Source organism: Pteropus medius, unplaced genomic scaffold (genome assembly GCF_902729225.1).
Source record: "Pteropus medius unplaced genomic scaffold, Ma_sr-lr_union100, whole genome shotgun sequence".
NCBI lineage: Eukaryota > Metazoa > Chordata > Mammalia > Chiroptera > Pteropodidae > Pteropus > Pteropus medius.
In genome coordinates, this window is record NW_024342645.1 from 1,346,598 (window position 1) to 1,490,776 (window position 144,179).

Sequence of the window (144,179 nt, forward strand, 5' to 3'; positions counted from 1 at the left end):
TTAAGATGAGACCTAAAGAACAGAAGAGTGAGGAAAACATTCTAGGGAGAGGAACCAGCACAGGCAAAGGTTCTGTGTTAAGAAGAAGCTTGGTTTTTTAAAGTAACAGCAAGAAAGAGTGTGGTTTACATGCAGTAAGCAAGGAGAAAGGGAGGAAAGATGGGGCTGAAAAGAAAGGAGGGGCCAGGGCATGGGGAGGGGGTTGGTCAAGCTAAAGAATTCTAAAATTCATCCTAACAATTGGTTTTACAGTTTTTTATAATGTTAAAATATATACTTTTATATCCAGTAATTCTCTTTCAATTGCCATATTTATCCAAAAGAAATAAAAATATATGTACACAAAATGACTTGTATGCCAAAGCAGCTTTATTCATAATGGCTCCCGAACTGGAAACAACCCAAATACCCATTAACTGGTAGACGGATAAACCAATGGTGGCATAGCCATACACAACAGAACACTATAGAGTAACAAAAAGAACAAACCACTGATATATGCATGATAAACTCAGGAACATGGGTGAATTCCAAAAATGTTACTTTAAGTGAAAGAAGCCAGACACAAAATGTACATACTAGGTGATTCTATTTACATGAAATTCTAGAATAGGTAAAACGAATTTACAGTGACAAAAAATCAGATCAGTGATTTCTTGGGGTGGGAGATATCTGGCAGGGAGTGTGGGGTGTTGACTGAATAGGGGTATGAGGGAATTTTCTGAGATGAAGGAAATATGATTGCGGTGGATACAACAGGTGTATATATTTGTCAAAATTCATTACCTGAAATACTTACAATGGGTGCATTTTATTTTATTTTATGTAAACCATATGTCAATAAAGTTGATTTTTGAAAAAAGCACTTTTTTTTTTGCCCTAACATGAGTATAATGTCTATTACTCAAATAAAGAGACTTACCATTTACAGAAACAAAATAAGACAAAAATAGGTTATGATTAGATCTGTGGTGTTTTTTTTTTTTTTAAAGTTCTCTGGCTTCTGTATGCAAACAGACTTGGAAAGCAGCGGGTGTGAAAGTGTGAAGTTATTTCATGAGTTTAGGCAAGCCAGGATGTTTGTGGGGACCATCGTGGTGTCGACAGTGGTCTCAGGTGAGAGGACTAGCATTCTCTGAGGTGCACACCTTTGGGCAGACATGCTCCCACGGCCCGCTGCCCTGGCATACATGTGAGCCAGGACAGCTCACAGTCATGCCATCTTCACATTCTTATACTCAAGTGTTGCATTCCCTCCTGTTGGCACACTTGTGTGAACTCACATTCAGACTCACACTCATTGACTCCCAAGCCCCCTCGACCCCCACACACATCTCAGGCTGTATACTACAGAGCTTTTGTAGCTTGGAAAACTCAGGTTTGAATCCTGATTTCTGCACCTGTCTGCTGTGTGACCTCAGCCTGGTGGCAGCCCCTGAGCCTCATTTTCCTCATCTGTAAACTAGCAATAAGAATGGTGCCTGCCTCCCAGGTGGCTGTGAAGACTGGCTGAAATAAAAGGTGGAAGGAGTTTTGCACTGTTTCTGCACCATTCTAAATGCTTGGTGGTGATGATTTGTATTTCACATTTGCTCTCATTTTCATTCAACACTCCAGAATTAGCAGAAGGTGAGGCAAGAAAGAATAATTCATTTCTCTCTGGAATTGTTCGCTTGCCCAGTGCATCCCTTTCCTGTTGGGGTTCCCAAATCAGTTCCAGCCCTACTTTCCCTTCTGCTGGCTCTCTCCTGGACCTGCCCAGGAGCCCAATCTCACCTTGTTGGAATGGGCATCGCCGATCCTCCATCCTGCGCCCTTGCAGGTAGCAGGCCTGGGGGTGCAGAGCACAGCCTCCACCCCTCTGGAGCCTAGCTTCCTCTCTCAGCCCATCTTGCAGCCTCACACCTGGTTCCCAGCAGCCAGGCCCACTCCCAGCCCTCCTAGGAGGCTGAGGTAATTGGCTCACTTAATCAGCTCAATTAGCACCTTCTGGGTGAGCGATCAGCTCAGTGCCTATCCAGCCTCTGTCAAGTGGGCTCAGCCTATATGCCAACCCTGAGCTAGGCACAAGAGCAGGAGCAGAGGGGATGGTGAGAGCAGTAACCTGCCCTGGACGTTCTGGCTGCTGGGCGAGGAAGTCCAACTGCCAACAGCAGGGCACCTGGGCCGCTGTCTTTGGAGAGCGCTCTAACCACTGACTGACATTCATCTCCACCTTCTCTCTGCCACTCCCTGCCCAACCCTTCCTTCTTGCCCTGGCCCAGACCCACCTCTTCCCAGCAGCTTGCCATTTGAGTCCCCAGGCTCTGCTTGTGCCTGCTCTGGGTCCCCTGTGCTTTGTCCAGAGGTCAGCTGTAGAAGGAGAGGTGGCTTGCTCTCCCCTGTCTACTGTTACCTCCAGATGGACTTACAGAATGGTCTTTATAGTCTTTATCTTAGTTGGGTCCCTATACAATCCTTTGATAAAAGTATTGTTTATATCTTTATTTTACAGATGAGAAAAGTGAGTTTCTGGTACGCGAAACTACCTATTCAAGGTTATACAAACATTATAGTAGTCTGACAGGAGATGCTGTGGGCTCATCTCTGTGCCTGCTGCTTCTGGCAGAGATACCACCAGGGACCCCCTCTTAATCCCTCAAAGCTGAGCCTCTCTTGCCCACTGGCCTGAGGCCTGGCCTGGGTCAAGGACTGCTTCCAGACTCCCTCCCCTTCTCCAGCATCTCACACCCACTGTTCCCAGTCATGCTTCTGCCACGCCCACGAGTACCTCCTGTACTTGGACTTTACCCCTCCCTATCTCATCACACCCCTTGCTGCTCAAGAGGCAGATGCAAGGCCAGGATTTGGAATTCAGGCATCAGGACATGGTGCGTGCAGGTAGGGCTACCAACCAGCCCAGGAACTGTGTGGTGGCCAGTGTCAGGAGAGGACCCTAGACTGCAGTAGGTGGAGCTGTGTGGAGAGTGAGGCTGCCTTCCATGAAGCCACAGCCAAATGGCAGGCAGGCAGAGGAGATCTGGATATATAGTGCTTCCTTGTGGGAGGGCCCTGAGGTGGGGAAGGAAGAGAGGAAGTGGGAGAGGAAGGCAAGGGATAATGCTCCAGGTTTCACCCTTGTTTCAAACTCCCTTCCTTAGCACACTGAATAATATAATAGGATTTCAATAAGATTGTGCGGTGGATTTGAATGGGTGGCCCCCAAAAAGATGTGCCCATGTCCTAGTTACCAGAACCTATGAATGTGACCTTATTTGAAAAAAGGATCAAGCTAAAGCACCTTGAAGTGAAATCATCCTGGATTATCTGGGAGGGCCCTAAATTCAATGACTAGTGTCTTTAAAAGAGACACACAGAGTGAGAAGAGACGTGGAAAGGCCATTTGAGGATGGAGGCAGAAGATGGAGTTACATAGCGCCAAGCCAAGGAAAGCCTGGAGCCACCAGAAACAGGAGATCAGGAAGGATTCTCCCCTAGAGCTTAAGGAGGAAGCACTGGTCTGCTGATACCCTAATTTTGGATTTCTGGTCTCAGGAACTATGAGAGAATACATTTCTGTTGTTATCACCTAGTTTGTAGTAATACGTTATGGCTATGAAGCTAATATAATCATCTTTTTTTAAAAAATAAAAGAATTAAAAAATAAAAATGTTTAAAATTCATCTATTTGGTCCAAACAGACCCAGAGAGGTGACTTGGTCATTACAGAGAGTCAGCGGCAGAGGCAGGACCAAAACTCACCTCACACCAAGGCTCCCTAAAGGTGTGGGGTTGGGTCACAGGCTTTCTAATGCTGATGCCCTCAGTAGCCTCCTCCCAGGGTGAGCTGGCAGGTCTTTGTTCATTTGCCTTTATGAGGGGACCAAGCTCTCATTTTCTAAGTGTACCTGGCCAAGGAAGAGGTTGGGAGGTCCTGCTTGGAATTCTGACTGGACTTATGCTGTGCCTGGGCCCAGGATTCAGGTGACCATCTGAAGGCCTACCTGAGGCTTACTCAGACATTCCCATTGGTGCCAGGGCAGCTGGAAATGAGCCAGTACTAGGAGAGGGGAAGCCTAGAGCCTTCCTGGGCTGAAGGTGAGACATGCTGGACTCTAAGACCCTCTCCATTACTGGATGCTGTCTCAGAGCATCTGTCTCAGGGCTGTGTTTCCATAGTCCTTCAATATCCCTCCTGGTATGAGTATCTACCCCATCCTATAGCCCCTGAGACTCACCAAGCATCTGCAGCACTGAGACACACCTGCCTCCTGAATCCCTTAGTGATGGCTTCTGTGTGGGGCAAGTCAGGAAACCTGGCTGTGTTTCTGAATTGGGGGGGTCGGGGGCGTGATTCAGGGCCTGGGGAAGGGGGATCAGGCACCCTTCCTGTACTGCACCTCTTGGGTGAAGATGCCTGTGTTCTGTTCTGTTTCCTGATTCACTCTGTCTCCTTCCAGAGGCCTCACTTGTAAACAGATAGTCTTTTAGATTAGAAAAATCCAGGCTTCTAAGTAAGTGGGTAAGAAGGCAGTAGTATGACCTTGGGTGGGATCAGGATGGCAGCTAGCTTTGAGTGGTGGACAGAACACAGGACCAGGAGCCAGGGGCTCTGGTCTCAACCATTGGGTGACCTTAGACAAGACACTGTTCCTCTTTGGGTCTCAGTTTCCTCCTCTGTTAAATGAGGAGGGGGACATGGAACTGAGTGGTTTCTGAGGTCTCTCTCAGCCATCATGTTCTATGGCTTAGACCAAGAAAAATGGAAAAGGACTTTTGGGAACCAACCCACTTCTCAGACTCTCCCTATTTCCACAGTCCCTGGCTGGGCTAACTTTCCATTTTTCATGTTAGGCTATGCTGGAGGAAGCTGGGCAGAAGCACAAGGCCCAGTGCTGATGGAGAGTTTACCTGCGTGAATGAGGTGTCCTGTCTTCTCTGAAGGGTTTCATCCCTGAAGGCCTCTCTCTCCACGCTGGTTGCCTGGAGAGCAACATGGTGCTCTCTCCCCTTCTCCCCTGAAAGTTACAACAACAATAATAATCATAACCATTTATGGAGGGTCTGGGGTACTCCAGGTTCTTTACATGCACTATCTCTAATTCTCATAACAATGCAACAGGGCAATCATTACATCTCTATTTCATTCACAGATAAGGAACAGAGGCTCAGAGATGTCTAGTGTCTTTTCTGAGGCCACACAGTAAGTACCATAAAGACCTTGCTTCTTATATTGCAGCACACAGCTTTCTGCTCGACAACACATGTAAGACTGAGGTGGACAGGAGGGGGCAGGCTGGGACCTGGAATGCCCCAGACCTGGGTAGAAACTGCCAGCACCAAGTGCTGCCCACCCTCTCTCTGTTGGGCTGCTCGCAGGGTAGGCCGAAGACAGACATAGAGAAGGGAAGACAGGGCATAAATGGAAGAGCCAGGAGGTGCAGAGGGCACCTTGTCCAGGAAGACTTTGCTGGCTGTAGCAGCCCCGGGGACCTCTCCACTGCACAGCTGATGAACTGTGACTGGTCACAATGGCTGCTGCTTGGAAAGATGTCTGTTCCCTCTGACCATAGTGCTCTAGATGGAAAGTCAGCATGCCCTGATTCTGGTCACCCTTCTCTTTGGTTTCCATTTCCCCGACTGAGAGGCCCACATGATCTCTCAGCTCCTCCCCTGCCTGACTTTTATTCATACAAACCTTGGAGGTACTATTGCCTCAGCCCCTATTTCAGTGCCAGGCATACCACTGGGGAGATAGGCCAGGCTGCCCGAAGATGTGGGCCTTGATTCCCAACTCTTCCTACTCCTTGGCCTTATGTTCCTTTATTCAGACCCCAGACTGCCTAAGAGGGCATGCCCATCAGCCCTGGCTGTCTGGGTAGGGGTGGAGCAAGCAATGGGGAGGCCCTGGGAGAAGCAGGCAGCCCCTGTGGTAAGAGCCACCATGGGGGGAGTGTGATGACAAGGGCCCTGGAGATGAGGTCCCTTGGGGCACCCACAGGAACGGTCCAGATGTGTCTCTTCTCTCCCAGATGTGTCCTCCATCCTCAAACTGCTGACACTCCCCAAATTTCACAGGTCTGCTCAAGCATCAGGATCTAGAAGCAGTGCATGAGAGTTGCTTGGTTTCTTTTCTTTTCTTTTTTTCTTGAGGGTAGTAGTTTGGGGCTGATTCAGGTGAGTTATTTTTCATCTTCTGTGTCCCCAAGGCCCTAGCACTCACCTGCCTGTGGGATGTTTACAGCTCCCTCAGTTGCCAAGAGTCCCACATTGAGCTCAGTGGGCACCGAGGAGCAGGACACAGGAGTGGAGCCTCCTTTCCTTTCCTTTCCTTTCCTGTCCTGTCCTGTCCTGTCCTGTCCTGTCCTGTCCTGTCTGTCCTCCCCTCCCCTCCCCCTCCCGCCCTGCCCTCCCCCCTCCTCTCCCTCCTCCTCTCCCCCTTCCTTCTCTCCCTTCCTTCTCCCCTTCCCTTCCCCTTCCCTTCCCTTTCCTGATTGATAGGAGCGATAACATCTCTTCTAGCCCTTCCCCAGGGAGCCACAAAAAGAAGAGTTCAGACCGAGTCATCTCTGCTGTTAGATACACCTCTCTGTCCTGTGGAGATAAATTCATCACTCTCAGTGGCAGGCAGGAGGCTGGGAGGGTTGTCGAGACAGGTGTGCCAAGGGGTGCAGCTGCACACGTATGTGCTGGCTTCTTGGCCTGACTCCCAGTGCCTGTGGCTGGCAGGGTGGAGGTCATGCTAGAAGCACTTCCTTTTCCTCCTCTATTCTTCACAAAGGGCCTGGCAGAATGGCTGGTGAGAGGGCTTCTGCCCCACAGGAGTGGATAGTGAGTGTGTAGCGGGTAGAAAAATGAGAGGATGAGGCTGTCATTCCAGAAAGGGAGAGAGGGGCTGAGACCGGCTCAGCCCTATATGGGTCCATAGGGGAGACCCCTCTGGTCCTCTCTGCATCCCAGCTGAGGAGCTCAGGCTATCCTCAGGGGAAATAGATTGAGAGTTGATCTTTAGGAGGCTCTACTTTCCTCAACTGCAAAATGAACTAATAATATAAGATAACAATTCTTAGCTTTTTAAGTCATAGTCCTTTGAAAATCTGATAAAAGCAATAGACCCTCTCCTTGTCCAAAGGCACACATGTGCACATGTATAGACAAGAGTCTGTGTGCACACATACATACTCTTACCCGCTATTTGTGGGATTTGCAGACCCCTTGGAAGGCTCCCATAGTCGTCAGATTCAGAAGTCCTAGACGAGATGGCTTCTAGTCTAGTTGCAAACATGTGCAGTGCATGCGAGTAGCATGGTGGACCTGGAACCTGAGAAAGCCTATGCCATCCAAAAGTCTCTGGCTGGGGCAAGCATTTTGGGCCAACCCCAGCCCAGCCCTGCTTTTTCTGAGGGCGTACATGTGACCACAGGCTGGGATTGGCATGTTTCTGTGGGGCCCTCACATTTTCCACCAGGGCTGCCCCCTCTTTCCAGCTACACCCTCTCCAGTCTCCTCATGCTCAGCCCCAGTGCACCATTAAGTGTCCTACAGGCCACATGGTGTGTGTTTGAGGGTGGGGGGCAGCCGGGGGCCTGCCAGAGCTGTGTGCACTACACTGTGCATGGGGGTGGGCTCTCTGTGGGAGTGAGAGCGGGCAGGTATGGAGACTGTCACTGTTCTAGGCAGGTTCTGGGTCTCAGCAAGACAGAGCCTGCCCAGGCTTCTCCTGTTCTGTCCTGAATTGGAGGATGACATTGCCTAGAGAGACTGGACATGTTGGAAAAAACTCCTGGTTTACTGAGCTAAAATCTGCCCTCAGCTACATCATCTCCTGAATCCTTTACAAAGGAAAAATAATGGAAGCAACCATTACTGTGCTGTGTGCCATGATTTCATTTAATTCTTACAACACGCTGTGAAGTATTTCTGACTAGTGTCCTATGGGCAGATAAGGAGCCCTAGCACAGAGATAGAGGTACATGCCTAAAGTTTCACAGCTATATACTATCCAAGCCAGAATCTGGCCAGATCTCTCTGCTCCATCACCTGTACTCTTAAACACAAACTGTCCCAGGAGCCTGAGCAGGACACCAGGGGAGGACTGAGTTTATACTTGGCCATGTTTGACTACTCTACAAGCTAGCACCCTCACATCAGTGCTAACAAAGCAGCACAATAATGACATCTGAAGCTGGAACCTGAGGGCAAGAGGCAGATCACTGTCTTTGTGTGTGCGCGTGTGTGTGTGCGCACGTGTGTGTGCACACATGCATGCACACGTGCACAGGCATGCATTTGTGTATTGTATATGTAAAATTCACTTGACCGAAGAAAGCATTTTGATTAGATTCCACATCATGTGTGGTGCTGTAGTTCTGCTTTGTGCAGGGAGGAAGAGAAGACTAGGTGGGGGATTTCAGGGAGGCTTCCCAGAGGAGGTGGCACTTAAGCAGAGTCACCAGGAATTAAAGAAGATTGCCACACTAGGACTGCAGCTGAGGTGCAGCATCTTTGTGTGCATTACAAAAAGGCATGTCCTGTGCAACCCTGCATGGGCCCTGCTTGATTTCATTCCAGCTTTAGTTCCTTGTTCATCTGATCATGATCCTCTGCTTCCTTGGCCTTGTGTGCATGTGCATGCTGGGAGGAGCTGTGTTGAGGAGAGACACATATGTGGGAACCTGTGGCTTCCAAATTTGATGCATTTTCCTCCTGGGGTGCTCGAGGGCATATGTGTGGGTCAGTAGCGGAGGCTCCCTGCCTGGTCCTGTCCAGACATTCCCAGCCCTCTGACAGCCAGTGTGCATGTCGCTCACTAATGTGCATGGAGGGAGTGCATGGAGATGCAGATGTGCCATTGTCCCAACATCTGCCTAATTCATCAGCTGAACACACTTGTTCCCCATTAGGGCCTAACTCCATTTCCTGGGCAGCAACCAGTTTATTGCTCAAGGGGAGGGATATGGAAAGGGTCTGAGAGCAGTTTGTATGGAGATGTGTGGGGAGAAAGCATCCATGGATACAATCGCCAACATGGAGGCTGGGACAATGTCCCTCTGTTTTCTGTCCATTTCCCTGATCTGGACTGAGTAAGAGCTATGCCTGGAGCCCCTTGCTCAGTTGTGCTTTCAGGTACAACCTGGCACTGAGAAGGTAACTCCCACAACACCAGCTGGCAGCCTATTCACCAGCCTCTCCTGGATACCCCCACTCCCCCTGCTTTCCAACTGATGTTCCATAACCTATCTGGATACATGTGCTGCAAACTGAGGGGACAGGAGGCCTCTGCAGAGCTGATCTCAATCCCACACAGCACAGCTAAGGAAGGCCTTTACCTGTAAGGCTCTAGGGCCCCAGAACTAGGAGCAAGAGTGTGGGTATCTTGCCTCTCTGGCTCTCTGGATCTGTGTTGGAGGCCTGGACTGGGAAGTCCTCCCAGCTCAGTGGGTGGTTAGGAGTTACTCATCCTCATATCCAAGAACAAACAGCAGTGGCTCAGTAGGAAGGGCAGAGAGGGACTGGCCCATCCTGTGCCAAATTTGTTTGTGTTTATTTTGGTTCCTCTGCACAACATGGAAACAATGTGCTTCATCAGGTCCTGCTGCTCTGTCCCTGCTCTTCACTGAGTGGTGACAAGGTGGTGGCATGGCTCAGGCCTGCCCTTTCTTTCATGGAGATTCCCTCTTTCCTGCCCCATTGCCAATTACCCAAGGAGAGGACAGAGGCTGGGGTGCAGGGCTGAGGGGTGAGCAGAGGGAGAGAAGCCATGTAAGTGGGACAGAGAAAAGCTGGACAGTGGCCTGGAATGAGGAGTCAGGAAACCTGGATTTCCCCACTAGCTTGCCTATGATTTGGAATAACAGTAGTTACCATTTAATGAAGACTTACTAAGTGCTTAACTTTCTTTTATTAGAAGATATTACTATCAAAAAATATCTACTATAAAAATGATAATTATGTAGATAGAGATACTAATTATTGCTACAATGTCAATTATATTACAATATGTAATGTATCAAATTAACATATTGAACACTTTAAATTTAGACAATGTCATATATCAATAAAATATATTTCAATAAAAATACTATAATTCTTGGCACTGAGGGTCCAGCAGTAACAAAAAAGGAAAAATTCTTATTCTTATGGAGTATACTTGCCATTGACTATGATACAGGTATTCTCTTCTCATTTTACAGATAAGGAAACTGAAGCTCAGAAAAGAGAAGTATTTTGCCAGAAACCACGCATCACACTTCACCTTCTCAGTAGGTTCCATACTCTATTTGGCCTCAGTTTTCTCCTCTGTGAAGATGAGAAGTCAGATTGGAGGATCTCCAAATCCTTCCACTTTAGAATGTCTATGCCGAGGGCATGGGATTTGGAGGGAGGACTTCCCTGGGGTTATAGGAACTTGCCCAGTGCTTGGAGGCAAATGCAGGTAACAGCTTGGCTCTGGTTTGGAGTAGGCTAAAGAAGGGCCATAGAGAAAGGACAGCAGCATTTGGAGTCTGGGACACTGCTTAGCGGCCTGCTCTTTGGGGGCTAGGCCCTACACTCAGAGGAAGTTCTCTCATCTTTGAATTAACAACAAGATTCTCCAGGAGAAGTTCTGCCTCCATTCTTCAGACTATATATAGTCATGCATACTGTATCACTGTTCAGCCATAAGGGCCCATGCTTGACTCTTTCTTATGTGCCAAACTCAGAGGAAGGAGCGATATCCAGAATATTGTCTGCCTGGGGTGAACAATTTCCCGGGCATCTTCTACCCTAATTGACCTGGTATGGGGAGCTGGCAGTGAGGACACCTTGCCTGGAACCCCCAAGGGAATGGTGTGTAAAAGTCCCAGATGCCCTGAGAATGTTCAGGGAGGCCTGTGTCCACCAGAGCCCCACAGCTGAGCAGCTGAGAAGGGGCACTGAAAGCTTGTGGAGGGTTATAAGTGAGGCTCAGAGGCTATGAAGACTCAGGAGCTGAGACAGAGCTTCTCTGAGGATGAGAAAGCTGGAAGGCTAGGTTGGGTTGGTGCAGGGGTGGCAAAAGGCCTTAGAAAGTGAAGGCTCATCACTGACCTGTTCTGCAAGGTCAGAGCAGAGCAGATGGCCTGAAGCCACAGTAGCAGGTTATACCAGAGAAAGGACTTCTTAACTAAAATGCTTGTTGTGGCTGAACTGGGTGAGGCTTTCTCTGGAAGGCCTTTTAAGACCTGCTAACGTTCCAACACCTGTGATAATGATACAGCAGCTCAGCCAGGGGCAGAGGGCTGTAATCCATGACCCCTGGATCCTTTCTAACCCCAGGTCCCAGAATTTCTCAATGCTGTTGCCTGCTTGTTTATCAGGAAGGACCAGTGTTAGACAGACATTCCTGTAGTGATGGGGTATGAGGACCCTTCCTGACACTCTCATGTGGAGAGAAGCCCAAAGGATCATTCTAAACTCCCTACTTCTGACCCCCCTGCCCTCCCAGACAGCCCAACCTTGTCTCAGCTGCTCTCCTATCAGGTCTTCCATGGGAAATTCATCTTCAGTTCTGCCCTGCAGCATGCATCAACTGATGGAGAGTCCTCTGGTTATGAGCCCCCCTCTCATCTGCTAGTATCGCTTGTGGCAGTGTGTCAGTAAGCTCGGGGTGACATGGCTGGGCAGGGCTGACAGCAGAAAGTGGAAGCTGGCTGCTGTTTGACAGGTATATTATTCCTGTTGCCCTTGATTTATTTACCAAACAGCATGTGATGCCCCAGAAATCTCTCAGAAAGAAGGAGGAAGTCAAAGCTGAGGGACTCTGAAGGGATGAGGTACCTCTGTGCACTGACATTGCTACAGTGTAGGAGGGGAGCAGGGAACCAGGCAGAGTGGGAGGCTGGGGCCCCAGAGGGCGAGTCCCTGTGTCTTGGCACTGTCTATGGGACCCTCCATCAGGGCCGCAGCAACAGGAGCTTCCAGTGTCCAGGGCGGCTGGTTTGGGGTCAAGTTTAAGTGAGGCCCCAGGCCTCGGAAGTGTTTTGGGGGTAGGGGCCCTACCTAGGGTACAGAGGAAAAAAGGGACATGTTGCAAACGGGGGAACCCCTCAGGAGGTAGGTGGGCAGAGCAGGGCTGCGGAGTCTGGTTGTCCAGATGCCCATCAGCACACAGGCACCCATCTAAAATGGGTGAGTGAAGTCTGACCTTGAGCCCAAGTCTGGTTGCCAAGGAAGGCAGCCTGGCACAGGGCTGTGTCTACCTGGAGGGACACCTTTTCCTAGTTCATACTAAAGTGTCTTGTTGGCTAGTGACAAGCCTATGAGGATAAGCATATTTGGAATCAGACAGACAGGGATGCAGGCTCATCTTGGCTACATACAACCCATGTGACCCTGGGAAGTCCCTTAGCCTCCCTGAGCTTTCATCTCCTCGTAGTAAATGGTATTAATAATCTCACTTCTTGGGGTTATTGTGAGATATAAATAAGACGATTTACCTAAGAGTGCCTTGTAAGCAGAGAAATATACACATAGTTTTAAAAAGAGTTTGTAAATGAATAGAGAGAAAGGGCAGAATGAGCAATCCTGCGTGTGTCTCAAATGTTGGGTGGAGTGAGTCACGGCTGGCTGTGAGGATGGGAATGTCTGGAGTGAGTTTGGGGCAGGGTGGGTATTGAAACGCAGGTGTGTGACTGTGTTGGCTCATATGGGGATTTGCCCTGAGCGAGATGAAGAGACTTCTCAGAGGAGCCCTCGGCTGCCGCGGAGAGTCTGAAGGTGTCTGAGAGTGACTGAATGCTGGTGTGCATATGTGTGGTGGCTAGGATGTGAGAGTGTGTGTGTGACTTTGTGATGGGCTCCCTGAGATGGTGACTGAACAGTGTAGAAATGCATGAAGTGTATGTGCATGGTAGTGAATGAACAAGGTGTGAGTGTATGAGGGTGTGTGAACACAGGGGTGTGTGTACACTGGAAGTGTGTGTGCATAAGAGTTAGGTGGTTGGGGTCATTGTATGCAGGACCATACATGAGGTGGGCATGTGAGTATGCATGAATTGGTGCATGTACACACATGCACACACACACACATACTCCTCAGGCTTGCAGTGTATGTGGTATGTCTCCTGCCTCTGAACCTGCTACAAGATTGGGTTTTAGAAAAAGCAGAGATGTAGGGAAGTGATAATTATGTCCTATGCTGAATGGTGCAGAGTGGGGCTAAATGTAAAACTTCCTTCCTCACTGGCTTAGCTCTGGGGCATGAAGGTGTGCAACATCTATTTCTTCCAGATTTTTGGTGTGGGGATTTTCCTGGCTTGTAATAATGACTGGCCCACCCCACCCCTCCCCCACTCCCCAGCCCACTAATTGTCATCCTAGAGGCAGAGCTGATGGGCAGGCCCAGACATTGGAGGGATGAAGGTAGGAGAAAGGGAAGCTCTAGGTGCCCAGTGGGTCCCGATACATGTGGGCCTCCTGTGCCCTGTCAGGTCAGGCATCTCTGGAATAGTGGGCAGCTCATAGTCTGGGGACCACAGGTAGTAGCTGGGAAGCAGCATTTCTCAAGTAGGCATCTCCAAAGACTCCAGACAAACATCTGCATAGGCCCAACTCCTTCTTATCCAGGGACATCAAGCTGGAATTGAGACTTTCTACAAAACATTTGTTCACGCCTGAAATTTGATCCTTTCATACCCTTGAGGGCGAGGGGCTCTTGGGATTGGCAGGGCAGCAAGGACTTCAGGCTCCTTGCTCTGGGTAAAAGGGGGCTGGAAGGACCACATAGCACCTCCTTCTTGCTCTGATGCTGGCACCTAGTTTCTGGCTACGAATCTGGCTGTGATAGGGGGCAGGACTGGAAGGGCCCCAATGGAGGAAGGCACTGTAGAGGCCACAAGGGCATGAGCATACCAGCTGGGAACGAGGCAAGAAGCCCGGAAGGGCAGGGATCCTGTCATGTCCATTTATACTTCATGTGCTGGAACTCAGCCCTCTGGGGAGGGGTGGTTTTAGGTTAGGGGGAGGCAATGCCAGAGAGGCTAGGAGAGGGGCACCTATCTCCCAGTCCAGACCAAGACATGCTTATTGCCCACAGCCCTGTTGGTCTTGCTCCTCCTGAGTCCCCAGACCCAACCTCCTGCATCCTCTCCCTCTGGCTGCTGTCAGCTGCAGGTGCCATCCTGAGTTTGCTGAGAGACCATGGCCTCTGGTCCCCTAGGGCTCCTGCTTTGGACATAACCTGGCCAGCATGTGTTTTAATCTCTCCCTGCTGGCTCTGAACCCACCTGCCTTCTTCCTCTTCCACTGCCTTCCTTTCTGCCTTTGGCTTCTTTCCCTCCCCCTCTGTCCATGCTTCCTTTCCCCCTCTCCTCTTTCTATCCCCTTTCCTTTCTCCCCCCTTTTCTCTTTTAGATCCTGACATGCTTTCACATTCAATCACATTCCCCATCCTCTCTTTAGGTTGCCAGAGCCTCAGAAAGCTGATAAAGGAAGAAAAGGCCAGGGCTGGAGAGAGGCTAGGGAACCAAGACCCTGAAAATTCCCCCTCGTTGGCTACCTCCAGATGGGTGTCACAACCCCAGAGAAGAGAGGGCTCCTCTGCCACATGTCATTGCGTACACTCACATACACAGCTCCATGCCTTTATGAGGAGGGGGAGGAGGCCTTCAAATGAGAAGTGAAAGTAGTCTAAGTGTGAAGTGATGTTGGTGCTTCATACATCAGGGCAAAGGCTCTTAAAGAGAAGGAAGCAAATGAATGGAAGTGGGTGCAAGAGACCATGCACACTGGCAGTAACGGGTCTGGGCCTCCACCCTCCCACCAGAGTCCTCAGTGGGTCTGGCTGTCTACTTCCAGGCCTGCAGGTTGCCCCTGCAGGAGGACTTTTCAGGGCATGGGTCCCAAGTATGTCAGCCTGCAGGCTTCTGGGGACTCAGGGCTGATCTTGTGGCCACAGGTCTAAAATGCAGGGGCAAGCACCCTCAGGGGAGAGTGAGTCCCAGAGCAACTGGCTTGAGCACTGTGGGCTTTCAACACCCACACTCCTTGGTTGGGGGCTTGAGATCCATCAGTTGGCCCCTGCCTTTCTTGTCACTCCCCCTTCCATGCCCTGCATGACTCTGTCTTTCTGCCATACTTCCTGGTCATAGGATGCAGTGTTAAAACCCAACGATATGCAAATAAATGAACAGCAATGACAAAATCTCCTAATCAAAAGAGCTTGGAAGTTGAACAGCCAGGATGGAGCCTGGATGGGCTGCTCATGGCTGTGTGACTTGGGGATAGTAGTGCACAGTTCTCCCCGCTCTTGATATTTCTGGCTGACCCACCATCTTCCTTTATTTGTGTTGTCAGCTCTCTGTTTATTCCGCCCTTTCCCAGACTTTTCTCAGCCGTGTTGGCCTGACTTCCTGGCTTCAGGGAGGGTGTCTGATCCAGGCCTCTCTCATTGCCCTGGCCACAGGGATTGGTACAGAGGTGGGGAAGTAAGCTTTTGGACATTTGTTGGAAATTCTGGGAAGGGCTCTATTTTCCTTGGTGCGGCTAAGCTGATAAAAGTGTACCTGAAGGTGCTTTGTCCCAGTTTGGGGAGACTCTTCCCAAGAGTAAAGCCAACACAGGGGAGCAGAGCTAAGAGACAGAGAAAACAGATACTCAACAACCTTGACTGAGTGCCTGGACACAGCCATGCCTGAAACACTAAAACCATATCTATTCCTGGACAGTTCACTTACGTGAGCTGATTGTTTTTTTTTTTTTCTCTCTTGCTGAAGCCGGTTTGACTTGAGCGTCTGTCTTTTGCACAGTAAGGAGTTGACCAATATAGAGAGGTGACATAAGCTCTTTGAACTTGTTTTCTCAGTTGTAAAATTATTTCTCTTATGAATACTGCAAGGATTGGTTCTGAAGAATGATACCCAGTAGTCCCAAGATAAGAAGCAGTGATTATCTTGGTACAAAGCTGTTTTGCCATTGCTATCTCACGTGATCCTTTCAAGAACTCTGTGAGATTCTGAGGACTATAATGATTATGCTCCACTTTCTGAGGAGCACTCTCAGAATCAGGGATGTTACAGGTGCAAGTTGCTTCCGTCTGCCCTGCCTCGGGTTATTTTCCACCCTTTCATCCTGCTCTCTGCTCCAGGGAGGCTGATCCTGTGCCTTTGGATGACCCTAGGTCCTGCCAGTGGGGAGCCCCAGGAGGCATCTGAGGGACCAGGAAATAGTCGAGGTCTTCTTTATTCTAGTCTATCCCCACAGGGTGGGCTTCGGCTGGCCCTGTCCTTTGATTGAAGATCTGTGTTCCTCATGTGGTTCTGGAAATCATGCCTCTCTTTAGGCCTCAAGGTGGTAACAGGTCTGCTTCCCTCTACACATTGCCAAGACATTTATAACTATCCCTTTATTAAGCCCTTCTTGATTTACCCTAATTTGTGTAGCCATTGCTATCCCGCACTATCCCTCAGAGACTGACATTGGTTTACCCAGGGTGATCAGCTATTTGCACTCAGATGTGCATGTGCTGCAACCTGTGATTTTGTGTCATCTGGTACTCTGCTCTGCCCTAGGACCTCTCACACTCCCCCCTTCCTCCAAGGCTTAGGTGAACCATACTTTCTCCCCAAAGCTTTCCCAAATCCCTTCCCTCTTGCCTCACCCTGTCAGAACTATCCTCTAACTTCCATTTCCTTCTGCACATGGTATTGGTCCTCGTTGGTTCTCATCTTCTCCTCAGGTGTGGAGACCATGAATTATTCCATTTGTGTCTTCAATGCCCACCAACCCTGCCTCCAGCCACTCAGCCCCAGCCTAGGACCTCAATAGCTGATGGTTGAATTCAGTGCAGCCACAAGAGCTTCTGAACCAGGTCTGGCCTTTGCCCTGAATGCCCTTTCTTCTGGCAACTGCCTACAGAATCCATCCTCATCCTTTGAGTCTCAGCCGGAACAGCGCATTCTCCATTGTCTAGTGGTGCCTCGAATGGTCCTCCAGCAGCTCTGACCTGGCTTTCTCCATGTGGCTACCAGTCCTCAGAGGGGGACTCACTCATGTCAGGGCTCCTCTGCATAGCCAAACACTGTGCCAAGTGCATGTTGTTACTCAGTAGATGGCCACAAAGCAGAGAGCAGTGGCCATTTCTTTTACTTAAAAAATCTCCTCATCAGGGTATATGTCATATGTATTTCTCCTACTGTATGTAGTATGGGGGTAGACCCTGTCTGAAAGCTTGGTTCAGTGAGAGGTGGTCTGTTAGGATAATGTTGCCTGCAAAAGCTTGCAGCATTTCCCCTAAAAGCAGGAGGACACTGCTGTTGTTAGTCATCTAGAGAAATGGATGGTCCTTGGACAGATAATTGGAACAGGGAAGTCTCCCTTGATAGGCAGGAATGACAACTTGCCTGGATCTGTAGGAGCCTGCATGTCTGGGAAGCATTCCTGGACAGGAGTGGTTAAAGGTGGAGAACAGGAAAAAGCCATTGTTAATTGAGCTGATACTATGTGCTCAGGCCTGTGCGTGGGGTTCATCTCTCATTATACCATATGAGAATGTATCTGTACATCCACTGTTCAGATGAGGAACTAAGCTTTAGAGAGGTCAAGCAGCTTTTGGAAGTCATGCAGTTAAGAAGAGCCAGTGTTCACATTGCAGCCTGGTTCTTAAGCTTCTGAGTGTAGCTGAAGTGGAGGCAGAGAAGATCAGTGTGTGTATGGGGGACTCTGTATGGGCCCCCACCTTGAGTCACTGTGCCTTATAAGTCCAATTCCTTGGCTTCCTGAGATACGGTGTATGAGTTTTTCCTGGGCTAACTCCACACCACTGGGCCCCTGTTGTGACTGAGCTGTAGGGACCTAAGGAGACAATCATATGGCCAAGCCGGAACCAGGGTGACAGAGAAGCAGCCTGGCTTAAAGCCTGCGTATGGGTCAGCTAGAGACCCCAAGGGAGAAGGTGACAATTAGGCACAAAGCTAGGGGCTTTGCACGTTAGCTGAGCACTAGGCATTCATGTTACCCATTTTTCCTCCCACTGCCATTCTAGCACCTAGCACAGTGCTGGGCTGAAAAGGGAAGAGGACTCAGAACACTTGAGCTCAGTGTAGAGTTGGCAGGACCTGACTCTAAATGTTCTAATCAGAGAACTACACCTTAGGTAAGCTTTTAAAGGGGAACTCAGGATAGGCTTCTCTTACCAGGTCCTTGTGTGCCTCCTGTACTGGTAGCCTGGAGAAATGCAAACATATGTCCCCAAGCCAGATGAGTGAAGGGAAATGGTCTGTCCTTTGCTTCCAGATCCACCTCAATCTATACAATTATAAACCAAATGAAAATAAATTTTTAAATTACCTGCTGTTTTAGCTGTTCTGTTTCACACTGAGCTCCAAGCTGGCTCTGGAGGAGGAAGAACAGGAGAGCCCAGGGCTAGCCCAGAAGCAGGGTCTGAGATTGAGTCTGGGCTCCCATTCTCCTTAGGACCCTGCAAGTTCAGTGCACAACAGATCAATTTGCAATCATAACTGCTTTTTATCCCTAGCACCACCACAATTGTTAACTCCAGGGCTGGTGTTGGGATGGCTGCTATCTGCTTTCCTGCCTGCCTTCCACCACAACCAGAGTTGAAGGTGGGAGGAAGTGGAATTGGGAGCAGATGGGGCACCTGGCACTCTCTGGTCAAACAACCTAATGCCTGTTGGGCCACAACTGCTATAAAGGATCCTCTCCTGGGGGAAGGGGGGCAGTCTAGAGGTGGAGGGAGCCTTGGCTCTGCCTTACAGGAGCTCGAGGGTCGGGGGATGCCAGGAAATGGAAAAAAAGCTCTTATAAAGAACACCCGAAAGGCACAGTTGAATACCAGGGTCTCTGGAGGGACTCTGGAGGCCATCCAACCTGGCAGCGCTTGACCACTGCAGCACACAGAGGGTGCTCCTCACACATCTAGCTTTTTCTACATCACACTCATCCTCTACAAACCTGCACATCGTAGGACAAGTGAGAGTGGTGCTACGTAGGTACAGAGAGCTTCAGCAACACCCCCAAGGCCACCCAGAGAGAGGTAGGACTGGGTTTGAACCCAAGCAGTCTGGCTCCAGTGTCTGTACTGGACTTCCAATAATAGACATCCAATAAATATTTGTTAAATAAAAACGGCTGATTTTTAAAATGCAGCTTCCTGGGCTTCATCTCAGATCTATTGAATCAGAACCTCAGGCGTGGCGCCCTGGCATCTGAATTGTTTACAAACTTCTGAGTGTTTCTCATAAGGGGCACAGGTGAGGAAATTGGGAGTAGAAATGGCTTGCCAAGGCCACTGAGTTGTGTGGTGGGATTAAAAGTTCAGCCTCCTGATGTAGAGTGGCGGTGCTTGCCAGAATGATGGGTGCCAATGGGCTTGGGCTTCCTGAAAGAAGTGTGCCTGAGTGGGGAGTGCAGGTAGGAAAGAGGGGAGGCCTGGAAGAGGGAAGAGGCAGGGGAGTTCCAGGCAGGGAAAAGGGCCAGAGTAAAGGCTTGAAGTGGAAATGAGCATATTTCATTCATTTCTGGAGAGAAACTGAACCTATGAAGAGAGAGATGCTCCGGTCCTTGGTTTGTGCTCTAGAGAGAAGCAGAAAGGCCAAAGGAAGTTGCTATTCTATGGCAAGTCCAAGACTTCTTGGAAGAGGAGGAGAATAGGTTTCAGGGCTTCCATAAATGTCGAGCAGCAGGCAAGGTAGCCGTCCATCCCATGGAGGTGGGGTGGGTTTGACACAAGAACATCAGGAGTCAGTAGACCTTGGCTGGACTCTGAGTTCTGCCATCTCCAGCCACTTAACTAAACCATGCCTCAGTTTCCTTATTTAAAAAATGAGGATAAAATACCAGTTCTCTTTCAGACTGAGTATGAAGAGAAAAGATAAAATTGTCAATGAAGCTGCTTTTAAGTGTGGAAATGCCATGTAAATATAAGGATCTTGGCTCTGGAGTTTCACAGACCAGAGTTTGAATCCCCACTCTGCTGCTTCCTAGTTGTGTAACTGGAGACAAGTTACTTAAGTGTCATCATCTGTAAAATGAGGATAATGATCCTCTACATCACAAGGTAAATACCTATTGTCAGTGAGAGGATGTGTTTCTGGCACACAGTGGCTCAATTAATGTCACTGCTCCTTTACGGGAGGAGTGGTGTGGCCTGGTGGAAAAGTGGCATTCAGATCTGGCCTCTCCTCTGCTTAGCAGCCTTACCTTAACTTACCTCTATTAGCCTCAGTGTCTGAAGATAGGAAAGTGGGATGCTAATGAGAACCTCACTGGACTGCCATGCGAATGAAAAACTCCTCACAGAGGACTAGCATACTGGAGGTGTTCCGTAAATGATAGGAACTGCTGTTAGCCAGAATAACCAGATAAAGGCAGCCACGAATCAGTGAGTCACAGGGCAAAGAGAAGAGAGTTATGAGGAACAGGAGGCAGGAAGAGGAGTGAGGTACTCAGGATTAAAAGTGGCAATAACCCTGGCCCCCACTGCACTGCTGAATGCACTGCTGGATACACCTCTGACCACCAGGGGCTGACCCTGCCCCCTTCCCTACTTTCCCCTGGAGAGCAGCTCCAGCACGCTTTGGTCTGGACCCAGTCAGAGGCCAGTCTCCAGCCTGCCCCACCTGGCAGTGATAGATGCTCAGGAGGCAACTGTGAGGACTGCAGCCAGGATCAATACTCTAATCAACACCACATGGTACCTGCCAGCATTTTTTTCCTCACTCCAAACTTGGGGGCGGGGGGCAGGGGTTGGGAGTTGAGGAGAGAGATTAACTCCAATGCTGAGAACTCCACTTGATGAATAACTGAGTCAGTGGGAGAGGAGGAGTGGTGGGCAAGAAGAGACAACACAATCAGGGATGCAGAGGAGCGTCTCTAGCTGTGGGTGGGGCCTCCTGGGCTGCCCTGGCCAGAGGAAGAAATTTGGGACAAGAGTGAAGGCTCAGATGGTAGATGCCATTGTCATCTGCTTTTTAGTCCTGCCAGCGCTGAATCCCTGATGCGTGCTCCGCCCCTTTGATGCAACAGCTCATTATCCTCACTCCATCCCCTCCTTCTTCCAAGACTCACCCAGACCCTGGATCTGGGCTCTCACATGGACTCTAGAACTGCCAATGCTTCCACGATGCAGCCCTGGAGTGTGAGGTTAGGTGGAAATGCCCAGGCCGTGGCCGGGGATTCTGTCTGAGTTCCTTTCTGTGGGGAACCCCAGTTCTTCCTCAACTTCAAGGGCTGGAGCCCTTTGTCTGGGAGCCAGTATCTGATCCAGGTCTTGCCCTGAGTGACGTGTCTGGGTCATGCTGGCTTGCCTGCAGCAATGGCTTTTGTCCACCTAGCCTGCTTACTATGTGCCAAAGCTCTCTCTCCTGAGTGGCCAGTGCAGAGCTGAGCACCTGAGGATGGCTCAAGGCTGCCCCTCATGCCTTGACCCACTGACTCTTTGGAACCAGCCTCTACCCACAACCTCGAGCCTGTGCGCCCCACCACATTTCAGAAAGGTCTGGGCATCTCCTACCTGCCCCAGTGCTGACGACCCTGCAGGCTGGGCATCCGAGCCCCGTGGGAGTCACACAGGAAGAGAGTTGTTCCTAGTTATGGCTCTGCATGACCTTGGGTGAGTCAGTTTATCTCACTGAGTCCCACTTCTCTCAGCTTTACAAGGGGGGTGATCATTGCTGCCTTCTCGGCCACATGGGGTTTCTGAGGGGAGAAAAGGTGATAATGGCCTCAGCCAGGAAGTGGTAGAAGTGGGCTGCAGCCCAGACTCCTGACTTAAGACATCGTGATATCAATTTATTGAAATGACTGGATGCATGTGGGGAACCTTTGTGAGAAGTCAGGGACTCAGGGGTAGCCTGTGGACTGGACCCCACACCTCATCTTTCGTAATTTCTTACCAGTTCCTATGCACCAGTCTCAGATGTCCATGGAGGTCTGTGCTTGTGCTCAGGGTCAGAGTTTGGGGAGAAGGGAAGTGTGGTCATAAAGCTTGGCTATGCCAGGATGTGTCCATGGTCCTCTTTGGCCACATAGCTTCAGCTTGACTCCTCACTCAGCAGTAAAGACTGGCTGTCCCTGACCAGCCTCCTTTATTTCTCTCCCCAAACTCCTTAGAATGTCATAGTTAGGAGAGAACTTAGATTATAGGTAAGACCACCCGAATTGACTCCAGGGTCACTGCTCCTTACATCAAGACCAGTGGCTTGCAAACTGGATTCCTGGAGGGCCTTGAGGATGCCCTGGAGGTGCCCTGATGCCCTATCATGGGTAATAGAGTATAATGGAGGGTTGAGTGGTCAAGGCTTTTCCCTCTCTTCCTCATCTCCATTTCAGTTAGAGCCACTTCCTCTTCTTTGATCTGTATTTCACTTTTGAGGAAAATGTATGAAAAACTGAATTCTCCTTCAAAAAACAATGTGAAAATTGCTGCCTTACACTCCACTGTGTTCCCCCAACCGCTGCCCAGCACCTATCTCCTGAGCCTAGACTGTCCCCCATCCTGCTGCTCCCCTATGGATTGCCCTCATCTGAGCTCTTCTCCCAGACCCATCTCTATACGCCTGCCTCTCAAAATTAGTCAACCCTCTAACTAACCAACTCTAATGACTAATCTTTGCTGAAGAGATAATGGGAGAACTTCCCAGGTATTGATGTGCATTTCAACTGAGACCTTCTGGAGATGGTGCCTTAATTGGCTTTAAAGTTCTCAGGGGAAGCCAGCTGGGAGAGATGCTTCTGTACAAGAAGGCCTTTTGGGGCTTCTTCCCTACTCTCCCTGCTATGAGCTCAAATACCTTCCCTGCTGTTTGGAGCAAGCAGAGTGCTGTGCCTTCCCCCTGGCATGGCACTGAGCCCCTGAGCTCTGAGGATGGAAAGCAAGAGTGAGGCGCAGAGTTGGGTAGAGGGAAAAGCACAGGTTCTAGGGTCTTCTAAACCTGGCTCTGCCCCAACCTCAGGCAAGCACTGTGTCTCAGTTTCCTGCCCTGAAATGGGGCTGATGATTAGAGCATTACCTCTATGGTGGGCACGAAGATGCCATGAGGTAATTCATGGTAAGCCATAGAACAGTGCCTCGCACAGAGCACACACTCAGCCTGTATTGCTGTTATAGGTAAAATGGGTGCAGAGGCAGCTCTAACCACCCTACAGAAGATTCACACCTCTGAAGTTCTTCCACGTCCATGTTCCATCTCATGTAATCTCCAAGATCATCCTGAGAAGTATGGATTTTCAGCTTCTTCATTTTACAGATGGAGAGACAGGCTCAGAGCAGGTCTTTAAAGCTTCCCCAGGGTCCCACATTGTTAAGGGGCTGATTCTCAGTCTCACCTGCCTCCCTGAGCTGCCCCTGAGCTGTTGCAGGACTGCCTGAGTCTGGCCTGAGTCCAGTGTCAGATTCACATCTAGGAATCCCTACAGGAAGCACCTGCTGCCTCCCTGAGGCTGAAACCTCTTCCTAGGCGGCCCACACTTGCCCGCTCTCCCTCTCTCCTCTATGTCTTCTTCTTCCAGGATTTGGTCTGCTGAACCACCACACCCCATCATCTGCTCTGTTCATCCTCACTTTGGCTTTAGGGCCTGACCTAGTTTAGAGGTGACTGGTTAGGGAAGAGTGTGTGTGTGTGTGTGTGTATGTGTGTGCGTGTGTGTATATGTGTGTGCATGTGTACACAAGTGTATGTTTCCAGGAGCATATGAAAGAGAGGGAGCATGTAGTGGGATATAAAGAGTGCCGATGGGGCAGCAGAGCTGAGGAACTTCAGCAGAGCTCTGCAGATGACTATCTATGTGTTCTAAAACTAGCACAGTATCTGGCAGGAATACTGTGAATGGCTGCTGAAGAGATGCATGTGTTCTCAGTGCAGACTTTGGAGAGCAGTATCCTGGGCAGGGCCAGAGTGGAGCTTTTCTTCTCCCAGGACAGTGTCCTTGTTGACCTGGCTGTCAGGCAGGGGCTGCCCTCTGTGGATTGCATGTGTGGGGAGAAAATTCAAGTTCCCCTAGTCGATGTCCAGTTGTAGACCCTGCCCCTGTACCCTCCGTGGAGCCACAATGGTAACAGCTCAGGCCTTGGGCTCATGCAGACCCAGGGATGAGTCCTGCACTGACCTGCATTCATCACTGCGGAGGACTTTGGGCAAGTTGCCTAACCTCTCTGAGCCTCACTTTCCTTTTCAACGGAAGGAGGGTCATCTTTTCTGATGTGAGGGTTAAGAGGGTGCAATGAGACCATATGGGCTTTCACAAGTGGGGACTAGCTTCTCATCTGTAAAATAGAGATATTTCCCTCTACATTGTAGGGCCAGTGTGCAGATGCCATGAGGCAACTTACGTAAAGCTCATTACACAGTGCATGGCACACAGTAAGAACTCAACAAAAGCAGCTAGTTTTAGTAATTAAGTGGCCAGCTCTCCTCCTGGGCAGATCAACCACCTGCTGTGCTGCTTAACTTGGCAGACTCTTCTGAAGTCCATTAGCCAAGCCCAGGAGCTCTCTGGTCTCTTTGCCCTAGGCAAATCAGGCACTGATGAACTTCCCTCAGGAGTGATGTCAGCTTTACTCTGGAACAAAGTGGTTTCCTGCACTATGTCTGGGGATCTTGGTGGGGCTGTGTGCCTGGGCAGGGAGAATAACTGTGTGACATTTTGCTTTGGGGGATTTAAAGTCAGCCCTGGTCTCCACCTGCCCAGGAGGCCTGTGGGGAAGCACATCCCCTGTTTGGCTGCTGGTCTGGAAAGGAAGGTAAGCTCATGGAGTGGCAGCCTGGACCAGAGTCAGGGACTGGAGCCCAGGGTAGAGTGGTCCCGTGAGTCAGGAGACCAGAGCTCTGTCCCTGACATGCGCTGGTATCCATGGCAAGGCATGAGGTCAGTCTGGGCATAGTTTTCCCTCCTGTGAACTCAGGTGACCCCCAGCAATTTCTCCCAGGATCCTGAAAGGGCTGAGAAGACATCAAAGACAGCAGACCTCTTTCCAAATGGCGACCTTGCTCATCCTCTGGGCAGGCTTCCAGCCTCTTTCCAACACCCTCTCACCTGTGATGCTTGTCATCCTCTCTCCTTTGTCCTGTCCTGACGAATGGAAAGAAAAAGAGGACCAGGCCATCCTGGGCCATTAGAGCACTGCATGTGGCTGATGGCTTGGACCTTCCCAGCACTGCCCTGGCCCAGCACAGGCCTCACTGGAGAACACATTTCTGAACATTCGCACACATTTTGTAGGCCAGACTACGAAATGTGTGCGAATGTTCCTGATGAGAGCAGAAGCTGCTACCACATAAAACACGTGAAAATGAAACACTCAGTTTCCTCCTAGACCTGGTAATGGCTTTTATGTCAGCCATCAGGGCAGTGGGCTGTAGTGAAGCAAGATCCTGGTCCCCATCACTGCCCTTGGAGAAACAACCTGGCTGCGGTAAGTAAAATAGGAAGTTGAAACATAGTTTCAGTTTAGTTCAAGTTGGATATCAATAGTTTCAGGGATAGGCTCAGAAAGAAAGAGGGATGGGAAGGAAAAGAGAGAACTGTGAACACTATTAACATCCACTTTCCTCAGAGAACCAGGAAATGTTTGAGGCTCTGGTCTCGGGAGCTGGGGAGGGAGGGTGGAGAACGAGGTGCTGCTGTCGGAATGCTGATGCGCCAGCTTCTACCTGTAGGGCAGTGGGGCCGAGGACAAGGCCCAGATGCTGATTGGGCTCTGCTCTGGATGGGAGGCATAGGTACCATAGAGGCACTCAGTTTTTGGCCTGGCACCTCACTGAGCATAGACATGTGTCTCAAGCTCGAGCCAATGCTGTACCTTTTCCATGTAATTGTGTACACCGCTCTTTGAACAAATATTCCTGGCTGTGATCTCTCTCACTCCTCCTGTAGGAGATGGGTCCATAGCCATACCTGTATAGATGCTACTATGACTTACCCATTCCCAGCTATGTGAGTGTGGCTGCTTACTGCTCACAGCTGCCCCTCCTGCAGAGAACTGCCTTTTGCCCGGGGTGGAGTGGGTGTTATCTCCAGCCATTCCTCAGGGCAGCCATCAGCCAACCAATGACAGGTCAACATGGGGTACAAACTGCTGAGCCCATTGATGGGAATGGGGGTTAACTTTCTCTGCTGATTAACGTTCCAGAGCAACCCGTGCATCATGCCAAGTGTGGACTTGCCCCAAGACTCCACCCTTCCTCATGCTCTTCCCTCCTCTGCTTCTCTTACTCCTCTATAGGTTTTACCTAAAGAGTTCTCCCTCAAGAAATCATGAGCCCTGAATCTCTGCTTCTAAGGAACTAAGACCCAAGACCAGCTGGGCGGCCTGGAACAAGTCATTTAACTCTCTGAGCCTCACCGCCCTCATCCATGAAAGGGGGAAAGACATCTGCTCATGGGATTGCTGAGACACTAACGGCCATGTTGTAGGTGGACTTCCTGCCCTCTGTTAGATACTAAGCTTAGTGTCCTCTTGCTGCCGTCACAAATTGCCACAAATGTAATGGTTTAAAACAATAGATCTTATAGTTCTGAAGGTTAGAAGTTGAACTTGGGTCTCATTGGGCTAAAATCAAGGTGTTAGCAGGACTGCTTTCCTTTCTGGAAGCTCCAGGAGAGAATCCATTTTCTTTGTTTGTTTGTTTTTTTTTCCAGTGTCTGGAGGCCTCTGTGTTCCTTGGCTCCATGGCCACTCTCTCCAACTGCAAAACCAGCAATGAGCAGTGCAGTTTTCTTCATGCAGCATCACTCAGATTCTGCCTCTCCTGCTTTCCTCTTTTTCTTAAAAGGAAGGATCCTTGTGATTACACTGGGCCCACCAGGGTAATCCAGGATAATCTCCCCATCTCAACATCCTTAACTTAATTACACCTGCAAAGTCCATTTTGCCCTGTAAGGGAAGATATGTATGGATTCTGGGGAGAAAGACCCAGGTCACCTGGGGGAAATTATTCTGTTCACTGCCGTACCAGTGATCTTCACTCCATATATATTTATTCTCCTCTCCTTAGGCATGCTGTCTCTCCCTTTTGAGAATCTTTCTATCTCTTTAATTAAAGATTATTGTGAGGATATGTGCGTATCATAGGTGTGAGTGGAATTTGCTGTGTAGGCTTCTCAATCTCTGCATGTGGTGCCTTCTCTAGATGCTGTACCTGCCATGCTCTCCTCTCTTCTGAAGACTTTTCTCTGTCTTCCTGTGTGCAAAGCTTTCTGGAAATGACTCTGTAAGAGAAGAATCTTGACTTGCTCTTGGAAATGGGATAAAGAGTTCAGGGTTTCTGAGCCTCTTGTAGAGAGAGGTGAGGAGGGTAGACCCATTTCTTACCCACCATTTGCCACAGCATGTTTGCCTGGTGTGAATTTTCAGGAACAGATGGCCATCAAAATGCAGAGGGAGAAATGGCTGCAAATGAATTGGGTTCCATGGGACAAGAAGGCATTTGGGATTGAGTTGCTGGCCATGGCAGGGTCAGAAATTTGTTCTGTGGCAGCCAGATTTCTGGTATTTTTAAAAATCCTCTTTAACTTATTGCGAAGTTAGAAAAGGCAGCCTGTGTCAGTTATGTAGAGAAGATGAAAAGAGAGCAGTTTGGATTTGGGGGATACTTGGGCCAGGAAGGGGGAGAGCAAGGGTAGGAATGAAGAGAGTGGCATAGCAGAAGTGAAAGTGGGGGCCTCCAAGGGGGAGGCAAAGCCAGGTAAGGGTATCATCTCATTCAGGAAGTCATGCTAGTCTGGACTGAGCATCCCCTGCTCGTTTCGTCACTCCATCATGATGATCTGGCTAGGGATCTCTATGCCTTACTATAATGAGAGGACAGGATACTGTCCTATACCTGTGTCTCAGCATCCAACATAGTGCCTGGCATACAGGTACTCAGTCACCATTCACTGATGCAAGGAGCCAGTGACTACCCACACCGCCTGTCACATTGCCCCATTGGTGAGTCTGTGTTGAAGAAGCCTAGTCAAGACTAGTGCCAAGTCTTCATAACTCTCTGGGAACAGAGCCTAGCCTTCCCTATGGCCACTTCCATGTTAAAAATGAAGGCTCTTTGAAACTTTCTGCTTGGATTGAAAACCATGATGTGAGTTTTGACCAGGGAGACAGGAGATTTGAGATCAAGACTCCACTCTGTTAGGATTCTCTGATAGACCTTGGGCAAGTCACTTCCCCTTTCTGGATTTTCTTTTCTTTTCTTTCCCACCCCCAGCTTTACTGAGGCATAACTGACAAAATCATAAGATGTTTAAAGTGTAGATCATGATGATTTCATATATGTATACATTGCAAAAGGATTCTCTCCCATCTAGTTAATTATCTTGCCCATCACCTCACATATTTATCTATTTTGTGTGCGTGTGTGTGTGTGTGTGTGTGTGTGTGTGAGAACGTGTTTTATACTATTTCCCACACCCGCTCCAGCTCCTGGCAACCACTTTTCTACTCAGTTTCTATGAGTTTCACTTTTGTTTTTATTTTTTAGATTCCACATATAAGTGATACCATGCAGTATTTTTCTTTCTCTGTCTGGCTTGTTTAACTTAGCATAGTTCTACCCATGTTGTCACAAATGGTTGGATTTCCTCCCTTCTCATGGCTGAATGATATTTTTGTGTGTGTGTGTGTGTGTGTGTGTGTGTGTGTGTGTGTGTGTGTGTGTGTGTCTACATCTTCTTTATCCATTCATCTAATGATGGACACTTAGGTTGTGCCCATATCTTGGCTACTGTGGATAATGCTGTAATGAACATAAGAGTACATATATCTTTTCAATATTCTGTTTTTATTTCCTTCAGATAAATACTCAGAAGAAGGATTGCTGGATCATATAAAATTCTACTTTTAATTTTTTGAGGAAACTCCATATTGTCTTCCATAGAGGCTGCACCAATTTACATTCCCACCAACAGAGCATGAGGGTTCCCTTTCCTCCACGTCCTTGATAGCATTCGTTATCACTTGTCTTTTTGATAATAGCCATTATAACAGGTGTGAAGTGATATCTCACTGTGGTTTTGATTTCCATTTCCTTGATGATTAGTGACATTGAACACTTTTTATGTACCTATTGGCTATTTGTATGTCTTTTTTTGGAAAAACATTTATTTAGTTTCTCTGCCCATTTTTAATCTTTTTTTGCTATTGAGTTGTATGAGTTCTTCATATATTTGGGCATTAACTATTATCAGATATATGATTTTCAAATATTTTCTGCCATTTCTTAAGTTGTATTTTTATTTTATTGATGTTTTTCTTTTCTGTGCAGAGCGTTTTAGTTTGATGTATTTTCACTTATTGATTTTTTCTTCTGTTACCTTTGCTTTTAGTGTTGAATTCAAATAGCATTGCCAAGATGTTGAGGAGCTTATTCTCAATGTTTTCTTCCAGGAATTTTATGGTTTCAGGTCTTAAATTTAAGTCTTTAATCCATTTTTATTTGATATAGGTCCAGTTTCATTCTTTTGCTGTATGATTTTCCCAACACCATTTATTGAAGAGACTATCCTTTTCCCACTGGATATTCTTGTCTCCTTTGTCTTGCTTCCTTGATTAGTTGACCATATATGTGTGGGTTTATTTCTGGGCTCTCTATCTGTTCCATTGATCTGTGTGTTTTTATGCCAATGCCATACTGTTTTGATTACTATAGCTTTATAATATAGTTTGAAATCAGGATGTGTTATGCTTCCAACTTTGTTTTCCTCAAGATTCTTTAGCTTTTGTGGTTCCATATAAATTTAAGGATTGTTTTGTCTATTTCTGTGAAAAATGCCATTAGAATTTTGATAGGGATAGCATTGAATCTGTAGATTACTTTGGGTAGCATAGACATTTAAAAAAACATTCATTCTTCCAAACCATGAGCATAAAATAGCTTTTCATTTATTTTTTGTCTTCTTTAGTTTCTTTCATCGATGTCTTATCATTTTCAGTGTACAGATCTTTCATCTCTTTCATTAAATTTATTCCTAGATACTTTTTGATGCAATTGTACATGAGATTGTTTTCTTAATTTCATTTTTGGATAGTTTGTTGTTAGTGTATATAAATATAACTGATTTTTATATTAATTTTATATTCTGCAAATTTACTGAATTCTTTTATTCCTCCTGCTCCTCCTCTTCCTCCTTCAGTTTTATTGAGGTATAATTGACATAATTAAACGGCACATATTTAACATGCTCAATTGGATCAATTTTGACATATATACAACTGTGAACCATCACCACAATTGGGATACTGAATATTAAAGAGGTTCACAACATGCCACCTCCAAAAATGCTGCTTTGGAATATTGATTTATTTTGAGCTGAAGGCACTTGAGAAACAACAGGTGCAGGAAGATCTCTCTGATCTTCCTTTTCTTCCTGAAAGCAGGTCATAGCATTTCCCATGAGAAAGGTGCCTCCCTATACCAGGAAGAGAAGGACATTCTTATCATCAGAGACTGGGACTCAATGCCAAAATGGATCTGTGCAAAGATATTAAAATAACCCTTATCTTCCATTAGTTTCCCCCATATATTTCCTGGTCACCATTCCACAATTTACTGCCCCTAGCCTAACCTCTTTATCTTGTCACATCTTACAACTTATCGTTCTTCGTTTAAGAAGGTATATAAGCTTTGGGGCTTAATGGCTTCTTTGGGTTTTCATTTTCCTTTGAAGACTCTATGTACATGTAAAAATATTAAATAAAGTGTGTATGATTTTCTCTTGTTAATCTGTTTTTATGTCAATTTAACTCTTAGGCCCAGCCATAGAACCTATGAGGGTATGAGGAAGTTTTTCCTCCTCTATAATATATCTATCACTCACCAAAATTTTCTAATGCTCCTGGGAAGCTTTCCTATCTGCTCCTCCACTCTCCACACTTTTTAACTGCCTGTGGTTCTAAAGTGAGTTTGTGGCTTTCATTCTGATGGCAGGAATGAGGATTTACAAGTTAAGAGGTTTCCCTTCTCAGATTTAGGATAAGAGGTGTACATCTCTGTAAGGAGAGGGTTGTGGTGGAGTTTGGGGAAAGAAAACTGGAAAAGATGCTTAATTGGCAAAGCTAGGAGTTTGATCAAGTGATATTATGGGTGAAATGAAGGCTAAATTTGTCTTATGCATAAGAAAGACCCCACTCCCCCTTCACCAGGTGCATGCAGCTGGAGAAAAAAAGAATAGAGGGAAAAAAGAGCAAGTGGTGATGAGCCTCAGTAGGAGCAAGAAAAAGACTTCAGAAGGTAAAGAGAGGTCTGTCTAGGAGAGAGAGGTGGAAATAGGGTGGCAGCAAGGCACGGACAGGCTTGGGCAGACTAGGAAGTAGAATTTTCCTGAAAGGGTTGGGGCTCTCAGCTTGGTTCCTTCTATTCAGTCAGTTAAAGAAAACATACATTAAGCACTTGCTATGTGCCAGGGACTGTGCTAAACACTGGGAATTATGGTCTCATAAAGGAGACAATACATACAAAGATGCTGTCAATAAATGCTATCATTGCTGTGATAGAAATATTCACAGAAGTGTTAGGGTAGAGTGAGGGATGAGCAGCCACAGCCTGGAGGTTGTGATTCCTGTGCTTGATAAATATCAGAACTGAAGATGGTTGAGAAGTAGCTCCTTGATGAGAATCACCACTGAGAATCTCATGGTAAGGGGAAAGGAAATCTGAGGACTTAGTATTTGAAACCAAATTCTGGAGAAAGCAGTGTGAACACAAGTACTCAGTGGAGGCGGGGACATTGGTGTCATCATAACACCAGGAGAGGGGACTTCCCTGGAAAGAAATGGAGAAAGACCCCTGAAGAAAATGAACCCCCTGACTGGATCTTCCGTTCATGTCCTGCACACATGGGATCTGGTTACACATGCATGCTCAAAGTCTCTGTATCTATCTATCTATCTATCTATCTATCTATCTATCTATCTATCTATCTATCTATCTATATCTATCATCTATCTATCTTCATCATCATCATCATCATCATCAGCATCATCATCAGTATCATCATCAGCATCATCATCTATCTCTGTATCTCTATCCCTATATCTATCTCAAGGGTTTATTCAGTCTTTCACTCATTCATTTATTCATTCAATGAGTCAACTAAGGTCCTTACCTATTATGAGCTGGGGACTCAGCTGAGTTGGGGGATACGGTAATGAACACAACAGGCAAGGTTCCTGTCCCATAGAAAGGTTCCTAAGGTTCCTTTCCCAAGAGAATCATAGGTTCTCTTTAAAGATTCAAAGAAAGAAGACTCTAGTGAAGGGAGTTCAGGCCCTTGGGGGTGGATGGGGCAAAGGAACATTTTGAAGAGATAACTGTAATAGAATATTCCCACCCTTCCATGCTGTCACTCTATGGTCATGGACTGTGCTATTATTAAAATGCCAATTGTAACCAGTGTTTTTTCAAGTGTAGCCCCAGAACAAATGAGACCTCCTTGACAGCTTGTTCAAAAGACAAATTTGGGGAACAGTTCATCTCCCACTCACCGTGGTCTTATTGATTCTGAATTTTGAAAAGGGCCATGAATAGTTCTAGAATATAAACTTAACAAGGCTCTAGATATTCCTTTTTAAATGTAAATTTTTAATTGAAGAATATACACATGCAAATTCATACATGTGCAACTTGATGAATTCTCGCAAAGTGAACATGCCTGTGGAATACGCCTGTTGTGAAACAGAACATCACTTGCCCCTAGAGCACCCTTTGCCATTTTTCAGCTTCCTTCCCCTCTCCACCAAGGGTAACCACCTGTCTGGCTTGTATCCCCATAAATTAATTTTGCCCTTATTTTTTAAACCTTACATAAATGAAATCATAAATATGTACTCATTTGTGTCTGGCAAAACTTTCCTCAGCAGTAGATGAATCTGGGTAAATTTTCTTCCCTCAGCACTATTTTAGAGATTTATTTTTATTGTGTATGGCTGTATTTTAGTCATTCTCATTGATATATAGTATTCCTTTATATACAATTTATCCATTCTTCTGTTGATGGGTATTTGAATTGTTTCCAGTTGTGCTATTATGAATAGTGCTGCTATAACCATTCTTGTACAATATTTTGTTGCACATATGCATGCGTTTCTGTTGGAACAAAATTGCTGGATCAGAATGTGTGCTTGTGTTCAGCTTTAGGAGATACTACCTATGACAGCAGCCTCTAAGACAGCCCCAATAATCCCTGCCTCTTTGTCTTCACACTTGTTATAGACTGAATCTTTGTATCATGCCAAAATTCATATGTTGAAGACCCAACTCCTAGTGTGGCTGCATTTGGAGATGGGATCTCTCCAGAAGTAATTAAAGTTAAATGAGGTCATCAGAGAGCTAGTCTAAGTGTGCTTACTCCTTCCCATGACCATGTATTTACAAAGGAGAAGTCATGTGCAAACACAGCGAGAAGGCAGCCCTCTGTAACACAAGGGGAGAGTTCTCACCAGACACCAAACCTGCTGATACCTTGATCTTGAACTTCCAGTCCCCATAAATGTGAGAAAAGAAATGTCTATTATTTAAGCCACCAAGTCTATATAGTATTTTGTTATGGCAGCCAGAGCAGGCTAATAAAATACCCTTGGTAATCTCCTCCTTTTGAGTTGGGGATGGACTTATTGATACACCCTTAACAATAGAAAATGGCAGATGTAATGGGATGTCGCTTCTGAGATTAGGAATGAAAAGACTGTGGCTTCTGTCTTGTGTGCTGTCTCTGCTGTCTTGCTCACTCTGAAGAAACCAACTCTGAAGTTGCCATCTTGTGAGCTAACCTTTGAAGAAGCCCACATAGCAAGGACCTGAGGGAGATTTCTCAACTTGCCAGCAGGTTAAAAGGAACCAAATCCTGCCAATAATCATGTAAGTGAACTTAGAAACAGACCCTTTCTCAGTCAAGTCTTCAGATGAGACCACAGTTCTGGCTGATAGCTTGACTGTAATCTCATGAGAAACCTGGAGGTACCCAGCTTGGCTGGGCTGTATTTTTGACCCACAAAAACAGTAGGATAATAAATGTTTGTTGTTTTAAGATATTAAGTTTTGGACTAATTTGTTACACAACAATAGATAACTAATAAACTGCCAAGCTCTTTTCTAAAGGGATTGTACTAATTTATATTCCCACCAACAATGACAATAGTTCAGTTGCTCGACACACTTGTCAACATTTGATATTGTCAGTCTTTTTTATTTTGTCCATTCTGGTGGGTGTGTGGCAATATTGCATTATGGTTTTAATTCTCATTTCTCTGATGACTAATGAAATTGAACATCTTATGTTAAATGGTCATTTGAATATCTTCTTTGGTGAAGTGCTTTGTTCAAACCTTTTGCTATTTTTCTAGTGGATAATTTACTTTTTTCTTATTGGTTTATAGGGATTCTTTTTATATTCTGATTATGAGTTCTTTCTTGGGCATCTACATTACAAATATCTTCTTCCATTTTGTGACTTGCTGTTTCTCTATTTTTAAAGTGTTTTAAAATTTTTTCAGATTTACAGAAAAGTTACGAGAAGTTTAGTACAAAGAGTTCTATTATAGCCATTAACCATATTTATCTTTTGGTAGCATTTTTCCTCATTTGCTTATAATTTGTACTCTCTTCCCATACTCCCCCCTCCCCAGACACGCACACACATGCACACATACACACACACACAACACTTTTCCGAACCATTTGAGAGTGAGTTGCATATACAATGACTCTTTACTCCTAAGTAATTTAGTGTATATGTCTATATTTCTTAAAAATATTCCTTTACATGACAACACTACAGTCATCAACTTCAGTCAATTTAACATTGATATTTTTCTTTCTACTCTCTGAATACCCATTTTTTCCAGTTGATCTAATGATGCTCTTTAAAGCATTTCCCTCCTTTCAATACAGAATCCTGTCCTAGATTAGGTATCATTCTTAGTTGTCATGTCACTTTAGTGTCCTTTAATCAGGAACATTTTCATAACCTTTCTTTATTTTTTATGACATTGACATTTTAAAGAATGCAGTTCCTCTCCTTCTAACTTTTTAAATAGAATGTTCTCCATTTCATTTGTCTGATATTTCCTTATGATTAGAGGAAATATTGCATCACCACTGGAATAATACATGAATAATGTTGTGCCCTTCTCTGGTCCCATAATTTCCCTCTGCTCCTCATTAATGACATTAATTTTGATCAGCTGGTCAAGGTGGCATCTGGTTTCTCCACTGTATAGTTACGATATTTTTTTTGAAATTAATAAGTAACCTATGGGGATATACTTTAAGACAATGCAAATTTGCTGCCTCTCATCAAAAATCTCCTAGCTTTAGCATTCATTGATGATTCTTGCCTGAACCAATCTTTACTATAAAGGTTACAAAAGAATGATTTCTATCTCCAGCTCTCCATCCACCTTTATCAGTCACCCATCAGTATTGTACTGTGAAGAAAAATCTACCTTTGAAGGTGTCTGAATTTAATGTGATCTAACTTATTGGCTTTTCCTTTATAGCGAATGCCTTTTGTATCCCGTTAATTTTTTTTTTGCTGACCTCAACCTCTTGAAAATATTCTCCTATGTTATTAGAAAATATTCTTCTTTATTATTTATTATTATTTAATATTTAGATCTATGATCCATCTGGGATTGATTATTTTTTTTGTCTGATGTGATCTGGGGTCAAGATTAACTTTTTTCTATATGGAAATCCAATTACCAAACATGTTTTTCTTAATAATTTTTATTTACCCAATAAATGTATGAATACTTTACCCCTTAAAAATTCCAAGACAGTAGAGATAATGCTAAGGTCCTCTTTGGCCCTCCCTGCCTATCTTAATCTTTCCCCATCCCTGGGGAGAGGGGTCCTAGAAGTAACCATTGTTATCAGTTTATTACATCCTTCTGTACTTTTTCCTTGAGCATTAACATACATGTTTATTAGTGTTTTCTTCTTTCCTCCCATAGTGTCACCTTGTATGAATCATTCTGCAACCTGTTTTTTATTACCCAACAATAGGTCTTGGATGTCTTTTTGTGTCAGTACATATAGATCTCCATGATTCTTTTAAACTGTTGCCCTGGATCACATGTTATGTATGTTACTAACTGTCAAAGTACAGCTTGTTTAGTCATTTGTGGATTTTTAAGTTGTTTCTAATTTTTTTGTTTTGCTACTCTGATGATTTTTATGCACACTGTATGAACCACTCACTGATAGCACTATTATGAAAATCAAAGCACTCTAAAAGGGAGCTGCTGTCCAGGACTCATGAGAAGTAGATGAGGATGAGAACTTGAGTCTGGAAGGCACAAAGCTTCTTCTAAATTTAGGAAAGGCAGAAGAGTTCATAGTCCAAATGGCTTTCCCAGAATCACACAGCTAGTGAGTAGCAAACAGGGAGAAAGACCAGGCCTTGGGACATGGAGCCCAGGACACAGTAGACCTTCCAGGCTGCCCAGCTTCTGATGCCACCCTGTCCTTCTCCTGTTTCACCTGCCTCCAGAGCTAGACTTTGATATGGGGTATCATGGGATATCGGTGGAGGTCTCTTCACTGCTCCTCCCTCACCTCCAGGGAGAGGGTGTCTGACCCTACTGGCAATGTGCTGTGGCCTACCCTCCATTTGTTTAAATCTCCTCCACCTTCAAAAGTCCCTTGTAGGATAGGCAAAAGCAAATTTTGAATGGAAAGAAGCTCCAGCCCTTAAATCACATGTTGGGCAAAATAATCAAAGAATCTTCCCCAAATTTGTCAATGGTAGTGCTGGTCCTAGTTGCTCAGTAATGATTCACACTTGATGACACATCTCGAGAAAATGCATTTTAGAAGCAATCAGTATGTGCTGAATAGGATCCTATTCCACAAGCATTTTACCTACTCTTAAGGACATGGGAGATGGGGAAAACAGATAGACCTCTCTATTAATATTGATTAGACCATTAGATATCTGAAAAAGAGACTTTAGTCAGAGTTGATTGCACCTCACCAGCGCAGCCTTCCTTCTTGAATTGAATTATTTCATCTGCCGCTTAGTACTGAGAGTGTAGGGAGGACTGCGCATGCAGGCTTTGCTCCTTCCTGCTGAGCACAAGAGGCAAGAGAGGGATTCTGGTGAGAGGATTAAGAGGATACTTCCATGCTTTCTTGCCAACCCCACAGGGGCCCACCGAAGGAAAGATTGAGGTTAGACTTTAGGAATAACTGCTTACTTCTAGAAGAGTCCAGAAGCTGACTGAGGCCAGAACATCTTTTTTTTTTGGAATCACTTTAAAGTGAGAAAAATAATCAAAAATTATGAATGTTTTTTTTTATTATTGATCACAAAAGAAGATTGATAAATATGAAAGATGGTTATCTAACTAGTAATCAAAATAATGCAGACTTAAACAATGAAATATAATTTTTGTCATCAGATTAGCAAACGTGTCTTTTTTGTTGTTGTTGTTGGAAAAACATAATAACCAGTGCTGGTGAGGATGTGGTGAAACTACACTTTCCTACATTACTGGTGGAAGTGTATGTGAGCACACCTTTCTGGAAGACAATTTGATGATATTTGTTGAATATTTATTTTCTGTTAAGCAGTAGGTTAGGAACTGGGTATATAGTATTGAGCAAAATTAAGCCTTTGCCCTCATAGAACATACCATTTAGTAGGGGAAATTGAATATTAACAAATGATACTACAGTTAAATATTTATAAAATATGAAAAGCCTTAAAAAAACAAATAGTGAGCTAGGGATGGGTGAAGTGAAGTCAGTGAAAGCTTTTCCAAGGAGGTAGCTGTGAACTGAGTCATGATTGATAAGAAGGAGCAAGCCATAGGAAGATGAGAAAAATGATCCTGGCAGAGGAAATAACATGTGCAAATATCCTGTGGTGAGAGAGATCTTTAATGAGCTGAGAAGAGGCCAGGGAGAATGTAGTGGGGGAGGGGAGCTAGGTGGAAGTGCAGTGGAGAAGGGAGTGGGTGAATTATGCTGTGCAGGTGCAGGGGTGACTGCAACCTGCTGTCACTGTTTTATAGAGGCTCTGGCTGCTGTGACAGTGGGTTGGGCAGATAATAGAGGAAGCAGGAAGGACAGTTGGAAGCAATGCAAGTGGGGGATGACAGTGAGAGCCTTGGCAAGAGGATATGTATCAAATCTTACAGAGATTTAGACCCTAGCAACGTCACAATGGGAATTTATCCCAAGGAGATCATTAGATGCACACAGAGATTCATATACAAATATATTTATTATGGTTTTAGTTATAAAGACAAAAAACTGGAAACAATATAAAAGTTTACTATGAGAGGGATGGTTAAATGATGGTACCTCTAGATAAGGGCTACCATATATTCAGAAAAATTGTTGTTTTAGAAGAATATTTAACAACACAGGAAAATGCTTACATTGTATCTTAAGTGAAAAAAATCAAGATAGAAACTGAATGTATTTTATAATGTCTGTTTAAAAAAAATGGAGTCTATCTTACTCTATATTTGAAATAAACACTAAAATGCTAATGGTAAATCTCTGAGTGACCTGAGGGTGAGCTTATGTTTTTTCCACATGTCAGTGTTTCTTAGATGTCTTACAATAAGCACATGCTTCTATAATTTAAAAAAAAAAAATACAAAAATTATTTTGAAATACGGGTATACCTCGGAGATATTGCGGTTTTGGTTCCAGACTTCTGCAATAAAGTGAATATTGCAATAAAGCAAATATCGCAATAAAGTGACTCACACGATTTTTTGGTTTCTCAGTGCATACAAAAGTTATGTTTATACGATATTTCAGTCTATTAAGCGTGCAACAGCATCTGTCTAAAAAACAATGTACAAACCTTAATTAAAAAATACTTTATTGCTAAAAAAAATGCTAACCATCGCCTGAGACTTCAGCCAGTTGTAATCTTTCTTTTGGTGAAGGGTCTTGCCTTGATGTTGATGGCTGCTGACTGATCTCAAATCACACATATAACAAATATAATACTAGTAAAAAAGTTAAAAATGTTGCAAGAATTACCAAAGTGTGACTCAGAGACACGAAGTGAACAAATGCTGTTGGAAAATGGCACCTATAGACTTGCCTGGGTGCAGTGTTGCCACAAACTTTCAGTTTGTAAAAAACACAGTATCTGTGAACCCAACAAAGCAAAGTGCAGTAAAATGAGGTATGACTATAATAAGGTATATCTCTGTAAAAGAGGCAGAGGCAGGTCTGTGAGTTGAAAAGGAGGTGTGGGGAGGAGAGGGATGTTAAGTGGAGTCTTGAGTGAGGGATGAATGTAAGCCTATTTCCAGAGCAAGCAGAGGTCAGCTGCTCCTGCTCTGAGCCTGAGACTCCACCATCCTTGAAGATGTCTCCTAAAATCTGCTCAGGTATTTGTCCTTGTCACCTGCCTCTTTGTAGTTTTCTTGAAGGCCTCAATAGAATGGCCATTATGTATATTCTGGCTGTGGTCAGATCTTCTGGAGGCTGAGAAATGCAGATGCCTGGGCTCCATCCCTGTGGGTCCCCGTCCTGAGACTTCCTCTCACCCCCAGTCTCCTCTACTTTCCTAAATGACTCATCCTTCCTCAATAGAGGCCCTGAGTGGGGCTGTTAGGAACATGAACTCTGGAGCCAGACCACCTGGGTTGGAATCCTGTTCCAGCACTTCCATGCTCAGTTTCAATGCCCTCAACTGTAAACAGGGATTATAATAGTGCCTACTTTACAGAGTTGAGGAGATTGAATGAACAAAAATATGTATAACCTTTAGAACAGTGTAGCTGGTATCATTTTTCCAGTTACTCACCCAAAACACAAGCGTCATCCTGGGTTCCTCTTTCTCCTCAGTTCAGTATCCAAGACATCAGAAAATACAGAATCTGTCTCTCACCCTCTGAACTGCTGCCCCAGCCCAAGTGTCCATTATATCCTAGTGGGATGGCTGCAATAGCCTCTAAGTGGTCTCCTTGCATCCATTCCTGTTTCCCTTCAGTCCAGCATTCTTACACCAGCTAGAGGGACTTCTTTAAATGAAAATATGATTATGGGACTCCTCTCTTGGAGTTTAGAGTAAAACTTAAATTCTTTACTGTGGCCTACAAGGCCTTATAGAATCCTCCAATAGAAAGAAATAGAAATTTAAACAACAAAACATTATTTTTGCCATTATATTAGCAAAGATTTTAAAATAATACCCAACGTAGGTGAGGATGGAGTTAAACTGCACTCTTCTCTGAGAACCTCCTGCTCTTCCAGCATTCTGAGGTTGGGGAGGAAAGTGGCAAAGAAAGCTAAACAGTCCTCAGAGAGGAGAAGAAAAGATCAGAGTGTGTGAGGAAAGGCCAGAGAAGGGAGTGTTTCAAGAAGGAAGGTGGTCTCTTGGGTCAAAGGATACTGAGAGGTCAAATAATAAGAGGACAGAGAACTGATTGTGACTTTGGCTAGAGTGGTTCCAGTGGAGTGGTGGAAAGAGAAGACATATTGTAAAAAAAGACAAAGGAGAGAGACCTCTGTGAGTGTGTGAGTGTGTGAGTGTGTGAGTGTGTGTGTGTGTGTGTGTGTGTGTGTGTGTGTGTGTGTGTGTGTGTGTGTGTCTGTGCCTGGAGATTGTGAGGAGAGACCAGCCTAAGGAGAACTCTGGAAGATAAGAATAAAAGCTCTCTGGGGTGGTCGTAGGGGGTAGGTATTGGCTGATAGAGAGGGTAGTAAAAGCCCAGCTGAGGCTCTAGTAGGCAGTAGGAATTGGGGAGAGAATAAATAGGAGGATGAGTTTTGCTAAATGCCCCAAGGGGAGTGGGGCTCAGCTTAAAGTACATTAGAAAAAACGAAACAAGCACCTGAGTTTGATAAGTTTGGTTCCAGATGGCAATTCCTGCTGGAGCCTTCTTAATTTCAGACCACTTTGATCACTGGTTTAGAGGAAACGTAATTCTGATAAGGGATATCTGATTATGCATTGGGTTAGAGATTGCCCACAGGAAAAATGAGCTGGTGATATAAAGGCCCAACAGAAGAGAAGACAAATAAACACATCGTGTATGTGTGTGTGTGTGTGCGTGTGTGTGTGCGCACGTGCGTGAGTGTGTGTTCTTTTCCAGTTCCAGTTAGGAGGGCAGGAAGGTTAGCCTAAGCCCTTGTTTTTAAGCCAATTTGTTGGATAGGGTAGTCAGGTGAGGATAGGATTGGGACTATTGTTTAGGGCTCAAAGACAGTAAAAATAGTTTTAGGTTTGGTGTTTTGAAGTGTAGGTTATGTGGGGAGCAGTATCCAACAAAATCCCTTTTTCTGCCAATGTGTGTTTCACTTTTACTCCTAAATTCTGCTTAGAGGCTGCTGCCCTTGGGAGGCCTTCCATCTTATTCCTTCTCCCAGGGTGACCAGTCCCTTCTGTGAGTTGAAGTTGGCTTGGGCAGATTTGTGTCATTGGACCAAGGATTAGTGTTCAAACTCTAGCATCTAGAAGAACCTCACCAGTGTAGGCCTTGGTTTCATCATCAGTACATCAAACAAATTAAGGGAAAGTCTGGCTCTTAGAGTCTCTGGTCTTAGTGTTCCCAGGGAGCATGAGAGCAGACAGGACAAGAGCACAGACACTCCTATTATACTATGAACCTTTGTTGTCAACAGGATGTTATAATAGGGCCCTTTTATGCATTACCTCATTCAATTTTACAATGATCCTATTCCTATTTTACAGATGAGGGAATGGAGGCTTAGAGATGTTAAATGAGTTGTCCAAGGTTGGTCTGGCAGGCAATGGCTGAGCTATATTTGACACAGTCACCTTGCCTGGGCAGGAAGCAGGCAGAACAGTGGCTCATTTTCTCAGCATCAGCAGGGGCCTCTGAGAGACTTCCTTGCCTCACTGGTTTCTTGCTCTGCCACCTATGTGTTCTCTATCTTCCCCAGTCTTGAAACTCCCAGGGGTCAGAATATGTGCCATCTTATCTCTAGGTCAAGGACTGAAAAATTAAATTCCCACAAAGCCAGGCAATAATTAAATGAAATGTGACATGGCCAGAATAAAGTGCAAATATTTGTGGCCTGGGCAGTGGCAACTGTGGCTCCTGAAGAGTACTCCCTTCTTAAGGGACAGCTGCTTTTCAGCTCCAGCCAAGTGTTACCTCCTGTTATTAGGGTGTAATGTTGTCAGAACCTCTGATCCTTCAAGAAAAGCTACAGTCTCTTAATTTCTAAAAAATTGGTCGAAATATGTTCTGAGGAATATTTTTAAACAATAGCAAATAAACAAACAAAATACATTTACATGCTGAATATAGCTGTGTCGAGTGGCAGGTTTATAAACTCTGAAGTCTGATCTCATCTCTGCCTGCTCTAGCCAAGCTCAGTTGAAAGCTTCTCCTGCTATGGGCTCAGGAAATGGTGCAGATGCCTTGGTGGGATTACATGATGGAGTGGAATGGAAGTCTTCCAGAAGACTCCTCTCCCTAATGGTACCTCACATCCCAGTGTATTCCAAGTGTGGGGCAGACGTTGACAGGAATGGGTCCCAATTTTAGACCTCTTTGGATCATTTTCTAGATGGACTTTGAACAACAATGTGAGATGGCACCCTACTGAGAATAGCAGCCTCTTGAATTAATGTCCTTCATCCTTAAATTTCTCTGAGAAGGTTGAAGACATAACAGCTGCAGCAAGGTATGGGTTTGTATGCTGGCATGGGCTACAGAGAAAAGAGGCACAGAAGCCCTGTAAAGGCCAGATGTGGTGGTGGCAGAAGGCATTAGGGAGGTGACACCAAGGTGCCCCTTCAGGGGTCAAAGCCAGGACTCTCCACAGCTACTCCACCTAGAGGTTTGGGAAGGCTGAGAATATTTGAGCCACATGCAGCCTTGTCATTGGCTCCCTTTATGGCTCTGAAACTTTAGGAAGGGATGTCACAGACCACTTTCAGAATATGATGAAGCCCATTACCAGAAAAGTGCACATACAAACAACATTCCCTGTGTAAATTCATGGGGTTTATGGATCCTAGTCTAAAATTCTTTGATTTACCCTTCACTACAATTTGGGGAAACTGAAGTTTACATGGAAGAAGTGATTTGTCCAAATTCACACAGGTAGTGGTAGAGCCAGGACTTTAACCCAAAGTCAAGACCTTTGGTCCTATCCTTATCCTCCTCATTCACTCCTTCAGCTCCCTCAGGACATGTCCAGGTTGGGATGGTGGTGCTATAAACATGTGAGAGGTGGCTCTCTCACTGGGCATTGTGTGGGGGAGGTGAGCTCATCTGGTTGTTTGGGGTGTAATTAGGTTCATGAGAAGTCTTTGGGAGACCATCCATGAATGGTGGGCCCATGAGAAGAAACCCTTCCTGGAAGAAGGGGTCCTTTTCCTGAGGGGCCTGGATGGTCGTACCAGCTGCTTTTTAATCCCAATGGTGCTGGGGAGTAGTGAAAGCTCTTGAATAGAATAGGGTAATGATAAAAGAGTCTCCAGAACAAGGCAGAGTTTGGGACACAGCCCCAAATTCTCAGCACTCTTAGCTAAAGGTAGACTTTCTCTTCCCAGCAAATGTTTGATTTGGAGTTTATTGATTCCACTTACCAGAGTATTTTCCTGAAATATTTTTTGAGTCTAACACGCATTGTACCCAATGTGACCTTAGTCTGGGCTCTTCCTTTCTAGAATCTAGCAGAACAAAGCTTTGAGTTTGACTCCAGTCCAATGGGACTAAGTTTCCTCCGTGTTTTCTCTTCTCTCTCTCTTGTGTTTCCCTTCCTCTTGTCTTCTTCCCTATTCGCTGTAGGGACAAAGAGGAGACAGGGTACAAATGCCACACACTAAACTCATATCCTTTCAAGAAAAATTATGATTATTAAAGATTTAAACTTTGAGTCTAAAAATGTAAATGCCTCTATTCCCCAATTCTCTTTCTTTTCTCCCTATCATTGCTCCCTTTCCCAATCAGCACCACTGAGATTGCTCTAGGGGCAGGTGTAGAAGCCACTGAGAGCCACTTCATTAGCTGAGAGGAGAAGTAGGGGCCTGGTGAATGTGGGGAGGTGTGGTCAGAGCTTGCGAACCTGTAGGAGAGGGAAGCTGAAGTATGTGGCATTCACTGTATGCTCTGGCCAGTGTGCATTGTGGGTGAGGCAGTGAACCAGGTTTAGGCTCTTGCTTCTGAATGGCAAACAATTTCTCAGCACTCTTAGCTAAAGGTAGACTTTCTCTTCCCAGCAAATGTTTGATTTGGAGTTTATTGATTCCACTTACCAGAGTATTTTCCTGAAATATTTTTTGAGGCTAATACACATTGTACGCATCCATAATGGCTCTAGTTAGCCTTGTTTGTCTATGGAACCAATAAAGCAATTTGGGAGAGATGAAATTGAACTCAGAGGCATAAAGAGAGGGTGTCTGGAGATGTGGGCAGAGAAGGAGGTATGGGCTTGAGATAGAAGAGCCAGAAAGTGGGGAGAGGCAGGACTGAGGGTATACTGTGGATACAGAGAGATGGAAAAGAAAGAGAGGAAATTAGACAAGGGCGGGGATAAGGAAACAGGGAACGGGAAAGAACAGAAAAAGGAAAAGGAAAAAAAAAGATGAAATGTGTTATGGTCAGCTCCGTTTTGTGTGTTTTTGGAGATAAGGATGAGTTAAATCTATGCATGACTCCCAAATTACTTTGGAGGTTCCAATTCTATTTTCTTAACACTCTCATTCAACTTTCGTGAAAAAAGTAAAATAGATGTGTGTTGGACAGTACCATCTGCTCCCCCAGCGTATGTTCACTCTTCTTTCATTGTGTAGCAGACTGTTATTTGAGTACAACTGAACTCTTGGGTCGTTCCCTAACTGGCCTAAGTCAATTATAGTATTCCTGCCCCCCTGGATTTAGTGATTGGTTGAGGAACAGGCATGCAACCCAGGACCAAACCAATCAATGCATAGGATTCTCCTGGCCTAGGTGATTGGTTCAAGAGCTACCTTGTCTCAGAGAGAAAGTTGGGATTAAGTGGGGTTGGAAAAGACTTTTATCTCCTCCTGATTATGAAAAAAGAAGCATGGGGCCCCAGAACTGTTGGCAGCCATTTCGGCAGCAGGAGGGAATTCAGTCTGGGAATGAAGTATTAGGGCAGAGTAGAGACAATCATAAAGAAATGGAGCTGAGTTCTGCGGGACATCACAAACCGTGGGTCAAACTTATCCTGAAGTCGTTTCCTCTGGACATCCTAACTACACAAGCCAGTACATTCCTTAATGTTTACATGATTTTGCGTTGGATCGCTTGTTATATATAGTTGAAAGTCTACTAATTAATATAATATATTTGAATTTGATTCTTTCTGTTATTTTAACTACAGGCTTCATGAAAACTCTGGCAGAGTGTATCCGCAGGCCTGGACTAGGTAGGGCTTTAGGGGAGGGCAGGGATCCAGACAGAGTCTCCTCCCAGAAGCTTAGCTCTGTCTTAGGGGGCAGGGATATGGCTGGCAGGGTGAGGGAGGGAGGAGTAGCAGACTAGGAAATTTATGCCCTGGATGATTAGGCCCTTCCTACTCAGCTAGGCAAACACATGCTCTCCCCTGATCACCCCCAAGCAAACCTTAAGAGCAGCTTTCAGCTCCAAGTACAAATTTCCAGGCTGGCATCCCAGGCTTATCTCCCACCGCTCCTTCTATGTACCCCACCATGTAGCCAGACAGCCCCTCACCATTCTCTGAATATACCCACACACCTCTTTGCATGCACACCTACTTTAGGGGTTCCCTTTGCCTAGAATATTCTCTCTCTCTTTCATCTGTTTGGATTTCACTCATCTTTCAAGGCCTATTTCAGTAGCACACATAAAGCCTCACCTGAATTTAATAAACTGTCGAACATCCTCCTTTTTCTGTTGGGGCTTCATCAGAATCTGTATGAAGTGGGAGTGGGGGTGGCCAAGTAGAATGTATAGTTTGAAAAATCATAATCAACATGTCTATTGTTTTTGTACATAAAACTGCCAAGAGAAAAGTAAACAATCTATTCCTAACTAATGGAATTATATAGTAGATAGTGAGAAAAAGACTTACTGGGGTCATTGATCAAAAAAACTTGAGAACTATTGTTCTAACTGATGAGTCTTCTTCCTTAAGTGATCTTCCAAGGGCCCTTACACCTTTCTGGTGGCATCTTCTGGGGTCTGTCTGAGGCTGCAGTTATTTGTGTATTGATCTTGCTCTCTTGCTTGGTCATAGAGCCATTGACTCCAGAGTTGGGAGGGCCCTGGGAGATCATCAGCTATAGAGGTTCATCACCTGTTCTCCACCAAGATGCATATGAATGATGGAGCTCACCTGTGCAGAATGCTCCTAAAGTTATTTAAAAAATTTGGATTTGAAAGCTGCTATCCCTCACCTTTCCTTTATACTTGAGAAAGCATAGCAAAAGTGAATGACTCTGGAACAAAAAGGTCATTGCTTGACTTTTAAAGACTTCAGTGAAACTTTAGTCCTGACAGCCTCATTTGCAGGGATAAAATGCTCCTCTACATTTTCAAAGCAACTTTTTACATTATAAGAGCAAAGCTTGGATGTCCGAACTTAGAGGTTAATACAGGATATGATGAAGAGATACAGGAATGAGAACTTCCTGCTCCACAGGCGGGAGAGAAAGGAGGAAATTTCTTTCAGTCTCTGATGAGGAGGGAGGGCTAAACATCCTCACTTCTCTACATCACCCTCCCTGGAGGCAAATTCAGAGCAGTGTGGGTGACAGAGAGATGTACTCAGGTAGGTGTGGGGAACCTGAGAACACTGGGGCTCCTTCCTTGCTTTCCAAGTGTAACCTGAAGCAGGGAAAGTCCCCCCAGAGGCCTGGGTTTACTGTGGTGCAGGCCCGACTGCAGTTTTGGTTGAGGGAGGTGTCCTGGGGTGGGTTTGAGTCAGTGTTCCTTGTTGCTAATGCTCTGTATCCAACATGTTGAGGGCCAGGGCATTCCCATGTATCTGAGAGCAGGGATTGCAGATGTGCTGAAAGAATTGGTGGATGGAAGATGCCTGAGGTCAGGATGGGGTAGCCACTCAACTGGAGGTAGTGGCAGCAGCCAGGACATCACCAGGGCAGATCAGGTAGCCAGAGGACACCAGGTTGGAACCAAGGACAGGACAATTGGGGGATATCTCATGAGGCTGACAATGATGAGGGCAATATGTGTGTGCTTAGGGCCCTGCCCCCAAAGACCATTCAAGGAAGGAAGATGGAGAGGGGAGGCAACTTGAGGCAGAAGAAATGGCACCAAAAAAGACTTTGATTTTTGATCAACTGAAAGAGAATGTTTTAGACTGAGTTGCTATCTACAGGCAAGTTGGTCAGCTACTACAAACAACACCCCATCCCCAACTATCAGCAAGAATGGAGAACCTGGAGTAAGAAGGGGTTACTTATAGAAAATACAATTTATTTGTCTTACTTATCCAGTCAGTTTGTGTAAATTCCACAATTTACTATAGTAACTATTTCAGCGAACCTCAGGGTGCTATGAGAATGTGTATTGTCAGATCTGACCCAGTTTGGGACATCGAGGAGGGCTGCCCAGAGGAGGTAATGTTTAAGTGAATTCTGGAAGATGTGTAGAAGTTAGTGGGGTACAAAGGAAGATAATACTCCAGGGATGGGTGATCCTTGCTTCTTTACCCATGTGAGGACTCCTACAAAATTCCCTGGGTGGGCTGCCCTACACAATTTGCCCCATCTCCTGGCTAGGGCCAGGAGTGATAGAATATTTCCTAGAGGCCCAGGGCAGGGGTGGAGGAGGGCTGCTTTGTGTGCCTTTTGCCAGAAGAGGATGGAAGTGGAGAGAGCCTGGGTTTGAATCTCTGGCCAAGAAGCCTGACAGTTTGTTTTCTTGAGGAGTTTGTCCCTTGGCTTCTTAGTCAGCCCCAGCCCCAGCACTATGAGTAGTTTTCCTGGTACCTTTCCTATCAGCACAGGGGTGGGGCAGGGGACTTCACAGTTCCCGTGTTCCCTGCCAGCCCATACACTATGCTGTTTCAGCCAGGAACTGGTGTGTTGTGTTGGCTGCTCTGCTTAATGGTCAGGAAAGGGGGCAATCACTTACCTCCATCTGCCAGCTGAGAGCCTGTGCAGAGGACACACATTAGCGGCCACTACTTGTGTGCCAGCCTCAATTAGCCTAAGCAGGAGCAAAGAGCAGTAGGTAATAAAATCTGCAGACAGGGAGAATGGATCTGAGTCTCCTCTTCCAGTGCCCTGGGGGCCCTTCATGTTGAGGGATAGATAGCAATTTGGGGGATCTATGAAAAGAGTGAAAGAGAAGGGCCGGTATTTAGCTTTCTTCTTGGTTTGAAGGGAAATGTTCTAGATTAGAATCAAAACCACAAGACAGGAAGTTTTGTTTCACTGAAAGCATCTGGATCCAGGCTGAGTGAGAGCAAATGAATTCCAGTTAAAGAGGCAGAGAAAACATACCAGGAAGCTCATTCTCAGACTGGCAGGGTAGGGGTGGAGTGGGGAGAAGGCTGAGGTCTGGACTGGCCTCGACAGTCTAGGGAGCAGCCCTGCTAGTGAACTTGGCTGGGAAAGTGGGCAAGAGGGAGCTCTGGAGGCAGCCACCATGTTGAGACTTCGTGGAGGGTGTGTAGGTCCTAGGCCATAGCTCAGGGTTTCCTGGGAGTGCAGAGATCCAATAGACCTTTTAGAGCCTCCTGTGGAAGAGCTAGGAGCAGCAGGCTGGGCACCAGCTACTGGGGAACTATTTTCACCTTGATCAGCCTCCTTTTCAGGATGCTAGCCCTCATAGCAGGTCCAAGGAGAGGGCTACCAGATGAAATGTAGGATGCCTGGTTAAATTTGAATTTCAGATAAATGACAAATAATTGTTTAGTTTAAGTCTGTCCCAGCAATATTCAGGACATATTTATGTTAAACAATTATTCATCATTTATTTGACATTGAAATTGGATTGGATATTCTGTGTTTTTATTTGCTAAATCTGACATCCTCTTCAGGTTTTTTCCCCAGAAGGTGCGGGGCTGTTTCCTCACAGTGGGTGGGGTCTGCACACATTTGCAGAGGGAGGCTATAGTGTCCTGACTCTGAGCTCGCTGCCCTGGGCCCATCCTGAGGGTGCGTGGGCCACTGTGGGAAGTTACTTAGGACCCTGGCTTTGGGCGAGGCCTTCCTTGCACTGATCAGGGAGGGGGAATGGCTTCAACAGTTGTATATTCTGAGCTCAGGCCAGCAAAGGGCTGGTTTGGGACTAGGAAATGCTGTAGGCAGGAAGGGAAGAGGCTTAGGCCACTAGGAGGGCCCCTTTCCAGCTCAGCATCTTTTGGATTCCTTGGGCTCCTTACTCTGCTGCTCACCCCTCCATCAGCTGGCTAGTCTCCCTCAACCAGGAGATGGCAGCTATTATTCCCAATCAGACTCCTTTTTCCACTGATGACTGTCACAGGCTCTCCTAGGCATTGGGGTTGCTTCTTGCACAGGGGCTGCGGCCCTCCACACTCTAAATCTTACTTCCTAAAGGCCTTACTTCCTAGAAGACAGGATGAAAGGAAACATTAGTACTCCAGTGCTCAGCCTGACACATTTAAAACGAGGAGCTGAGTGTTTGCAGTGCCCTGGCTGCAGGTGCTCTGCTTACTTTCACTCTTTCATTGGAAAAAGCATTAAGGTCTCCTCTACCTCTCACCTGACTAGGTCTCCGGATGAGTTGGGCAAAGGGTGAAATTCATTAAAATAGGCCAATGAGCCTGAGATAGCATTTGAGTGGAGCACCTCCTCATTAGGCCACTGGAGGAGGCCCTCACAAGAGGGCTAAAGGCCGGAAATCACAAACATGCAGAGTTCATTATGCATCCCATGGGGTCTGCCTCAGACGCATTTAAATACATTTATTCCCCTCCCCCCACACCATGCCCCCATAATGCTCCCCATGGTTCATGCTGAGGCTCTAGCCCATCTGATTTTAAATGAACAAAACAACAGGACTGCAGCTTCTTCTTTGAGAAGATTCCAGAGGCGAACTGCCCTCAGTGGGACAAATTTGCTCCTGACTGCCAGTATTTACTCTTCATGATGTTTTCTTGGCTTCTTTGTAGTCTTCCTTGTCCCCAACCTGGGTAAGCCTCTGCTACCTTTGAGCCAATTTATAGTGCTCAATTTCCTCAAAACCTGCTAAAAAGGAATGTCTTGTTAGAACTGTTTGGGATTATCTGTGCCTGCACTTAGGCCACCTGCACCTTCCACTCCACATCCCTCGTCCTTCAACCCTTGCTTCAGTTTTCCTGGGTATGCCTCTCTCTTCTCTTGGACTACAAATTCTCCCCAGAACATACCAGCTCATTTCTTTCTTTTCGTCTTGTGCTTAGGACACGGTTCCTTTCTCACAGAGTGTTTGATTTTCTCACGTAACTTCTTGTCTTTTGGTTTGAGAATCTATCAAAAGGGGATGTCCTTAGCCCCTCTTCCTGTCTATTTCTATATCCTAATGACCAAATTGCTCCATGCATCCCCAAGGGAGTGTTAATCATTCACCCACTGCTCACGCATTCTTTGAGAGTCAACTGTTGAACTTGAGGGATACCAAATTTATCAGATTTTCATGGTGTTTGAGAAAGGTGGAACTGGAAGGAAATGAGAGGTCAAATTTTAGGGGAGGGAATAAAGGAAAAGAGGAAGTGCCACTCCCCACACCTGGCTTGGGGCAGACCCCAGACTGAACATGCAACCTTGAATCTTAATCCATCAAAATTCTTCACCATTTTAAATTTCAATGGAGCAAACGTTGGAGGTAGGACTGGGTACAAAGCTGACCCCTAACTACTGTTTCAAATGTGGAAAACCCACATCTTCTCTCTTCACTCCCACATGAGCTTCACACAAGCCACAGAAGGATAAAAACGCCTTTCTATCTGCTAGATGCTGAGGCATAATAGAAAGACTGGCATAGAGCCAGGCCATGGTTTCCAGCTGAATTAAGACCAGGCAGCTCCCTGGGTGTCTATCTGAGGTGGGTGCTGAAATATCACTGGAAATGTGGTGAGCTGGAGAGAGCTGTATTGACCTATACTTCTCTCAGGGAGTGGAAGTGTGTGGTTGGGAGAAATACACTGATAATCTGCTTGGTGTCTAGAGTGAAACCTCAAGAGACATGTTTGAGCAGCAACAGTTGATTAATTCCTCAATCATCTTTTGGGGTGGTTCCCCAATTTGCTGCTGTCCTCTGCCTTTGCTATGTGAGTATGGAGTGCATGTTTGGGGCTCACACTACATAGCTTCAGACCTGGAGGAGAGGCCAGGCCATGCCTCCTAAAGCCCCCTTCTTAGCTCTTCCTGCACACAGACCTGGACCTCACCTTGAAATGCATATAGAATAAATATTGGTTTGAATAAAAAACAAATTATGACCTTGTCTGAGGCACCTCTTATTGTTTCTGTAAATCTCTGAGGATTCCAGTTCCAGTTCTTTGCTGTGTAATCTCAGGTTCTTCTCATTCTCTTTTATTCCCTCCACTCAGCCCAGGAGCCAGCCTTCAAGAAAAAAGCCCCCTTTGCCCAGGTGCCCTCACCCACTTGCTCCACCCAGATATGCCCCTATCCACTCCTGCATCCTAGCCAATCATACCATCCCAGAGTGGCTGCCTCCCACCTCTCCACTGTTCCTCTGAGATCCTAGTTACCACTCTCTTATTAAAACCAATAGATGCCTTTGGGCCCTTACCAGCGCTCTCTGGTAGCTTGTGATGATGTGACTAGTCCCTCTACTGAAAAATTTTATTTTCTCTTGTTTAATAAAGGTGTCTCTCGATTCTTTTCCTTCTCTTGTTAGACTCTCTCTTCTTGATTGTACTATTTCTCTCTAAGGAGGATTTATTCATCATCTTTATGCCAATTTGTCTACTCATTTATTTATTCATTCATTTAACAGATATCTGTGGGTCACCAACTATGAGCATGTACTCTTCTAGGTCCTGGGGTGTAAGATGAACAGACCCCAGCTCTCATGGAGCTTATATCTAGCATGTGTGTATGTGGGAGGGGTGTGGGAGGCATCTAATAAACAAAATGATAACAAAGAAAACAGTGATATGGGCACAGTAAAATGCAATGATGTCATACAGTGCTCGATGGCTGCTCACAAGAATGCTCAGGGAAGACTGGCCATGGAGCGATGCTTTTGCAGAGACCCATGTGACAAGAAGGGTGAGCCTTGAGACAGTCAGGAGGCAGTAGATTCTGAGACCAGAGGACAGCAAACCTGGAGGCTCTGAGTGGGAGCAAGGAAGGCTGCCTGAGGAATAGAGGGAAGGCCAGAAGGGGCAGAGCAAGGGAAGCTGGGGGAGGCGGGGTGGGGAGGAGCTCATGTATAGCTTCTACAGATAAGCAAGGAGCTGGCATTGGATTCTAAAGGTGAGGAGGTACCACCGGAGGGTTTTATGCTCTACAGAGATGTGGTCTGTTCATTGCTGTGAAAGACACAGGTTGTGGGAGGCTGGAGCCAGCAAAAGTGGGAAGGAGGCAGTTAGGTGCTGTTGCATCGCTTTGTGAGAAAGATGGAAGGGGCCCTGAGCAGGTAAAGAGAAGAAGACACTTGAGCCTACCTCCTGTGGAGAGAGGATCCACTGATCAAGTGATGGCTTGGCTATGGAGAGAAGAGATGAAGGAGAAAGAAGATTCAGGAATGCTTCCGAGTTTGCCTCATGCAACAGGACAAATGTTCACGCTGAGTTAAGAAGCCAGAGAGAAAAGCAGGCTGTTTCTAGGCAAGGGGCATGAGAACTCTTTCTCCATCTTCATCCTAAGAACTGGATGCATCTCAACACTGTATCTTCATCTTCATTGTGCTCCTGGCCTCCAGATTCATTTACTCAAACATCTTTAAGTGTATTTTTCATAAGACCCTCAAGTTCAACATTCATTTCAGATGAGCAGAAAATCAACTTGGGATTCATTTTCACTTCCTCCCTGGCCCACCTTTTTATACCCACAGAGTCCCCTTGTCTGGTCAGTTTGTGCTCCTAAATGCTCCAGAGCTTTGGGCCCATCTCCCAGCCTCCCCAACAGCTCTCAATGAGCCACCCTCCACTCTGCAGACTCAGTGTTTTATTTTTTCAGCATTTAAATCTGACCACATAATTTTCTTTTTCAAAACTCTTCAGTGACTCCTCTTTATCTTTAGGACAAGGTCCAAGCTCCTCAGCTTTTCTGCCCCATCTTTATCTCCCACCATCCTTATCTCCCACCATGTTTGTGTACTATCCTGCTCCAGCCAAGTGCAGTTACTTGCAGTTTCCTAAATTAAAGGTGCTTCTTCATGCCTCCAGGCCTTTGCCCAGGCTGAGGCCCTTCCCTGAAATTCTTCTCTACTATATGTCTCCCTGACCTTCACATCCTATTTCACCTTTTGAGAACTAGTTTAATTAGTACCTCTTCTTAGAAGCCTTCCCTAAACTCTTCACCTTGTCATAGAGGGAACCCAGACCTGGGATAAGCTGCTCCAGATCATACTCATGGAACGTACTCAAAGGTGTTCTGGTTCCATATTTCCTATCTTGGTTAATGGTCTCATCATCTACCAGGTGTCCAAACCAGAAACTCCTACTTCTCTTTCAGCTTCCCCATTGTCTCCACCATTCAACCAGCCATCAAGTCCTCCTTGTGTCCTGATTAAGTCAGATCTCTGGGTTATAGGCTCCACAGCATTGTATCATTTTCCATTTACTAGACTGTGAGCTTCATGTGAGTTCAGGCACTGGGTCTGTTTTTAGTCACTCCTGTACTCTCAGTGCCTGGCACAGTGCGTTGAGCATAGTAGGTGCCAAATAAATATTTGGAGAGTAAATGGACAATCAAGAAGGGATTTTCAGACTGTAAAGTTCTACCAGAGATTCTCAGCCTTTCTTGGGTTCCTTTCATCTGTAACACTGGCCCTCCATGGGGTTGATTCATAAATGTTGTGGGCTCGGGTGCAGGAAATATGACAGACTCTTGATAGGTGAGGAAAGGACATGTTTAAATCTGATACTTTTCTATCTACCACACAAACATATACACGTGCACATGCATGCATATGCATGTACATGCACATACATGCTCACACTCTCTGTCATACCCAGGGGCATTGAATTGCTCCAGGTTTGCATTACTGTTGAGTGACAGGGTGTTCTATACAGGTGTGTTGGTTTCAGCAGGTGGATCTTAGATTGTAAACTTCCATAGAGAAGGAACCAGGCCTCTAAGAGTCTATGAAAGGGTCTGAATACTTAAAGGAAGCAGAAAATGAATCCATGACTATCTATTACACTGTATTCAAAGCCCTTCCACATGTAAAGCAGAGAGAGTATGTGTGTTACCAAGCTAGAGACCAGAGGAGCATGTTCAAGGACTTCCCCATCCAGATGAATCACTCTAGGAAGTCCGAATGGAGGAAGTGAATACCTCCAGCCCTCCCTACATTGTCTATGCATGGGGGACAAGTACAAATGTAGTTGCTGGTGTCTCATCCTTCCTGGAGTCCTAGTGTTGGGTGAGCCCTTGGACATTGTGGCTTGGTTTCCCTTTCAGAGCTGGAATTCTTCCGGTAGCCTCCCTGGTAGATTTCACAGAGTCAGCATCAGAAGGGCCTTAAACACCCACATTGTTATCCAGCTTAGTTTGAACCCTTCCAGAGATGGGGAGCTCACTACATTGCCAGGCAGGCCCTCCCATTGGAGATAGCTCATGGTCACTTCCTTCTTTTCAGGAGTCAGCTGTGCCTCCTTGCCACCAGCACTGTCTCTCCAAGAACTTGCATCCGTCTCTCTCTTGAAGGAAGGAGTGGGATTAATCAGTGGGGCTGGCCAGGGGCTGAAGGTCACTGTGTGATATCTCTCCTCACCGGTCCCCTCTCCCACAGCAGGGGCCTTCCTCCTGTGTGCTCCCTCAGACACCCTTGTCTGTCACCTAGCTATGCCTTAACTAAATGTGTGTCACCCAGAGGACAGCAACATTTGATTTCTGGGGAAAAAAGACTTTTTTCTTTTGCCTTTCAGAAAATGAGTCATGATGGGTCTAAAAATAGCCTGTGGAAATCAGAAGAAACAACACACACAAAAGATGATACTGAAAATCTGGAGTATCTAATTATAGGAGAAAGGAAATGGTTTGGCAGAATTGGGATTTCTGTGACATTTTCATATATTCTTTGAATCAAACATTGTGCTGGGAGAGTGAAATACATTAGGCATTGTTAATAAATTTTCCAACGCAGAGACTCAAAGTTCCTCTATCAAGCTATTTACAACTTCCATGGGCATTCCTGAGTTTGGTATTTGGATTAGCTCCCCTCTCTGCTTTTCCCCAGGCAGTCCCTGATCTCCACCATACACATCACAAAAAGCATAATCAATCAGACAGCTTGTCGCTGTTGTTCCATCCAGACACTGAGCAAGCACCTTGGGTGAAGAAAGCTCTGTAGAGGGCACTGAAAAAAGATTTCTGAGTGGATGGTTCATGAGTCCATAGAAAAAAAGGGAGAGATCACTAGAAATCATCTTGGGTTCACCAAGCACAAGTCCAGCCAAAACGACCTTTCTCCACTTAACAGGTTTTTTAGAATGGTAGGCTATGACATTGCATATCTGGATTTCAGCAAGACATTTTGTAAAGACTTTGATGTAAACCTTGGGGGCAAAATGGAGAATTGTGGGTTAGACAGTAATAGAGTTAGGTGAATTAGCAGAAAAGTGCTATGCGAGCCAAAAATAAGGTAAAGCTGCCAGTAGAGCTAATGCAATCATGGACTATATTAATCAAAGCACAGAGTCGAGAAGAAGAGAAAATGGTGTGTCCCTCTGTGCTTGGCAGGAGCCAGACCACATCTGGAGCATTGCTTTTCATTCTGTAGCCACAGTTGAGCAAGGACATTGACAAATGAAATGGCATTTGGAGGAGGGAAACTAGGATGCCCCATGGTCTACATACTATGCTATATGAGCAATGGGTTAGGGAGCTGGGGATCTTAAATCTGGAAGAGAGAACATCTAAGTGGATCCTGACAGCTGTTTTTAAATATTTAGAGATCTGCTGTGAAAGACAGAGTGGAAATATTGAACAGTGTCAGAAACACAGCTTTCAATAGCAAGGTGGATTTTGGTTTGGTCTGTAGTCCATCAGCAAGAAGAGGGGAGCTCTGAGCCCACCAAGGGAGCTCTCTGCCTTCAGCTATGTGTATAAGCTTTCTCCCCTGGAGCAGAAACTGAATGTGGGACTTGACCTGTTGTATATTGCTCTTGACTTTTCTGGCTTACCAAAATTAAAACAAGCCTTGAGCCAAGCTGGAAGGGAAATGGAAGGATACAGAGGTGCATAAGACATAGTTCTTGTACTCAAGGAGCTTATGTTTGAGTCAGAAAGGTGGATACACAAGCAACTATTGTTCATACAAGGATTTCACTGTGGTATAGTAGGAAGAGCACTGGATTGCTGCTTCCTGTTCAGCTGTTAACTAGCTGTGTGACCTGAGACACATTATTTCCTCTCTCTGTGCTTCAGGTATCAAGTGGGCATGGTCCTCCATCTCTGCAGTGCACACTAACCAGCTGGGAAACTTTCTGCCCCATGACATCAGTGGTCCTGAGATGGGTTAGCCAAGTGATTCTAATGCAAATGACACATAGATCACTGAAAACTACTGATGAAGGTAAGAAATAACATGTATGACCTCTAAAAGAAGTTTCAGTTTTCTACTGAGACTGAGGAAGGTGGGTTGGAGAGTTGACTGACCACTTAGGAGGTTGCTCTGAGCCAGGGAAGAAGAAATGCCAGCTGGACTTAGGGCATTGGAAACCAAAACACAGGGATGGGTCTCTGGAACGACAGAGGTGGCAAGCCTTACGTCTGGGATGAGGATGGAGAAACATAAAAAACAAACTTATGTTATAAAATTTTGCAGCGGATTGGCAGATAGACTCTCCTTGAGGGTGGGGTTAATGAGGGACCATGGCCTATGACCTTAGATTGTAAATTCTGACCCTTGGTAGGGCAACCTGAGGGTCTACTGTGCTTCCTCTGTGGAGGGGAGTTCCTGCTCTCAAACTCTCTAGAAGAGGGGCAGGTTATTCTCTTACCAGAAGCTCAGGAAGTGAGGACTTTTGGGGATAGGGATCTTAGCTGACTAGGTCCTTGCCTAACCCAGTTATACTGGTCAGAGTCCCTCCTCTACCAGCTACACTCCACCCCGCCTTACTCTCTTTATTCATCTCTCTCCCCACCTTCCTTCTTCCCCTTCCTCCTCCAGGCAGCAGCATCAGGGAAATAATGAGGTTGCCCAATTGGCAATGCACACACCGTCAGGATGTAGAAATGAAGATGGAAGTCTGTAGCTGAGACAATTTGAAAAGGAATAAATACAGGCAACAAGTCATTCACCACAGCAATTTGTAAGGAACGTTAAAAACCTGCAGATGGGTTGTTTCACATCATCTTCTTTTCCATTTGCAGGCTGACAGGCCTGTGTAAATGACAGTGATAGATGGCTTCAGGCTGGACCCCTTGATCTACTGCTCTGCCATTGATTAGTTTGGCTCACACTGTACCTGGGGGTAGTGGACATGACCCATTCCCTAGAATCAAGAGTCTGAGTTGCTTCTTGAACTTGGAGGGGACTCTGTGGGGAGAAGGGAGCAGGGATGGTGAGAGGACTGGAGTGGGGATGGGAGAGAGAAAGGCCACCAAGGTGCTTGGCACTGGGGAGCTGGAGGCTGGTGCAAAGCAGCTGGAGGTTTCTGCAACAGAGAGTTAATTTTATTGGGCAGAGATATTGCGGTAGGGGAACAGGGAGAGGTCAGGAACTTGGAGTCCAGTTCTCCAGCTCAGTGTCAATGAGAGGCTGTAGACCCTCATCATGCCAATCAGCGATGACTGGTGATGGGTCCTCAAGGGCTCTTTTAGAGATCACTTCTGGACCCTGTATGTCAACTGCCTAGCTAGATGCCTTGCTATAAATGAATCAACAGATGACAGTACACCAGTGTTATAAGTGGGAGGATAGAGATCCTATGAATGAGGGGATTATAATTATCTTTGGGGGGTAGGTGCTGATCCTAGACTCAGTTTAGGAAGTCCAAAGTGAAGAAAGTGTAGACAGAAGGACCCTAAAGATGACATGGAGGCAGGAAAGGGACAGGCTGGCAGGCTGCTGCAGAGGCGATCAAAAGATTATGAAGCAACAAAGACTACAAATTTAGGGCAAGGTAAGACTGCACAATCCCCGGAGTGCCTAAGAGATTAGAGAAAGAAGAAAGATTTGGTGAATGGATAGGCTGCTGTATTGGAAAAAGCATTAGGGTCTTATCTAGGGAACTTTGGTGTTGCTTCTGCTCCCTATATGGCTTGCAGTAGGATACTGGGCAATGGTGAGAACTTCCCTGGTTTCTGTATCCTGAATTTAAAAAGCAATAAGGAAAACAGTAGCTGCTCACACTTGTAGTTGCTTTTGCTGTGTTCTTGCAATCATGATCCCATTTGAACCTCTTAATAACGAACAGAGAGTGAGGAAGGCAAATATTATTATCTGCATTATAAAGATGAACATATAGAGGCTCAGAGAGGTTAAGCAACTTGGCCAAGGTCACACTCAGAAGTTTGAACTCAGGCTCAAGTGTCTGCCTCTGCTACACCACATAGCTGCATGGCTTGTGGGACTGGAGCACTTAGAGAAGTGGGGTGACTGAAGTGCAGATCAACCAAATTTTAAACAAACCCTCACCTAAGTTTTAATCTTTAGAACAAAATATGTTTTTCTAAAAACTGGGCAATCATTGCCTGCTGGTCCATGAGTCTGAGTGCCCCTGAGATCCCTCAGTCTTGCCAGAGGATGATGAGAATACAGATCAAGACTGGTTTCCTTAGAAACAGACTGACCTCAGCATGAGATTACCATGCTGAGGGTTGGTATCCTTCTTGCTTGCTCCCTATCCAAAACCTCACTATTATTTAAAGTCTGGTTCAGGGCCTACCTCAACTTTCAAGACCTTCCTGATAACCACACCACAATGAGAACTCCCTCTTGTAAGTGTTCAGGGGGCTTGATCACATACTGCCTTTGTATTGCCAGTTGGGCCAGATGTTCTGGGATCTGCTTTATAAATGTGATTGCCTTGTGATTCTGTTGGAGAGAGTTGGAATCAAGGGGCTTTAACCCTCCCTGCCCCCTAAGGCAATGGCTCTAAGAAAGTAGGGATTGAAGTGAGCTAAGTACCCGTCTACCCTTGGACAGGTCACTTTGCGCTACATAGGTCTGTGGTGACGGTGACCTAGGTCAGTGCTTCTCAGCTCTGGTTGTCCATCAAAAACTCTTGTAGAACTTTTGAAAATATAGAAATCTAGGGCTGGTTTCAACCCTACTGAATCAAAATTTCTGGGGAAGTGACCTAAGCATCTGGACATTTCCCCACCCCTCCCCCCAATCTTCATAGCTGATTTTTATATTTGGCCAAGGCTGGGAACCAATGACCTCCATGGAGAGTACCAGCTGTCATTAACAGAGTCTTCATGATATGTCAGGCACTGTGCTGAGCCCTGTGCTGATGTTCACATTTAACTGACTACAACTTGGCTACTCTCTGAGGTCAGGCTTCCTAGAAAACAGACTCTGAGATAGGGGTTTGTGCTGAGGAGCTTTTCTGGGTAGCACGCTCAGAGAACAACACCTGTGAGTGGGTGAGGGAAGCAGGGTTGGGCAGAGAAGAAGGTAACTGAGTTGCAGCTACAGTAAGACCTCAGCCGAGCCAAGCACTAAGGCTGAGATGGTCCTTTAAAGATATTTCCAGTCAAGCTTCTGTATCCCATGTGGATGGATCAGTGTTTGATGGTGGACTAACCTTGGGGAAGACAGCTCCCTTTTGCCCAGGGCATTCCTGGGGAGCGACTTAGCTGTGAGCCATCGACAGGCAGTACCCAAGCAGCTGAGGACTGAAGGCCTGGTTCCTAAAGACAGGGTCTGGGTGGTCTACTACAGCATCTGCTACATTGTGATACCCATTCATGGAAGCAGAAGCTCAGAAATTGACTTGTCTAAGGCCACAATATTAGTATGAGATCCCAGGTCAACTCCAAATCACACATTCTTTCCACATGGCTCAAAGCTACACAGTTATATTTGAAACATTTGCATGTAATTTGGAACCCCAGCTCTACAGCCCCATCCCTCATCGAAATACACACAGACACAGAAACATGCACACACCCACACATATCACATAACAGGGAAGGTAGAAGGGCCAAGCCTAAAGTCCCATGAATAATAGTCTAGAGAGACTAAATGAGGCTGTGGCAGCAATATTAAGATAAGCCTAGGTCTGTGAAACTCAAAAGTTTTGTTCTACTATTATATGTATCTTAATAAAAAGTATTTACCATTTATACCTTAATTCAAACACCAGAGCATTATTTGTTTTTATTCTCCAGAAAAACATGCTTTAACATTTGTATAATTGTTAAAGGCCATCTCCAAAGGTGTTCTAAGGACCCCTTCTGGATGATGGTAGTTTCCTTGTTCTCACATGACTGGAGGGCACAGGCTCTGCCTCTTTCTGCTTCAGGGGACTCCTCCCCATGTCTTGGCATGAGGGGGCAGCTGTACCAGGCCAGCAGGGGTAGCAACTAGCTCAGATGCCTTTATCTGGCCATTGATGGGGGCTCCTTGGCAGCTTGGTTCTTCCCTGCTCACAGTGAAGAGGTAGCTGGGCCTCAGCCCAAGACAGTGGTGATGGGGGCAGCACTGCGTAGTCGCATTTGATTCAAGGCCCTTGAAGGCCAAATAGGAAAGGCAGCAACTGTGAGCAAAGGGAGGTGGCAGAAACACCAAAATAGATGTGGTGGTGGAAGAAAGGGTTGGGGAGGGAGTCTGAATTCTCTCCTTGGGGAGAGCTGGCTCTTCCAAGAGAGCCAAGAGAGGAAGCATTAGACTGGGGAGGACACAGACAGATGAGGAGCCCCTCTGTCCTTCAAAAGCATGTATATTTGTGCACTGTCTGATCACCTGTTCCTTTGCCTGCTTACTCTCTCATCTTCATTTGTTTACTTACACCTTCATTTATTCCCCCATTTGTTTCTCCAGACTGAGGGCTCCTGAGGGTAAGGATCAGTCTGTTCTAACGCCTTAGGTTTTCCCATCACCCTGCACAGTGTCTGGCATACAGTACTTAATAAATGTTTGTTGAACGAGTGAATTTCCTCATTTATTCATTTACTTTCTTTCATTCGACCACATATTTGTTCACTTTTCATGAAGCCCTTGAGTCTTCTAAGAGCACACAGAGAGCTCTCAAAGGCATTTAAAGCATGCATATTGGCTTCTTAGAGGTCAAAATCTAGTTGGAGAGTTAAGAATCACACCCACAAGGGGGTTTAGTGTGGGCTCCAGGCTGTGAGGGGCTCAGAGGTTGAATGAGTGGTTTGGCCAGCCCAAAAGTCAGGGCAAGGAAGAGATCAGTGTGGTCTGGTCTGGTTGTGGCAATTCTCCCTCATGAAGCTGGACCCTGCAGTGGGGGAGAATTTGGGTGGGATGAGGGATAGAAAACCCAGGCTGGAAGAGGGACAGGAGAAGAGGGGAGTCAGGAATAAGTGGAGAGAAGAGGAGGCTAATAGACAAAGTAAGAGAAGCAATGGGGGCCCGATGGGGAGGCCACAAGACAAAGAAATGCTGTCCTGTCTGTCTGGAGCGGATAATAGGGCCTTGATCTCTGTTGACTGCCTAGAACCTTGGCTTTCGAGACTCCACTTGGGCATTGACTAGAATCGAGTGTGGTCGCCCCCTCATAATGTACACAGCAAGTAGTGTCTATTCTGATGACCTCAGAATGACCCAGAAGCTGATTTTGAAGAGTATGCATCCCAGAAAAAAAAAGGCTCATTGGAGTCAGGGTGTCACCCAGGCCCAACATCTGCTGATTATTTCACTTTGGGAATTGACATTGTCTGAGAATGCCTTACTGATGACTAATCAGAAGGCAACATTGGACCAGATAAAAATGACCTCCTCTTAAAGTATAAAAGAAATAAGCTGATCTCTCAGATTCTACCTCTGTCTTTCTTTATCAGGCATTCATGTTCATTCACAACCATTCAGCAGATGGTAATTGAGGTCCTGTGAGAGCTGGCCCTGATGCTAGTGTGTTGTGTAGATCTGCACCTCCAGGTCTTGTCCAGTTCCCTGCCTAGGGGATTTTGCCAGCCTTTTACTTCTCATACAGAACATGTCCCGCTGAAACTCACCTGTGTCTTAGCCATTATTAAGGGCAAATCCTGACACTGTGCAAGTGAGGGGCTCAGGGGTTCATATCCACATCCCCTCTTACTCACATCTCTTCCATTTTCTCAAGATGAGGGAACTCTTCTTAGGTGACAGGGAGGATTGTGGGGGATTCAGACCCTTTTGTTCCTCTGTTCAGAGGCCCTCAGAAAGTGGCAGCTTCCTCTGTTGGCACCTGGGAGTGTGATATCCCTAGTAAGTAGGAGAAGAAACTGAGATGTGTGCTCTGTCCTAAGCTCCTAGGTTCAAGTTTTGCAAAGGGCCTCTATCCCTGTGTTCATTTGGGCCTTGCCATGAAGCATGGATGAGATGGCCAAGGGAAAAAGGAAGCCTGAAATTCCCAGAATAACTGACTGCAGAAACACCATTGGGGAGAGGGGACCTTTGTCATTCTCTTTGAACTTGAGCCAACCCCTCGCTGTTGCTATTTCTCTTCCCTCAACCCCATTCGCTGGCTGAGACTGCAATTTCCAGCAAGGTCTAAGGTTGCTAAAGGAGTCTACATCATTGCCTGTGTGTTTCTTTGACAGGAGGGAGTCTTGCCATTGGGGCACCCACCCCCAGAGTGTCCCTGGACCCCTTAGCCTGGGGGACAGGCAGAGAATTTCATTACCAAGAAAAAGGCCAACCACAGTGGCAGGGGAAAGAAAGGGAAAGGTTCCTGGGACGTGCCACTCCAAATAGCTTTGGCAGTTTTGAAGGTCACTTATTTCCCCATTCCACCAAAGAATTTAATTAGGCTTCCATAAAGCAGTTAGATTTAGGAGCAGAACATTTTTAGCTTCCCTGCTAGGAGAGTTCATGAATATTAAAGGCTGAGGAAGGAGGCAAGAGTCAGGAGCTGGGCCGGCTCACACCCCTACCTTGACTTTCCAGGAACTGCGGCATATGAACACAGAGAAAAGGGCAGTTGGGTTCTTGAGGTGGGGGTGGGGGTGTCCTGCACAGTTCCCAGCTGCCCCATGTCATGAAGAGTTGGAAGAGTTGGAAGAGTTGGAATCATCACTTCTTCCACTCGGCTGGGACCTAGAGTGTCCTTTAGGGCAGTATGGGCAGGTGGAAGGAGGTTAGCACAGGAAATAGCAGAGGGCACAGGCAATAGCAGAGGGTGAAAGGCTGGGAAGGGCATAAAGGACCCACACTAGGACACCCTCTATTTCCTGGGAGGAGTGCCAATTGCCAGGGTGAGGCTTAAGTGGGTTCCTGCAGCAAAGATCAGCCCCTTACCCAAATGAGGCATGGCTGGTTCATATCAGAGAGTAGTAGGTCGATCAAGGCCCTACCTGCTCAACACTGTGGCAAACTTCAGGGGAGCTACAAAGATGGATTTAAACCTACCTTGCAGAGGTTTCCAATGGAGGCAGGAGGCAAGATAGGATCCCTAGAGCTGTCTGAGAAAGCAAGTGGACAGGCCAAAACATGCTGTGGACAATGTTGGATCCTTAGTTCCGAGGCATGTAAGTGGGTGGGGCTGGCATACAGAAAACTGCTCCATTGCTCAGTTGGGCATGGCTCTTCCATTACTCCAGGGAGCTCCTCTACCAGCTTTGCCATTGATGCCAACCAGACCTCGCCTTCTCGCACATCCAGACAGTGCACTGTGCTTTTCAGGCATGCTCATTCCCATGATCCTCTAGGAGCCCCACCCACAGGATCTCTGAGAAAGAGGAGATGTCATCCCTGGAAGTACTCTGAAGTCTTGTGGATGTCATGCCTGGAAGTACTCTGATTCCATCCCTTGCCTGAGGTCACAGAGCTGATAAACAGCAGGACTGGGTCTAGAACTTCAACAGTTAGGGTTCTGCTCACAGTCAAGGTTAAAGTCTTGTTGATATAGTTCCGGGCTGTGTAAGGTGGAATTCGGGAGGAGAGTTCCATTTCCCCTGTGTTTTAGTCTGCTTGGGCTACTATAACAAAGTACTACAGACTAGGTGGCTTAAACCACAGATATTTATTTCTAACAGTTCTGGTGGCTGAGAGTCCAAGATGCTGACAGATTCTGGTCCTGGTCAGAATCTTCTTCCTGGTTTGCAGACTGATACCTTCTTGCTGTGTCCTCACATAGGAGAGAGGGAGAGAGGGAAAGAGAGAGAGAAGGTAGAGGGGAGAAAGGAAGAGAGAGAGAAAAAGGGAGGAGGGAGAGAGAGGAAGAGCACAGCTAGCACTCTTATCACTTCTAATAAGGACACTAATTCCATCATGACCTCATCTAAACCTAGCCACCTCCCAGAGGCCCCACCTCCTAGCACTAACACGTTGGATGATAGGGCCCCAACATATGAATTTGGGGGGCATACAATTCATTCCATAGCACCTTACTGGATTCCCACCTGTTAACTAGTGCCCATGCCTTCTTAAAGAGAGTATCTGCCCCACCAAGCTGAGAGCAGAGGTAGACTCAAAGAGGGGCAGGCTGTAGGCAGCCCAGTTCACACACATATCGACCTACATTTACTCAGCAAGCTATGAGCACCCACTGAGGGCCAGGCACTGTGTCAGGTCCTGTAAAACCCTGGAAGGACAAAGAAGCTCAAACAACTTGGAATAGGAGCCCAGAGCCTGGAGAAGGGAAAAGCTTCCCAAAGGGGCCAGTGTGTAGGTGAGGCAACAAGGAGGGAAGGGAGGCAGCATATTTCTGGGTTCAGAGAGGGAGCTGTCCTCACAGGCAGCTGCCTCTCCATCCTAGTCTTGTTCATCTGTCTATAAATACCCTTATGGTTCCCAACTGAAGTAGTATGGCAGGAGCCAATGGCTAAAGTGCTGGTCCAGGAATCTAGAGAGCTGTAAAGAAGATTGCAGATTTGCTGGGATGCTATTTGTGATTTCTTCTTTTTGAAGGCCCAGCCCAGAAGTAGTTTATCTTTCTACTGAAGCATGGACTTTACCCACTGAATCACTGAACTGGCCAGTATCTTGCTGTCTACCCAACTGGTGCAGGCCAGGGTGGTACTAGAGTACTATGACTTTTTTTTTTTTTAGAAATCGAGGCTTCACCAAGGTCTTGGTATATTGGCATGTATTATTCCTGAATACATATTACATTCTTGGTTTCATCGCTGACTTGCTTTATGACTTTGAGCAGGATTCCTAACCCCTCTGGGCATCTTTTCTCTTGATGACAGGATGATAAGAGCCCCAGTGATACCTACTTTCAGGCACATGAAAGTTTTCTGCAAAGTCTCAGTTTATTGATGTCAGGGAGGCCTTGTCCCCAGGGCATTGATGTTCTACCCAGGTCTGTATTTAGGAGGCCTGCCTTTTGGGTTTCTTTCTATTCCTGTGTCTGGCGAGGGGACAATGGGCAGGGCTGCATCTACTGCTGCAGACGCTCCTCTGGGGAGATGCCCATAGCTTGGGTTTGCAGAGAGCAAACAGACTTTCAGAACACAGAAAGCCTCTTCCTGCCTACACCCCTCCACCTCGGGAGCTTCTTGTCCCTTCCCACTTGGTCCCTTTTGTACCTTCACTGGCTCCTGCTCATCAGCTGGACTCCCTGGCCATCCATCCATCTTGCCTATTGGAGAACCCATGGCACATGCTTCCAATCTTGTCAGCTTGAAATTACAGACTTGCTCCATGGAGCTGGCCCTCTATAGAGATGCTGCACTTTAATTACCCTCTGGGAAGGAGAGCTGATGTGGTGCTCCCAGAGTGGTGTCAGTGGTGTTGAATGGCAAGGGAAAGAGGGGAGGGAGAGTGGAGAAGGTTGGAGAAGCTCTTGTTTGTCTGGAGCAGAGCTGAGGGATCTAAACAGCATCTGCCTAGAGTTGCCAGAAACAAATTGATGCTGTGTTTCCACAGTCACTGTGCTGGCTGGCTGAGGATATTGCCAGAGAGTACATTATAAGGCTGACTAGAATGGGCTGACTGGAAGACCCCAAGAAAGAACGAGAGGCATATGTGAGTTTGTCAAGGTGCCAAACTCCCCTCTTTGCCCTGATGTTCCCTGTGTCTGATAAGTTTCTTTACAGAGAAAATGCAGTTCAATCAGGAGTTACCTCCTCTCCCCAGCTTGGTGCTCACAGCCTAAGAGAGGGGGACCCGCTCTGCAGCACAATGAAAAGTTGTGTGGCCAGAGGGAGCGCACTTTGGGTGCCTGTGTATGCTTCTGTCTGTGTAATGACCACAAGTGTCAGCTGAAATCTCCTTGTGCCTTAAGATCTATGACACTGACCTGAATTCCTGGCATACGTCCTATGGAAGTTCAGTGCTCTCTTCCAAGACTTCCGAGAATTTCCAGAGAGTGGAGTGAGTTTGAGTTCTCATGAGAACCTCGGCTCTGTATTCACGCTTCTACTGAATTTGCTCAGTTCTTGGCTGTGTCTCCTGTCCCACACATGCTCTCTCAGTTCTGCAGTTTCAACTTAGATGCAGGATTCAATTCCTTCTTTCAAATTTTACCCCGAAACCACTCACAGAAGACTTTCATACCTATGTCAGACTTGACTGAGGTGTGGGGAGACAGAGAACACGTTTTTTTTGGGGTCAATACCTGTTTAAAGGTGGGGAAAGTTAGCATATTTACAAGCATGAGAGACCAAAAATTAGGTTAAATTGATACAAATAGCTTGTAGAAAACATGTTAAAGCCTCACAATAAACTGCACATATTTAAAGTGAAGATAGTGAACAAGTCCCTCCCTCGATCTCCACACACACATTTCCTCCTCCCGCAACCTCTGATCTGCTTCCTGTCACTATGGGTTGGTTTTCATTCCCAGAGTTTTGTATAAATGGAATCACGCGTATGTACTCTTTCTGAGACAGAGAGGTTTTACATCTCAGAAATGCAAACAGCTTCATATTGAATATTTGACATACTTATTCTTTAAAAGTGCTTTGCCCACTCCACCATAGTGCTCTGCAGCACTCACACCTCTGGGCTACTTTACTTTCCACTGCCCCTGAATTAAGTCTCAATTTTAACACAGAGCCACTCATCTATCTTTTTTGTTCTTTGACTTCTGTTAATCTGTATCCCTAGAGATTTACCAAGGTAATTTCCTGAACAAAAGACAGTTCCCTCCCTAAGATCAATTTCAGTTTCAACTGTTAGGATAAATTTTTCTATCCTCTCATGCCTTGTGTGTGAGTGTGTTCATGTGTATGTAAGTATATGTGTGAACATGTACTGTGTGGAAGTGTGTAGGAGTATTTGTAGTGTGTGTGTGTGTGTGTGTGTGTGTGTGCAGCTTGTGTGTGCGCATGTACATTTTGGAGCAGAAGTATAAATGGTGCAAAAGAGGCTATTTTTTTTTTAACATTTATTGATGCCTCCCAGTAAGAGACACTAGGCTAAGTGCTTTAATACATGATCACATTTAGTCTGAGGCTAAATAGTCCACAGACAAAGGCAAAGCTAAACCTCAAGTCTCTTGGACTCCAAACTTGGTACCCATTTCTCTGTACTGGGAATGATGAAGAGGTTAACTTTGTGCCATCCTGAGTGGATTAGGTGTAGCTTCTTGGAGGGTTGTGTTGAGAAAGACAATGAAACTGAGTCTGGGCTCAGCAGGGAGGCTGGCACAAGTGATTAATGATGTATGTCGTGGGTGCAGGTGTGGAGGTGATGTCTGCATGTTATCCTTGCTTTATACTATGCTTTTTTAGTCCTCCCAGTCATGCAAGTTGAGTTATTATTCTTCAGCAACAGGTGATTCAAGGCCTTGATCTCTGAAGGAGAACCCTTCAGGGAATCCCAAATTAGTTGGCTTCTCTTTGGCAGAGTTTCATTCTACCCTTGGTCCCTACATTTGGGTTGCTTTCCAGGAGCTGCTCTCTTAGGAGAACTCTCCTCACACTCTCTTTCCAGCTCTTCCTCTGTAGGAATCTAGATCCCCGAGACCACCATCTTGTTCCTCTCCCAAGCATTGCAGCTCCCTGGCCAGGCATCCAGGGCTCAGGGTCATGCTCGGTTAGAACAATGCTCTCAGACTTCAGGTTGAGTGCTCTGCTTACTCTTGCCTCTCTTACACTGCTTTTGATATCCTTTTTCAGTTCCACTGCCATTCCCTAGTGCAATCACCATCATCTTTCATATGCATCACCACAGAAACTACTTCTATTCTTACCTCCCAATAGCCCATTCTCCTTGAGGCAGCAGGAAGAATCCTTCTAAAATGTCCACGGGATCATACCGCTTTTCTCTTCACAACCACTTAGTGGTTTCCATCCTATTAAGTTTAAACTCTAGCTTCTTTCCTTAGATGCCTCTGGTGTAGGCCCTTCCTCTCTCTCAGCTTTCATCATTCTCTCCACTACAGCTATACTGGCCTTCTCTGTGCAGTGTGAACATACCAAACTCAAGTTTGTTTCAGGCCTTTGTCACTTGCTTAAATGCCACCTCCTTGGAGCAGTTGTCCCTGGTTTCCCTATCTAAAGTTGATGCACACTCCCACAACTGTCATACCCTCATTTCCTTCTGAGTAGTTATCACAAGATTGTAATATGCCAGATGATAAGCTCCATAGGAAGAAGATTCTGTCTTTATTTGTCCACCTTTCAATCTAGAACAATGTCAGACACATAGAGAGCACCAAATATCTGTGGAAGGAATAAATTCAAAGTACTTTATTACAAGCCCCCTCAAATTGTTTATGAAATTGGAGAGGAATAATAAATGGAAAAGGTATAAATATCTAGGAAACCTTGCACAAGCCATTTAACTAACTTGGACTTCTCCTTGTTTGCTCACAGCTTGTTCTGCACACTGTACCAGGCCAGGGGCTGGTGACTGGGCATGGGAAGCACTGTACCCAGGGCCCAGGACACCTTTAGGCTTCTTGGGATTTTGCCTGGGGGTGAGGGTAGTGGTCAGCACTTTGTGCTTGGTCCCAAGGGCTATAGCTTTGGGTCTCTCAGCCGCCTGTCTTTCTCTGCTCCAGGCCAAAACCAGAACTGGCAAGGAGTCTCCCACCCCCAGCTTCTTTCTCTCTTTCTCTCACCCCTCTCTGTCCAGTTCCCAGCTCTAGCTGGAGTCCCTTCTCACCTCTTTCCCGAGAGCCTCAGAGCCTTCAAGTTAAAGGTGTCGGGTGCTGCCACATCAAGCACTACTGGAGGAAGAGTAGGAGTGGAGAAATTTAGAGCAAGGGTTGCTCCCTCCCCAGGCCTGAGGCATGGTGTTTTAGACCCTCTGGATTCTCATCTCAGCAGCTAAATGGAGATGCATTCCTTCTCCTGCCGGGGTCACCTTTCTAACCCCCTCTCCATTGACCTGCACCCCCAACGTGCCTATCACCTCCACTCTACTCCTCCTACATGGGGAAGATGGATTTCACATCACAGGATAGGCTCCTGAGAAACTGTGGACAGCACTGCCTCAGGCAAAAGGGTTGGGAATGGCTTTTTTCGGGGGGCATTCCCAGATGTTAATGGTATTTTCTTACATGACCCCATCTTTGAGCAATGGCCTCTGGGCCTAAAAGGGGCCCCCATAATGTGGTCCTCTGGCTTGGAGAACAGAGCCCTCATCCCACTCCTTCTTATGGAGTCTCTAAGGAGTGGCCCTGCCTCTGCTGGACTTGGTTAGTCTCTCTGTGAATCAGGCTGATGCAGCTTGAGGAAAAGTGGTAACGAAATGTCAAGGACATGGGTTCCACTAGTAGACTGGGTGACCTCAGACAAGTCACTTCCCTTTGCAAGTCTCAACTCTGTCTGCTGGTAAATGAGGGGTTAGAACTAGAGGCCTAGGGATAATGTTTGCTCTAAGAGACTCAAGCCTCATCCAGGGCTAGGCTGCTGCTATTGATTATTCCTCATTTGATTCAGGTGAGCTTCTTTCTGTGCAGAACTCCCAGCTTCTTAGATCCTTTGGTTCTCAATGCAAGCAGAGCCCACTCTAGCTCAGCAGCAACCTGGTCACTGTCACCACTGCAACTCTGTCACAAAACCTCTATTTGCTAGCTGTTTCCATGCCTTCTCTTTGTACAGTAGATAAGACTCACTTTTCAGAGGATGAAGTTGAGATGCAGATTCTTAAACAAATTTGGAGTGACCAAGCCTGGATTTGCCCTGATGCCGGGATCCTGCTCAACCTACAATACCAGATGAAACATCTGTCCCTTCCAGCCTCCTTTCCAATGGGCAGGAAAAAATCACCCACAGTGGTAACAGGGGTGTGAAGAGTTGACCTCCCCTAGACACCTTGGAAAAAAGGGCGGGCAGCTCCCTTTGCCTTTTCTGGGACAGTTGGCCTGAGTGTTTGCAGAGACACCGATGTTGTGATGAAAAATGTGATGAAAATGTTATCAAAGAATAAGCTTCCTGCCAGCCATGGTGTGTTCTTTGAGAAGAGCAGAGGGCTAGCAAGACAAGCATGATCCAGAGACAACCTTAGGGACTGGGCAAAAATAAACAATATGTTGGCTGCTGCAGCAGAGAGAGCAAAGAAACCGGGACAAGTAAATAAGGAGACAGATGTTATGCATGGTGCCAGGGGAATGAGAGTGGCTGGAGGGCACCAGAGAAGGGAAGCCTGCCTGTGTACAATGGTGGTACTTGATAGACTAGGACAGGTACGAAAGAGTGGTGGGACAAATTTTGTAATGCTTTATCTCTGCTTTGTGACAAAGGTAGATGGAGACCCTGAGGCTGGTTGGTACCAGTTTTCATGGAACTTCCAGTTTCTTGTTATGAAAAGCCAGAGAACCAGAAATGGCCTGTGTTCTTCTTACAGGTTGAAGTGGGGTCTCTAGGGTTCTAAATGTCCCCTCTTCCCACCCCAGGAGGCCCATCACATGATAGACACAACTTCAATACCTAAAGGCATTGAGAGATAAAGAAGGCAGTAAACCAATTAGAAGGTAATAAAACAGTCAGATGAATTCTTTCTAAGGCAGTCTTACAAATAAGAACACAACATGCGAACCTAAAAATGTCTTCTTTATCTGTGGCCCTCACAGGAAAGGAAGAGGGAGTCAAGGCAGTGATGTGGGCCTTGTTTACCTAGTGGAGGCTGTGTAAACGTAACAACACACCAGGGAATGGACATGGTCATGATCACCAGCCCCTTCTGCAGCCTTAGAATCTCATGTCATGCTAGGCGACAGTGTCCCCAAGACCTCCCTCAGGGCTCCAGCTAGAAACAGGGGAGGCCAGAGCAGAGATGATATATCCTCTTTAAGATGACCCCAGAGTTCTCTGAGAGGGAGGTGCCACTCAAGGCTCTCTGGGACTCCTGTAAGCACTATAGGGTCGATATCAGCAGGTGCAGGAATCCATGTGCCATCAGCAACAGATCTTGAGAAGACACATCCAAATGATATCACCACTAGTTCATCTGTATCCAGTTGGTTCCCTCCCAAGAGGCCAGGATTTATCTTCATTGGTGGGGAGGGTGGGGGGGCCGGGGAAGCAGATATTTCTAATGAGGTCCGAGGGATGACTTCACCTTCATCCTGTCTTACCCCAAAGCTGGAGCAGTGGGTGGGTGTTTTTCTGAGATCTCAGGGGAAGATGGGTCCTGTCCCTCTCTAAGAGAGGGAAAGAGTATCTGAACAAAGGGGTTTCTGGGCAGAGGGTCTCTGGCTTTTCCTACATTCAGAAGATAAAACCTGGATCCATCCCTCAGCCTGGAAGCTCTGTGCTGGAGGCTCTGAAAACATGAGTGCCCTTTGTTCTGAGGACAGATGTACCAGTTATCTATCGATGTATAACAAATCACTCCAAAACCTAGTGACTTAAAGTGATAATAATTATTTTTTTTCTCTTGGTGTCTGGTGCTCAGGAGCAGCTTGGTTGGCTGGTTCTGGTTCAGGGTCTCTCATGAGGCTGCAATCAGAATGTTGCTAGGGCTGCAGTTATCCAAAGGCTGGGCTGGGGCTGGGGGTCCACTTCTGAGGTGGCTCTCTCACATTGGCTGGCAAGCCCCTTCCTCACATGTGGGTTGCTTGAGTGTTCTCCTACCATGAGGGCCACTTACCTCAGAGTGAGCAATACAAGAGACCAAGGCAATAGTTGCACTGCCTTTCATGACCTAACCTTGGAAGTCAGATACCATCACTCCTACCATATTCTATTGGACATATAGTCCAGCCCTGATTCAATGTAGGAGGAGACTACACAAAGGCCTAATTCCAAGAGGATTGATGGAGGCCATCTTGAAATCTGGGAACAACAGCAGGAATGAGAAAATGCTTGGAGTAATTGATGGCACCAGGATTACAGCTTCTCACAGGACTGAGAACCTTGGGGAATGGAGATGATAGAAAGAGCATTGACCTCAGATTCAAGAATTGAATCTCAACTGAGTCACCTGTTAGCTGTGTGATTTTGGGCAAATAGCCCTATCCTTTTAGCCTCAGCTTCCTTATCTGCTAAAAGGGATGGATGTTCTGTATTACATAATGCCCAAATCTTGATGAGGGTGTGGGACACATGGTCATACTCAGAAAATGATCATTTCTTCCCTCCAGGGTCCTATCCTACCAATGCCAGGATAAACCCCACAAGCTTTCTGGTTCATCTATCATCTATCTTCTGGGGCCACTGACCAAGACAAGCCCTGAACCTCGGACCAGTACTGGTCCATGGCCTGTTAGGAACCGGGCCATACACAGGAGGTGAGTGGCGGGCAAGCAAGCAAAACTTCATCTGTATTTGCAGCTGCTCCCCAGCATTAGCATCGCTGCCTCAGCTCCAACTCCGATCATCAAAATTTTCCTAGGAGCACTGGTTCCTGGTGCCAAAAAGGTTGGGGACCACTGCATTAAAGTTTCCTCCCCAGGAAAGCTCCTGGGGCTCTACTCACAGGGATCCCAGGGTTGGGGGCTCTGTCTTCTCCCTTTTCTGGTCTGATCAAAATGCCCTGAGATGGCTCACAGATTCCAAATTCTATTGCTTGTGCCTGCTAAGTGAGCCCCAGCCCAGGTGATCACAGGCTTACTCTCCATAATGCTGAACTTGTTAATGCCTAGAATGCTAATGACTGCCAGAAACAGTGCTCAAATAGCACCAGAAAGAAGCTGCTGAACAGCCAGCCCTAAGTGAGGTCACTATAGGATGCTAGGTGTTTGGGGAGGGAAGGAGCAGTGAAGGAAGTGGGCTAACTGTGAGCCCCAAGGTCCTAAGCTTCTGCCATGCAGCAGGCATAGGGAAAATCCATAGATTTGACTTCAGGAACTCTGGGTTTGAATCTTCCTCATCCCTTCCTTTTAGCTCGTTCACTCTGCACTCTGTGCTCTAGGCCCTGTGGAAGTTGCAAAGTGCTCAGCACTAACCATTCGCTGCCTCTGGCTCCAGGAGCTCCCCAAAGATGTGCCCACCTGTGAAGAGAGCTGTCTGGTTCTTGGGAGCACTTCTGCATTAGGGAACCTTCGTGTATACACAAACCCTGGTTCCAGGCTCACATAAGTCCCCAGTAGTCCATATCCATGCCTTAGCAAACTTAGTGCCTGCTGGAACTTCTGCAACTTCTGGACTTACCTCCCCAGAAAGATGTTTTTAATGACCTAGAACAATGGTCCCCAACCATTTTGGCACCAGGGACTGGTGCTCCTATGAGAATCTAATACCTGATGATCTGAGGTGGAGCTGAGGCAGTGATGCTAGTGCTGGGGAGTGGCTGCAAATACAGATGAAGCTTTGCTTGCTCCCCCACCACTCACTTCCTGCTGTGTGGCCTGGTTCCTAACAAACCACAGACTGGTACCAGTCTGTAGTTTGGGAGTTGGGGACCCCTGACCTAGAAGACTCCATTTCTACTCAACACACTTTTCCTGAATACATACTAGGAGAAAAAGACCCAGTCCATTCCTGGGAAGGCAGGTAAGTGAAGAACTACCATTTTGAAGAATTGTAGAAGCCCAGGGGAAAGAGGATTTAACTCTGCCTCTAGTTGGCTCAGGGAGGGGAGGCTATGAGAAATGGCTTCCCAGAAGTGATAATATTTGAGTCGGGCCTTGAAGGATGATAGGAGTCTTTTGGGTGAAAAAGAGAGTGAGAGGTGGGGAAGGGAGAACAGCATGAACAAAAGCCAGTCTGTGTCTGGAGTTTGAAGTTTGTGATTTCAAGAGATGAGGCCGGAATGCAGATCAGAGTAAGGTTGTAAAGAATTTTACCTTGCTCAGCTGTGCATCACATCCTTTCTCTGTGGGTTCAGGTCAACTGTAGGAGGTTTCTAAGCAGGGGAAGGCAGAATGGTCCAAGCTCTGCTTTAGAATAACCAAAATCAAGAAGGCCTGGCTCTAGCTTTTTTCTCCGCGCCCTTCTTTTCCTGTCATTATTTACCCGTTCCCAGCCACCACACAACGTCATCACATCAGAGAAGGGCTGATGGAGCTACACTACTGAGTTAATACGAAACCCTTGCCTTGGTGCTGCACCAGTCTTGGAGGGAGGCAGCTGTAGAAAGAGAAGAAATTACAGATAAGAGGAGAAATGGCTATATCAAGATGAAGAGAAGGCAGGAGCCAGCAGAAAACAAACCAAGATGTCAAGACAGAATCAATAACCATCGCTGCAAAGAGAAGAAGATGGGATTCATTATAGAGAGGGTAAAACAGACATTACTCGGCTTGCCCATGTGGCTCACTGCACAAGTGGAAGAACTTTCAGCTCTGCAAGTCCTAACAGTGGAAATACTTGACAACACAGTGACATAGGAGAGAGAGAAGGGAAAGGAAGAAGACAGAGAGAGGAGCAGAGACAGACACACTTAGAGTTTGAAAAGAGACAGTGGAACATGTAGAGAGATTGAGGGTTAGAATTAGATGGATGTACAGAGGAACAGACACGTGTGGTATTTGACTAATTTTGTGCCCAGTGTCTTGGGCCAGGGGTATAGAGGGACAAGGTCCTCTTATTCTACATAGAGCTGGGATAAATCTAAATCTGTTGAAGGAATGAAAGTGAAAGAGGAAGATAAAGGTGCAGAGAACAACACAGACCAGTTTTAAAGAGACCTGTTGGAGGAGAACCCACTTCTTCTTGGATGAGGGGCTCAGAGCTAAGCATGTTTCCATTGGCTACCTTTTCTTGTGCAAGGAGAACAAGAAATCTGACCCCCAGGTTAGGGCTCATGGGGATGTGTGCAAAAGAGAGGAGTCCCCGTGTCCCAGACCAGGGCTTATGATTCTCTTCCTCATTCATCTTGGAGGCAGGCAGGGCTGAGCCTTTCCCCAACTCAAGCAAGGAAACTGATGCTTAGGGAAATTTCAAGTCTTTAGGCCACCCAAATTGTAAAGGTGAAGATGCTGCCAGGTGCCAGAGAAATTCCAGGGCAGCATCATCTGCAGCTGGACAGGGCAGTGGGGCAGGGTTAGGCCCAGGGGCTAAACGAACACATGGTGGCTGAAGAAAAGAGGCTGCATATCAGAGCCAAATGCCAGAGCTCAGGGAAGATGGGCTGACAGGCTGAGGTGCAATCCTCAGGCCCAGGTGGCCACAGTCATGACTCATGTGGAGGCAGCATCCAAGATGGAGTGGCAGCTGTCCTGACAGGTGGGCAGAATAATGGAGGGGCAGCAGGCAGCCTCAGGGTGATCTGGCACCATCACCATGATCCTAGCCACAGGCCAGAAATCTGAGACTGGCAGGGCAGAGACCTAAGCTTGGAGAGATTAGGGTTTCAGAAAGGCTAGCAAGATAAGGCCTTGAACACCAGGAGCAAAGTAGATCCTATGTTATCAGTCCTAGGGCCCATATAGACCAGCATGGGTACCATGATAGCAAAATTATCAGGCCAAAACTGCTAAGATCCCCAGCCCTAAGACTTGACCTGGGCCTGGGGCAGAGCCTACAGGTTGGGGGAAGGATAGGAGGGTAGAATGAGAAATTCCAGCTTTGGGAAGAGGAGGGCTGCAGAGGCCAGGCCTCAGGCAGGTCCAGGGACCCAAGGCCCCGCCCTCAGGTCTGCCTGGATCTTTTCCAACCCAGGGTGGCTGGTTGAGTGCATGCAGAACTATGAATAGGGCAGCTGTGGGCAGGGGCGTAGGTGTGCTAGAGGCCAAAAGACCTAGGAAGATACTCTGACTGGCACTCCGTGCCCCTAGACATCCTGTACCTTGAGGCACCTGATATGGTTTGCCTGGAGGGCGCTGGAAACTGCATTTGGTGCTGGTGTATAAAACATGTATCTATCAGGACCATTATGGAGTGTGAGCAAGGTAGGAGCTGGGAGAGCATCCAGGCCCCAGTGTACTCACCTGGAGAGGACAAGGCCCTGAGCCACAGGTGAGCTGTTAAGTTTCATCACTCTCCCAGGTGGGGAGGCCGATGGGTAATAGTAGTAACAGCTGACAGTTACTATGGTATGTTTACTGTGTGCCAGATGCTATACTCAATGCTGTATGTGCTTTATCTTATCCAAACTGTACACCAACTAATAGTATGTCCATTTTAAATAGGAGGAAACAGGTTCATAGAGGTGATGTAACTGTCTCAACAACACACAGCCTTGAAGTAATAGAACCAGAATACGATTGGCTCCAGAGCGTAAGCCCTCAAATTCATTATGTCGTCTTTGCCTAAACATAATCCCTAAGCCCTTTAGATTTCTCATCCTCGGAGATGTCTGCAGAAGGCCCTTCCAAGTGGACCTGAGTCCTTCAGCTCTATCACAGTTACTGGGCCACGCCCCAGCTAGGAGGATGACAACCAGCCTCTAATCCCCATTCATATTTCTTGCTTTTAATGGAGGGCTGGGGGGAGGGGGGAGAGTGTGAAGGGAGGGAGGAGTGGCTGTGCTTGCTTTAGGGGCCCAAACTTAGTGTCTGAAGAAGATGGAGACTATCCCATGCCCAGGGGCTCCTCAGAGATAACAACTCACCAGCTGTTCCTGACTCAGTACTATTCTTCTCACCCTCAGCTAAGGCCAGTGCAGGCGAGGCAGAGGGGAGCAGGGTTCCATAAGGGAGCTGCCCCAGAACCATCTTCCTCACAGTCCTGAGCCCCATGTGAGGATGCTCCCTGACTTCCTGGAGTTTACAGCCCAGCAGAAAAGGCAGACAAATAAACACAAATGTAACATGTATTTCAAGGAAAGGAAGCATGATGGAGGGAGGCAGATGAGAAGGGAAGGGGCACTGACTCCTGGGGCCAGGGACCGAGCCCGAGCCTGGTCACTGGGGAGGTTCTGTGGCCAAGGAGAGCACTGAGGATGAGACAGGCGCAAGGCTGGGGTGGGTGAGAGGGGATTGAAATGGCTGGAAGGAAAGAGGAGCAAGCTGCAAGTGTGTGTGTGTGTGTGTGTGTGTGTGCGTGCGCATGCGTGTGTGTATGTGTGTATGTGCCTGTGTGTGTGTACATGTGTATATATATGTGTATGTGTGTGTTCTCCAGGGCCCCCACCTATAGCAGTCAGTAGTGTGTCCAAAGGTTCAGGCTCCAGAATCAGACTCCCTACTTGGAATCCTGTCTATATGGTCCCTTGCCCGACGTTGGTCAAGTTCCTTTACTCTAGCTCTGTGCCTCAGCTTCCTCCTCTGTGAACTGATAGTACCTACTTTGCCGGGTTATGAGTCAAAATATAATGAGATCATCCAGGTAAAGCATGAAGAGTATACTGACACATGGCAGGTTCTCAGCAAATGCTAAGTGGTAACACTATTATTGACATTATTTTATCTGTCAGGAGGAAATTTTTGTGATGCTAAGATGATGATTTGCCCTATAAAAACTGGGCTTGAGATAGTATTCCCTGTCTCCCTGCCAAGCTCCCACCCTTTCTGCTTGGGCAGATCATCAACTGCATGTGCCCCCGGGGCATCAGGGAGGATAATAGAAGTATCCCAGATGCTCAGAATTGTGTGGGAAAGAGGGGATTAAGGTGTAGCACCCACTTCCCTGTCACACCTGGAGAAGCCTTGCCAGCAACTGTGACAGATAGCAGTGCTTTGAGTGACTACTTCCACTTTATCTCTTTTCAATAATCTAGCACCAGAAATCCACATACTTTAAAACTGTCTACGGATCATAGATCAGCCCAAAGAGGCCAAGTCTGGCTCAGTTAATAACCTCTGGAAGCACCATCAATAACGGGGGGCAGCCCTTCCTTAGTGTTCTTCACACTGACTACTGGCAGAGATGAATGGGTCACTACTCTTGGCAGTGCCTCTTGGGCTGTTTAAATCTTGCCTTCTTACAACCAGAACTTGGACTTTTCTGAGCAGAGCTCCAGGTAGAGATAAAAGGCAGGTGGGTGGGGAGGAACAACTGAGTAATTGCCCTTAGAAAGAGGAAGTTGGTGTCTCTCCCTGCTCCCTTCAGGAGACTCCCCTCCTTCCTGATCTCTTGTGGGCTAGGACTGCGAGGCCCTTTCAGACTTCCAGGGATGGGGAGAAACCTCAGCCAGCCTTGGCCTCTCCTACAGGAACAACTTAAGAGTCTGCTCACTGGGGAGTAATCCCACAGGAAAGAGCTAGACTTGCTCACAGCATGTTAGAATGATGCCAGATCCCCACTGGGTGAGAACTGTTATCTGCCAACAGCCAAGCTTAGAGCTATTCTATTCCACAGATGCTGAGCCCTCCTCTAAAGCTTTCTGGCCAAGGACATTCTCCAGTGGGGACACCCAAGGGCTGGGAGATCCTCCTTCCTGCCATTTCTCATACCTAGCCATATCGTCACTTGAGAAGCTGTCTACACACCCAGTCTCCTAGATTGTCACTCCATCACTGACTTGGGAGCCCTCCTCACACACCCTGACAGAGGCCTCTTTGAAGTTTAGATACCACCATGATCATGTCCCTTCTGTATACAAAGCTAATTTCCAATGGCTCTATACTTAGCCTGGTGTTCAAGCCCCAACCGACTATGTTAGTTGTCCCTAATATTTACTCCTTAACCTGATTCCTTGGCTCGGGCCAAATGAATCACCACTATCCTTTACATTTCAGCCCTTACTCATAACACTCGTGAATCTTCCTTACCTATTCAAAGCCTACCTATTCTGTAAGTCCCAGTTCAAGTTTCACCTCCTCCATGAAGCCCTTCTTGACCTCTCCAATCTCTACCTCTGGCACTGTGATGGCATGCACTGCCCCTGACCCAACTCTGGGCCTTTGGCATGGGCAACTTTGTATTGCTGGGCTCATGCTTGATTTGGAAGCCCTGTCTTGGAATCCTTTAATCTTTGAATCTTACACTGGTGCCCTTGCCTTTGCATCTCCTAACACATACCTATCTCCACATACCCTAGTATCTCCCAGGCTTCAAAGCTGCCTCTTCTAGGTCTGTTGGCTGTTTGGAAGGTGATGGAACCAAATGGAAAGCCCAGGATGTAGGTACTATGTTTTCCTTTTCACCTCCATGTTCTCAGTGGCCAGCACAGAGCCTATCATGTAGTGGATAAAAGATACTGGCTTAGTTGGATTACTTTGAACTTCATTTTCACCTCTTCAATAGCTCACATTGCTTTCTGCCTAGCATTGTAAATGATATTCTCACTCATTCTGTAACCTACTCAACATGTTGTTTCCTCAGCAACACCTAGCAAGGCGCCTTCCTATAAATGCCTAACACTTGGATGAACCCCTGGATAAAGTCTCCCCTAGTCATCCTTGAAGGCTCTCTCTGGCCTTTGGCAACCAAGGAGTTCAGGGGTCTGATGTGCCATCTGGGCTTGGTTAAACAGCCCCTTGGTATATATATATACACCACATTTTCTTTATCCATTCATCTGTCAGTGGACATTTAGGTTGCTTCCACATCTTGGATGTAGTGAATAGACAAGCCAAGCTATTACTGCAATAGAATATTATTAAGCTTAAAAAAGAAGAAAATTCCATGCTACAACATGGATGAAATTTGAGGACATTGTTGAGAGTAGATCTCATGTAATGTGTTTTTTTTCCACAATAAAAAAAAAATGTTTAGAAGAATTAAAACAGTACAACTATTAAAAAAAACAACAGAAAACAACAACAGCCCCTCAGTCCCATCCTACACTATACCCTCTGGCCCTAATACTCTTTCCAGTTCTTTTTGCCCAGGACCAGATGCAAACTGGCAGATCTGTGTTCTAAAAACAGTTCTGAGCTTTGGATTGAGAGATTTGGGTTTATTGTTTCTGCTCCTTATCAACTGTGTGACATGTGCAAAATACTTAAACTCCTTTCCTTGACTTTTCTTATCTTTGAAGATGGAGGACACAGAAATAACAGTCCTGACTACCTCACTGTGTTTCTGTAAGAATGTAATTAGTTTATTGTAAATAATAAAGCACTATATATGTTGTCATTATTATTCCAGTGAAGTTTCTGGCCAGATGGAGGCTGGGGGCATCAGAAGCTGAACCTTCTCTCTCTGTTCACTCATTTGAATTAGGAATAGTCAAGATCACTATAGAAAGTGATCTTGGAATTTGAGTTGCCTGAGAGGCTGTGCTTCAGTAGGGATTTTCTCTCACATGAAAATCTGGAAGCAACCAAAGAATGTCAGGGCTGGAAACTTTGGTCCACACACTCCTCAGGACTCCCTGATCCTTCCAAATTGCTCTTCTGCCATCCTTATGGCACGACCCTTGTCTTCACTATTCAAGATGGCCACCATCATAGCCATGTTCCAGGTGGCTTCATTGAGAAAGGAACAAGTGAAAAAGGGCAAAGGGCACACATGCCAGCTATATTTTAATGGAGATTCTTGGAAGCTGCCAGATAATAATTTTGACATTGGGGAGAACTTAGTCACAAAGCCGCACTTCGCTGTGAGGGAGGCTAGGTTATATAGTTTTTACTCCTGGGTGCCTAGGAAAATTCTATTGCCCAAGAAAATTCTATTGCTTTGGAAGAAGAAGAAAATGACTATCAGAAGGAAACTAGCATCTCTGCTAGCGGATGGAGGGAGGATGGGAGGGGAAGAGAGGCTGATCAAAATCCCCATGTTTTCCTGTTGGATCCTAAAGACCTTTATTACTGTGTTTCTTTGAGCCAAAGACCTAAAAAGAAGGTGACAGTTTGGGCACTTGGTATTTACAACTTCCTATCATCCTCTCTATTCCTGCAGGCCAAGAGGCCACCTGGATGCCCTAAATTTCAGTAGTTAGAGTTTAGAAATATGCAATTTCATTGCTTTTCTGCCTCAGAGGCAAAGGTGGCCAAATTATGTTTCTTGCTAAAATAGGAAATAAGATGGGTGGTAAATGTTGTTTAGGACACCTTTCAATAGCTGTCTGTCTATATATTATGACAGACTGTGGACTCATGAGGCTATGTTAGCACTAAGTTAAAAGTTGTAGAACAACAGTCTGAAAATTAATAGCATCAAGCAATTCACATATATGATTTTCTCCATCTCACAGAAGAGTAAACTGAGTCTCTGAGAGATGCAATAACTTGTCCAAATTCACGTAGCTAGTTAGTAACAGAATGGGTGTGAACTTGGTGTCTTGCTTTCATAGTTTACCACTACACTAGACTCTTCCTTCATTCACCTGCCTGTCTTGTTAAGACAGAGATGGCTCTCTGTACTTCTATTCTGCTTCTATCAAAGGCTCCAAACCAGACTTTTTCTGAACCAGAAGGTCCTTTTTCAAGCTCTGTACTCTTTAAATTCTTCTTAAATTTCACTTCTTCCAGAAAGACTCCCTTTAATAACCAACTTGGTCTAGCCATGCAAATCCCTCCTTCATCCCCTTCAATACTTTATCTATCACTCTGCTCAGCAGCTGATGTTTTGGGCCCTAGTTCACATGTTTCTGTTGTAGGTGTCCTGTGTATTTTTCATGTGCTTCTGTCCCATCCAACCTTGATGGAAGCCCACTGTGTGGGCTCTAGATCCCTTTCTCTCTGCTCCACACATAGAGATCCTACTTTGTGAATCTTCCCTCCTCCCTCCAACCTCAGGGCTATATTCCTTTAACTACCCCTTCTCCACATATAGCCCACCTACCTTGAGCCCAGAAAGATGTTCAGGTCATTCCATGTGGTAAACCATCTTAACCATCAGGATTCCTTTCTACTTATTGCCCTTTCTCCTTCCCTTTCTCAGCCAAGTTTCTTGAAAGAATATATAATTTTGCCTCTTTTTTCCTATCTCTCATATATCCTCAAACAACCATAGCTTAGCTTCTGTCCTTGCATGCCACTGACCTTGTTGGCCCAAGGCTACGTATGACCTCCATATTGCATAATGATGGGCCCTTTTCAACTCTTATCTTTCTGTTACTCTCCCTGGCATTTGACACTGTTAATTGCTCCTTCTTTCTGAGAACTCTAACCTTCCTTTATTACAATGACACTGATTTTTCTGGTTCTCTTTAAACTTGTCCCACCACTTTTTTTCAGTCTTTATTTCTTGTTCTCTTCTCTTTCTTACATGTCCATGCTCCCTAGGGCTCTGACCTTGGTCCTTTCCTCTTACTCTATACTGTCTCTCTAGATGATTTAATACACATCAATTATTTTAAATACCACAATTGTGCTGTTGACATATTTATTCACATTTCTGGCACAGATCACACTGCTGAGATCCAGAGCAGCTGCCTATTGGGCACCTTCTCCTGGATGTCCACTGTCATCTAAACCTCAGTATTGCTAAAACCAACTCTTTATTTTCCTTCTAAACCTGCTTAACCTGCTGTCTCTTCTTTCTTGGTCAGAGGAACCAATAGCTACTTGGTCATTTGAGTCCCAGGACCTGGAGAACCATGCTGGAAACTTCTTCTTCCTTTTCCCTGCACTCAGTCAGCCCCCAAGTCCTGCCAACTCTGTATTTGATTTTTTTTTCTTAAAAGTACCTCTCTTCTTCATCACCCCACCTTTACCTTCCTGGGTGACTGCATGAAGCTCCCAAATGACTCATTGTCCCCAAGGTTATCCTTCTCCATTTCTTTTCCCACCCACTGCCACCCCCTAAAAAAATAAATTTAACCACTTACTTATTCATTCAACAAATGTTTCTTGAGTCCTTATTATGTTCTAGGCACTGTTCTGAGTCTTAGGAATACAGAACTATAGAAGCGAATGATATAAACAGACTCTTCCTAATGGCATTTACCTTCTAGTTGGGTGGATAAGGAGAACACACAATAAACAAGCACTTATGGCAGGTGTTGATAAGTTCTATAGGAAAATAAAAGGAAAATAAAAATAGATAAGGGGGATAATAACTGACCACGAGGCAGTGCTGTGCTTTAGAGGGGCCATGGAAAGATGTCTCTGAAAAAGTGGAATTGGAGCAAAGATATAAAGGAAGTGAGGGAGTAAGCCTTATGACTATCTGAGGGTGAGAAGAACATTCCAGATAGAGGGAATGATGTGCTTTTTGTGTTTGAGGAGCAACAGAGAGGCCTGTGTGGCTGGAAAGGAGAATGGTTAGTTTGAAGGAAGAGAAGTAGTGGGGAGGGCAGATGACATAGGATCTTACAGGCCATTTTAAGGGCTTTGGTTTGACTGTGAGTGAGATGGGAGGGGAGAAGATGACGAACATAATACAACTTTCACCTTAAATGAATAGACTTAATAGAAGCATGAGGACCAATTAAAAGGCAACTGCAACAGTTCTGGTGAAAATGAGATGGCAGCATGGACTTAGACCATAGAAGTTGAGTGGGAAAAAGTGGTCAGGATTGGGAGATATAAACTGAAGGAGAGATTATGAGGCATTTGTGACAGTTTGGATGTGGAATTCTAAGAAAGAGAAGAGCCAAGATTGATAAGTTGATTCCAAGGTTTTTTTCCGGGACAACTGGAAGAATGGAGTTGCTACTTCCTTGTATAGAGAAGACATCAGGGGGTTTGGCAAGTGGCTAGGGAGGGGTTATTAAGAGTGTGGTTTGGACAGGTTAAGTTTAGGAGGTCTTAACACAAAGGCAGATATGGAGCAGGTACTTAAATTTGCAAGTGTGGAGTTCAGGGGGGATTTGGGGCTGAAGATGTCACTCCCTGCTGGAAGACACTTCATGGCTCCCCTTTGCCCTAAGGCCAGAGTTTTCTCTGGCAAGGGCAGGAAGAGACTAGCTCAGTCCAGGCTGGGGGAGTTGGAAAAGCCTGGGGCCAAGTAGGAAGCAAGGTCCAAAATCAAAGAAGGGAGTTTAAATAGGTTATCATTGTCAAAGGGACCAAAAGCAAGCATGACATTAATCTCTCTCTCTCTCTCTCATCTATCCAGGAGTTCTCAGCTCAGTTTTTATTACTTCTGGAAAACCTTTCCCAACTTTCTGAGTACAAAAGTCTCTCTGTTATACACCTTAGCTCCCCTTTGTAGCACTTATTGTAATTGACATTTGATATTTTTAATTAAAAAAAATTGCCTTGATATTACATTTGACATTTGTGATTTACATGTATGCATTTGATTGTTGGATTGATGCTTGTCTCCTGTATTAGACTAAAAGCTACATGAGGGCAGAGAAAATTTCTGTCTTCTTTTCTGGCATGATGAGAGAATGAATGGGTTAATGAGCATCAGAGCCTGGAATCTCAGAGGTAGCAGGAGAACAGAGTGGTTGTGGTCAGGGACAATTTCCTGGAGCACATGTCCAAGACTGGTTTTTGTGTGTTAGTCAAAGTGGGCCATGTGGTGTGGGGACAGGGGTGGGTTGATATAGGCTCCCAGACTTGGCATTCATGTGCATTTCATGGCTTGGCTCTGCCCTGCCCTCAAACCTCATCTCTTCCATTCTCTTTCTCAACCTTTGTCTTTATAATCCCAGTGAACTGCTTATAGCTCCCATATATTTACTATATCATACCCCTGAGCCTTTATTTATGCTCTTCTCTCTTAATCTTCTGTTTTCGTCTATGGTAAATTATTGTTTATCTTCCAAAATTAAATTCAAGTGTCTCCTTCTCCAGGCAGCCTTATATAACCCCCCAGACTTTCATTCTTTCTTTTGTTCTACACGTACAGAGTCATTACATGTAAACTAGTTAGCAGTGCTATGAAGGCTGCAGCTATGTCCTAGTCTTCACTATGCCCCATGCACCTAGCACAGTTCCAGCACACAGTAGGTGCTTAATAAAAAAGTGAATGTATGAGTAAATGATTAGCTATCTAATCCAGATTTTTCAAAACAATATAGATTTCAATCAGACTGTCTCATCACTCCCTACATGTACTCAGAGTTGTCATATCATGGGTCCTGATTTTTCTCCTGAAAATTGTGGTTACTACAGAAATGGTGCAGTGCTTCCCAACTTAAGATCTTTGGACTCCCCCCACCTGCCCTTTTTTTGTAAAATAAGGCTCTGAGAGCTTCTGTCAGTGTCTCACATGGTCCAACAGAAGTTATACCATTTATCTGCACTTGAGCTGCACAGCCTATCTAAAACATCAGGTTTCTCTGCTTTTGGCTGGAATTGTTTTAACTTGATGCACTGAGCATGGTTATCTCATGCTGCTCAGGAACTAAGCTTGTCTGGGGATGACATCATGGGAATCCTTGGGGACTGTGGAGATAAAAACAGTAGAAGGGGTCCTAGGACATTAAAAGGTTGAAACCACTATGGTGGCAGATGGAGCTCTGTGCTCAGAATTAGGAAACATGAGAGCTTGCCATGGCTCCAGTTAATCAAACCACTCAACTTCTCTGGGCCTTCATCTCCCCATCTGGAAAGTGGGAACAATCATATCTGCTTGAGGGTCAAATGGAAATGTCTCCAAAAGAACAAAATGCTAAGCAAGGAGCAGGATTATGCCTAGCTTAGGAAGTCTCCAAGAAAGCAGAAGCAGAGGGGGAAGGAGAAACTGTTCCCTGAGATTGGAGTATGTGGTACAGAGAGGGGTGGGGTGGGCATCATGCTGGGGAGTCAGGAATACACCACATGGTAAAGGGCTATAAAGACATGCTGAGGGGTGTGGACTAAATGGTCCTTTATGGAAAATTCCCAAATTGCTATTGATTCTCAATTATAATGGATGATGTGGAACCCTATGCTTTCCTCAGTGCTTCTCAGGGAATGGTTCTGAAATCAGAATCTTCCCCCACCCATCATTTTCAGTGTCAATTTCAGCCTGTGGCTCTGAAGGTTTCAACTCAGCTATAGCTCCCACCATGTGGAGCTCCCGTGAATCTCGGGTGCTGGGCAGTACAGTCTTTGCTGCTGTGTTGCTCATGGCAACTGGCCAGCTCATAGGGACTAGACATTGACACCATGGCAATGAGGACCAGAGCCAGTGGAAGCCCCAGTGGATGACTGCAGCCTTTAGTGGGAGGTGCGACTGTGCCCTGGCTGAGCTCTTCTGTCCAGAACCAGGCAGAGGAATACTCAGTGCTGCTACTTCTGCCATACCCCCGCCCCCACCTCCCCTCAGGCTTCCACTGAAAACCCTTCATTCTTTGAGACCAATGAAAATGCTGTTTTCTGGGGAAATTCCACCTTTCCTGGACTCCAACTCAGAATTTATTCCTTCTCTGTGCTTCTATAACACATTGTAGGCACCTCTACTTACTACTTATTTCATTCTGCCTCATGTTTTGATGATATCCTTCTAGCTTGTCTCCACCACCAGACTGTGAGCAGGGTCGAATCTGGTCTGCACTCGTATCTCCAGCTCTGAGTGCTGAGACTGAACACTATATAAGGGCTCAATAAATGTTGTTGGCTGCAGAAAAAAATGTCTTTGGTGGCCAAGTCTGAGGCCCAATTTGATCCTGGCCTGGTATTACTGTGCTAATACTCCTACCTGGGGTCCTTTCTTCTCTTTGTGTCCTCTCAGTGTCAATAGTGAGAAAGGTCAAAACAGACTTCCAGTCAAGATGGCGAAGTAGGTAAATGTTGTGCTTGCCTTTCCCATGAGGACATCAAAATTGCAACTAAATTATAGAACAACTACCCTTGAGAACCACTGAAGATTAGCTGAACAGATGTCTATTACAAAGGATATAAAGAAGAAGCCTGGAAGTGGGGCAGAGATATAAAATGGGGTGGTCCCACTCCCATGCATGGTGGTTAAGAATCAAGAGGGATATGTTAGTGTGGAGGTCTCCCCTGAGAACCAAGGGGTCCCAGCCCCACACTGGGCTCCCCAGCCTGGAGCACCAGTGCTGAGGAAAGGAGTCCCTATAACATCTGGCTATGAAAATCAGTGGGGCCTCCATCTGAGTGAGATGGAGGACTGCTATAGACACAAGCATCCTCTTAAAGGCCCCAAGCATGGACTCATTCACTCACAAACAGTTGCCCTAAATTCCAGTGAAGGGACAGCAGCTAGAAAAGAACCAGGGACATAGGGGAAGGAACTGAATTGACTGGCTTCAGGGCAAGGGCTGGAGGAGCAGCTCTATCCTAGACAAAAGTCCTAGATGATGTCACTGTTTTCTTGTTAATTTCTTTCCCCACACAGCTGGCAGATGCAGGCAGAAGTGCTGGCAGGCACCATGGTCCTTTCATTGAGCCCTCTCCCAACACAGCCTGCAGGCACAGGCAGGCACCATATCTGAGTCTGCATCAACCTGGCTAACATTGCTCACCCCATTTTGGTGATTCCTAGACCCTGCCACACCAAAATCCTGCAAAGGCTGGCACCTCTTTCAGCAGCCTGTGCTGCAGAATTTTCTAAAATCTATCAAAGGTCCGCTAACTTCAAATAAGTAGTGGTTGACCTCAACATGCCCTGAACCTCTTGCTAAGCTGCCCCAAGCCCAGCACTAGTGGCAGATGGCCTTGGCTCACAGAATAGCTGTCCCCAGGCACCTCCAAGTCCAGCACGGCAATGACCAACTGCAGATCACTACCTCACAACAGCACATCAGCTATAGTCACAGCTAGCACTCACAGCCAGTCAGCATGAGGGTCAATCCCACTCTTTGATGTGCTAATAGCAATCAAGGCCCAACTACAACAGGAGGGCACACACAACACACACAAGGGATATTCCTGGAGAACCTGGCTCAGGTGACCAGGGAGGCAGTGCCACTGGGCCCCAAAAGACACCTACAACATAAGGCCACACTACCAGAACCAGGAGACATAGCAGATTTACGTAATATATAAAAAACAAGCACAAGGAGGCAGTCATAATGAGGAGGCAAATAAATATGTCCCAAATGAAAGAATAGGAAAAAACTCCAGAAAAAGAACTAAATGAAATGGAAGCAAGCAATCTACCAGATACAGAGTTAAAAATACTGGTTATAAGGCTGCTCAATGAACTTAGAGGAAGAATAAATAAACTCAGTGAGAACTTACACGAAGAAGTAGAAACCGTAAAAAGAGCCAGTCAGAAATGAATACAATAACTAAATGAAGAATTCATTAGTCAGAATCAACAGTAAATTAGATGAAGCAGAGGATCAAATCAGCAATTTGGAAGACAAGGTATCAGTAAATACCCAAGCAGAACAGCAAAATAAACAAACAAATAAATAAGTGAGTAAGTAATGGGACCTCTGGGATAACATCAAGCATAACAACATTTATATCATAGAGATACCAGAATGAGAAGAAAGAGAGCCAGAGATTAAAAACCTATTTGAAGAAATAATAACTTTCTTAACCTGGTGAAGGAAACACAATTCCAGGAAGTGCAGAGAGTCACAAACAAGATGAATCCAAACAGGCCCATACCAAGACACATCATAATTCAAATGACAAACATTAAAGACAAAGAGAGAAACTTTAAAACGGCAAGAGAAAGCAATTAGTTACCTACAAGGGAGCTTCCATAAGACTATCAATTGAATTCTCAACAGAAACTTTGCAGGCCAGAAAAGATTGGCATGAAATATTCGAACTGATGAAAAGCAAAGACTGACACTCAAGATTACTCTGCACAAGACTATCATTTAGAATCAAAGACAGATAAAGAGCTTCCTATACCAGAAAAAACTAGAGTTCATTAACACCAACCAGTATTATAAGACATATTAAAGGGACTTTTTTAAGAAGAAGGGAAAAAGATAAAAAATATGAATACTAAAATGGCAATAACTACATACCTATTGATAATTTCCTTAAATGTAAGTGGATTAAATGCTCTAATCAAAAGACATAGAGTGGCTGAATGAATAAGAAAACAAGACCTATACATATGCTGCCTAAAAGAGACCCACTTCCGAACAAAAGACACAAACAAACAAAGTAAAGGGACGAAAAAAGGTATTTCATGCAAATGAAAACAAACAAAAAACTGGGGTAACAATGCTTCTATCAGAAAAAAAATTGACTTTAAAACAAAAGCTATGACTATAATAAGAGACAAAGAGGGACATTTTATAATGATAAAGAGATTAATCCAACAAGAGGATATAACTCTTGTAAACATTTATGCACCCAACTTAGGAGCACCTAATTATATAAAGCATATAAAACATAAAGAGAGAAATCAGCAGGGGACTTTAACACCCTATTGACATCAATGGATATATCATCCAGATGGAAAATCACCAAGGAAACAGTGGCCTTAAATGACATATTAGACCAGATGAGTTTAATTGATATTTTTACATTTTACCCCAAAGCATAAGAATATATATTCTTTTTAAGCACACATGGAACATTTTCAGGATAGACCACTTATTAGGCCACTAAACAAGTCACAGTATATTCAAGAAAATATAACAGGCCTTTTCTCCAATCACAATGGTATGAAACTAAAAATCAATTACAAAAAGTAAACTGAAAAACACACAAACACATGGAGGCTAAATAACATGCTACTAAACAATGAATGGGTTAACAATGAGATCAAGAGAGAAATCAAAAGATACCTTGAGACAGGTAATGATGAAAACCCAATGACCCAAAATCTATGAGACACAGCCAAAGCAGTTCTAAGAGAAAAATTCATAGCAAGACTGGCCTATCTTAAGAGACTAGAAAAATCTCAGGTAAACAATCTAATTTTACACCTAAAGAAACTAGAAAAATAAGAACAAACAAAGCCCAAAGTAAGTAGAAGGAAGGAAATATTAAAGGTCAGATCAGAAATAAATAGCATTGAGTCTAAAAATAGACAAAGATCAATGAAACCAAAAGCCGATTCTTTGAAAAGATAAACAATATTAATAAATCTTTAACATGGCTCATCAAGAAAAAAAGAGAGAAGGCCCAAATAAATTAAAGCAGAAATGAAAAAGGATAAGTGACAACTATCACAACATAAATAAAACCAGAAATGAAAGAGGAAAAGTGACAACTGACACAACAGAAATACAAATGATTAAAAGAAAATACTACAATTATATGCCAACAAATTGGACAACCTGGAAGAATGGATAAGTTCCTAGAAACATACATCCTTCCAAGACTGAACCAAGAAGAAACAGAAAATCAGAATAGACCAATAACTACTAACAACATTGAAGCAATAATCAAAAAACTCCAGACAAAGTCCTGGGCCAGATGGCTTCACAGGTGAATTTCACCAAACATGCAAAGAAGAATTAACATCTAACCTTCTCAAACTATTCCAAAAAATTTAAGAGAAGGGAAAACCCCAAGTTTCTTTTATAAGAACAGAATTAACCTGATTCCCAAAATAAAGACATTACCCAAAAAAGAAAATTATAGACCAATATCCCTGATAAATTTAGATTCAAGTATCCTCAATAAAATATTGGCAAACTCAATCCAGCAATCCATTATAAAGGTCATATACCATGATCAAATGAGATTTATATCTGGGATGCAAGGTTGGTTCAATATCCTCAAATCAATTAATGAGGTACACAACATAAACAAAAAGAAGGATACAAATTATATGATAATATCAATTAACTAGGAAAGGCATTTGACAAAAGGCAGCATACATTTATGACAAAAACTCTTAGCAAAGTGGGAATGGAAAGAAAATACCTCAACATGATAAAGGCCATATATGACAAACCCATAGTCAATATTTTACTCAGTGGTGGAAAGCTAAAAGCATTTTCGTAAAATAGGAACAAGACAAGCATGTCCACATTTCACTGTTATTCAACACAGTATTGGAAGTCCTAGCCACATCACTTAGACAAAAATAAAATAAAATAAAATAAAATAAAATAAAATAAAATAAAATAAAATAAAAGGCATCCAAGTTGAAAAGGATTATTTGCAGATGATGTGAAATTACATATAGAGAACCTAAAGATCTCATAAAAAACTATTAGAACTGATAAATGAATTCAGTAAAATAACAGGATACAAAATTAATATTTGGAAGTTGGTTACATTTTGTATACCAATAATGAGCTATCAGAAAGAGAAATTAAGGAACAACCCCATTTATAATTGCATCAAAAAATACCTAGGAATAAATTTAACCAAAGAGGTAAAAGACCTGTACTCAAAAAATTATAAAACATTGAAGAAAGAAATTGAAGATACAAATAAATAGAAGGATATTATGTGCTCATGGATAGGAAGAATTAATATCATTAAAATGTCCATACTACCCAAAGCAATAAAGGTTTAACGTAATTCCTATCAAAATACCAATGGCATTTTTTACAGAACTAGAACAAATAATGCTAAGATTTAAAGGACCCACAAAAGAACCCAAATAGCCAAAACAATCTGAGAAAGAACAAAGTTGGGGGTATCATGCTACCTGATAACAGACTGTACTACAAAGCTACATAAGGTAATCAAAACAGCAAGGTACTGGCATAAAAACACATGCATAGATCAATGGAACAGAATAGAGAGCCCAGAAATAAACTCATGCCTATATAGTCAATTAATCTACAACAAAGGAGGCAAGAATATACAATGGGGTAAAGACAGTATCTTCAATAAATGGTGTTGGGAAGACTGGACAGATATGTGCAAAAAAAAAAAAAGAAAGAAAGAAAAAAGAAATTAGACCACTTTCTTGTATATATCATATAAAAGAATAAACTAAAAATTAGTTAAAGACTTAAATGTAAGACTTAAAATCATATAAGTGCCATAGAAGAAACCATAGACAGTAAATTCTGTGACATGGCTCTTAGCAACATATTTTTGGATATGTCTCCCTGGGCAAGGAAAACAAACGAAAAATAAACAACTGCAGCTACATCTAACTAAAAAGATTTTGCACAGCAAAGGAAACCACGAACAAAAAGAAAAGACAACCTACTGAACAGGAGAAGATATTTGACAATGATACATCTGATAAGGGATTAATACCCCAAATATGTAAGAAACTCATACAACTTAACATCAAAAAAACAAACAATCCAATTAAAAAATGGCAGTGGACTTGAATAGACATTTCTCTAAAGAGGACATACAGATGCCCAAGAGACACCTTAAAAGATGCTCAACATTACCAATCATCAGAAAAATGCAAATCAAAGCCACAATGAGATATCACTTCTTACCTGACAGAATGGCTATCATCAGTAAATCAACAAACAAGTGTTGGTGAGGATGTGAAGAAAAAGGAATGCTTATACACTGTTGGTGGATTATAATATTGATGCAACCCCTATGGAAAACAGTATGGAGATTTCTTAAAACATTAAAAATAGAGCTTCTGTATGACCCACCAATTCCACTTCTTATTATTCATATGAAGAAATTCAAAACACTAATTCAAAAAGATATATGCACCCCTATGTTCACTGCAGTGTTATCTACAGTAGACAAGATATGGAAACATATATACAATGGAATATTACTTGGCCATAAAAAAGAATGAAATTTTACCATTTGCTACAACATGGGTGGACCTAAAGGGTATTATACTAAGTGAACTAAGTCAGATAGAGAAATAAAAATACCATATGGTTTTGATTATATGTGGAATCTGAAAAAAAAAGTAAATGAACAAACAAAACAAGAACAAACTCATAGTTACAGAGAACAAATTCATGGTTGACAGATGGTAGGCTGGGTGAAAAAAGGGTGAAGGGATTAAGAAGTATAAATTGGCAGTTATAAAGCAGTCATGGAGATGTAAAGTACAGCATAGGAAATATAGTCAATAATATTGTAATAAATATGTATGGTGCCAGGTGGGTACTAGACTTATTGGGAGATCACTTTGTAAGTTACACAAATGTCTAACCATTACGCTTTATACCTGAAACTAATATAATATTGAATATCAACTGTAATTAAAAAATAAAAATTTAAATAAACTAAAAGGATGAAACAAGTGCCCAGACTGCTCCTTGGAGAAGTTTCTCAAGAAAACATCAAAAGATATCTCCAGTGAAGACAGTATGAAAGCCAATGCAGAGAAATTAATGTTCTACAGTAAAATTTCCAGAATAGATGATGATGTCAGTGCAACCCTTATGCCCCATTTTGTACCTAACAGATTCTTGGAAACAGAAAGTCTTTCTGGATGCCTCTCTGCCTATTTGCTCAGTCCATTTCTTAATACAAGCCCCAGATTGCTCTCCCTTCTCTACCTGGAGCTGGAGGGAAGCCAGGAGAGACCTAGCTGGCTACTTTAGTGGGTAGATAGAGCCAACTGAAGGAGTGTATCTGCTGGTGTCCTCAGCATGCTGAGACCTGCTTCAGGACTGTCTGATAGTGGCAGTGCCACAGTCATATTTAGGGACAAGGGAGCTCCTGATTGCTGCTCTGTCTCCCACAGCCCCTCTAAGTCACTGCATTGGAAAAATATTAGCTGCTGTCACTAGGTTGCACCTGTAAACAAATCTGAAGATAAAAGAGGTCTTTCTGCTTTTCAAACTGTGACAGGCACATCCTGGTAGATTGCCTTCATGCTTTTTTAATAGAAGTAAAGATTTGGGTGGATTGTGTTACCTGATTCAGAACCACTTTTCTTTCATTTGAGTGGCCACAGATGGGATAATAAATGCATTTTTATCTCAGTCTCTAAACAAAATGCAGAGAACCTGAAGTTAGACAAACTTTCCTTTATGGCATTTTGAGGAAAAAGCTGGAGTAGGTGGAAACCTTTGGGAAAGAAACCCCACAGGTGTTAGGAACTCAAGGTTAGGGATTTGTTTCTCCAAATGGCATGCAGCCTTCTCTTGGGCTGTAAGTATGTTTGCTTCCTGTTTGCAGAGACTCACTTCTATATTTCAACCTCAGTTTATTTATCTATAAAATAGAAGAAAGCTTCCCTGTTTCCAAGTCTGTTGGGAATGCATGGCCTTGTGTTTTGTGGATGCTCTTATCCTCAGTGGCCTGCACAGGGCCTGACTTGCAGTATATGTTCTTTATGGACTGAATGTTTTTGTCCCCCAAAATTCATATGTTGAAGCCCTAATCCCCAAAGTGATGGTATTTAGAGCTGAGGTCTTTGAGAGATAATTAGATGGGGGCAGTGTCCTCATGGTGGGCTTATCTCCCTCTTCCCTCTTTCATGTGAGCACGTAGCAAGATGGCAGCTGCCTACAAGTCAAGAGAAGAGGCCACACAGAATGAAACCTACCCTGCTGGCACTTTGATCTTAGATTTTCTTGTCTCCAGAACTGTGAGAAATAAATTTTTATGGTTTAAGACCTCCAGTCTATGGTATTTTGTTATGGCAGCTTGAGCTTAGTGCTCAAAGGATGTTGTGGGTGAATGAATGAATGAATGAATGAATGGTTGGGAGTTTGGTGCTCACACATTTGGGGTGATCAGTAAATCCATGTAAGGTCGCCTGTGAAGCAGGGCATGGCTGAGGCTCCAGAGGTGAGAACTATGCCTATTTCTCCATCTAGGGTAAATGTGTATGAAACTGGTTGTGTAACTCTTAGCTTCTCATCCACTTCAAGTGCGGAAAAATTGGTGAAGCCATGGGAGACTTTCTCAGGAGTGAACTGTCAATGTGCTGTGTCCCATTCTCTCCCATGAGAAAGGGAAGGGGGCTGCTTCTCTCCCATCTAAGCTAATAAAGAGACTTGAAGAGAGCCACTCAAGAGCTTGGTTAAGGCCTGAGACAGTCTAAAGGTGATAGGCTGTGGCTGGCCAGGACTGAGGAGGCTGGGCAGAGAGAGATGAGGTAGCCTCAAATTGTTCCCCTTCTAGAGTTTGGTGGGGCACAGAAAGAGCTTACCTCTTCTGGGCTGGTGTGGACCTCACAGAAGGATGCCAGGATGGGGTATGCCCTCAGTTGCAGAACTGGAGGATGTAGGGGTCATAAGCAACCAGTAGAGGAGTTGTCACCCACATCAAGGGAATTATAGGTGAGAAAACACACATGAGTCCTTGACAAAAGAAAGGCTTGGCATCTGTAATTTGCCATGTTCAGAGGGCATGGATGCCATATTAGCATTCTAAAAATCAAGTAAGACCTTTCAGACCTTTCTTTCTTCTCCATCTCTACCCTATCTGATCTTGGTGGGATGGGTGGGGTCCAAACAATAGTCAATGAATGGAAGAAGAGGTAGAGTGAGAACATGATGATCTAACTGACTGCCCTTGCCCTCTACGCCTCAGGACTCCAGCTTGAGCAGACCTAAGATAGGGGGTGGGAGTTTCAAAGAGAATAAGAATTGGAGTACTAGATTGATCTGAACTTTTTTTTTTTTTTAATTAGAGAGTTACCCCCAAAGCTATGAGATTTTTGTAAGAGGTTCTCCAATGGTCAGGAAAGAATGCGTGTGAAGCCTGGAAACACATCATTTTGAGAAGGCTTAGGAAGGTTTACAGCAACTCCTGAAGATGTACACTAAGGCTTCTGGCTTTCAAGCACCAAAGTCTGCCTTATCTGGCATAACTCAGAGTTCAGCAACAAAGGGAGGGGGGCCTTCAGATTTCTTCCTAATCAAGATGGAGCACATTTTTAACCTCATTTGAAGATAAGTCAGACACCAAAGGAGTTTAGAGGAAGAGAGGACACATCCATTTAGCCTGTTTCTTTATATGATTCTTTGCCTGAGGTCCCCTCCCAGGATGAAGGGATCCAAATAAGGGTAAGGAAAGGACTGTTGGAATATTAGCCTTTGAGTTGTGACTTTATTCTTTTATTTATTTATTTTATATTCAATGTTCATTTAAAAAAATTTTATTTTAAGGGTTCATAATTCCTGGACAATCCATACAATGATTGCCTTTCATTTGCATTTGGAAAGACCCCCAAGTCATTCAAAACCTGAAAGAAATTATCTTTGAATTAACCACAGTTTCAGGTTATATGTGTGGCTCACCCCTTAAATTTACTCTAAAAATTGAGAACTTGCAATATTTATTTACTGAGTAAGTTTAACTCCTTCCAGGCCACCTCTTTCTTTAATTCTCCTCCATGATAAGGATACTATTGGATAGGGGAGACAAATAAACACAGAGAAGGCTCTGGCAGCAGGCTGGCTGCACGTTGAAATGGAAATGTGTTTACAGTGTGAGCAAAAAACAGTTTTGGACAGTGAGGTTGGCAAAAAGAAACAGAGGAGATTTGGTTAGAAGCGAGAGTTAAATGATAGTAAAGGTCTAGAGAAGCTGTGATCAATAAATATAAAGTTCAACCTCACTGCTCTTTTGCTGCTGAGAAGGGCTGTGCCTGCCTTCCTCCCGCAATCGGCCTCAGGCTGCAGATTGTGTCTGTGGACTCAAGGGATGAGGCCCTCAGACTCAGAGCAGGAATCCACTAAGTCTGAGGAGAGCTCTGGCTGAAGCAAAGAAGGGCAGACACGCATGACCTGTTTAGTATCTGTTTGTCCATTCTTAGGCTAATATCTTGTTGTTTTAATGACTGTGCCTTATGTATTTTATGCTGGTAGGGTAGATCTCTCTTCATTATACTTTTCTTCCCCCAGCAATTGCCTGGCTATTCTTACTTTTTCTCTTCTAGATGAATTTAAATTAAGTTGATCAAGTTTCATATAATTCTGTTGGGCTTTTGACAGGGATTGCTTTGAATTGACATCTTTACAATACTGAGACCTCTGCATTGCAGTTAGCTGACTCTCTCTCCATTTATTTAGGTCCTCAGTAGAGTTTTACAGTTTTTCCATAAAAGTTTTATTCGTATCTTATGGTTTTGTTCCTTGGAAACTTAGAAGCACTTGTGGGTGTTGTTTATTTGTTTTGTTTTTCTGTTTTGAATATATATATTTTTAACTGGTAGCATAGAAGGAATCTTTGATTTTTGGTGGCTGTTCTGATACTCCACTGTTGCACTGAAATCTTATTATCTAACACTCTGTCATTTTATTCTTTTGGATTTTCTAGGTACATGATTGTATCATCTGAAAATAATGTTTTTCTCTTTTATTCTTTTATTTATTTCCCCCCTTCCTTTTTTTTCATTGATGTAGTGACCAGCACCTCCAGTATCATGTTGAATAAGACAGGCATTTGTTATTTACAGGCAGAATGAGGATGGTTTTTGGAAGTTATAGAATTAAGGAAGTTCAATTTTCTTTCTGCTTTGTTGAGCTTTTTACATTTTTTAATGAGGAAAATATATAGAATTTTATCAAATGCTTTTTTTAGTGTGTAGTGAGATAGCCACATAAAATTTTCTTTTATTATACAGTAAACTATATTAACACATTTTCTAATGTTGAATCAGCCTATTTCACTGGAATAAATCTAAATTGGTCATGAGATACTATTCTTTTAATCACTGTTCAATTTAATTTACTAATGTTTTATTTCAAATTTGGGCAGCAATATTCAAGTGAGATGAGTCCTTAGTTTTCTTTGTCGGATTGTACTCTTTGTCTAGTTTTTCATCCCACTAGCCACTGCTTCTCAATTTCTCCTGCTGGCCCTAAACTGGCACCTCCAGGGCTCAGACCTTGGCCTTCCTCTTGGCACCTGCTCCTATGTGATCTTCCCTAGACCCATGGATTTAATGCCATCTATATGCTAACAGCTCCCAGGTGTATCTGTTTAGCTCAATCTTGCCCCTGATTCCAGACCCAAGTGACCAACATTACTCTACATGTCTAGAACAGAATCCCCAATTTCCTCTCTCAAATCTACTCTACTCCAATCTTTCCCAACTCTGCAAATGAATGACAATACCATCCTCTAGCTGCTCAAGCCAAAACCTTTGGAATCTATTTTTACTTCTCTTTGCCTTTCACACCTAATAACCAAATCCACCAATAAATCCTTTGGTTTTACTGGCATCTGATTGCCCCTCATTACCTCTGGCTAGTCCAAACTATCATCTCTTATCAAGATTATTGCAATAGCCTCTAACAGTTCTCCCAGCTTTTACTCTTGCTCTTCTTCCATTTATTGACCAAGCAGGGTGGTCCCTAATCTCTCCATCTTAGTCACTCTTTCCTACCCATGTACCTGCTGTTTTCTCTCCCTAGATCTCCATATGCCTTATTTCCTTCAGGCTTTTGTTTAAATAATTTCTTATCTTGAGGACTCCCTCAACTACCCTACATATAACTACAACCCTTACTTCCATCAGTACCTACATGCCTTGTCCTGCTTCTTTTTTTTTTCCCCACAGCACTTATCTCCAGCTGACTTACTATATATTAATTTTTTTGTTCATTGTTTCTCTCCCCCAACTGGAATGTAATCTCCATGAAGGCAGAGACTTGCCTATTTTGTTTGCTGCTGTGTCCCCAGCACTAGGAACAATGCCTGTGCATAGTAGGTTGTCTCATAAACACTTATTGATTTTTCTCTTGCATTTGTGAGCTGACTTTAATGCCAAAGATTTTTACATGTATTTTTCACTTTTATCCTTTAAAAATATTTGTAATGAAAGCAAGGACAGAATTGTACCTCATTTCCCCCAGACAAATGTGAAAACTAAAGCCCAGAGTGCCTAAGGTATTTCTCAAGGTCAGGAGTCAGTTGATGGTCATATTGGGTCAAATCTGTACCTTATGGAGACCTTAGGGGCCACCAGACTTTCAGGGGCTGGGGAGCTGTCAGGAGCTGGAAACTTAGATCAAGTGAGCTAAGAAGATCCTGTGACCCATCCTCCCTTACATCCTGTCCTACTTTCTTGGAGATCAGACATTAGACAGAAGACATTAGAGAGAACATGGGTGTAGGATCCACTCTGTAATCAGTTGTTGACTCTGGGCACTTGCAGAGAGTGATCATTCTGTGCTCACATTTGCTGACGATCTACTACTTGCCTCCCCAGGTCCACTCTCTGCTTCCCCACCCTGCTCTGCCCCTCCCCCCAGGTTTACCACTTGCACAGCATCAATGAGCTTCCTTGCTCTCTGGCCCCTGATTGGGTTGGGCCGGTGAGAGGCAGCAGCAAAAGATTAGGATTATAGAACAGTCAGGTTGGGGATTAATTTTCCTAACTCTTCCTCTGTAGGATCCCCACGAGCTGGCTGTATCTCTCAATCAAGGGCCACAGCACCTATCAGGCAGTTCCCTACCCTCTGCCTGAAAGATACTCTCTCCTAGTTCCAGTAACTTCTCCTTCCTTGGTCCCTTCAGCCCAGGGGAGGTAAGGGCCCCTGCCATTGCCAGTCTAAGGTGCTGCACGATCCTTGGCTAGTTTCCTTAAATCCTGCCCACATTTTTGTAAACAGTTCTAAAATCTCTTCATAGTGTGCGGTTTAATTGTGTCATCATTCCTCTGAGGTCCCCAAATGAGATTATGGCCCTAAGGACCAATAAGGTAACATAAGCGCCTGGCACAGCCCTTGACTCAAAGTAGGGGCTCTCCAAGTTTCATTTCCTCTTTTTCCCTTTGGAAGAACCGAAAGGGGCTGTCAAAAGGCATAATGTGGGGAGATACCTCACTTAGACCTTAGTGGTGGGGTCTCCCAGACTTTGTAGCTGGTCTCACAGGCTGATGTGTATGGACCTGATAAAGGTGGAGTGGAAGATACTTTTCATATATCTGTTCTTTAGCTTTTCTATTTTATAGCACTTTGTAGCTTCTTAGGTCCTTTGTCCTTCCCCAGGCCACAATCAGACTGAGACACAGCTGCCTGTTCCTGCCCCCATCCCTGCCCCACCTCTCCCTAGCAGCAGCCTAGCAGACTCTCTCCATGCTCTGGCTTGGCAGCAAGGGACAGGCCTGTCAGATCACATCATGTCAGCACTTGAGCTGGAAGTCCATTTGGGCCAAGTGACCTTGTAGGTTTTGAGGAGCATGGATAGCAGGAAGGAAATAAACAGGCTGGCTGGATTTATAGTGTTTTCTCAGCTGGGGGTGGGGGTGGGGTAGGTGGAAGCCAGGCCATCCCTGAATACCAGTTCCTCTATCTCACAATTACTCTTTCGGATCTGTACCTTCAGGGACCTTGCAATAGTCATCTTTTTCCTTTCCCACATCCTTTTCGTGTCTTGGATACAGAAGGGATTTCAGTCAGACTTTGGGAAGGACTTCCCTATTCTTCTACTGAGAAGCACGTTGGACAGGTTTATATACTTCCAAGAAGACCATGGTGTGGGTCAGTTTGCTGTTTCTTGCCATTGTATTTAGATTGAGCCAATCTCACTCCTTCTGTCTTTTGTTTTTCTCCCCCCGCCAATTGTCTATAGGCTTCCCCGATGTGGAGCAATCACCCCATGGAGCATAGCCCTGAAGTTGGGGGATGGAGTAGAAGCCGTGTTCAGGGGCAAAAGTGACATAATCTTGAAAACACTCCATCTATCATCTCCGGCCTTTTACTGTTGTAACAGCCCTTATGGTCCCAGCCAACTGCGGAGGAATCTGTCTGTAGTTTAATTAGCCTCCACAACCATGTAAGAAAGCAATAAACAGCTTTCATTCTTTTAGTGGGGCCAGGCAGCCACAGCAGGGGGAGTCTCATGAGGCTCAGGGCCAAGGAGGTCTCTGAGGACAAATGAAGAACTCAGGGACCTGTAGGGAAGGACTCATGACTCATACCTCCCTTCCCTGCTTGGGTCATGGGAGACCACCTGGTGTACTCAAAGGAAAAATAACAACAAAACATAACAATCCCTTGTATCTACAAGAGTTTTCCATTCACCAAAAGCTTTCTCAGACACTCATTAGGTACCACTATGAACCTCAGTTTCTTCTTATATGAAATGAGGGCATCGAGTTTAATGATTTCTGAGATTTTTTTCTCCATCTAGACCTTCTCTGAGGTCCATGATCCTAATAAAATCCCAGTGTTGTGACTGGGCTGATTTCATTAGCTTCATTTTATTGTTGAGAATACCAAGGAGCAGAGAAGGAAATGATTTGCTCAAGATCACTCAGAGAACCCTGACAGAGCCAGGTGTGGAATCAAGTGAGGTGGGAAGAGGAAGGAGATAGACCATATCTGCCTTCGTAGCTCAAAGAGATAAGAGGTGGAAGAGTGGGGTCCAGGGCCCATAGCTGCTCTCCTGGACCCTTGAGAAGGGGGTCTGCCTTAATGTTCTGCAAGAGGACATGGCTGGGGAGTTTACCTGAGTACAGTACCTAACCAAAAATCTGCACCCGAGAGCCTCCACAGGGGATTCTATTGTGTTCCCTGCTAGATCCTCATAGCCTAGAACAGTGCCTGGCATGCAGGAGATTCTCCAAAAATGCTTGTCAGTGAATAAATGAGTGATTGGGTCTGGGTCCCTGTGACTCCGGGACTCCCGCTCACAATGCCTCTCCTCTTTTTCTGCAGGACCCAGACATAGGAGCCATGTGAGCACTGTCAGCAGAAGATATTGGACCATGAAGGATTCTGAGATCAGGAGAAAATTATTCTTTGCCTGGCTCCCCATTTTTTTTGGTTGCATCTGTGTACCCTCTGACTCCTACCCCTTGCCTCACTTCATCAGTGTGTGATGGATATTCTGCCAGCAGGGAAAGTTTGATCTGGATTTTTAATCTCCTCTGGATGCACCACTGCTAAAATACGATACCTAATTATGGGGACATGATACATTGGTGATGACTGATGAAAAAAAACCCTATTTGGACAGCAAAGCCAATGGCTGGTATCTAAATCTATGACTCCAGTCACCTCAGAGCCCCTCCAGTTCTCTTGTAGGAAGCCAGCAGTTACCTACAGGTAACAACCCACACTCTTTCTCAAGCCCCAGCCAAGCCCTGGGCCTACCCCTTCCCCCACCCCTCCTTCCACAACCTAGAGGCTCAGCTCCTTCCCTTCCTCCCTGGTATGGCCACAACCATTTTGTACCTTGGCTCGTTCTAGCAGGGTACACTGTCTCTTCAGTTCTCCTTATTTGCTGCCTTCCAAAGCCAGTACAGGAGCCTCTTTCCTTCCAAGGAGTCATCTGCTGGGCCATCTGGGGAATAGAGTGGAGGTAACAAAGATCTCACAATATAAGACGTAATTGTGTGGGCTCCCACATGGATCTGAGAGCCATGGCTCCTGCCTTTGTCCTTGCCTCCCCTCTCACAGGGTCACCAAGCCCTGCCCTGCAGCCACTGGTTTCCCTTTCACACAGAGACCCAGAGGCCTGGAAACACACCCAGGGGAGCACAGGAAATAAAAACTGGGGCCCACTCCAGAGCCCACCTGTCTCAAGGGGCTTCTGGATAGCCGCCTGTCTAGGCAAAATCTGTCTTAGGATCAGGCTAGTAAATTGGGCCATGCCCTCAACTCCCTTCCCTCTTCTACAGAGTTTTGAAACCTGGGGTCATGGTTGGGATCTGTGAACACTTGAAATTGTACCACAACTTGTGTGTGTATGTGTATCTATATTTTCTCTGAAGAGTTTCCAAAGCCTTCATCAGTTTCTCAAAGCCCTTTAGAACAAAAAAATTGCCTCTCCCTGATAGGGACTGAGATGATTTAAACAATAAATATGAATTTTGAAGTTTATTGTATTGCCTTAAGCTCCAAATCACACCTTCTTTGAATGTGGATGGGTCCTCTTTTTTGGTTTGCCAAATAGGTTGATCATTGGCATCCCTACAGGTTTCTCATAGAGGTGTATGCACAAGAATTAGCCCACTCCAGATTGTAGCCTGACTAAACATGGGTCACAACGCAGCCCTAGAAAAATCAGGGCAGGGCCAAACACCATCAAAGTGGAGCCTAAGCCCTATCACAGCCCACCTGCCTGAGCAGCCAGCACAGAGCTGATCAGACTGGACACCCACTGGAATGACCTTAGTCCTAGACTGAGGTTTTTTTGAACACAGGCCTTTTCTCCAAGACCTGAGGACTTGTGGGGGACATGCTCCCTCTGGGGCAGGAGGAACTCAGATAAGGTCCACTGTTTGCTAGCTGGTGAGGACCCCAGGAAAATCTGCTTATTTGCTTATGACAAGTCCTTCAACTTCTGGATATTACAGGAGGAGAGTGCTGAGCTTGCTTGTCTCACTGAGAAAACAAAAAGGCCTGGAGACCAAGAAGCATCCATGAGGTATGTTGATAAATACTACAGCTATTCAGTCTACTGAGACTGTATAATCTTTGTTGAATCACCTAATCTACTTGGCTAATTATGCCCATTTTCCCTTCTGTCTTTCCCTGCTACTCTCCCTTCCTCATCACAATGTGGCACTTCAGAAACTCTCTTGAAAAAATTTCAAGGGGTTGGCTGGGTCTCTGTGGAGTACACCGCATTATCTCATTACGATCTCACCTGGTGATCGAATTCTGTTAGCTGACTCTGGTTATTAGCAGGCAAACGCAAACTTATGAAATACCTTTAAACCTGGATTTTCTTAACAATATATCATTGGGGAGCTGACAGCTCTTGCTCGCTTCCCTCTGCCAGAAAGAATTAAGATTTTTCCTAATTTAATCTCTTCCACATCCGAGGTGGATATTTGTGTTTCAGCGGCAAACTTGTGTTAAGGCTTCTGGGGAGGAGGCTTTGAATTGTCACAGAGTAGCTCTCATAATTGTCTTGTGTGCCTTTTTGCAGACAGGGCTGGCCTTGACTACAGGGAGCCTGGGCAGAAGCCCCCAGTATTATTCTTGATGGAGCCTGCAAGCCTGAGTCCTGCTGGGAAGAGATAAGAGGACAGATCCGTGAACCATTGGCTTTGTAGTTTCAGAGTACAGGTGTTTGGAGTGATGGCTAGGCTATCACAGACACTGCTCATTGTAGTGCTGCCTGGATTCTTGGCCTTCTGGCTTTTAGAAGTCAGAGTTACCAGGCTGGCTCTTGATAGTGTTTTGACTGAGCTGTGTGTGCCCTGGCTGTATTCCATAGGCATGGTGCAGGGAAGCTGTTGATGCCCTGCTCAGATACCCATGGCTGGACTGGTGCACCCATCACCCAACTTGCATCAGTATTGGCTGCTAACAACTTTCCCTCTTCTCTAGAGAATTAGCCTCAGCTGAATAAGAGCCACCTGACCCCAGAGAATAACAACACTCCACCCTCACCCCCTTGCCTTAAGCCAATAGCCAATGACTGACTGACACAGGGACGTAAAAGACCAGCCCCTTTGCCTCAAGATGAGTCTAACTTTGTGGTATAACCCATGCTTCTGGGTTCCCAGTGAGACCAGGCTATCGCTGGTCTGACTCAGACCACATCCTTGCTTAGTTTCCTCACCCCACCTCTCCTGAGAGCAATTCCCCAATAATTCACTTCCCAAGGCTCTGCCTCTACTGAACAGTTGCATCTGGGCTGCTTGGTTTTCTGAGCTCTGATGGGCCTGCTCTGCAGTTGGACTGTACGTGGTGAGGACTCACTGTAGATAGTCAAGGCTGGACAGACCATATAATCAAGCCACGAGCAGTCCCATGGGCATGTCCTGAGGACATCCCCCCAGTAATGAACAGGCATGGCTGAGCGTCCCTAAACCCAAAGCCTATCTGGTAGGGGCTGCCTAAATTGCTGTTCCCCCATCTGCTATTGGAGCACATAAGCCACTCTTCAAAGCCCCTCTGTACCATAACCTCTGAGATCTGCATGGGCCCAGCCAGAGCCATGGAGCCTGACTAGGCGCACCCTGCTAAGCACATCACATCCCCTTCAGGCACTGTGCAGGAAGATTTGGACAGTAGTAGGAGAGAGGTGGGAAGAACTGTGTTGGAAAATCTTGTTATCCAGCCAGGCCCCTATTGATAGCCCATGCATGAAACCAATTTACAAAGTATGAATGAAAGCCTTGTGTACTGCCTGTTGTCACAGGAGCTCAGCACTCATCCTGTTCACAGCCTCCACACACAGAATGCCATTCGGCCCTCCAGCCAGGCTGGCTCTGCTCTAGAGCTGCCGGTCAGCACCTGGGGCTGACCAGCCTCCTGGCTTCTGTTTATGTTGGGAGAATTTATTACTGTGAGAGAGGTGAAACACTTTGAGGTGAGCATGATAAATTTCTGATCTCCATTTTGCTGATGGATTGAGCAAACTCAAGCAAGACTCGTTGGGTTACAAGGATTTTCTAAAGGTCACATTGTCTGTCCATCTTCTGCCACCAGGTGCAGAATGGCATGGAGGTTCAGACAGTGCTTGTAATAAAGGGCAAGACACTTAAGCTCTCTGAGCCTTGGTTTTCTTCTCTGGAAAAGGAAGTACCCTTCAGAGCTGACATAAGCACTAAATGAGGTGATGCACATGAAAGTGCCCACTGCACTCTAGGTAACCAAACAAACATTTATTATTTTTCACTTTGGCCAAAATAGTTCTTACAATGGTCCAGGGAAGGAGTTATTAGTGCTTTCCTTTGTAGAATATTCTGACATGTCTTACTTGTGTAACAGTCAAGAAACTCTTTTATCTAACCATGGTGTTTCTTAGTGAAAAAGAACTTATTAATTATTCTGGTTTCAAAAGAGACCTACTACTAGAACTGGCTAAGTGTAGTACTGACTATATTCCAGGCACTGTTCTAAGTATTTCACACACATTAAACTATTTAAGCCTCACCATAATGTTATGTGCTGAGTACTATTATTATGCCTATTGTACAAGTAAGGAAACTGAGGAACAGAAATTGCTCAAAGCCACATAGCTGGTAAGTGGAAATAGAATAAGAAGATATAGAAATATATTAACACAGAGACTCTATAAGATGCTTATCCTAAATTCAATAAGTCAATTCATGAGCTTTTCTGTTTTTCTGGGATCAGAGTGGGGACTGTCTGCTCTGCTAACCCTTGGAAATCTTCCTCTGGAGGAGTGGACCTGCCACCTCCTCATACACTACTCCCCTCCCCAATCCATGTTAAATTGGAACAGAAATTGCACTTTGATGTTACTCCTTCCATAAAATGTCCTGATAGACTGGGGAAGGCCTCAGATAGAGACCGGGCTGGGCTTACAAACCTTACTCCCTGCTCCAAAATGGGGCTCTGTCCATTAGGCCATTTTCATCCAACAGGTCAAGAAGACCATTGAGAAGGCTTCCCTTCCCCAGCCTCTGGCTCCTCAGTGGAGAGTGTTCATCCCTCAAGGAGAGGCACTCTGGTGCCTTCCCTGGGCAACAAGAGTATGCCTCTGGTCTCAGTGTGGAAGATTCTAGCGGTTACACAGAAGAACTCTGTGACCAAACATTCAGGCTCTTGATTCAAGTCAGCATTTGCAGTGCCAGTACCTCAAACTCCTCATCTTTAAAATGGGAGGATTTCATTTTCTGTGTAAAATGCACATATGTATATATCACATATGTAAAATAAACTTGGTCTATTATAGTGGCCAGACCGAAGATTTAAAAATTCCTCTGCTTTGCTGTTGGGTCACCCAATTCATTCACCGAATAATCCACTTTCCTGTTCAAATAGTCATAAAGTTCAGTGCATCAAGATCAGTGTGAGGCCTTTATCTCCCAGCTTAGTCTACAACTCTATGCCAGGCAAGAGAAGGAGAGCGGAAGGGAGTAGGAATCTGGAGTGAGCTGTCAGGGCTGGGTACAAACAGGGAGGATGTCCATGGAGTTAAGATGTTCAGCCATCTCCAGGTGAGTCTGTGGATACCAGAGCTTGTTAGAAGACTTTGCTCAGCTGACAGCAAGCCAGGACCTGTAGATAACTCGGCCATCTCTGATGGGGCTTCCAGAGGGCTACATTGCCCAGTCACAGTGAATGGCATTCTCTAGACACAGGTACATTACTCTCATCTGAGGTGGCAGTTTATAATCTGTCAGTGCTGGACCCCTCTTGGCCTCCCACCCATCTCAGCTACCTATGATGGAGCAGGAGTGGAGAGCCCTCAGGGACTGCAGTAGGAACATGGGCTGTCTGTAAGCACCCAGGCACCAGGATACTGCTCCGCTGCCTCCAGAACCAGGACCTGACCTGGAAAAGCTGCCCTCTCAATGGAACACAGAGACCAAGTCATCAGTGGATAATAGATTATCCCAAAAGGAATCTTGTGTCCTTTCTGTGACTACATAAAATTCCATCAGCCCCTCAGCTTGGTACTCTGCCTATCAGAAGACCAGCATGGATCTGGCAGGCCTTCTTGTGAAAGGATGCTGATCTGGGCAGAAACCATGGTACTCTATTTAAAGGAGCCAGTCAGGCCTGGTGAACTTCCAGGTCATCCAAACCAAATGAAGTGTTGATCCACCTTTTAAGAAGCCTTTGAGCCATGCAGATAAAAAGGCACCTGTACCTGTGGAGAGTAGGTAGCCAAAACAAAGGCCTCCATTGGAAGGCAAGTGAGACTCTTGCTCCCTCCAGACCTTGGCTTTGAGGAATAAGACAAGGCAGAGAAGTGGTCATAGAGCACATCTTTCCTTAGATAGGGTTGTGGATCTTGCTGAGCTGAATTTAGAGCCAGCAGTTTAGAAAGAGCTTCAGAGCTTCTCTCCACCTGAGCACGGCCCATAGGTGCATCCACACTCTCATGGGCCAGCTTCCCCTTATTGCCTACACTATGGGTTGGCTTCATTTGGGGGCTTTAAACAATACTGATGGCTGAGTACCCCCCAGAAACTCATTTTAATGGAAATGGGATGTGGCCTGGGCAGTGAGATTTTTAAAAGCTCCTGGGAGACATTAATATACAGCCACTGGGATCTACACACACATAAAGACAGCAAGGGTTCTAGGGAACCCACAGCAGCAGGCATCTGGGGGTGGGGGATGGCCCTGGAATGGGGGCTGTGGAGGTGCACAGGAACAGGTGCACAGGCTGCGGTGGCTGTGGGGTAGAACCAATGAGGTAGAAGACTTGTTCTCAGAAAATTATAAATCACTGAAAACAGAAATTGAAGAAGATACAAATAAATGGAAGCATATACCGTGCTCATGGGTGGGAAGAATTAATATCATTCAGATAGCCATACTACCCAAAGCAATCTATAGATTCAGTGCAATCCCTATCAAAATACCAATGGCATTTTTCAGAGAGCTAGAACAAATAATCCTAAAATTTATATGGAACCATAAAAGACCCCAAATAGCCATGGCAATCTTGAGAAAGAAGAACAAAATTGGAGGTATCACACTACCTGATATCAAACTATACTACAAGTCTACAGTAATCAAAATAGCATGATATTGGCATCAAAACAGATACATTGATCAATGGAACAGAATAGAGAGCACAGAAATAAATCCATGCCTATATGCTCACGAATATATAACAAAGGAGTTAAGAATATACCATGGGGTAAAGATGGTCTCTTCAATAAATGGTGCTGGGAAAATTGGACAGATACATGCAAAAAAAGAAAAGAAAAAAGGAAAAGAAACTGGACCACCTTCTTATATTGCATACAAAAATAAACTCAAAATGGATTAAAGACTTAAATGTAAGACCCAAAACCATAAAACTTCTTGAAGAAAACATAGGCAGTAAACTCTCTGATATTACTAACAGTGATTTCTTTTTAGATATATCTCCCTGGGCAAGGGAAACAAAAGAAAAAGTAAACAAATGAGACTACATCAAACTTAAAGTTTTTTTGTACATCAAAGGAAACCATCAACAAAACAAAAAGACAACCGATTGGAGAAGATATTTGTTAATGATACATCTGATAAGAGGTTAATATCCAAAATATATAAAGAACTCATATAACTCAACAACAACAAAAAACAAATAATCCAATTAAAAAATGGGCAGATGATCTGAACAGATACTTCTCCAAAGAAGAAATACAGATAGCCTATAGACGTATGAAAAGATGCTCAAGGTCACTAATCATCAGAGAAATGCAAATTAAAACCACAATGTAATATCATCTGTCAGAATGGCTATCATTAATAAATAAAAGAACAACACGTGTTGGCGAGTATGTGGAGAAAAGGGAGACCTCATACATTGTTGGTGGGCTTGCAAATTGGTACAGCCGCTGTGGAAAGCAGTCTGGAGGTTTCCCAAAAAATTAAAAATGGTTATAACTTTTGACCCAGCAATTGCACTTCTGGGTATTTATCCAAAGAAAACCAAAACAATAATTTGTAAAGATTTGTGCACCCCAATATTCATGACAGCACAATTTATAATAGCCAAGATTTAGAAGCAACCTAAATGCCCATCAGCAGATGATTGGATAAAGAAGTTATGGTTCATATATACAATGGAATATTACTCAGCCATTAAAAAAATGAAATCCTACCATTTGTAATGACATGGATGGACCTAGAGGTTATTATGCTGAGTGAAATAAGTCAGAGACAGATAAATACCATATGATTTCACATTAATACGGTATCTAAGGAACAAAAAGAACAAACTAATCAAAACAGACTCACAAATACAGAGGACAATCTGGTGACTGTCAGAAAGGAGAGGAGTTGGGGGCCTGGGAGAATGGGGTGAAGAGTTAAAGAAGTAGAAAATAGTAGTTGATAGGGGATGGGGAGCACAGCATAGAGAATGCAATTAGCATTAATATGATAGCTAGGTGGAAAACCAGAGGAGAGAAAAAGTAGTTAGGGGGATCGTTTTATAAACTATATAAATGTCTAACCAATGTACTGTATATTTGAAACTAATTAAAATAAATAGATAAATTTTTTTAAAAAGTAAGGAAGTTAGGTCATCTGAAGCAAACTACAACAGCACATCCTCGAGGTCTTAGAAAATCAGGTGACTTTTAAAAAACTTTTTACTTTGAAATAATTATGGATTCAAAATTTACAAAAACAGTACAGAAAGGTCCCACATACCTTGCTCCCTGTCTCCTCCAGCGGTAACATTTTATATAACTACACACAACATCAAAACTTAGAAATTCACATTAGTAGAATCCACAGACCTCATTAAAATCGCAGACTTTCTGTTGTCCCTTAATTCCTTGGTTTTCACTCATTCATTCAAAAACTTTTCTTGAGGCCCCAGCATAGTGTTTACCAATGTCGCCATAAAAAAAAAAAATAAACAAAAATAAAAGAAATAAAAGAAAAGAAAGTGTGATCTGTAGGTCATCTACATCTGAATCACCTGAGAAACTCATTAAAAACATTCCTGACCCCAATCTCATACCTACTGAATCAGACCACATTGGGGTGGAGCTGGGGAGTCAATATTTTGAATAAGTTTCCTAGGTGGTTCTTAGATTCACAAAAGTTGGAAAGTCACTAACCTTCTCTGAATTACTAACTGGGCTCAGTGCAGAAAATATACTTAGGAAAGATTAGTCTCTGCCCTTACAGGGTAGAAGAGGAGACAGATACTAACAGCAATGAAATAGAGCCATATAAAACATCCATGTCCTGTAAGAGCATAGGAAAAATGTTTAATCTCTGGGAGATCATGGGCAGGAGTTCTGCTGAGCATATTTAAGTTGGATTTTGACTGATGAGAAGAAATTTGGTAGTTTGGCATGGGAGTAAAATCTCAACCATAGCTATAGTGTATTGTCTTCCTCTACCTTTGAAGCAGATTTCCTGAAATGTGAGCTCCTTCACAGCAGACAGGTATATCATTCATCTGTGTATACCCAATGCCTGGTACACTGATGGTACTCAATAAATGTTTGATGAATGAAAGCATGAAAACCATGGCAGGTTGGAGGAACAAAATATGGAAGGGCGGTGGGTGAATGAGTGGTTGAATTGATGAATAGATGGGGGGATGGCTGGCTAGGTGAGTGCCTATGCATAATGGAAGCAAGGAGAGCACACCTGGAAGAGGCTGGATTATTGGACATAAAGAGCTCAGCAGTTGTCCCCTGATGCTCTAAGTTTTCCCTTGAGAACCCAAATGGAAAAAGCAGCAAGGATGTATATATAACATGCTCATCCTATAGGATTAAGCCCTGAACACCCCAAGGCCCCATGGAGTCGGCTGACTTTGCATTTGAGCTAAGTTAGCTTCACATGGGGGAAAAAATGGACATTTACCCTGGAAGCACTCTCCCACTCTCTTAATATGTATGTTAATTTTAAATGCTGGTGACAGACTCGTAAACTCTACTTCTTAGAGGGTATGGCCAAAGTCGTGCTTGCTAGGAAGAACTGAGCCAGGATGCTTTCATTCCCATTAGCAGAGAGGATGGGAATCAGCTGTTTCACAGGTGGGGCTTGCCAAGGTCACTACTACCACGTATTGGAAGTGGAAGAAGAGGAATTCTGCTTGTTCTTTTTTCTATCTTGCTAGGTCTGAGAAGTTGCAAGAAGTACCTTGAGTTTCCAGCACTGGATCAGAAAACCTTGGGAGGAGCTTCCAAAACAGGGTTTGATGGAGGAAGTGAGGCCTATCTGCCTAGAGGAGGAGGAGTAAGATTGGGAGATCTCTGGCCTGAGGAGGTCAAAATGTGGTCCTTCTCCTACCTGAAACCTAGCCTTGACGGTATTTCTGAAAGATGCAGATACACAGACCTCTTATGCAGTCCTACTGAATCAGACTCCTGGGTGGTAGGAACCCAAACCTGCTTGTTTTTCATGTTCCTCAAATAATTATTCAACACACTGAAGTTTGGAAACTATACTAACTGAGGAAACTCTCACCAAGAATGTACCTAAACAGTTCTGGCTGGTGGTAGTAGGAGGCAGCTGAAGTTTGGGAAAAGGATGCTGTATTGAAGCCTGAACCTCCTAACATTTCTGAGACTCGATTCAACAATAAAATAGGAGTCATAATCCCTACCTCAGAGGGTTGTGGGGGAATTAAAGGTAACTTCTAAGCATAGTGCCTGGTGCCCAGAGGCCCTGAATGTTAGTTGAGACTGGGCCAGGCATTAGAAAGAAATGATTGTGCAGATGCCTGTATATTGGGCCTGAAAGACATTGAATAAACTTAAAGAAGTATATGCAGTGCCTTTGCCCCGAAATGTATAATCTACATTCAGATGTTTTCAGTTTCCAAGTTGGCATTTTTATGGATTCTTTTCTATATGTGTCTACAATTTAGAATCTTCTGGCCAATTTATCCTCTGACCCTGACCCTAAGCTGCCCCCTTGAAGTTTTTAAATAAACATTTTGTTTTGCTTAATGATCTACGCTTAGTCTATCTATTTACTTGTCCCCTACCAGTAAAACATGTGAGTTTTGATGAAATGTGAAAAGCTGAGGTCTTTCTCTGATGATGTACCTGTAATGAAAGAGGGAGAAAGGAGTTTTTAACAGTTATTCAAGTCAAAACAGCTGAGTCTGTGCTGCTAAATTTGGGAGACAGGTTTATTACATAATGTACTAGGGACATTATAAGGATAGTTTGTGTACTTCATTCTGTGCCTATCGCATTAGTGGGTAGAGGACACTTGTTGAAGCAATTCAATGAAATGCTTTCTCAGCACCAAGAGGCCCATGGGGTTAAATGCCTTGTGATTTGTGATTTTTTTCCCCTGAAGAAATCTGAACACAGAGAACATGAAGCTGTGAGTGTGTGGGGGGTAGAGACAACATTCAGATTTATTCTTGGACATGTAAACATTCAGACTCAATCAGGCCATGAGTATGGAACAGATAACAACTGGAGACTGCTCATTTCCCATCTATGAAATGCTCCAGGTCAGTAGAACCTCAAATTTTAGAGAATTGCAGAGCTGTTTGGTAGAAATAAAGTCACAGTTTCAGAAGTGATTCACAGATTTAGGTGAACATAAAGAATGCTTTTAGGTTTTTGAGTCATTGTTTGAAAGTTCAATGGCAGGGACATTCTGAAATGTCAAAGCTTATCACTGGCTCCACAATATCCCCAGAATTTGTGGACACAAATGTGTGGCCCTGAGGCCCATCTTTGGGCAATGGCAAGTTCTAGGAAAGCATCTCCTTAAAACTGGAAGCAGACATAAATATATTCTACCATTCTTTTGAGAGTTTAGGGTAATATCCTCAGCTACTTGATCAAAACCAATGACTAGCACCAGGCCAACGCGCTTCAGTAGAAATAAACTAATTAAATGAGGTGTGGGCTTCCCCCAACCCCTATCACCGGTTGTATTGCATCATTGTTATTCATTAAAACTGCATGCAGTCTGTACTGTAGTTTCAATCACATAGGCCACAACTGGAAAAACTGGGCATCTCCAGGCTAATGTGCTTCTGGCAAGCAGACTGCTGTGTTCCTTAAAATGAGCAGTATTAAGCTTGAGGAGGGAGAATAGTCATAAGGCTAGGCTGTGCTGGCCCTCTCATAAGACTAGCAGAACATGATCAATAGATCATAGTGACTGACCGTTAAACTGGGTTTGTAATAAAATGGTGGACATAAATTAGTGACATGGCCTTAGAGAGGTCACTTTCACATCTAGTGATGGGCCACCATTTCTTCCTTGCAGCTCCTGCTCCTCTGTCCTGCAGCTGTCCCTGGGTCTTGATTCCTCTGTGGGATTCTCAGCATGCTGCTCCTGAGCCCTCTGATCCCACATCTCCTGGTCCCCATTGTTCTTCAGGTCTGTCCCTATGTAAGCAGTTGCCCATATTCTCTTACCTACCTTCTCTAGCATATGTTTAGTTTCCTCCAGTTCTCCTCTCTGAGTTACTTCCAGTATAGCCACTGTCTTGAGGAAAGTGTCCTTTGATGTCCATGGTTTTTCTATGATCATATCAAAGATAGATAGATGGCCAAGTGGTTGTGGTTAAAATTGGAAGTTAAGTTCATGGGAAAAGTGTGCTCCAAAGAAGCAAAGACTAGAATGGTCCATTTTTGGCAATGGGTTAATATTCACAATTGTTCTGTGCCTCATGTCACAGAAAGAGAGCATTCCCCTACTCTTAGGTGGTTCAGCTGATGCACCTCCAATGACAGAGAAGCAGAAAGCAGGACCTAAAGGTCTGGGGTGATAGCCAAAGAGTTTACAACTTTGCAAAATATTGCTTTGATGTTTCCTATTTTTCCTTATAATTCATTAAAGAGATATATGCTTCTCCAGAATATATCTTTACCCGTTTAATATAATCCTTTTACCTGAAATCTTTGGGTAAAATGTACACTGTAGGAAAACACATACTTCCCACCATTTCACCATGAAAACCCAGGGTCAGAGTTCCATGTTTGAGAAACATAGACATTAATTATCACAATTAATTTTAACCAGTAGTGCAGTCATACCTATAATGCGGGTGAGGAAACTGAGGCTCACAAAGGTTAAATTACTTTTTTGAGATCATCCAGGGCTTGTATTAAAAGTTTAGCTCCAAATCCCTATGCCTACTCCTTCCATTAGATTGAAGTATTTTGCTTTCCTTTCTGGTAGGCAGCCCTTGTCACTTGCAGAAGCAGCCTGAAACTTCTAAGCTGCTCAAGACATCCAGTTTTCAAAGAGCATGAAAGGTGTTCCTGCAGCAGCAGTGACAGCACACAGTTGATCTGTCACTTAAGAGCAGCAGCTGGAAATTCAGAGGAAATGGAGCGTTGGTACTTCCCTGTACATATAACTGGATGGTAGATTCAGGTGCTGCCTCCTATCAGAGTCACAGTGGCTGGGCAAGTTGGTTGTCCTTAGCAGAAAGTGGCTGTCTGGGAACCCTGGGGTGACCCTGATCAAAGTCTTGATGAAGTTCAGGAGGACTATTTGATGACATAAATAGTCCTGCTGATTATCCTTTGATGGATCACTCTGCCCCCAGGATGCAGACTAGATGCCTCTGTTCAGTGTGTTGACTTCTTCTCTGGCTCATCTCCCACCCTTTATCCTGTCACTGACCTGTGATCACCCTAAATCTCCTGTTCTCTCTTGTGGTTCTTGTCAGTGCTGGATGTTGCTTCTGCTTAGAACAGTTTCCCCACTGTGATTGCCTGACTAAGCCCCATGTGTCTGGCAAAATTCAGTTTGAGTACTGCCTCTTTTAGGAAGGCCTCCTTGACCATTTCAGCCTGCGACAGGACTCTATGCACTCTGTGCCTTCACCCCACATCACAGTTATTAGTTCCACTCCTCTGTCTATAGCACTGGATGTTGAGCTCCTTGAGAGAGTCTTTTTCTCCAGTGCTATATGAGAAATGCTGAGTAAATAGTTTTTGGACAAGTAAATGACCAAGACTTACTACTGTGTGGGATTTAGCCAAGCAAAAATAATGGGAGTGTGCTAACAATGACAATAATGGCTGCCATTTATTGATTGCACACTGTGTGCCTAACACTGTGATAGGCAGTCGACATCTATTAGCTTACTTAATTCTCATCATTTTCCTGTGAGATTTCTCATTCCTATTTTATAGGTCATGAAACTGAGCCTCAGTTTGTCCAAGGTCACAAGGCAAGGAGACAACAGAGCCAAGATTTTAATGGAGGTCTATCTGACAGAAAAGTAGGCTCTTAACCAGCATTGAGCTTAGATAGTTGCCCAGTGGCCCTGGATGTCCCATACCACAGCCTACAGTATGGGCTTGACTTACAAAACCATTTCCAGCCTTCCCAGGGAGGGCTGGGGACCCCAGTAGGCTCTGAATCAGCCCATATGTATCTTTCCTGGGGAGCTGCCCCAGCTATGGCATCTCTGTTACTGAGTTGTCCAGTATCTACTCCTCCCTTTTATATCTTCTGTCCCCACAAGCTCCTAGCCCCACCCTGTTTTATTGTGGGAGAGGAAAGGAGGAATGTTGATATTGTATGACCCACATTATTTGTGTGACAAGGAATTGATGTGTTGGTGAGGTTATTCCTTTTGGCTGGAGCAATGTTAGGCCTCCTCCTGTCTGCAAGAGCCCTGACATTGATGAACGAGTCTTACAGATTCAGTCCTAAATTTCAGGAGAATCCAGCTCTCCTGAGAAGCCTGGGTATAGGCACTGATCCATAGCCCCACGCACAAGGCTGTGCCACCTGAGCTGGATACCACCTGAAGTAATCCTTAGAGATGCAGATGACGGGGAGGACACTGTGAGTCTCATCTCTGTGCCCCCGAAGTCATATTGAAATGATGTCTCCAACTTGGGCACCACTTTTCCAATTGTTTTCTTTCCACCCCTAGCCGCAGATTCTTAGAGGGCTCCTCTGCCAGCAAACTCCAGCCAGCTCTTAATCATGTGGGCTAATAAGGAGGTGGGGGTGGGGGGAGGGACTGTGGCCTAGAGAATCTGAAATGGCAGATCATCAAATATATACTCACTCCAAATCTTTTTTGCACTGTTGTTATGGATTTTAAGCTTGTCTGGACATGGGCTGCCTTTGTGTTGTTTAGAACAAAGCCACTCTTTGCAGAAGACTAGAGGCTGCCATCTCTGCTCCCATACCTCTCACTCCTGCTTTGTAGTCTCTATCAGGAACGCAGCTGCCTTTGTGGGTAGTGGAGAGGGACAGAGGAAGACAAAAGTGCTGTGGGTTATTTGTTGACAAATGGACTTTCACTTTTATCCAAGCTGAGGACAATGGGTGATGAGTTTCTGCACATTGTGAAGAGAGGGATATGTTCTGAATATTCCTCAATATACTCTTCTAGTGCCATTCTTCTCCACCCTGGTCTTGCCAGGCTGACCTCAGCAGATGGCATGGACTGCTTCCCTTGCTCTTGGGTTTTAGGCTGAATTCAGCCAATTAGAGACACCTGCAAGAGACCTGCAGGCAGGAGGAGAGAAGTCAGAGTATTTATTTCCCTGGTTCCTTCTCTGCTTGGTCAGGTTTGAGAACGACTGAATCCTTCTATCAATGGCAGCAATACTGATCTCCCAGGGTTCCAGAAACATCTCCCTCCCTTTGCCCTTTAGATTCAAGATGTTTCCAATCCCTTGTGATTCCCAGAACCCTGTTCTTATATTTACAAATAGTTTCTTTGCTCTCTTTCATTACCCTTTGAGTGTCCCATCTGTTTCCTGCCAGGACCTTGTCCAATAGATATATTGCCAGACATAGTGGTAGATTTACCAAGAAAGAGAGACACTGGGTCTGCAGCCTTCACCCCATCAGCCACTCCCATCTGGGTAGGTGAAGGCCTGAGACTGAGAATCTTTTGGGGGAAGTACTATGAGTTTCCCTCTGTCTATCTCAAGCCAAGTAAAGAAAGCTTTAAGAAAACTATACGTTGAAAGTGGATGTTGTCTACAAGCAAGAAGACACACATCCCTGTTTCTAGATGCTTAAGCTGTAGAAAATTATAGATCTATCACTAATTTTACTGGAGGAGAGCTCAGAAAAGCTCTTGGGAACTGCCTTCATGGACAGAGTTTGGATATGCGAGGTTATCTCCTGAGGGCCATGTGGATCATTAGAGGCTGGCCTGGCTTGAGCTGTCTTGAAATGCGCTGAGATGAGTGCTGGGTAGAAGAAGAGACCAAGGAGGCTGTGTGGGTGCACCCTTGAGATGGAGAAGAGGGGGAGTTGTGAGAGACCAGTTGTGACTTTGATATTGCCCCTGTCAAAGAACTTCCTGGTACAAATTCCCCAGAGGATGTTCCCCCCAAACCATAAAATCTCCCCATAGGAGAGAAAGCTTGCATTTGAACATCTACCAGGTCATTCAATAGCCAAAGAGAACCACCAACAACTTAAACCAAGTAAAAATGTCATCTTCTTCCTGCCCTGATCCCAGAGGAGCCAGAGGCAGCACAGAGTGAAGGAGGAGGAAGAGGAAGGCCAGAAGGAAAAATAGGCAGCAAGTTGTTTCCCTTCCACATTGCAGGGTCTCAGGGCTAGGACAGGCTGGGGCTGGGGGAATCAGGAGTAGCTTTCAATTGAATGAGAGACTGTTAGTTTTGGTTAGGCTAAACTAAAATTTTAATAACTGAAAGTAGAGATTATTAATACTGAAGAGTGATTGAAAAGTTATAGAATAATATGGCAGTTCAACTTTTAATTTTTGAAGAACCATCATGCTGTTTTCCATAGCAGCTGTACCATTTTACATTCCTACCCACAGTGCACAAGGGTTCCCTTTTCCCTACATCCTCACCAATATTTATTATCTCTTATATATTTTTTTTATAATAGCCACCCTAACAGATGTGAGGTGACATCTTATTGTGGTTTTGATTTGCATTTCCCTGATGATTATGATATTGAGCACATTTTCATATACCTATTGACCATTTGTATGTCTTCTTTGGAAAAATGTCTAGTCAGGTCCTTTGCCCATTTTTTAAAATATTGAATTATTTGCTTTTCCACTATTGAGTTGTATACTTGAAAGTTGCTGGGAGTAGACCTTAAGCATTCTTATCACACACATGCACACAAGGTGAGGTGATGTGAGGATTATCCTGACTTTAGTAACCATTCTATAATGTATATGTATATCAAATCATCACATTGTACACTTTAAGTACATACAATTATATTTTTCAAAAAGATAAAAGTTATAGGATCTACCTCCTGTGGGGTGTGGTGAGGGTATGGGTATAAAGAGGGATGTCTGAGAGAGCAGATTTGAATGGCAATGATGAGGAGAAAAATGTTATTTCCTGATTATATTCCCACCAAGACTAGCCATTTAATAAATTGGCTTTAAAGTTAGTTAAGTCTCTGGGATTTTGCAGGACTACAGACTAACTAAAAACATAAAAGGAAGGTAGTTATCCAATGCAGGATTGAAACAGAGCAGGTGGTGATATTAATAAAAGTTGAAGGCAGAATGACAGGTTATTGCCTGTACCTTAGGTTACATCTAAGGACAAACTGTAAATGAATTCCACATGCATCTCCATAGCTCTTGCAACATCTATTGAGCAGAGGCTGTGCTAGGCTCTACCAGGGGAATATGTGCCTTGGACAGAGATGCAGAAGTGATACTTGCCTCTAGCAGCTCACAGTCCAGAGGGATATTTGATTACATCTAGCTTTTTATTTTTCTATAATTGTTTCCTTCATATTCTTGAAGTGATCAACTCCTGAGAACAGAATGCACAGCAGATAACTGCTTACACATTTACTGAACATCTACCACAGGCCAAGTTCTGTTTTGGTCATTGGAGAAACCAAAATGTCCTAAATCACAAAGGTCCTAGCTCATGCTGAGCTCATGGCAGACATGTAATCGAAATTTAAATTTAACTGCATAGATATGATAGACACTGAGTAAACCCTCCTATGCGAATATGCAGGTCTATATGAGTCCTTGGCATGCTCTGGGCCGGCTTCATGTGCCTTCCTGAATGTTTATTGTCCAAACATCTCCAATTCCTGCTCCATACCAGGTATGGGGGAATATAACAATGAATAAAATCTAATCCTTTCCTTCAGAGAACTTGATATTTAGCAAGAGAGATAAATAAGTAAACCATTAAGAGCAGTAACACATTTTAGGTGCAATGTTAGAAGAAAGTTTGGGGCAGTGGAGACTGGCAAGATCAGTGACAGTTTTGACTGGGTTTTGGGAAGCTGTGGAGGACTTTATAAAAGACAATGCTTAAGTTGAAAATGAAGGAGGAGAAGGATATTCCAGGCTGAAGGAGCAGCTCAGGTAAATTCCAGAGCTTGCTTGGGAAATGGTAGGTGTGAGAAGTTGGGCCATGAACATGCCTGGAGCGTTAGGTGATGGCCAGATCATGCTAGTATTAAAGGCCATGCTAAGGGGTTTGGACATTACTCTTTAGGAAGCTATCTAAAAGTTTTTATTTAGGGAAGCATTGTCATCAAAACTGCACTTTGGAAAGATATATTCTCAGGGCTGAGTGGAGCATGGGTTGTCAAATAGGACTGAGGTAGAAAAACTGATCAAGAGGCTGTGGTAATAATTCAGAAAGACATGGGATACAGAGGCGAGACCAGAGGCCAGAGCTTTTAGGAGAATTGACCAGAAGTAACAGATCTGCTGAGGGAAATGGAGAGGGAGGTCTAAGGAGAGCCCCCAGAGGGGCTGGTAGGCAGATGTAAAAGTATCCTTCCAGCTGGCTCTGATCTGGTCACACTCCTGCCCCAGGACCTAGGTGGGGAAAGCTAGGATGCCACTCTGCTCAGAATCAGCTGGTCTGAGTACCCTGGGTCCAGGATGAGCATCTGTGTATCCAATCAGGTATCATACAGGTCCTCTGCCTGGTTTAGCTCTGTCTCCAGGCCTGGAGGCTGCAGCAGTGTTCCACAAAAGCACATTTTCCCTCTTTGAAAGCAGTTTTTGCAAACAGAGCATACTTAATTGAGAAGATATTTAAATCTGTGTATCTCTTGTAAGGTGCAAAGCCCCCCATGACATTTAAATGGCCATGCGCATGGGGAGAAAGGAAAATAATCTACTTTTGCTGCAGCCTGGGAATTCTCCTCATTTGTCAGATATGATAAGCTGTTACCCTTCTGTCTCCCATTGTTGTTCCTGTCTCTGCTTGTCACAGTCACACCCCTTTGGATGTTCATGCCTTGCTTTCTCTTTAGCTCTCTCTCCCTCTGATGGCACCCTGACTGGCTAGTAATTTATGTATGACAATATGAGACTAATTCGGTTATTATGTCAAAGGGAAATTGAATCTAGGGTTTTAGTGCCGCAACTGGGAGAAATCTTCAAATGAATCTGGAGTAGAGAAAAAAGCCTCTGAGTTCGATTTATCCTCTTGTCACCCTGTCGGCAAGATTAAGTCATTATAGAGTGCTAAGCCAGGGCCAGTACTGGGAAAGAAGAGGAAGGAGATAAAGGGAATGAGAAAAGGGGTGGGGGAGCAGGAGCTCTAGTGGGGAAGGGGGAGGTAAGGCTAGACTGTGGGATCCAAGGTAGCAGCCTGGGAGGAGGAAGGCTTCCTCCCACTCCAAGGACTCCCTTATTTACCCACAAAAACAGACCCAGCAGTGAGAGAGCCAAGGGACAGATGTTCAGCGAGGACGTTCAGTGGGAGGGCATTTATGCAAACATTAGCTTGTCTCTTAAACTGGGCATCTTAAACATTGTCTGAGTTAAAATCTGCCTTCTCTACATTCTGTTGTGTTACAGTGCTTTGCTCCAAGCCAAATGAGATGGTGGCATTTCTGTTGGGCACCTAAGCTCTGGCAACAAGGTGGCTCCCCAGGCTCCACACAGATGCTGGCTCAGGATGCAGAGGGTCAAATATATACCATAGGCTAGCCACCTTAGAGCATTGTGTGTGTTTACTTTCAGTTTGGTGAGAGGAGGAGGTGGCCAGGGTGGGTATCTGGGAGCCTGGGGTGGAATAGTGGGGAATGATGACTAGCCAATGTGTCTGTGACCTACACATAAACGGACCTAATTTTTAGCAATTCTAAAAATATTTTATAAAGTTATCCTGCCCTCCAAGACACCCAAACCCAGTTTACACTTGTTTGGTTGTTAATTAGATTTATTTTCTTGGCTAACATGATGTTCTCCATCCTTGACCTCTGGAAATGTTTGTTAGGTTCACTCTGACGGGGTGTGTTTCTTTTCTCTCAAGGGTAGCCTCATGGCTCTTTGCTCTTGATGTATGTAATTGGATCTCTAAGTAGTTCCTTCTTGCTGATCTTTCCTTCCTCAAAGGAGGGTTGTGGGAGATTTGGGCCACCCTTACACCAAGAACATGACTTACTATGTTGGTTTTCCTAGGGACATTTGGTGCCTGGATTTGAATGTCTCCCTGAACCACAGATTTCGATTCTCATAAACTGGGACCACCTACTCACATGGGGAAACTCTGAAATGCATGGTTACCATGACTACAGATCTCCCCTCAAGCCTCATAGGCACCATTCTTGCCTCTTAGAATCTTCCAGACAGGATTCCTCCAGCCCCAGGAAAGGATACCAGGTCATCCTCTCCATGCCCTTGCCTTCAGGTAGGGTTTCAGGGAACTGGCCAGGGTAGGAATGAAATGAGGCACATTCCTATATTTGTCCTCCACGACCAGCTCTTCTCTTTTCACTTTTTGGCCTATCCATGAAAAAACAACTTTTTTTTTCTCCCAAGAAAAAGGAAGAAGCCAAATTAAAAATGAAAGAAAGAATTCAAAATAACCCTTCGTTCTTAACTCATGTCAATTTGACTGTTTTTTCCACCACCCACATAGCAGCTTCGACCAGACACCCACCTAACAGTACTTATGCAAAAGATATTGTCAGCTGCTACTAACCCAAGAAATGTCCCGGCTCTCGGAGTGGCTTTGTTGTCATTCCTCCTGGGCTTTGGTGTGTTTGAGCCCTTCCTTATTGAATGAGTCCTGGTTCCCTCAGAAGTGTTCTGGGCTGCTGTGGTCTCATACCCTCATCTCCTGAGTGAGCAAGATATGTGAAAATCTGTCCCATCTCCAACACCCACCAGCATGCTTCTGTTAATTGAAATTTGTGATCTCAAGAGTGGTTATTTATTAATAGATTATTTGTACCTTTGAATGAGTTCATTATTACAACCAGAAGTCTTAGAGAGGCCAAGGAACAAATGGGCATTGTTGAAGAGGGGTCTGTTTGAATTCGAGGCACACTCTACCTTGATAATTGTGGAAAATAAAACCCATCATAATTTGTTGTGGGAGGCCATCTCTACTGACACTGAAAGGAGCCATTAGTATGGTAGGCCCACTCAATTCCATGGAAGAACAGGTGAATATTATAGGAGCCTGAGAGGTGTGGCTTGTCTGCTTCAGGTCCGCATTCCTGATAAGCTGGGTGTTCCTGGCTAGGTGAGGAAGGGCAAGCTCTAGGGACTGGTATGCTTGTTACAACCACAACTTTTTGATTCAGTGGCTGATTAGGTCCTGGCATGGGTTTATTGTCAGGGGTCATTAGTCCATTCTCCTGCCTCCAGGCTCAACAGCAGATAAAACAGTCTGAAAAGCTAGTTGTAGGGACTAGCTAGTTGGCTATCCTCCTTCTAGAGTTTTCCGGGGAAGGAATTTACACAGATCCCTATAGTCATGTACAACAATGCTGGCTGCCTCACTCCTGACATCTTCCCAAAGTCCCTTATGCTATAGATTCAGCCAAAACAAAATGAAACAGATGGTCAGAGTGCTCTGAGCAGACAGATTGGGGGTGGTAATGCCCAGTGAGGAGCCCATGCTGACTCCTCCTCCCCACCCCTTGCTGCTCACTGGCTCTGCTCCCAGGACATCTCTCATAGGACACTAAAACCAACAACCAAGCCACCTGTCAGTTTAGGGCCCCCAAGCCCATGCAGGTCCTTGAAAAGTTCATTTAGGCTACAGAGCCAAGCATTGTGGTTCTGTAGACCAAGCCTAGCCTGCTGGACAGCTGAACTCACATTCCCTTCCCACTGATGCTAGGAAGGACTGGTGTACCAGTGGTATCAGTCGGAGATACAGCTCCAAGAGCAGAGGGTAGATTGTGCAATAAAAGCTGTGGGGGAGGAATTTGGGACAGATATATGGCGGAGATCCAGGTAGAGAGACTAAGGGTCTAAAATAGAGAGTGGATCAGAAACACTGACTGTGAGACTAAGGTTCCAGGACAGAAATTTGGGGCCCAAGATACTTGTACTCTCCCTGCTGGCTTCCAGAGCCTGGGGTGAGGCTGATGGGGTGAGACAGGGCCTGCAGGTGAAACCAAGAGTCTTCAACTGTGGAGGGAGAAGTGGGGTACTGAGGGAGGGGCAAAGAGCCAACACAGCCCAAGTAAGAGCAGGGCCAATGCCCAGGCAAAGGAAAAACCCAAATAAATCAAGTCTCCATTTAGGAATGAACTGGCTTACATTTTGTTAGTGAATCATTCTCTCTGTAGCTTTGCTTTGCTTGGGAATGTATTTAATTTTTAATTTTATGAGTAACACATAAATGTATTTTTATAAAAATTCAAAGAACACAAGTGTAACAAAAGTTCTCATCTCTCTCCACACATTCCTCTCCCCAATTCCTTTCCGCTCCTTGAAGGAAATCACTATTGTCAGTTTAGTGTTTAGATATATGGAAGGGTAAGTAGGTAGATAATAGATAGATGAACGGTAGAAAGATTATAGGTGATAGATAGATGATAGATAGATAGACAGACAGATAGATATATGTCTTGCCTTTTTCATTTGACAACATTCTTTGGTATGTTTTCCATACCAGTGTGGAGAGGTCCACTTCATTCAATTGTTGTGTTGAAAAGTGATATCATAATTTAACCGTAACTCTATCGATGGATATTTATTTTGTTGTTTTCTTATTATGTATAATAAGCATATTTTTACATGGTTTTTGCAGATTTTGAAATGTTTTTAGTCTACGGCCATGCTACCCTGAACAAGCCCGATCCCGTCTGATCTCGGAAGCTAAACAGGGTCAGGCCTGGTTAGTACTTGGGTGGGAGACCACCTGGGAAGACCAAGTGCTGTAGGCATAAAAAATTAAAAAATAAGGGATTGTAAGCTGACAAGGTCCTTGCAATCTGTGAGATCAACCAAGGTTGCCTCGCTTAAAAAAAAGATGTTTTTAGGAGTGACTGATGGGAACAGGAGTCCTTTTAGATATTTGGGGGGGAGGGGCACTGAGGTGTATAAAAGCTGGGCTTGGATTGAAGCCAGGCCATTGAACAGTCTCCAAATAACTCCTGTTCCTTGGCCAGCTTCTCAAAGCAGCTGCTTCTGAGTTTCTGATAGTGTCTCTGATCCCCCCTGTCTCAGGGAGTTGGGTCCCTTGCTGTCCCTCATGGCCACCTTAAGACCCAGACTGCAGCTGGGTACAAGACACCATGTTCTACCACAAATGTCTTGCAGGAAACATGCAAATTGCATCCAAGCCTGTTCCAGGCAGGTTAGAGTCAGAGCTGGATGCTGGAGTGAGAGCCTAATAATCATTCTCTCACTGCACCAATTTTCAACAGATTCATTCCTTCTCAAAAAGGATCATAATCAATACTCCTGAAGCAGACCCAGATCAGGGACAGGTGCTATTTTGAGCTGTCTTAGTAATTGGTTAATGCAGGATGAATGGGAGAAAGCACAGGGCCTTTCTAGATGCTAGTTGATGTCATAGGTGAGTTTAGAAAGATGTGGTTTCCTGTATGGCTTTGGGAACAGTTTCTTCCCCTGATCATGTGTCTCTGGGACAGTTGGGGAAGATGTGGCTCCTTTGTTCTCAAACTTTTCATGCAGCCCCAGGCTGGCCACCTCAGGCTTTGGTTTTGGTGTATCATCTGTCAGAGTCAGGTAAAAGACATGAGCAGCCTGCCCAGGGGCCAGGAGATGAGCAGTGAAGGGCAGTGGGTCTTGTTTGTTTGCTATAAAAAGAAAATTGCTTCAATCCTTGTCTCTCTCCTGCTTCCCCATCTACTTGCTTATTGATGGAGCTCCTGTGGCTAGAGCCACAGGCAAGATATTCACCTGTTGACAGTAGACCTTGAAGAAGAGTCACAGAACCTGGCATCAACTGAGTTGATATCTTGCTTCGCACTCTTGATACCTAACTTCTCTGTGCCTTGATTTTCCCATCTGAAAAATAAATATAATTATTAGTATACTTCCCGCCAGCAGGTTATAGTCAAGGCTCAGTGAGAGGAAGCAAATACACCAGTAAGCATGGTGCTTGACATATGGCAATTGTACAAGAACTGGCAAACATTATTATGTTTATCATGTTGTATTGCAATGCACTCTAGCTTTCTGTTTCTTCTACCAGATTGTGGGTTCCTTCCGGATCAGAATCATTTTCTTCCTTATCTTCTCAGTGCAGGCCCTCAAAATAGGTTTAATAAAAGTAAGTGTTGTAGGTAAAAAATGGCCACACTTCCATTTCATTTCCTCTAATCAGTGGTGGGGTCTCTTTCCCCTTCCCCTGATCTGGGATGGCCATGTGACTTGCTTTGACCAATAGAATATATCATAAGTGACTGCCTGAACTCCAAGCCCAGGACTTAAGAGAACTTGCAACTTCTATTCTTGGCTCTTGCTGCCCTGTGGCTACCATATAAGGAAGCCCAGGCCAGCTCCTTGAAGGTGAAAGACATTTTCGGACACCACAGCCTACAGAGAGCTGGGAACACCAGGAACAATGGGTACATTAAAGATTTTTGAAGCAAGAAGAACAAGAAGGTGAGCTTATTATTCTTTATGGAGGATATTATAATGTTGAGAGAAGCTCAAGTAACACAACACTCCCATTTTGCTTGTTTCCTATCAAGGAAAACATTCCCAAATCTGGAGAAAGTAGAAAAGTTATAGCCAAGAGAACTGAAGTTCAAATAATGTGAAGCAGAAGTAAGAGAATGCTTGCTGTTATTCGTTTGGGATTTTTATTTTTCCCAGTGCTCAGAAAAAAGCTTCATGTAGAATGGTGGACACATCATAGTCAGTCACCTCAGGATAGTCAATCCACCTACATCAGAATCTACCTGAGCATGCTTATCAAGATCAGATTTCTATCCACAGCCTTACCACATTAACTTGAGTTATCAGTTTCTAAGGGTGGAGACTAAGAACATATATTTATTTAGCATATCACTCACTAACACTGTTCTAAACAATTTATACATATCTCTCCTTTCATCTTCATAACAGTTCCATGTGGGAGATCCTATCGTTTGCTCTATTTTAAAGTTAAGAAAACTGAGCCTAGAGAGGTAGAATGACTCAGGGTACACAGTAAGTAGCAGAGCCTAGATTTTAACATGAGCAATCTGACTCCTGAATCATGCTCTTAATCACCGGGTTCTTAAGCCATTTAGAGATCTAAAACAAGTCTCGCAGGTATTCTGCACATTTGCAGAATATACATTCTATACATTTGCAAATCACTTCTTTGAAGAATCCTGGGAAATAGAAGAGGTAAATGGTTTTTCTAACTTCAAAAATTGGGGAAAAATAAGAATAAGATCCCAGAGACTGTCATCTTTGGTAAAGCTCTAGCATTGATTATGAAATGGATGCTTTGTGGACACTTAGGGAAATGGTGAACGCTGGGACTCAAGATGGGTTCACAAAATGTGAGCCAAGCCAAATAATCTTATTTATTGAGAGCTTGGCTGGACTAGAGGATCAGAAATGTAATGAACATTTCCCAACATCCATTCCACCCCCAGATGACTGTTTCAGTCTGAGGCAGGCCTAAGAGATTTGAGCCAATTAGATATGAAGACAGACTTGCTTGGAGCTTTGGAGAAAGACAATCCAGTCTTCCTCCCTAAAGATGGAAACAGAAAAGCATGTTTCTCCAATTACCCTGACAGCCACCTTTTGAATATGAAGGGAACCAGACTTAAGCTAATGCTGTGGATGGCAGACAAGATGGTTTGAATGGACCACTGAATTGAGATACTGAATCAATCAACTCTGAAGTTGCATCTATCTCTGTGATTCTTATTATGTGAGATTCTTATTATAGGGTTTCTGCAACTTGCAGGGAAAAAGCATCCTAATATAAAGGAAATGCCTATGTATACTGCACTTTATGTTCGTAAAGTTATTTGACTACAGTTTTCATCCTTATGGGCAAAATGGAGTAATAAGGGCTAAATAATATCATCAAGAAGGTTCACAGCCAGTGGATCTAAAGTTGACCAGAGGCCAGGTGGAATAAGCCTGGTGGTACCTTTAAGATAGTCATGTGTGCACTCAGAAATGTTTGGTGTCTATGACTTTACAAGGAGCCCCAGTGCAACAGGATTCAATATTCTGGAATATTTGGACATTGCCCGAAGTGCCTCATTTGTGGCTATATATTTCTAAGTTTTGTGCATGTCTCAAACTCCAACTTTAATATCTACTTCCTTAAACTACTTATAACTTAAGCAAGTTAATATGACTTAACAGAGCAAGGGTTATGAGTCAGACAGCCCCATGTTCAAATCACAGTTCTGCCACATACCAGATACATTACCATGGACCAGTCAGTTTTTTTGAGACTCAGTATAACCTTCCATGAAATGAAGAAAAGAATGCCTGTCTCACTGGATGATCTGAGATAGTCTATCTAAGGTGCTTAGCATGGTGCCAGGCACAAAGTCGACCCTCAATAAATTATAATTCTTCTTATTAGTAATAATAATCAGATAGGGTTCCAAGTAGGGTAACAGGTTCTCCATCTTTGTGGGGTTAAGCAGAGACTGTGCATCAATACATCAAGAATGTTAGAGAGGATTTTATACACTGGGTTAGAGGTTGAACTAGCTGATTTCTAAAACCCTTTCAAACATAATTCAATAAGTTTAAGTTATTATGAGAGCCCAGACATCTGGTCAGGTCAGGGACAGTAATCTATTAAAGGGATTGAAATTCCTTGCTGGCCCAAGGGCCCAGGAGTTTCACAGTGTAAAATACTATTCAAATATGTCATGTGTTTGCCTATGCATTTCTATGCAAGTACACACGTATGCATATATCTGTGCAATTTGTGTATTTGTTCATGTGAGAGTGTTTGTGTGCATGTTTTTGTATAGAGCCTTGTCATACTCCAGAAAACACCCAATTATTATGTGTGAAAACACTTCTTTTCATGGTATAACAAAGTGTGGATTCTGCCATGACCCAGGTCCATGACCCAGGTCCTTTGCCAAATCTACTTATAAGAGACGTGGCCCTCTCTTGATTTCTGGATTATTTGTACTTAGAGGGGAAGCTTATCAATAAGGCCTTTAGCACTACTGATTCTTTCTAACTCCCAAGGGTTAGGCTTATGGACTGGAATTTGATAGTTTATGGTTGGGACTCTACTCTGGGCTGGCTCTTCCAAAAACATTCTTCAAGCACGTTGAATTTGGCTTCAGCCCCATTGGACTAATTTCTTGCTAGGCTTTTTGACCCCTTTAAGAAGTTTTTCTCATCTCATCTGAGGCACCTTGTGCCGATCTGTTACTTCAGCTCCCTGATCCTGGAGGAAAATCCTTTGACAGGCAAATCAGACCTAAGCAGTTAGTTAGTACCTAAAGAGGCACAGCTTTACCCATGGGAGTCAATCATTCACTGAGCATTGGTGAGTGTCAGGACTGTGCCAACCACCAATGACACATGGGCTTACAACTCAGCAGGAAAATTAGAGGCAAATAACCTAATAAATATTAAAAATGTTACAGCCACTGTGCAGAAGTCAGAGTGGGGAATGGAGACACAGTGGGCAATCCCATCTCTCCAAGGGCCCGGCCTCTAAATGCGTTTCTGTCTCACTGAGGATGACTCTAGAAATGTTGGTTCTGTGGTAACTAGAGTGAGGCATTCTTGGGATACTGCCATGGGAACTATCTAGTAAAAACTCTGAATATCTTTCAGAAAGCTTCCCCAGTCTTCTCTCAGGTGATATCTTGGAGCAACGAGTCATAATAGCTATAATTGTCTCCATTTTGCAGACAATGCTTGGCGAGGTCATGTGACTAGCTCACCACCAGGTAGGATTTTCCGGAACCAGGATTTCAAACCAGGCCCTAAAATTCTACATTCCATGCTCTTTCCAGCATATCCACTCTCTACTGGAAGCTGCCATGGCCGAATCATTCCATATTGTACCAGTATCTCCCCAAACTGTCCTGAGCTTTCCCACACATGCTGGTTGAATGAATGGCTAGAGGGTTCATGGATGGTATTTCATTTGACCACATCTGGTGTTTGGTGGCACCATGTATTACCTCTGAGGAGCTTCTTTAGCTTACCCTATTTACTCATTTCCCATCCTTGCTCCCAGCACAGCCAGGTTCCTGTTGGAATGCCATCTGCAGCAGCATTGGCCCTTGGATAGACAGGCTGACCAACCAGCAGGGTGGCCATTCCCCAGAGCAAGGCTGGTGGGTGAGCCGATGTGGGGAGCACAGGAAGGCTCTCTGCTTTTGCACTATCTGGCCCTCTTGCCATGGGTTCCTTTACATTCTCTCTCTTGAGTTTTTCCCTACTTATGGTTGCTATTACTATTACATCCTCTAAATTGCAGAGACTCCAAAGCCCCATTGAAGCCATAAATCACATCAATAATTCCTTTATTTATAGTATTGTCACTTCTGAGACTGTTTGGACACCTCCTGATACCTTACTTCTCTAAGGGAAACTGAGGCACATAGAGATGGGGAGGTTGTCAAAGTCCACAGAGCAGAACAGGCCCAAGGCTTCTGACCCTTTGCTTCCTTGCTCATCTCCTGATGTTCTATCTTCTCTTCAGCTATGGAATACTTTGAGTGGGTTGAGATTCTCAGCTCAGCCAAAGGTTCCCCAGTGCCCCCCACAAAGTCAGAGCACACTTAACAACAGAGTGTAGGCTTTCTGTATCTGCCTCTATTCCCCCAAGGCTATAACAGCCCTCCGCCCTGTCTCCCCCACTTTGTGTTCCAGCCTTAAAAGGGATACAATGAAGAGCTTTTCTGTTTTTTTTTTCCATCCCAACCCCCCAGTTATTGAGATCTGCTTTGTAAAAGTTGAAAATCTTTTTTGTAAATGGGGTGGGGGAGGCCTGGGGGTGGATGTAACATCACAGATGCTTGCCTTTTCCATTCTGAGAATATTGGCAGGAAACAAGGAATTAAGGTGGTACGTGGGTATCCGAGTTTCCTTATATGCCCAGAACAATGTGTCTTCCGGTGGGGGTATGATAACCCCTTTCAATAGCCAGTGGGAAGCTGTTCTCTTTTCTTGGGGTCCACAGGCTGGCAGCAGTGGCACCATCCAAACTTTTCTGTTGTGGGGTAGAAGCTATGGTGAATGTGGGTAGCGTTCATGCTTATTATTCACCTCCAAAGTGTTTATAGTAGCAGCATCTAGGACAGCCTCTATGGAGAACGACAACCACTTAGTGTACACCTCCTCCCTAACAATACTACCTCGCTCTTCCCTGGCCCTGCTTGTTTGGGCTTTAGGGGTGCTTGTGCCCCTTCCCAGCAGCCACACTCTCCCCTTTGCCTCCTTTCAACTTCATGGCAAGGTGACCTCACCTGTTGGCAGAAGTGAGCATGAATCAAGCTCCTGCTTCTAATATCCCAGGCTCATAAAACTTGCCACTGTTTGCAAGATGGGGTGGCTTATCCCCTATCTCATTTATGGGACAGAGCATACATCTGATGGATGGAAAGTTTAGGAAACAAAGTCTTGGAAATTGATAGAAGAATATACAAGCTATGTATCATGTGAGCGCCTCTTGTCTGCTCTGCAATAAATCAAAAGTAATGAATGACAGGCTTCTGCGACCAGGACCCCAGCCTCTCCCTGAGGAAAAGGTTGGCTTCATGGTTGGATTTTCATAGTCAGAGCACATATTTCCTATTTCAGTAGACCTAAAAATAAGGTCTGATGCTGATTTTTTTCTTTTAATACCTCTGCTCCCACCTCAAAACTTTTCCTCTTTAATTTTTATCATGTAGGCTCTTGACATCCCTTGTAGAAGAGCATTGCAAAACAAGCAGCTTTACTGGCTTCGTGAATGAATGGCTCATTCCTAGAGCTGTGTTACTGCAGTATTAGAACATTTTGGTCCTGCTGCAGTTTGAACACCTCAACATCTCCAAGATGATTATCTTCAAGGTTCCTCAGACATAGGACTGTGGGCAGCACTTAACTATGGAGCCACTTTAAGCAGATTTGAAAGCGGGCTGGAGAAAAGGGGCAGCCAGACGACCTAAGCCACACTTTTCCTGGGATACTTGTGTGCCAGGCATGGTACATGCCTCTGCCTCAGCCATCAGGCTTCCCTCCATTCCTCTACTCATCTACCTCCCTCTGCCTCTTCTCTGAGCATTCCCTTCAGCCTCTTGCTCTGACTGAACCCTTGCTATCTCCCCCATTCCCTGTACCCTCCTGGGGGTGGGGCTGTTTTCTCTCCATTGTTCTGGGGGCTGGAAGTAGAGTAGGGTCTTCCTGCCTTCTCATTGCTCAGCTTTCTGCAAATATACATTCTTCCTCCTGAAAAACGCTGAGACTGAATCTGGAGTCAAAGACTCAACCACCTACTACCCCTCCTTGCTGTCGTTGTCAACAAATCACTGGTCCTCCTCTCCTTTCTTAAACATTTTAGTTCCTCAATTATGGTAATTCTCAGTGTACTTAGTGGAGATTCTTCTAGCAGCCTGGCCCCTCAGCATTTTGATTTCCTCTCGTCTGATCAGCTGATCTTCAATTACTCTATGCCACCCTTCTGCCCCCGGCAACTCCCCATGGTGGTGACCTGGCTTGCCATTATCAGCAATTCCCATCTCTCTACAATCTCTTCTTAAGATGTCTACACTCTAGCACCAGGATCAGTCTCTTCAGTCCATGCCCTTAGGTTTCACCTTCCGGTCCCACTGGAACTTATAATTTTTTGCTCCTATCTCTTCACCTTCTGTTCTTATATCCCAATGTATCCCCTAACCCAGCTTCAGTTTCCCAATCAATCATAATCATTCATTGCAAATGCTCTCAACTCCCTTGCCCCTCTCTCACTTCTGGTCATTTAGCAAAACCTCTGACTTTCCCCCTACCTTGTGAGCAGAGCATGGCTGGAGAAAGACATACAGAATATGCTGATGGTCTCACTTTATGATCCCAAAACTCAAATGGGTATTGGTTGCTGGCTGGCATCATACATCGTTTCTCTGGTTCATTCATTCTCCCATTCTCCTAGATGAGCATTTCATACCTTCCTTCTCTCCTTAAACATCCAACACTACTCTTGCCTCTTCATCTCCACTGATAACCTTATTATCTATTCCATGAATAAGTGGGAAGAATTGAAGAAAACCTCCACAGACTCCCATCCTTACAACTGCCCTCCCACCATACTTGTTTCCAAATTCTCTTCCTTTCTTCTGTGCTAGGATGGAGTCTCCATGCTCCTGATCAAGGCCTGCCCCACCCAACTTGTACACCAGATCCCACCCCTCTCACCTACTCAAGGACATCACTCTCCCTTCTCTGTCTTGCATCACTAGTTTTTCATTCTCTCCTGGCTTACTGCTATCAGCATGCAAACCTGCTTTCATTTCTCCTATGTTAAAGAAAAGAAAAGAAAAACATGCTGTACCTCACTTTCTGTTCCAGTTTACGGCAACACTCCTTGAAAGAGTTATTCATCCTCACTCCTTCCAGTTCCTTTCCTCCAGTCTCTTTTCAACTGCTTAGAGGCAAATTCCCACCAATCAACTCTACCCCATGTGTTCTTGTCAAGGTCATCCTTGCCTTCCATAGTGCTAATTTAATGGTGATATCTCAGTGCCCATCTTACTTGACCCATCAGCAGCATTTGGCAGTACAGATTCCTCTCTTCTTATTGAAATACTGTCTCCACAAGAGCCCAGGACTCTGCATGCTCCTGGTTTTCCTCTTTCATGACTGGCTCTCCTGTCTCCTTTGCTGGCTCCCCTTTATCTCACCAACCTCTTGACATTGGAGGCACCCAGGACTCAGCCTGTGCACCTCTTCTATTTTTCTCCACACACAGCCTCTTGGCAATCTCATACAGATACATGGCTTTAAATTGTCTTTAAATGAAATGATGGCAACTCCAAATTTATATCTCCTTTGAACTCTAAAGCATGTTATTGACATGTCATACCCTATTAAACCCTTTAGCGATTCTTCTCTGCCTGAAAGATAAAGTCTCAAAGCCTGAATGCTGCTCCCTTAGGCTCTGCTCCACTCCCTTTATTTTCTATCTTAACTCTCAGTCTGGCACTGCCTTGTCCCCTTGTGGTCCTTTGAATTTGCAAACATGCCACACTGCCACGCACTCCAGGCCTTTGCACATCATTGTCCCCCACCCAAGGACCCCAGCCACTCTTCCTCTCCTCCTTTGCTTGGCTAACTCCCACTTCTTCAGATCCCAGGAAACTCTGGGATGCTGTTCCTGCCATCTCCTCCCTAGGTGAGGGTAGATATTCCTCTTAATGCTCAAACAGCATCTTGTACTTAACTCTTCCATAGAAATCACCAGCTGGCATGTCTACCTACTAGGCTGTGACCTTCTTGAGGGCAGATGCTGTCTAATCACTGCAGCTCCGCAGGAAAGACTGCATATTGCCTCCCCATCATCCATTTCCCGTTCTTTCCTATAACATAATCCCAGATTTGCTTGAGGTGGCAATGTGCCCAGCTGTCTCTTCAGCTTCCTAATGGCCCAGGGCGGCCATGTGACCAGTCCTGGCCAGTGGGCTGCAGCCAAGGGGTTCTGGGAAAGTTTTATCTCTTAAGATAACAATGAACACTTTCATTTCCCTTCTTGTGATATGAATCCAGAGATGAAACAACCATTTTAACCATGAATAATAAGCCACATGTTAAAGGGAGATAAGTGGAGGGACAGAAGGAAGCTAGAACATCACTGACATTATGGGGCCTCTGGGCCTAGACTCTGGATTCTGGTGATGTAGAAACAAACATTAGGCTAATCCTCTCTGGTTACTTTTCTGTGATCCACCTCTGAACACAATCCTAACCAACACCAGTCCTCAACACTGGCAGAACTCCTGACCCTAAGAAGACATGATGGTGCGGTGAAGGATTGAGAGGGCTGCCTATTAATCTCCAAACCCACACTATATATTCCAGCCTTTGTCTGTACTGCCTCCTCCCCTGTTCCTCTGCCACCCATTTTTATCTATTGAAAAGGAACTTCTCTTTCAAATCTTGGTGTGAATGCTTTCTCTTTCAGTTGGCACTGACCCCTTCCATCCTTTGTGTTCCTAGATTTATCAATGTTTATCACTCATTTGCTGTTTAAACCCCATTTATAGTTGATTCCAAATGCCCTTGTTTAGAAGGCCTTCGGGAGTAGGCTGATATGTTTATTTTTCTCCCCATCACACCCCCCACATCCCTCTCACTCCATACAGACCCTAAAACACTACCTTATACATCATAGGTAATCAATAAATATTTTTTAGGTGAAGGTTGTGGCTGTTAATCGCCCAGCCACCTCCTCAGGAAACTCATTCCTGACCAATGTCACCCATCCCACCACTCTTGGTGACTAGTTAATGTTGCCTAGTCTCATTTTTGTTGCCTAGAAGTAAAATGAAAGCTAAAATCTGGCAGGAAGTATGTCCAAATCTGTTTCTGCTCTCTCCTCCCCATTCTCAAGATATCGTTAGAAACTGGATGATAGCGAGGGTAAAACATGTGCTCATCAAATGTTTGACTTAGACCTAAAGCTGATACTTGCTGCTGGTGTTGGTGGTATGAGACCTGCCACCTTTTCTCTAGGAAAGCCTTCTAAATATATAGGTTGTTTTTTAGAGGCTTGATTCCCAAGATTCCATGCAAAGATTTCAGAAGCACTCTAGGAGGCTGACTTTACTTTTAAAGGTATATTTCCTAGAGCTCATCCAACTTCTTGATAGCACAGTCTCTTTTAACCTATCATATTTTCCCTAATTCCTCTCTGAATCTCTTTTTTCTTATCTGCTTCCCTTTGGCTTCTTCTTTTCTCAGATAATTTCTAGGATGAAAGAGCTTGCCATTTGGGGGAAGATTAATTCTAAGAATCACTAAAGGGGCCACTCTAAAGAAGCAATTCAAGAAAAAACTGAAACTTCAGGGTCTCATCCTTTAGAGGTCAAAGGCAGGAGGTAGTTGCCAGGAAACAGAAGCATTTGGCCAATGAATCTGAGGAAAAATCTGTACCTTTGATTCTTAGAAATGAACCCATAGATTGATTGAACAGAGGATCTAAGAGATCATCTGGTTCAGGGCCCCAAATTCAGATGCCAGAGGGCCCAGGAACATGCTGTACATGAAGAATGTAGGATTCAGATGGTAAATGACAATGGGCATCCACCTTTTATGCCTAGGTTCCCAGAAAAATAAAGAATGCGAAGCAAAGGCTTATGTGCCATGATTCTATCAGGGAGTGCAAAAGTAAGGGAGGGGCAAGGAAAGTGAGGTGATGAAAGACAGAGAGACAGTACAAGAATGTCTTATCAAGCTGGCCATGAGCACAGGCTAAATCTTGTGAAACTACTCCCAAGAAGCTGCAAAAACTGTCCAGTGGGGAGAAAGAGGGAAGGTATACCATTTGTTAAAAGCTGGTTCCACTGAGTACAACTTACTTTCCTTTCTGGATTGTAATCTACGAGCACCAAAATATATTCACTAGCATCCCATGTCTTGGGGTCAACAGTGCTGGAGGTAAGAAGTATGCAGCAGGAAATAAGGATAAAAGAGAAGACCCTCTCAAGTAGTACCTGCATGACATCTTTTGTAGGCCATGCAGAGCTGCTCACCACCACAGTAGGAAAAGAGGTGGGTCAGGCCAAGGGCATCTGAAGTGGTGCCTAAGAGCTCATCTCTGCCTTGTACCACATTGACTTTCCATCATATCTGGCACTCAAAATACAGAATAAGGCCTCTTTTTGTGAGCAGAGAACTTTGCCTCTTTTTTAAAAAGGGAGATATAAACACAATCAGTCACAGAGTTCCTTTCAAGATGATGGCCAGATATAATTTTAAAGAGACTTAAGGCAAGAAGATTAGAAAAGAGCTACAGTCCCCACTTGTGTGTCTACTCCTGAGGCTATAATTATATTCACCATCTTCTTTCTCCATCGTCCATCCTAGCTTTACTTTGCAGGTCTGAGTTGCTTGCCTTGTGGGACCTGGCCTTTCATGCTTGAAGAGTCTGGGCTTCCTAATGGTCTTTCCCTTGTTGAGTCGTGGTTATCATAGGAGCACCAAGAGATGCTCCAATGAATCTTCTGAGTTCTAGACACACTTCTCTCTGTTTCCATTGTGTAGCAAAACTCTAGTTCCTCATGGTTAGTGTCAGGGTTAATAACCCTGTCAACATAGTGACTATTTTCTTACTTGCTGGTCTACTGGCATGAAGAGCCCAGAGTGTTTTAGGTCATCGTTGCAACTTGAAGTTCAGTGGTATCCTTACTTATTCCTCTGGCAAAAGCATTCATTTCTAGGAACCAGGACTTCTAACCTGGACAAGCCTAAATTTACAGGGAAAGAAAGCTTGAATTTCTCATGTGGGTCACTAGGAATAATGGCGAGAATACCAATTATTTCTACTCCTCGATTTCCAGTTCTATGCATTTTAGCTACTAGGGATACAACATCATAAATAGGACATATTTCAGCACATACACTGCATTCTAGAGAATAATACAACAAGCCACAGGGTATTGTCCCTAAACAGGTACCTTAGCTTAATAGGATACTTCATTCTCTTAGGTTGGCTGCTTCAGAGTGGTGAGGTACATGATAAGACCATGAATTCCATGACCATGAGCCTATTGGTACACCTCCTTGGGTAACTGGGGTTTCTTGGATTGAAACAATGTCATATGGGATATTAGGTATTTTGTACACCTTCAGATATGGTTCCTAGTAGAAGCTCTGTGAACAGAAGAGGCAGACCTATATCTAGAGTAGTATCAGTTTTGGTAAGGATGAATTGCTGTTTCTTCCAGGGTTGAAGGAGTCTGATTCAATCAATCTACCACCAAGTGGCTACTAGTAACATTAAGGAATGAAGCCATATTAAGAGCTCAGTGTCAATCCACTGCTAACAGTTGCATATTCAGCTGTGGCAGTTGCAAAATCAGTCTTAGTGAGAGGGAGCCATGCTGTTGGCTCACACATAGCTTCCATTCCTGCTACTATTTTCACTCTGCACCTGCACCAGGGTGGCTGATGACAGGGGCTGCCTGACATGCTCAGAATGAATCATCCTTTCTACCTGATTGGTGAGAACCAACTCTGACATAGATGCTTCTGGTGGCATTAATGGGACACATACAGACCTGCATTTGTGCCCACCACCATAGGACCATCTACATACCTCTTCTCAAGGCTTCCTTGTCCTTGATTTTTCAATGCTATTTTTTATAATCCCTGGCTTATCAGCCAGGCCACTTGCTCTCATCCAGGAATCCATGTATATCCACACTTCAGGCCACACTTCCCTCCAAAAGAAGAGGACAACCAAATGTACTATTAATAGTTCTGCTTAATGATAGAATTTTCCATCAATGCTGATCTTCAGGGTCGTTTTCTGCTATCACTAACATGATGTGCTGGCCTATTTGTTATTCAGGTCCCAGCTCTTTTTCCTCTGTTGGTCAGTAGTAGGGAACCCCCAAAAGTCCACAGACATGAGTTGAAATGGGGCTTGATACAATAGAGGTAAATGACATGGGATTTGCTTGTCCATTCATTTGATTTACTTGTGCCTTTTGGTCCTATGTGGGCCTCTTCCTGAATATATCATTTCTACCATATAATAGACTCTGCCTGCTTGACTCCATGACTCCTCTGATGAGAAGCTCACTTAGTTTTGCATGGGTTCGGTTTCTATCAGGGCCTAGGGACACATCAAAAGGAAACTCAAAAGGTATGTCTGTGTTCCAGAACTCAGAGTGGTGTGCAACTCTCTTCCTGAGGCTTTGCCAAAGACTCCAATGGAATCTTTGACCACCACACTTACTTGCAGCATTCTCTGGTCCTTCGAGACATACAATGCAAGTGCCAGAGCACTTGCACCAGAAGTGAAACTCCCTGAAGCACTCTCTTTTCTTTTGGGCCACACTCAAAACTGGCAGCTTTTCAAGTCACTGAGCAATTGAGTCAGAGCAGTCCCAAATATGCTATATCTTGCTTCAGAAATCCCAAGAGGTTCACTAAAAAATCCCAAGATGTTCAAAAAGAGGCTCTGTGCCTCTTTTTTAGTGGCAAGAGGTATGTGATGCAACAATTTGTCCTTTACCTTAAAGGAGATGTCCTGGAATGCTCCAGATCATTGGACACCTAAAACATCCTTAATGTGGCAGGCCTCAAGATTTCTGTGTGATTATCTTCCATTTATTGTTCACAAGTGTCTTACTAGAGCATGCAGGGTTTTCCATGTGTTCAGCAGGTACAATCTGTATGAAATCATCAATTCAGTGAACCAGTGGGATGTTCTGCAGAATTCAAGATGATTGGGGTCCCTTTGGACTACACTATAACAGAGAACAGGAGAATTAGCATAGCTCTGGGGAAAGACAACAAATGTGTCCCCATAGCATGAAAATGAACTGCTTTTGATCATCCTTGTGGAGGGGGAAGAAAAGGCATTTGTTTGATCAATAGTTTCAGGTGAATGCCAGGGGCTATTTGACCTGTTCTAGTAAAATTACCACATCTGGCATGGAAGCTACAAGAAAGATTACCACCTGGTTAAGTTCATACTTATCCATGGTCATTCCATGATGAATTTGGTTTGGCACGGCCAGAATAGTGCTTGAATGGTGATATGAGGGGGAACACCAAACCAACATCTTATAAGTTTTTAATGGTGGTACTAATCTCTGCAATTTCTCCCAGAATGAGGCAATAATTCTTCTGATTTACTATCTTGGCTGGGACTGAGCTGGAGGGTAGTTTTAGGGCCTCCCACTTGGCCCATCATTTACATTTGTGAAATCAAATGTGAGGTTTCTGCCAGCAACTGCATATATCTATCCCAATTATACACTTAGGAACTGGGGAAATTACCATGAAGTTGGTCCATGGATTCACTGTAAGACAAATTGGACCAAATTCCCTTTGCCATTTGTACTCCAAAAACCCTGTACTAACTGGAAGCCCATGGTATCAGGCCAGGTTCCTTATAGTTAGTGTAGGTCAGAGCCTGTATCCAATGGTCCTTAAAAATGTGAGTATTGCCCTTCCTTCCATGCACAGTTACTCTAGAAAATGGCTACAGGGCCATTGGGAAAGGATTGGTGGAATAGTAAATATTAATATAAACTTGTGATGGCCTTCCATGATCCTTCCTTGAGAGGACCCTCTTCCCTTTCTATCAATGGATGCTAGATTTGTGAACTGACTTAGATCAGAAAACCAAGTGAGGGTCTGATGTTATCCTTCTGCTCATCATTTCTTAATATTAAAAAAAAAAATTATACAAGTTAAGCCACACGCATGCTGGCTATCCAACTTTCTCACACCATGGTTGATTAGCTATTGCCAATTACCCCTGAAGTCAAGGCGCCCTGATTGTGAGTCAAGCATTGCTTCCCATTTTGCATCTGATGCTAAAGTGCTACCATCTGGCATCTGCCCTTCCAGGATCTTTTGTGTCTATTGGGAACAGGGAGCCCAGTTCCACCACCAGCCCCAGCTTGCTGAGGGTGTCCACAATGGAATTTCTCAATGTGCTCATGCCCCCCAACCCTGCCCAACTAGGGCATCCTTTACTACCTTAGTGATAGAAAGTTCCTCTGGGCTCTTTTGAAGAAAATAGATGTATTAGTTTCCTAGGTCTACCATGAAGTACCACAACTGCATGGCTTGAAACAACACTAATGTATTTCTCACAGCTCTGGAGGCTTGAAGTCTGAAATCAGGTGTTGGTAGGGCCATGCTCCTTTTGAAGGCCCTAGGGGAGGATCCTTCCTTGCCTCTTCTGCTTCTGGTAGCCTCATACGCTGCTCAGCTGGTGGCCACTTAACTCCAGTCTCTGCCCCCATTTCTCTCTGTGTTCTATGCTTTTCATATACAAACACCAGTAATATTAGGGCTCACCCTAATAACTTCATTTTAACTTGATTACATCTCCAAAGACCCTATTCCCACACAAGGTAACATTTGCAGATACTGGGAGACAGAACTTCAATATATCTATCTGGAGGACATAAATCAACTTATAACAATAGTCAACTGGTAAGTTCCTAGATCCTACATATAAAATTCATTCTATAATTCTCAACTCCTACTTTTGGTCAAGATGGCAGAATAGGTAAATGCTGTTCTTGCCTCCTCTCATGACCACATCAAAATTACAATTAAATTATAGAACAACCATCATTGAGAACCATATAAAGACTAGCTGAACAGAAGTCCTATAAGGATATAAAGAAGAAGTCACCTTAAAACTGGTAGGAGGGGAAGAGATGTGAAATGGTCAGGTTTCACACCACTATGTGGAGATTAAGAATGCAGAGGGATATCTCAGATGCAGAGGTCTCTCCTGAAGAGTGAGAGATCGTAGCCCTACTTAGGCTCCTAGTCCAGCCCTCCAGTGCCAGGAAGAGGAGTCCCTATAACATCTGACTGTGAAAAACAGTGGAGATTGTCTGAGTGAGATGGAAGGCTGCTGGAGATTGAGGCAATCACTTGAAAGGCCCACGCATGAACTCACTCCTTCACAAAATCACTTTCTCTAGGCTCCAGCAATGGGTAATAGCTCAAAAAATATAAGGGAGATGTGAGGAGGAACTAAATTGACTAGCTTCAGGGCAATGACTGGAGGCGGGTCAAGGGTTGGGATAGTTCTCTCTGGTGATGCAAGTGCTGGCAGGAACCATCGTTCTTTTGTTGAGCCCACCCCACACCCAGCTGGCCTGGCATGGTGGGCACCAAATATGAACCTTCCATTAACATGGCTAACACCTTTGCCCTGCCTTGGTGATTCGCTGAGACCCCATCCCACCCAAATCAAGACTCAGTTGAACTTTTCCCAGTAGCTCCTCCACACAAACAGCTTCCCTAAGCTCATGCTGTAGAATTTACTAAAATCTCTCAAAGGTCCACAAACCCCAAACAAGCAGTAGCTGGCCTTGGCGGGCCCTGTAGCTTTTGCTAAGCTATCACAAGCCTGGCACACAGGGTGACTGGTCTGAACTTGGATTGTAACTCCCACCAGGTGATCCTAAGCCTGGAATAGGAGTAGCCAGTCTTGGTTTGGAACATAACCTCAACTAAGCAGCCATAAACCTGGCACAAGTGGCATCTGGCCTGAGCACACATTGTGGTGCCCACCAAAGAGTCCCAAGCTTAACACTAGTGGTAGCCAGCCTGAGTTCACAAAATAGCTTCCCCCAAGAGCTTCTAAGCCCAGTACAAGTGGAAACCAACCACAGATCACTTTATAGCTACCAGTCAGTGCTAAGTTGGGCACAAGTACTGGCTGACCTTGACCTGCACCAGACACCTCCCAAGAGCCTCCAACACACCTGGCGGCTGGCTTCAGACCACACCAGAGCATAAATGGCTTCAAAACTGACACACCTGAAGGGTAGACTTGACTGGCACTAAAATGACTCTCACTCCATGGGATCAACCTCCACACCTCACACAAAAGCTTGTCCACTGTAGTTACAGCCAGCCATCAGAGACAATCAGCCTGAGAATCAGTCCCACCCACTGACATGCCAACAGCAATCAAGGGTCAACTGCAATAGGAGAGCACACACAACCCACACCAGGGACACCTCTGGAGAACCTGACTCAAGTGACCAAAGAGACTGCACAAATGAGCCCCACAGGACACCTATTATATAAGGCCACCCCTCCAAGACTGGGAGACATAGCACAACTACCTAATACATAGAAATAAACACAGGGAGGTTGCAAAATGAGGAAACAAAGAAATGACCCAAATAAAGAACTGGACAAACACCTGAAAAAGAACTAAATGAAATGGTGACAAGTAATCTACCAGATATGGAGTTCAAAACACTGGTTATAAGGATGCTCAATATACTTAAGGAAAGGATAGATGAACTCAGTGAGAACCTCAAAAAAGAGAGAGCAAACATAAAAACGGAGATAGAAAACATAAAAGACCAGTCAGAATTGAGGACTACAATAAATAAAATGAAGAATACATTGAAGGAATCAATAGCAGATTTGATAAAGCAGAGGATGGAATCAGTAACTTGGAAGGCAAGGTAGTAGAAAACACCCAATTGGAACAGCAAGAATAAAAAAAGAATAAAAATAATAAGTATAGTTTAAGAGACCTCTGGGATAACATCAAAGGTAGCAACATTTGCATCATAGGAATACCAGGAGTAGAAGAGAGGGTGAGCAAGGGATTGAAAACATATTTGAAGAAATAAGGACCCAAATGTCCCTAGCCTGGTGAGGAAAATAGACATACAAGTCCAAGAATTAGAGAGAGTCTCAAACAAGATGAATTCAAAGGGGCCCACACCAAGACACATCATAATTATGTACAAGGAAGCCCCCCTAAGACTGTCAGTTGATTTCTCAATAGAAACCTTGTAGGACAGAAGGAAATATCATGAAGTATTCTAAGTGATGAATACCTACAACCAAAATTACTCTACTCAGCAAGGCTATCTTTTAAAAAATTGAAGGAGAGATAAAGAATTTCTCAGACAAGATAAAGCTAAAGGAGTTCATCACCACTAAACCAGTATTACAAGAAACATTAAAAGAACATCTTTAAGTAGAAAATAAAGGATCAAAAGTATGAATAAAAATATAGGAAATCAAAAATTCTTATTGACAAATGTAAACACTTAGTAAAAGCAGTGGATCAGCCAACTATAAAGCTAGTACATAGGTTAAAAGACAAAAGTAAGAAGATCATGTTTAATTACAACAATAAATTAAGAGATACACACAAATACACACAGAGAAACAAAGTAAGAAATAGTGATAAGAGCATAAACATGAAGGGGGAGAGGAAAAATCGTAGTAATTTTAAAATGTGTTCAAACTTAAGTGAACATCAACTTAAAATAGATGGCTATTAACAAAGGTTGGTATATATGAAGCACATGGTAACAACAAACCTAAAATCTATAAGAAATATATAAGAAATAAAGAGAAAGGAACACAAATGTAATACTATAGAAAGTATCAACATACAAGACAAGAGAGTAAGAGAATAAGAAAGGAATAGAGAACTAATACAAAAACAGAAAAGAATTAATAAAATGGCGATAACTACAACCTCTTTATAATTACTCTAAATGTAAAAGAACTAAATGTGGTAATCAAAAGACATAGAACGGCTGAATGAATAAGAAAACAAGACCTGTGCAAGTGCTTCTTACAACAGATCCACTTCATATCTAAAGACACACACAGACTGAAAGTAAAGTGATGAAAAAAAATATTGCATGTGAAGAGAAATAAACAAACAAAAAGTTGTGATAACAATAATTATATCAGATAAAAAAGACTCAATAACGAGGGCTGTAACAAGAGACAAAAAAGGACACTTCATAATGATAAAGGGATCGATCTAACAGAGGATATAACCATTGCAAACATTTACATATCCAACTTAGGAGCACCTAATTATATAAAACAAATATTGGCAAATATGAAGGGAGAGATTGACAGTAATACAGAAATAGCAGGGGACTTTAACACCCCATTGACATCTATGAATAGATCATCCAGACAGATAATCAACAGGAAAATAGAAGCCTTAAATGACACATTAGATCAGATGAATTTAATTGATATTTTTAGAATATTCACTCCAAAGCAACAGAATATACATTCTTTTCAAGCGCACATGGAACATTTTTAGGATAGACTACATATTAGGCCACAAAACAAGTCTCAGTATATTTAAGAAAATTGAAATCATATCAGGCATTTTTTGGTATGAAACTAGAAATCAATTACAAGAAGTAAATTGAAAAACACACAAACACATGGAGG

The 144,179-nt window shown here is 44.5% G+C and overlaps 1 long non-coding RNA gene and 1 other non-coding gene across 2 annotated transcripts; both read left to right on the forward strand.

Annotated features, from left to right (window-relative positions):
* Window positions 1-5,132: 5,132 nt before the first annotated feature.
* On the forward strand, window positions 5,133-104,419 carry LOC120605718 (uncharacterized). Its single transcript, XR_005653691.1, has 5 exons — window positions 5,133-5,182; window positions 56,425-56,572; window positions 101,456-101,845; window positions 103,099-103,169; window positions 103,677-104,419. It is a non-coding gene; the product is annotated as an uncharacterized LOC120605718 (long non-coding RNA).
* Window positions 104,420-124,106: 19,687 nt separating this feature from the next.
* LOC120605724 (5S ribosomal RNA) lies at window positions 124,107-124,225 on the forward strand. The gene has a single exon (XR_005653692.1). It is a non-coding gene; the product is annotated as a 5S ribosomal RNA (ribosomal RNA).
* Window positions 124,226-144,179: the final 19,954 nt, after the last annotated feature.